At 50.7% G+C, this 128429-nt stretch overlaps 25 protein-coding genes across 35 annotated transcripts in view; 14 read left to right on the forward strand and 11 right to left on the reverse strand.

Annotated features, from left to right (window-relative positions):
- The window catches only part of LOC117642036 (protein crossbronx homolog), a 2210-nt gene extending 408 nt beyond the window's left edge, over positions 1-1802 (forward strand). The window contains exons 2-7 of the mRNA XM_034379818.1: positions 1-136; positions 269-333; positions 419-522; positions 627-811; positions 896-1064; positions 1169-1802. The exon at positions 1-136 is cut by the window's left edge and continues 58 nt beyond it. Of these exons, the coding sequence (XP_034235709.1) occupies positions 1-136; positions 269-333; positions 419-522; positions 627-811; positions 896-1064; positions 1169-1249 (740 nt within the window). The 3' untranslated portion in view covers positions 1250-1802. The remainder of the gene's footprint in view (positions 137-268; positions 334-418; positions 523-626; positions 812-895; positions 1065-1168) is intronic.
- Positions 1786-2806, reverse strand: LOC117642037 (UPF0598 protein CG30010). Its single transcript, XM_034379819.1, has 2 exons — positions 2512-2806; positions 1786-2396 (listed from the first exon to the last, which is right to left on the reverse strand). The coding sequence occupies exons 1-2, from the start codon at positions 2674-2676 to the stop codon at positions 1890-1892; spliced, it is 672 nt and encodes a 223-aa protein (XP_034235710.1). The 5' UTR covers positions 2677-2806; the 3' UTR covers positions 1786-1889.
- A 28-nt stretch (positions 2807-2834) lies between these two features.
- LOC117642035 (thioredoxin-related transmembrane protein 2 homolog) lies at positions 2835-5092 on the reverse strand. Its single transcript, XM_034379817.1, has 5 exons — positions 4862-5092; positions 4606-4786; positions 4334-4520; positions 4058-4253; positions 2835-3981 (listed from the first exon to the last, which is right to left on the reverse strand). The coding sequence occupies exons 1-5, from the start codon at positions 5003-5005 to the stop codon at positions 3868-3870; spliced, it is 822 nt and encodes a 273-aa protein (XP_034235708.1). The 5' UTR covers positions 5006-5092; the 3' UTR covers positions 2835-3867.
- Positions 5093-5658: 566 nt separating this feature from the next.
- On the forward strand, positions 5659-9102 carry LOC117642536 (dnaJ protein homolog 1). Its single transcript, XM_034380804.1, has 3 exons — positions 5659-5861; positions 7057-7898; positions 7986-9102. Exons 2-3 carry the CDS (start codon positions 7068-7070, stop codon positions 8214-8216), a joined length of 1062 nt encoding a protein of 353 aa, XP_034236695.1. The 5' UTR covers positions 5659-5861; positions 7057-7067; the 3' UTR covers positions 8217-9102.
- Positions 9103-23631: 14529 nt separating this feature from the next.
- On the forward strand, positions 23632-32574 carry LOC117643163 (coronin-1C-A). Of its 2 annotated transcripts, none has more exons than XM_034381881.1 (9): positions 23632-23736; positions 24152-24349; positions 26138-26292; positions 26454-26551; positions 26632-26810; positions 26893-27114; positions 27196-27402; positions 27478-27771; positions 27856-32574. In XM_034381881.1, the coding sequence occupies exons 2-9, from the start codon at positions 24152-24154 to the stop codon at positions 28057-28059; spliced, it is 1557 nt and encodes a 518-aa protein (XP_034237772.1). In that variant the 5' UTR covers positions 23632-23736; the 3' UTR covers positions 28060-32574. The 2 variants fall into 2 exon arrangements, with proteins under 2 accessions (XP_034237772.1, XP_034237773.1); XM_034381882.1 differs by lacking the exon at positions 23632-23736 and adding an exon at positions 23774-23994.
- A 1170-nt stretch (positions 32575-33744) lies between these two features.
- LOC117643167 (S-phase kinase-associated protein 1) lies at positions 33745-34473 on the forward strand. Its single transcript, XM_034381885.1, has one exon. It carries the CDS (start codon positions 33913-33915, stop codon positions 34399-34401), a length of 489 nt encoding a protein of 162 aa, XP_034237776.1. The 5' UTR covers positions 33745-33912; the 3' UTR covers positions 34402-34473.
- Positions 34474-35966: 1493 nt separating this feature from the next.
- LOC117643166 (CCR4-NOT transcription complex subunit 11) lies at positions 35967-38903 on the forward strand. Its single transcript, XM_034381884.1, has 10 exons — positions 35967-36147; positions 36421-36515; positions 36590-36738; positions 36808-36930; positions 37007-37173; positions 37287-37419; positions 37516-37725; positions 37819-37958; positions 38072-38237; positions 38328-38903. The coding sequence occupies exons 1-10, from the start codon at positions 36110-36112 to the stop codon at positions 38475-38477; spliced, it is 1371 nt and encodes a 456-aa protein (XP_034237775.1). The 5' UTR covers positions 35967-36109; the 3' UTR covers positions 38478-38903.
- On the reverse strand, positions 38901-41704 carry LOC117643165 (retinal dehydrogenase 1). The gene is made up of 12 exons (XM_034381883.1): positions 41486-41704; positions 41195-41299; positions 41011-41112; positions 40765-40930; positions 40483-40673; positions 40286-40396; positions 40105-40207; positions 39828-40012; positions 39581-39745; positions 39343-39500; positions 39187-39261; positions 38901-39099 (listed from the first exon to the last, which is right to left on the reverse strand). Exons 1-12 carry the CDS (start codon positions 41519-41521, stop codon positions 39033-39035), a joined length of 1464 nt encoding a protein of 487 aa, XP_034237774.1. The 5' UTR covers positions 41522-41704; the 3' UTR covers positions 38901-39032.
- A 1252-nt stretch (positions 41705-42956) lies between these two features.
- Positions 42957-45153, reverse strand: LOC117642591 (gamma-glutamylcyclotransferase-like). Of its 3 annotated transcripts, none has more exons than XM_034380894.1 (4): positions 44786-45153; positions 44049-44227; positions 43786-43922; positions 42957-43708 (listed from the first exon to the last, which is right to left on the reverse strand). In XM_034380894.1, the coding sequence occupies exons 1-4, from the start codon at positions 44955-44957 to the stop codon at positions 43360-43362; spliced, it is 837 nt and encodes a 278-aa protein (XP_034236785.1). In that variant the 5' UTR covers positions 44958-45153; the 3' UTR covers positions 42957-43359. The 3 variants fall into 3 exon arrangements, with proteins under 3 accessions (XP_034236785.1, XP_034236787.1, XP_034236786.1); XM_034380896.1 differs by having other exon boundaries at positions 44951-45143; XM_034380895.1 differs by lacking the exon at positions 44786-45153 and having other exon boundaries at positions 44049-44384.
- Positions 45154-46832: 1679 nt separating this feature from the next.
- Positions 46833-51587, forward strand: LOC117642592 (sarcoplasmic calcium-binding protein). Its single transcript, XM_034380897.1, has 5 exons — positions 46833-47198; positions 49838-49996; positions 50111-50278; positions 50498-50719; positions 50808-51587. Exons 1-5 carry the CDS (start codon positions 47073-47075, stop codon positions 50952-50954), a joined length of 822 nt encoding a protein of 273 aa, XP_034236788.1. The 5' UTR covers positions 46833-47072; the 3' UTR covers positions 50955-51587.
- Positions 51588-57219: 5632 nt separating this feature from the next.
- On the forward strand, positions 57220-58821 carry LOC117643015. Its single transcript, XM_034381653.1, has 5 exons — positions 57220-57339; positions 57441-57590; positions 58211-58375; positions 58450-58574; positions 58713-58821. Exons 1-5 carry the CDS (start codon positions 57220-57222, stop codon positions 58819-58821), a joined length of 669 nt encoding a protein of 222 aa, XP_034237544.1.
- Positions 58822-58850: 29 nt separating this feature from the next.
- Positions 58851-62211, reverse strand: LOC117642593 (methyl farnesoate epoxidase-like). The gene is made up of 8 exons (XM_034380898.1): positions 61876-62211; positions 61176-61415; positions 60599-60759; positions 60032-60289; positions 59847-59946; positions 59578-59761; positions 59243-59502; positions 58851-59162 (listed from the first exon to the last, which is right to left on the reverse strand). The coding sequence occupies exons 1-8, from the start codon at positions 61967-61969 to the stop codon at positions 58981-58983; spliced, it is 1479 nt and encodes a 492-aa protein (XP_034236789.1). The 5' UTR covers positions 61970-62211; the 3' UTR covers positions 58851-58980.
- Positions 62212-63916: 1705 nt separating this feature from the next.
- LOC117642594 lies at positions 63917-65600 on the reverse strand. The gene is made up of 2 exons (XM_034380900.1): positions 65342-65600; positions 63917-65011 (listed from the first exon to the last, which is right to left on the reverse strand). The coding sequence occupies exons 1-2, from the start codon at positions 65445-65447 to the stop codon at positions 64539-64541; spliced, it is 579 nt and encodes a 192-aa protein (XP_034236791.1). The 5' UTR covers positions 65448-65600; the 3' UTR covers positions 63917-64538.
- Positions 65601-67976: 2376 nt separating this feature from the next.
- LOC117641992 lies at positions 67977-69561 on the forward strand. Its single transcript, XM_034379713.1, has 2 exons — positions 67977-68487; positions 68589-69561. The coding sequence occupies exons 1-2, from the start codon at positions 68400-68402 to the stop codon at positions 69410-69412; spliced, it is 912 nt and encodes a 303-aa protein (XP_034235604.1). The 5' UTR covers positions 67977-68399; the 3' UTR covers positions 69413-69561.
- Positions 69552-74618, reverse strand: LOC117641990 (proteoglycan 4). Its single transcript, XM_034379708.1, has 11 exons — positions 74462-74618; positions 73299-74049; positions 73030-73203; positions 72813-72938; positions 72577-72729; positions 72433-72477; positions 72184-72361; positions 71891-72017; positions 71577-71771; positions 71356-71484; positions 69552-71256 (listed from the first exon to the last, which is right to left on the reverse strand). Exons 2-11 carry the CDS (start codon positions 74033-74035, stop codon positions 69806-69808), a joined length of 3315 nt encoding a protein of 1104 aa, XP_034235599.1. The 5' UTR covers positions 74036-74049; positions 74462-74618; the 3' UTR covers positions 69552-69805.
- A 175-nt stretch (positions 74619-74793) lies between these two features.
- LOC117641991 (protein abrupt-like) lies at positions 74794-84036 on the reverse strand. Of its 3 annotated transcripts, none has more exons than XM_034379710.1 (9): positions 83779-84036; positions 82953-83147; positions 82642-82830; positions 82444-82556; positions 82100-82368; positions 75844-75897; positions 75459-75616; positions 75170-75350; positions 74794-75080 (listed from the first exon to the last, which is right to left on the reverse strand). In XM_034379710.1, the coding sequence occupies exons 2-9, from the start codon at positions 83133-83135 to the stop codon at positions 74872-74874; spliced, it is 1356 nt and encodes a 451-aa protein (XP_034235601.1). In that variant the 5' UTR covers positions 83136-83147; positions 83779-84036; the 3' UTR covers positions 74794-74871. The 3 variants fall into 3 exon arrangements, with proteins under 3 accessions (XP_034235601.1, XP_034235600.1, XP_034235603.1); XM_034379709.1 differs by lacking the exon at positions 83779-84036 and adding an exon at positions 83489-83715; XM_034379712.1 differs by lacking the exons at positions 74794-75080; positions 75170-75350; positions 75459-75616; positions 75844-75897; positions 83779-84036 and adding exons at positions 76093-80333; positions 83489-83713.
- Positions 84037-84169: 133 nt separating this feature from the next.
- Positions 84170-85459, forward strand: LOC117641993. Its single transcript, XM_034379714.1, has 4 exons — positions 84170-84327; positions 84524-84733; positions 85163-85294; positions 85378-85459. Exons 1-4 carry the CDS (start codon positions 84263-84265, stop codon positions 85424-85426), a joined length of 456 nt encoding a protein of 151 aa, XP_034235605.1. The 5' UTR covers positions 84170-84262; the 3' UTR covers positions 85427-85459.
- A 333-nt stretch (positions 85460-85792) lies between these two features.
- LOC117642570 lies at positions 85793-89429 on the forward strand. Of its 2 annotated transcripts, none has more exons than XM_034380862.1 (5): positions 85793-85929; positions 88155-88330; positions 88436-88623; positions 88713-88848; positions 88928-89429. In XM_034380862.1, exons 1-5 carry the CDS (start codon positions 85806-85808, stop codon positions 89123-89125), a joined length of 822 nt encoding a protein of 273 aa, XP_034236753.1. In that variant the 5' UTR covers positions 85793-85805; the 3' UTR covers positions 89126-89429. The 2 variants fall into 2 exon arrangements, with proteins under 2 accessions (XP_034236753.1, XP_034236754.1); XM_034380863.1 differs by lacking the exon at positions 85793-85929 and adding an exon at positions 87739-87979.
- On the reverse strand, positions 89357-91508 carry LOC117642571 (cyclin-C). Its single transcript, XM_034380864.1, has 5 exons — positions 91362-91508; positions 90977-91083; positions 90670-90876; positions 90336-90587; positions 89357-90248 (listed from the first exon to the last, which is right to left on the reverse strand). The coding sequence occupies exons 1-5, from the start codon at positions 91391-91393 to the stop codon at positions 90046-90048; spliced, it is 801 nt and encodes a 266-aa protein (XP_034236755.1). The 5' UTR covers positions 91394-91508; the 3' UTR covers positions 89357-90045.
- Positions 91509-91662: 154 nt separating this feature from the next.
- LOC117642889 (probable E3 ubiquitin-protein ligase HERC4) lies at positions 91663-97195 on the forward strand. 3 transcript variants are annotated; one of them, XM_034381510.1, is made up of 3 exons: positions 91663-91936; positions 92235-95113; positions 95198-97195. In XM_034381510.1, exons 2-3 carry the CDS (start codon positions 92309-92311, stop codon positions 95624-95626), a joined length of 3234 nt encoding a protein of 1077 aa, XP_034237401.1. In that variant the 5' UTR covers positions 91663-91936; positions 92235-92308; the 3' UTR covers positions 95627-97195. The 3 variants fall into 3 exon arrangements, with proteins under 3 accessions (XP_034237401.1, XP_034237400.1, XP_034237402.1); XM_034381509.1 differs by having other exon boundaries at positions 91663-91859; XM_034381511.1 differs by having other exon boundaries at positions 91883-92024.
- A 168-nt stretch (positions 97196-97363) lies between these two features.
- Positions 97364-106766, forward strand: LOC117642888 (neuralized-like protein 4). The gene is made up of 26 exons (XM_034381508.1): positions 97364-97916; positions 97991-98092; positions 98183-98296; positions 98383-98515; positions 98596-98951; positions 99037-99237; positions 99344-99484; positions 99578-99674; positions 99752-99851; positions 99937-100113; positions 100197-100287; positions 100380-100594; positions 100758-100951; positions 101069-101233; positions 101303-101427; positions 101514-101686; positions 101764-102032; positions 102116-102530; positions 102643-102739; positions 102829-102978; positions 103065-103226; positions 103319-103507; positions 103585-104245; positions 104349-104603; positions 104693-104822; positions 104914-106766. Exons 1-26 carry the CDS (start codon positions 97761-97763, stop codon positions 105128-105130), a joined length of 5085 nt encoding a protein of 1694 aa, XP_034237399.1. The 5' UTR covers positions 97364-97760; the 3' UTR covers positions 105131-106766.
- Positions 106757-108262, reverse strand: LOC117642893 (39S ribosomal protein L47, mitochondrial). Its single transcript, XM_034381516.1, has 6 exons — positions 108080-108262; positions 107736-108002; positions 107541-107631; positions 107346-107463; positions 107109-107268; positions 106757-107023 (listed from the first exon to the last, which is right to left on the reverse strand). The coding sequence occupies exons 1-6, from the start codon at positions 108169-108171 to the stop codon at positions 106885-106887; spliced, it is 867 nt and encodes a 288-aa protein (XP_034237407.1). The 5' UTR covers positions 108172-108262; the 3' UTR covers positions 106757-106884.
- Positions 108263-108907: 645 nt separating this feature from the next.
- Positions 108908-111377, forward strand: LOC117642892. 2 transcript variants are annotated; one of them, XM_034381514.1, is made up of 8 exons: positions 108908-109062; positions 109156-109273; positions 109348-109566; positions 109760-109900; positions 110183-110379; positions 110508-110679; positions 110762-110953; positions 111025-111377. In XM_034381514.1, exons 1-8 carry the CDS (start codon positions 109052-109054, stop codon positions 111298-111300), a joined length of 1326 nt encoding a protein of 441 aa, XP_034237405.1. In that variant the 5' UTR covers positions 108908-109051; the 3' UTR covers positions 111301-111377. The 2 variants fall into 2 exon arrangements, with proteins under 2 accessions (XP_034237405.1, XP_034237406.1); XM_034381515.1 differs by having other exon boundaries at positions 108918-109062; positions 109156-109206; positions 109417-109566.
- Positions 111378-111645: 268 nt separating this feature from the next.
- Positions 111646-118082, forward strand: LOC117642890. 2 transcript variants are annotated; one of them, XM_034381513.1, is made up of 8 exons: positions 111646-111837; positions 114520-114631; positions 114825-115040; positions 115217-115351; positions 115724-115920; positions 116018-116189; positions 116480-116671; positions 117249-118082. In XM_034381513.1, exons 1-8 carry the CDS (start codon positions 111827-111829, stop codon positions 117540-117542), a joined length of 1329 nt encoding a protein of 442 aa, XP_034237404.1. In that variant the 5' UTR covers positions 111646-111826; the 3' UTR covers positions 117543-118082. The 2 variants fall into 2 exon arrangements, with proteins under 2 accessions (XP_034237404.1, XP_034237403.1); XM_034381512.1 differs by lacking the exon at positions 111646-111837 and adding an exon at positions 112052-112614.
- A 3540-nt stretch (positions 118083-121622) lies between these two features.
- The window catches only part of LOC117643016 (regulator of G-protein signaling 17), a 15269-nt gene continuing 8462 nt past the window's right edge, over positions 121623-128429 (reverse strand). The window contains exons 5-8 of the mRNA XM_034381654.1: positions 122449-122532; positions 122315-122376; positions 122069-122235; positions 121623-121910 (exon numbers count right to left, since the gene is read on the reverse strand). Of these exons, the coding sequence (XP_034237545.1) occupies positions 121623-121910; positions 122069-122235; positions 122315-122376; positions 122449-122532 (601 nt within the window). The remainder of the gene's footprint in view (positions 121911-122068; positions 122236-122314; positions 122377-122448; positions 122533-128429) is intronic.

Here is a 128429-nt window from a genome sequence, read left to right on the forward strand (position 1 = left end):
TTTTACCCCCCAACCCAAGTAGTGAAGGTCCTCTCAGCTTGTCAGCAAAGATGATTGACCGTCCTACAGTGGCAACCAGAAATGTCAACAGAGCTTATAGTTCATATCTACAAGAATACAGCATAATTTCAGAATAGTGAGTTTATGTTTACTGACTTCGATAGATAGAAAATGGCCTTATTGACATGATTTTCATCCTTTCGCCTACCTCAACCTCACACCTCTTATGAATGTATTGGCCTTTATTTGGTTTGGCTTTTACTTACAGTGGTATGGTCCGGGAACAAAGCATACCTGGGGTATATGTGATTCCATCTGCTCAGTCTTCTTTGTGTAAGTTTCATTCAATGTAATAATCCAATAATTAATTAAAAACCATTTCCAGCACTGATTTTCTTCTGTTTTCTCAATATGTTAGTATGGTTTGGTGTTCTTTTCGTACGGAAAGGTGTTTATCAGGGAGGAGTATTTCGATTTACTCTTTTAATACCAGAGAACTTCCCAGATACTAAAAGTCCTCCAGTAAGTAGCACATCAGTCATTTGTGGATTTGTGGCTTCACTTTAAGCTTAATCAGAATTTTTTTTAAAAATTGGCAACAATTTAAATTTATTTTCAATTTGCAGCGCATAACATTTCAATCAGCTATGTTCCATCCGCAAGTGGATTTAAAATCAGGGGAAATGAATGTCAAACGTGACTTCCCAGAATGGAGGAAAGGCCTTCATTTGTGGCAAGTCCTTGAATTCATGCGAACTGCATTTTATATTCTTGACACAAAAGAACCAGTCAATGAAGAGTGTTCTGAAATGTAAGCTAAATTTTTTTTCCATTCTAGTGTTGAAATTATTGCTAGCTTTGTTACTTTCTTCATTGACAACAATTCAATTTTCAGATATAAGAACAACCCAGAACTTTTTACAGAAAAGGTTAAACTTTGTGTAAAAAATAGCCAAGATCATCTTTATGATCCACCCCCTGTAGATGACCCTCATTATTTGAGATTTGATCCTTATGACAGAGAGAAACATGAGCCGGTCCGAGAATCCATTCTAAACCCAAAGGTATGTCAAAAGGTATTGGGTGGAGTTTAACTCCTCTCTATTCTTTTAGAAAGGTGCCTTCTCTGCTGGGTTGAATTTATTTGTAACTTGTATTTTTCTTCCAGGAAAGTAATAGACCTACACATTCCCTTGGACTATCCTGGGTTCAACCAGGATCCTTAGAACCTTTTTCAAAGACCACTTAGCTCTGTATAAATTTTAGCGATATTTTCACATTATTGATACATTGTTATTTTCATTGTTCTGTACAGTACTGATCTTAATTTAGCACCTGAAGAAAGTATTTTAACATTAATATTTTTACTATGTGTCTTGCAAGAGAATGTGATAGTTGTTGTTGATTGTTGGGTTTAAATTATTGATTTATGGCAGCAGCAGTTGGTCTATGTTTTAAGGTGAAATATGATTATCCTTGGACCATTGTATAGCTTGGTTAACACTTGCATTAGGAAATTTTTATGTGCTGGTTAACTTATTGTTTTTCTTATGTGAATATTTTATATGTCCTTCATAACTGTGATTATTGTGTTCTGCTGTGTTTACACACATCTTTTTCTCAGTAATGGAGATTGCACCACTGTTTATTCTTAGATGGGCTCTCCGGACAAACAGTAATAGTGCCTCTCTGTTGTTTTTACCTTTATTGACTATGAACACAAGAACGTGAATATTTGTTGGGTTTACTTTCATTAAAAGCTTGTACAAATAAATTGGCCTCATAATGATTGGATATCACAATTACAGCTTTATTTAATTTCCATTTCATAAAAAATGTATCACAAAATATTGATATTTTATTACTGCCACATTGCACTCATTGGTGGGCTATTGCGTTTGGCCAGTTATGATAGAATCCATCCAGTTTTTATCTAATGTATGGACCTGATCATTCCATCTGAAGTGGGTAGGACTTGGGTTGCCATCTTGTTCAAAAATGAAATTTTTGCTGAGTTCAATGGCTAATTTTGAACTGATCAGCCCAACTGAACCACCATTACTGGGAGCTGGGTGGTAAACTCGACCTGATTCTGCCATGAAAATTTTTGATGGGTCAAATCTGAAACTCAAAACATCACCAGCATGTCCATAACACACATGCTCTTCCAATTCAGAGGCTCCTCGAGGAACCTTCTTGGCTATATGAGTAAAGACAATGGGATAGTCATCGCCTCGAATATAATTCCGTTCTTTCCCGCAGTCTGACCAAAATGGAAAATATTTTTCGTATCTGCCAGTGTTATTCTTTTTCAGTCTTCGGAAGAAAAAGATAAGAAATTGCTTATCCTTAAAACATGATGTGAAGTTTTTAATTTTTGAATCATCTAGAAATAGCTGTAACAAAAATTAGAGGTTAGAGTACTAGGATATTAAAAACATAGAAAGAATAAAACTAGAACTTTGAACTCAAGTAAGTTGAACAAATTTTTAAAATCGTATAATTGCTTACCATTCCATGGTGATCTATGTAGTAGAAGTACTCGCGAACCCCTGTTTCGGGCTCCTGCCCTTGCACATAAGACACACTTTTAGAAAGAGGGCGACGTGGACATGAATGATTTGGAACAGGAAACTTAATCGCCAATAGAGTTCGAAGCACTCGACCAAGTGTCATGGTGAGACAATAGGCGATCCGACAGAAAAACACCCAAGTCTCGTACTTGTTGTTGTTCCGATCCTAGCCTTGGTTCCGTCGTCGGTAATCGTGCAAATACCACCGCGGCCGCGAGTCGTGTGGATAATGAGTGAACTTTCAAAAGCAAAGAGGCCAAATTTTCACAAATTATTTTATTCACACAAATAAAATTCATTTTTTCATGGTAACTATTACATAAAAGCGAACATTATGAAAGTCTCAAAGATCAATGTCGCAACAATAATAACGTGTTACCCTAAAGTCTTTTACTAAAACCATGCAAATGTACAAATTCAATACAAATCTAAAACTTACGCACAAAACAATAACCACAGTAACTACTTAAGCAAAAGCGAAAATGACCAGTAATTGAATTATGGCAGTGTTTTCAACACAACCGTTGACTAATGAGTAAATGCAAAAGAAACATCACAAACATGGTTTTTCTGAGAAAATCAAGAAACCAGACAAGAATACCAATGCTTCATACTTCACAGATACATCCCATATTTTCATATATCAACTATCAGAGATTTAATGTCCATCATAGGAGACCAATCTAGGAATTGTTGGAACTATTCCTTCACTGCTTCTACCTATATTTTAGGGAACAAAACAACCTGTAATACTGCTACATATCTTAGTACCTGACAATGTTGCATTCATCTAGCTTGCTACCTGAGATTCATTGATATTATGACTTTGTGCCAACTCCCAAGATGGTGTATGAACATACTATTAAATATCAGCCAGGCCTTTGTCTTACAGAAGTGAACATACACTTTGATTCCAAGGGGAAAAAAGAATATTCAAAAGGTGCATCTGAAGATGAAATTTTTTCACCAGACATGCTTTTATAATATTTAGAAGACACCATGAGAGAAAGGGCCCCTCTCCTCACAAAAACACACAAAATTTATTTGTTGCCAGCAATAATATCACAAGTTTTATGTAAAAAATGTAACTGGCAGTGTTTTTTGGTGTTGTTATTCTCAGTAAAAATTTACAAAAATGGTTAGAAATTGGACAGCTAAGAGGAATGTCATGTGCCAGAGTCAAAGGGACACAAAATTTTTATGAAGTAAAAAAGTTGGCATACTCATGTCCTTCTAATCATGCCAGGAAGGGGATGAGAAACCTATCTTCGATGGACAAACAGTAAAGAAGATTTCAATCAGTCTTGTGGTGTCCAGTTCCTTTCTTGGCCTCCAGCTTCTTCTTTAAGGGGTTCGCTTTACATTGTTGGTACAGATTGTTAAGATCAAAGGCAAGCTTGATGTTGTCCTGAAATAATAAATAAAAATATGGTTAAAGTTGATATTATTTATAATAAACTTTTAACGTTTAACTCCATACAAACCTCAGTGAAAAAGAAGCGAACAAGTTTATTGCTGTTGTCAAAGGTAGGGCGCCGAAGAGACTCCTTTCCTTCAGTAAAAAGAATGACAGTAGGAAGCTGTTGTGAGGTGGCACCGTCATGAATCCTATATTTTGAGGCAGCATCTGGATAGCGCCCAATGTCAATTTTGCCAAACTTCAAATTGTCCAAATGATACCTGAACATATGAATATCAATCAATAAACATAAATATGAATACACTCCTAAATTAAACAAAGAAAACAGAAAGGTACTCACTCGTGGGAAATTTGAGCAAACACAGGAGCAAAGTTGACACATGCTGGGTTCCATGCAGTATAGAAGGCAATAATCCATGTCACGCGTTTGTCACTCTCCAGTTCTTCCTCAAGTCCAGCCACAGTGCGGAAATAAGTAATGCTCTCTGGACCGGAGTAAGTCGGTTCGGGCAGAATCAATGAGCATACTGGAAATGGAGAAATAAATTTCAAAAGTGGAAACAAATTTTGAGTACAGACTTAGTTCTGTGCCTTCTGAGAAGCAGTACTTACAAACAAACACAACCGAGTAACCAATACCCAGGCGAATATCAGCATAGAACCACAAAATGACATTAGCCACCTTGGCGTAGATGAAGCTAGCCGACAAATAATTTATCATCGTAACACTGCCAGCTTTTCTTGTCCTCAGCATCACAACAATCATCAGAAAGAAGAGGATTTCTGACTCCCTCTGAAAGTAAGAACAGAAAATGACGTAAAATGTTAAGAAAATTAAATATGCAGTAAAATTTCAAGTCAAACTTACGGAATCTAGTTCACATTCAGCTGCAGGAAATACGAGGGTGCAAAAGAAAGGGAGCTTTTTCGCAGTAACATATGAGAGACTCAACAGAATATTGACCCAATAGTAAGGTCGTAGAAGAAGGTGTAGGTCCTTTTTGAAAGACATTGTGACAAAATTTAACTTAACAATTAACCACAACTTCTGTTGTTCCCTCAACGGTCTGGACTGCCGTCTGCTAAAAGTCAGTGCCTTCTCAAAAGTCCAACATGGGTCAGACAAGCTACTAAGAAAACCAGAAAAAAGAGGCCTTAGGAGACAAAATTTTGGAAGGAGCCATTCGTGTCAAACCAATTTTTGTCAATTTTTATCTGAGTCGAGTTCAAATTTCAGTTTCATAGATCGTTTCACAAACTTCGTTCATCTCCGCTAGGTTTGTGCCCCTGTTTGAAAGCGCGCATGTTCAAAGTTCGTAAGTGTGCTTTCATTTGTTCTGCAGTAAAATAAGTGTCATGATGTGTACTGGCCAGTCCATTGTTGTAACAGCTGAGCCATTATTTGTCAAACTTGAGATTTCCTTCTCGATCCTAACTGGGGAACTTCAAATTTCTTGGTGGTGTATAAACTTGCCGCAGCTGTCAGTAGAGGGCGAGACGGTCGCCGCCCCGCCGATCCCCCCTCTCTCTCTTTTCGCTCGGCCCGACACCCGACGAGAGCCGATGACCCGACGCGACAAGGATAGCTACATTCCCTTCGGATCAAGTTAGAGAGAGAACGCCGCGTTCGGGTCGCTTCGGGTATCTTCGACGCCCCTTCTGGAAGATTCGGGATCATTCTCCTCAGTACGTGGGCCGAGTATATAAGCGAACGCGAGCGCCTGTCCGCGTAACTGTTCGATCATTCGCTTGGTGCGTCGCACGCGTGCGAAGGTTCCGCATTTAAATACGTGTGGTGAAGTGATTTGTGTGAATTTGTTGGTGCACTGTGGATTACCTATTTTCTCATCGCAGTTAGAGCGCTACTTGTAAGTATTTTCGCCGCTGACGTTTTCGAGAAAGTAGTGCCAAGCAGCGCGTGCTCTTGGAATATCTTGCGTGACCAAATTTGGCAAGGAATCTGGCCCTGAATCATCGCGCAGAACTAGACCCCTTTGGCCAGCTTGGCTGGGTTTGTCATTACACACAACTGTGTGCCTCTTCGTACCCTCCTCTCCGTGATCAGAACGCGATGACTGAACTTATCCCAAAATCATTCCATTTTCTGGGAAACTCTTGTTGACAGTATAGTTTTCAGGGTTCTCTTCCTTGAAAGGACACAACTCGATTTTTAAGCACTTATCAGCCTTTAAAGAATCAGTACAGTCTAGGATCAGCTTATTTCTCCGCTTTTGTTAGGCAGTCAGGCTTCAGTGACCCTCCTTCCTTTGGTCATTCTGTCTCGGTGCTGTAGGTTGCCCTTCTTCTCTGGTTTCATTCATTGTACTACCCCTCTAGTACAGTTCTCTATGACAGTTAAAACTTACCACCCATCAAACTGAGCTGATGGCTCAAGATTGTGATGAATGTATCGCACTCACTGTTGTTTTTCCGTCTGGTGGTTGTTCTAGATCCTAACTCTTTTCCATAAATCCTGTACTAATGCTTCTTAAAGTTCCAAATACAATTGATAAGAATTTGTTTTTGGAAAATGCAATCGCCTTTAGTTTCTGTCAATTCTGACAGTGACATGTCATTGCTTGATTGATGACCATGCAACATGACATGTGATTTGACTGTCATTGGACATAACAAACTTATTTTGGTTCCATCTCTGCCCCTGCACAATTGACTCTTCTCCTGCCTCCTCTTATTATTATGACTGTTGCCTAGCAATGAATTGACTTGGCCATGGGTAGGTTCAACTCTCAAAATTTTCAGTTCCAAAAAATATTTTTAGTTTATTGCAGAATTTCTTGTCATTGCTGATTACCTGAATTCTTGGCATATTTGAAATCTGAATTAATGTGCCTTTTCAAATTTTTGAGATGAATAATCCTTTCCATTCTTCTTACTATAACTTTAACAATTTTAACAATTTCAATAATTATTACAACAATTATCACAACTACTATCAGTATGGTCCAGCAATTAACTGCTATGGTATGGCAGAATCTCAGTCTTCAAAAGAGGATTGAGAATATTCTACACTTGTTCCTAACCAAGTGTTGTCTTCTGTTGCAGTCCGTGGAGCCATGGGGAAAGACTACTACAAGATCCTCGGAGTGGCAAAGGGTGCCTCCGATGATGACATCAAGAAGGCCTACCGCAAACTAGCCCTCAAGTACCACCCCGATAAGAACAAGTCTGCAAGTGCTGAAGAACGCTTCAAGGAAGTGGCTGAAGCTTATGAAGTTCTCAGTGACAAGAAGAAGCGTGATGTTTACGATCAGTATGGCGAAGAAGGCTTGAAGGGAGGAGCTGGTGGAATGGGAGGCGGCAACCCTGGCGCCCAAGGAGGCTTCACATATTCATACCATGGTGATCCTCGTGCTACTTTTGCCCAGTTCTTTGGCAATAGCAGTCCATTCCAAACATTCTTTGATCTTGGAGGTGGTGGAGGAAACCGCATGTTCTCTTTCCATGATGAGGACATGGACATGGATGATCCTTTCTCTACTATTGGCATTGGTGGTAACCGTGCTGGAGGTACATTCAGATCTCACTCATTCAACAATCATGGATACCAAGCAAGAAATGCCAAAGACAGAATGCAAGATCCTCCCATTGAACATGACCTGTATGTGACACTTGAAGACATACTGAAAGGCTGCACAAAGAAAATGAAAATCTCAAGAAGAGTACTGCAGCAAGATGGATCTTCAAGAAAAGAAGACAAAGTTTTAACCATCAACGTGAAGCCCGGCTGGAAGGCAGGCACCAAGATCACGTTCCAGAAGGAGGGAGATCAAGCAAGAAACAAAATTCCTGCTGACATTGTCTTCATCATCCGTGACAAACCTCATGTCAACTTCAAGCGAGAAGGCTCAGACATCAGATACACTGCCAAAATTACTCTGAAAGAGGTAAGTTATTCAGCATAAGCAAGGAAATGTTCACTTTTAATCTTAACTTTCTATTTGACTAATGACAATTTTTTTTTTGCCTTACAGGCTCTTTGTGGCATCAGGATAGAAGTTCCAACCTTAACTGGTGAGAAGATCCCTGTAAATCTCTCTCATGAAATCATCAAGCCATCAACTGTGAAGAGGATTCAAGGTTGTGGGTTACCATTCCCTAAGGAACCCAGTCGTAAAGGAGACCTCCTTGTTTCATTTGATATTCAATTCCCCGACAATCTGTCTCAGAGTGCCAAAGACATTTTATTTGATGCTCTACCTTGAGCTGGAACTTGCTACCTGGAAGTGTCATGTTGTCCCCTGCACTGCTGTAACTAAATACTTCGAACAATACAAGGCCAAGTGATGTGAGGCATAACTGACTTTCATATTATTTTTCAATGATTTCTTTTTAAATTTATTTACATCAATTTTGTAATTCAACTGAATTTTTTCTTAAATTTGCCCCATTTTAGCTGTATGCAGTGTTGTTGAGTAACTTGGTTGGTTCTATGTGGAAGTTTTGCAGCATAGTGCTTTATAATTCTTTTTTCTTTTTTCATTTTTCTAATTTTGTGGGGTGCACAACCAGACTGTCGACACTTGGATTCTAGTGGACATGATTCTAATGGCTGTGATAGTTTAAATATGTTGAGTAAGCTTGGGGTAGTATTTATGTTAATTTTTTAGACTAAAAGCTAAAATGGAAGTCATTTTGCTGTGTTAGCTCAATAGTGACACAATCCAGTTGGTTTATTGTCACTTATTAAACCTTGCAAGTCAAGTTTGGACAGCTGCTTGCCCTTCCCTTGAGTTCCTCAAATCAAGTCTGTTGCTTCTTGGTGTGGTATCTCAATCCTTGGTCTTGTTTTAAATCCAGTTGGGTTATTGTATACATTTGCCATCAGGCAGATCCAATTTGCACAGGTTTAAGTTGACATGCAGTTTAACTATTGGATTTTGCTGGTGTTGTATATTGCATGGACTAAATGTGTCTGGACTGGGATAGGCTGTAGGGCAAGCTGAAGGAAGGAATGTTAAGAAGACTGACATCACAATCTACCTCAGCTTCTCATTGAAGATGTGTATGGGGCTCATAGTTGTAGGATTGATAGATCACCTTGGTCGAATGCCAGTTTATTTGAGTAAACTGCTTGCTAGCCAGATCTTGGAGCTTTCAGTGGGATGTCCATAGGATTGTAACCATCTGTAATGAGACTTATTCCTGATGGGTATCTTTTTTTTGTCAAGCGTGCTAGAGGGAGGGGTTGGTGTGTCGGCTTGAACTAAGAAGGTTTTATTTAAACCACAACTAAAATGTCAAAGGACTGCGCGTTTTAGTGCAGATCCGTCCAGAATGTTGTGACATCATTGATTGATCATTGTACATATTTCTTAAATCATTTGTATAATAAAATAATCACTTTAAGTTACTCGAGAAGCTTTCTTTCGCTCCCAGACCTCTTGTATTTCATAATGATCGTGAGCGCCTTCGCCTTGCAGTTGGCAGGGCCGTCCTGCGTTCTCAGAGACACGTCGCGGAGGAGTGCGGCGGGGCGGGGCCGGGCGGGCAGTTGTACTGGAGAACCCTGGAGAACCCCTGGAGAGGCATGCCATGTACGGCTTGCCGGCTTGTCGCAGAGAAGGGGAAGGGAGCGCGGTGCACGCTGAGGCTGCTGAGGCCGATGCGCGTGCAGTGCAGTGGAGCGGCTGCGCCAGGCATGCACCGGACATGCACTCGAGTAAACGGAGTCGAGTCCTCAGAGGGAAGACCAGAGTGTGACCTGGGAATTCCCTGGACAGGCCGTCGCTTTGGCCTGGTCGGCCCGAGGCGGTAACGGAGTCACGGACACGGGAACGCGCTCCAGCAGTTCCATCGGCCAGGCCGGCCTAGAGGACCGGGCTCGCCGTGTCTCGCCGGCCTCTTCCAGTGGCCAACCAGTGAGCGCTTGCCGCGGTGCCGATGAGTCAGCCGGCTTCCCCTTTCCCCCGACAGACATGTGGGACGGGAGGCGGGGGCGGCCCTCGCGCCAATCTGCAGACTGATTCCGAGAGTCGTTTTCGTCGTTCTGTCCCTCTCGCACCTATGCGGGACGCCCCATGAGTGCGAGAGAGACAGAGCGGCGAAAGCGACTCTCGGAATCAGTCTGCTGCTCGACGACAATCCAGGAGGCGCGCGGAGTCCGGCAGACCGCGATTTCAAAGAGCGGCGCTCCGTCGCTCTGTCTCTTTCTCTCACTGGCCAGGCGACGCCCCCTTGCCCTTGCCCTTCGTCGGGGCTGGCACACTGGTGCCGCCCCGAGGGTAGGCAACACCGCATGAAGATAGGCTGAAGGTGTGACGAACAACATTTGTGACGACACAGGCCGCCAGGCGAGGGGCGCCAACGGCCTCGCGGCGCGGCGACCCCGCGGCCAGTTCGGCCAGTTACCTGCCCGCCCCGCGCGCCGCGCCGTGTCACTCTACACTCTGTTTTTCGCGCCACAAAAAAAAACAGGGAAGTCGGACCGACCAGTATGGTGCCGTGGACACCCTCGGCACCCCGACCAATGCAAAAACAATTGAATGGCAACAATAAAGTTGATTGATTCCGAGGGTCGTTTTCATCGCTGTCTCTCTCGCACCTATTCGGGATGCCACATGAGTGAGAGAGAGAGAGAGAGAGGGGGGAGAGAGAGAGAGAGACAGGAGGGACAGTGCGTCGTAACCCTCTGTCGCACCCCTGGCGGAACGCCCCTGGAGCGTGAGAGAGACGACGGAGCGACGAACGCACGGCAATACAGTGCAGGCCCGGCTGAAGCGCGAGGCGGCGAAGCGGCGCGAAACAGGTGACAGTTTCTGGCCGCGCCCGAGTGCCCGAGGCGGGGCGGGCGGGGCGGGGCGGCCGCGCCAGGGATAGCACCGCCACGGCACCGCCAGTGCAAAGAAAGTGTTGTAGTGTGTCAAGGCCGGCGGAGATCCATTTCTGCGTTCTGCGCCCCACCGAGGCCCCCGCCCCCGGGCGCGGCGGAGGCGGACCCGCAGGGCGAGCTGCAGCAGGGCGCGTGTGGAGGCCGCCCGATGCAGGACAACAACCCTGTCGTCCATTCCGAGCAAGTCGTTGCCTCTCTCTCCCACCTCTTCGGGATGCCCTACGAGAGCGAGGGGGACAGGACGTCGAAAACGCTGTTCGGCCTGCTGCAGACGAGGGCGAGAGTGGGGCCTTCACTGCGGTGTTGGTGGTGGCCACCCTAGCGCAGGAGCTACACAGCAGGCGGAAAGTGCAAGGGGCAACCCTAGGCGCCTGGCCGTGACACTGACCGACACCTGGCCGGGAATGCAGTTCGCAGTGCACGCGACTTTCGTTCTCGAAGCGCCGCGGCGCGCCGGCCGGCCGGCCGATCTTGATCTTGCTCGATCTTGCTTCATTGCTGGTATGGCGCTTGAACGCTCGCCAGCCCCCCCCCCACTCTTGTCAATCACGTCGATGCAGAAGCACTGCGGGGTGGGGAGGGGCTGTTGTGTTGGCTCGTGCCTGGGGCCTTTATCCTCTTTGGGCCATAATCACAGAGCGAACAGTACTGCCGGCACCAGGTACGATGACACCGTCAAAAGACAGAAACTCCCGCCTCCCCTCCACGCAAAAAACGCGACGCCCACGCCGGTATTCGAACCCCCGCCCCTCCGGGCCGTCCATGCGTCCATGCCGGCGAGGAAGGCACCGTCCGCAGACGAGACGCAGACAGGCCGGCTGCGGTCGAGGTGCAGATTGCAGCCCTAAAATGGAAGTGCGACCATCACATCACCATCAGCCGGCGGCGACCGCGCGACCGCCATCGGGCCGAGCCGTGCCGTGCCGTGCCGAGCAGGCCGAGCCGAGCCGCGGCGCGCTGACCGCGTCACTGTCAGTCAGCGGACTCACTCCGAGAGTCGTTTTCGTCGCTCTGTCTCTCTCGCGCCTCCAGGCCACTCCAGGCAAGGCCCCTTGAGTGCGACAGAGACAGGGTGACGAAAACGACTCTCAGTGTGCAGCCCGCGCAGAGGTCGCCCCCTCCCCTCATGTCCCCTCCCGTCCTACCCCTAACTCGTTAGCCCCCCCCCCTTTCCGCAGCGCAGCGACACTCGAAGGAAGAAAATGGAGCACCAGTGTTTGAACAGCGGTCGCCCAGCGGCACGGCGGCGTGGCCGGGCGTGGCGGAGGAAGTGCCATTCACCGAGTGCCCTACAGAGTGCTTCCGAAAAGGCGATCCGTCGCTCTGACTCTGTCGCACTCGAAGGGCGTCCCGCAGGGGGTGCGAGAGAGACAGCGGCGAGTCGACATTTTGGAACTTTGCCTGTGGAGGGTCAGGGATGTGCATTATGGCGAGGACGAGCGAGCCTCCGGCGTCCCTTCCCCACCGAGTCCTTCCGCCCAAAAAGCGGCTGGTTTGGAGGGGCCGGGATTCGATCCGTGGACCTCGCTGCTTTGGCGGGAACGAGAGGAAGGCCGTCATCGAGTCGAGGGCGCGCGGCGCGGGCCGGGTGGCCGGGCTGCAATGAGCCATGGCCGTGACCGCGCATCACCACCGCGGCAAGCGCGGCGCGGGGGGCCTATACGGACGGGCCTACACTGGCCTACACACAGCACACTGCAGAAAGCACGGGCAACATCTTTTCGGCCGCGACTCTGAATGCATGTTGATGACACCGCCTTGTCGTTCGCTATGCAGTGTGCTGGCTTGCCCGAATGCCTGGGTCGCGCTTTGGCCTCGCGGGCAGATTAGGGACTGACTCTCGGTTTCAAAATCAGGCCAGTCGCCGCCACTCTGTGAAGGAACGGTGATGTTTTTATTCAGAAAAAGGATTGTTAACGGATGACAATCTTTCTCGCTCGCTTCTTAGTGGTTGTGTGAATGAAACTCTTGATATGAAAGTAGAAAGTAGTGTAGTTACGGCGTGGGCAGCAAAAAGTTAATGATAAGAGTTTCATTTTGCAGTAAAGAAGGGATGGGTTCGCAAAAAAAAAAACATCGTTTACAAATGCGATGTCTTCTTGGAATACTCGCGAATGGTTGAATCGGCCTTACCGCGCCGCGTATCACCGAGTCGGCCCGCGGCCCGCGCCACTGTATCAGTCACGTGTCAACGGCGTCACGTGGCGGCGGCGGTCGCGTGTCGCTCTGTCTCTCTCGCACCCTGCGGCCCGGTTGGGCCGGCCTCCGAGTGCGAGAGAGACAGAGCGACGACAACACTGTACGGAACCGGCCTGCTCCTCCACATCCGCGCGCGCCGAATAGTGGTTTCCCTTCCAGTCGATTCTTTCTCCGCGACCACGACCACGGTCATGGTGCACGCAGCCAGAGCGGCGGCTGTCCGGCGGGCCGCCCTGCCAGAAGGTTCGGCCAGTGTGTGGAAACCAGCCACGGCGCCGCGGCCGCGGCGTGCAGTTCGACGAGTGCACCAGGACCGCCACGGCGGCGCGACCGTCACCCTGCCCGCCAGCAGGCTCATTCCGAGAGTCGTTAATCGCTCTGTCTCTCTCGCACTCATGGAGCGTTCTGTTAAGGCGCGAGAGAGACAGCGACGAAAACGACCCTCGGAATCGGTCAACACGACAGGCCACCCAGGCCTCCTCCACCTAGGCTCTGCCGACGCACCTGCTGAGGCGGCAAGGGCAGACTGATTCCGCGAGTCATTTTCGTCGCAGCGTCTCTCTCGCACTCACGGGGCGTTCCCTATGGGTGCGAGCGAGACTCTCTGAATATCAGTCCACAGCTGTCGCAGGCACCGCGGCACGGCACGGCACGGCGCATGCAGGCGCAGTGCGCGGTGCGCGTCGCGTCGAGAAGCCTCGAGAAAGGGAAACGGCGGCAAACGGAGCGGCCACGCCGCGCGGCCCGTTAAAAGGCAAGGCGCCTTCTGCCTTCTGGCGGCCGCGCCGAACAGCCGAACACACAGCCACCGCCGGCGGCGGGCCGGGCCGGGCAGGGCCGGGCGAACCGGCAAGACGAGGCGAGGAGGGGGGAGGGAAGCCCAGAGGGGATCTCGCGAAGCACCGCGAAGCACCGCGAAACATCGCTGATTGGGTGATTAGGTCGCGGCGATACCGTGGCGGCGAAGCAGCAGCCGCCGCGCCGCCGCCGTCCTCGCGAGGAGTCGGCCGACCCGCGGCACCGGCCAGTGCGGCGGCATGGCCTACCCTGACCTCCGCAGGCGCTCCGCTGCTCCGCTGCAGCCGCGCAGACACGCGGTTCGGAACGCGAGCCATTCATTTTCCAGTCGGAGGGAATACGTCGAAACGTCTCGACGCGCCTCTGCCACGGCCTAGGCCACGGCGGGTCGCTGCCGGGCCTGCACTGGAGCGGAGAGCTACGACGCGACGGCGCGACCGCCCAGAGTAGCGCGCCGGGTCAACGAGGATAGCGGATAGCACCACGCTTCCCTCGGACTGGACTCGGTCCTGGACTCGGTCCTGGATGTCCTGCCGTCGCGGCGTCTCGTCTCGGCGGCCCACGCGCTGAAGCCAGCCGCGCTGCCGCCCATGCCAAGCCAGCCGGCACGACCACAGTGTGGCCACACGGACACACTGTAAAGGCCGCCCCCGGACCGGCAAGCACACCGGGCACACCGGCAGCGCTCCAACGGTGGAGGACATGCGACACCGGTCGAGGTGAGGCCAGGCCTAGCCGCGGCCACCACGGCCACCACACCGCCCAGACCGCGCTTGGCGGTCACGGTGCTGGCCTTGGAGGCCTTGGAGCAGCGGGCCTTTCGTTCGGCCTCTTTCTTCGTCACTTCGTGCACGCCTGTGTGTCTGTGTCGTCCGGGCCGCGTCGCGTCCACGCGTCCACGCCCCATCCATCCGCGAGATGCCCAAATCGGCGGAAGCAAATTGGGTGCAAACTTCCGGCCGAACGACGCCGCGGGCCGCCGGGTGCTCTGTACGGGCGTATGGCGCTCCGCGGCGCTGCTCCGCGGCGCTGCTCCGCCGTGCGGGGCGCTCGGGCGTGACCTCACCGAAAACGTAGCGAGCAGCGCGCGCAGACAGCCGTGCCCCCCGTTATGGCGACCCCGACCGTCACCGACAGCCGCCTGCAAATCGCCCTTGAAGAATCGCAAAGATTTTTGCGGCTCATCGAAAATCCATGCAGCTGACGGGGTGGTGGTGAGGCCAGTGTGCGCGTGTGGTTGAAAGCGGGGCACTGGGGCTGCACTCTCTGCGCCGCTCTGAGTAGCGTCTTGACCGACTGGCAGTATTTACTGTCGTGTCGTCTCACTGTTGCCCGAGCCGCGCCGACGCACTTCCTGGGGTTCTAGGCCGACTCACCCAGGTGCGATTGACCCAAAGCATTTTCACCCATACGCTATTCACCCCCAAGTATTTCACCCAGGTGTAATTGACCCACGTGCGACTGACCCAAAAAGCTGTTCACCCAGAATATTTTTTTTTTTTACTTTTTTTAGCTATATAGCTCATAGGCCCTCCAGGCTACCGGAATAGTTTTCCCTGGCCCTCCCAGCTGCCGGAATAGTTTTCCCTGGCCCTCCCAGCTGCCGGAATAGTTTTCCCTGGCCCTCCCAGTTGCCGGAATAGTTTTCTTTGGCCCTCCCAGCTGCCGGAATAGTTTTCCCTGGCCCTCCCAGCTGCCGGAATAGTTTTCCCTGGCCCTCCCAGCTGCCGGAATAGTTTTCCCTGACCCTCCCAGCTGCCGGAATAGTTTTCCCTGGCCCTCCCAGCTGCCGGAATAGTTTTCCCTGGCCCTCCCAGCTGCCGGAATAGTTTTCCCGGGCCCCTCCCAGCTCCCGGGAATAGTTTTCCCTGGCCCTCCCAGCTGCCGGAATATTTTTCCCTGGCCCCCCCAGCTCCCGGGAAAAGTTTTCCCTGGCCCTCCCAGCTGCCGGAATAGTTTTCCCTGGCCCTCTCAGCTGCCGGAATAGTTTTCCCTGGCCCTCCCAGCTGCCGGAATAGTTTTCCCTGGCCCTCCCAGCTGCCGGAATAGTTTTCCCTGGCCCTCCCAGCTGCCGGAATAGTTTTCCCTGGCCCTCCCAGCTCCCGGGAAATAGTTTTCCCGGGCCCTCCCAGCTGCCGGAATAGTTTTCCCGGGCCCCTTTCCAGCTGCCGGAATAGTTTTCCCTGGCCCTCCCAGCTGCCGGAATAGTTTTCCCTGGCCCTCCCAGCTGCCGGAATAGTTTTCCCTGGCCCTCCCAGCTGCCGGAATAGTTTTCCCGGGCCCTCCAGCTGCCGGAATAGTTTTCCCTGCCCCCCCAGCTGCCGGAATAGTTTTCCCTGGCCCTCCAGCTGCCGGAATATTTTTCCCTGGCCCTCCCAGCTCCCGGGAATAGTTTTCCCTGGCCCTCCCAGCTGCCGGAATAGTTTTCCCTGGCCCTCTAGCTGCCGGAATAGTTTTCCCTGGCCCTCCCAGCTGCCGGAATAGTTTTCCCTGGCCCTCCCAGCTGCCGGAATAGTTTTCCCTGGCCCTCCCAGCTGCCGGACGCGGCGGACTTGTCGTGTGGTGGCGGCGCCCGCCAGGCGTCCCCAACCCCCAGCCTCCAGGTCGCTCTGTCTCCCTCCGGACCTCCGGCTGTCAGTGCGGTGGAGGCGACCAGAATTAGCGACGCGGGGCGGGGCGCGGTAGGGCTGACCTCGGCGCGTGGCGGGGCGGGCGGGGCAACATGACAGTCCGTACAAGTTTCCGGCCGACGCTCCGCGCTCCGCCACCAGCGCACCACACCGCCATCCGCCATCCCACGGTCCCGAAGCCGGTGGTGGCGGCCTGGCGGTGAGCCCAGCAGCCATCAGCGCGATTCCCTGGACGAGCGGCTCGCCGTGCATGGCTTCGAGGTTCGAGCACCAGCTTGACTCGCCTCACGACATTGTTCCAGGCCCGTCGTCCAAGGCGTGCGCACGGAGCAGGCGTCAAGCGCGTGTCTTTGCGCGGAAACTGGAAAATCGGCCCGGCATTTCTGTTTACTTTTATTTGGCGGTTTACTTTTTGGCTGTTGCGGCGCCCGCGCGGCTGCCGCGAGTGTCCTGGTCGGGGACGCCCCGGGACGCCCCCGCGCGCCGCGCCGCGTCACAGTACGCACCGCGAGGCAGAGTCCGAGCACGGCTCTCGTCGCTCCGTCTCTCTCGCACTCTCGATGCGGCCCGTCAGGCCCGTCAGGGCGCGAGAGAGACAGAGCGACGGGAGCAGTGCTCCAGCCTGCCTGATGAGTCTGCCACGTAATGCATCACGCATTACGTTCGGAGGAGAAAGGAGAAATGGGGTCACGCCACGGAAGTGGAGTAGTTGTTGCAGAAGAGCGGCGCGCAGCCGCGCAACGAGGACGACGAGGACGTGGGCGGTGGCCCCATTTCGACCTCCGGGTCGCCGGCCATCCGGAGACCGCGGGGCCGCGGAGGGCCCGCCCCTTGGCCCGCCCGCCTAGTCCCGGGGGTGGGCATCGCGACTCGCCTGCAGACTGATTCCGACAGTCGTTTATGACGCTCTACCTCTCGCACCGAAATGGGACGCCCCATGAGTGCGAGAGGGACAGAGAAGCGAGATCAGTCCGCTGGGTGCTGGTCGGTGCTGGTCGGTGTCCACCCTCCGCCGCGGCCGCTTCGTCGAGTGCCGACGCGCCGCTCCACTCCGTCGAGTCTGCGAGTCTGCTCGAACACACGTGGACCCCGGTGCGGGCTGAGAGGCGTTTCGTCGCTTTGTCTCACTCGCACCTCGACGGTGCCGGACGGGGCGTCCCACGAGGGCGAGAGGGACAGCGCGACGAGGCCTGCTGCTGGCACTGCTGTGCTGCGACGACACGGCGCGGCGCGGCACACTGGCGCACACGTCACAGGACGGCCTGCCTATTTTGGGCGTGGTTGTGGGTCGCGGTCGCAAGCCTCGGCCGCCTCGGCGCGCTCTCCTCGCGGGTGTAGCGGCCGGCCTGGGGAGGGGGGGGCAGCGAAGGGGGCGTCGAGCTGTCGAGTCCGAACAGTCCGACCCTCCAACCCTCCGTCCGCGGCCACGCGGGAAAAGGGAAAACAAACCCTTGAAATGACGATCGGCGAGCGACCCGACCGGCAGACCTTTCATTCCGCGGTGCGCGAACTTAGTCGGGAAAGGAGGAGGAGGAGGACTCGGGACACCTTGACGGACCGCGGCGGACCGCGGCGCGTCGGCCCCACTTTACGACATTACGGACAAGACGTGACGGCCCCGCCCCGCCCCGCCCCGCCCCCAGGCTCGGACTGGCCAGGGCAGACAGGCAGAAAAATCTGCCGGGGCCTTTCGGGTTTCGGACCAGTAACGTCACAAAGTTGGTCAAAGAGTCCTAGTATATATAGGACGAAAGTAGCCGTTTTCGCTGATTTTGGGCGGCCACTGCGTCCGATCTAATTGCGGTCAACGGCCTCCCTCGACGCCCTAGTATTCTTAAGACCCTACTCTTTCATGCCCTGCATCGGGAAGACGTTGACCACAACGATTTTGGCTTTGACCGCAACGATTTTCCGACTAAGTTGGTCAAAAAGTGGTCGAATCTCGGAAATTTGCTGATTTTGCTGACTTTGGATGGCCACTGTGTCCAATCTAGTCGCCGTAAAAGGCCTCCCTCGACGTCCTAGTATTCTTAAGACCCTACTCTTTCATGCCCTGCATCGGGAAGACGTTGACCACAACGATTTTGGCTTTGACCGCAACGATTTTCCGACTAAGTTGGTCAAAAAGTGGTCGAATCTCGGAAATTTGCTGATTTTGCTGACTTTGGATGGCCACTGTGTCCAATCTAGTCGCCGTAAAAGGCCTCCCTCGACGTCCTAGTATTCTTAAGACCCTACTCTTTCATGCCCTGTATCGGGAAGACGTTGACCACAACGATTTTGGCTTTGACCGCAACGACTTTCCGACTAAGTTGGTCAAAAAGTGGTCGAATCTCGGAAATTTGCTGATTTTGCTGACTTTGGGCGGCCACTGTGTCCAATCTAGTAGCCGTAAAAGGCTTCCCACGACGCCCTTGTATTCTTAAGACCCTACTCTTTCATGCCCTGTATCGGGAAGGTTATTGACCGCAACTAGTTTGGGAGTGGTTGCCTCACAAAGTTGGTCATGAAGGGTAAAAACATAATGATGATCGGGTGCCTTTTGCGGTCTTATCCGCTGGGGCCTTTTGGGGGCCAGTCCGAGCCTGCCCGCCCCGCCTCGCCCCGCCCCACCCCGCCCCATCCCGCAACAACACACACACTGAAGGCGGAAAATGAGGAAAAGAGGTGCAATAAAAACCGGAGCCGATGAGGAGGTGGCCGCCTGGCTGTCTGGCTGTCGTTATCGGTCTGGTCTACCCACCCCGTCGAGGCGCTCCGCTAGCCGCACAGCCAAGGCAGCCAAGGCCGCGGAGGAGGACAGGTCCGCGACACACCACACTGCAAGCTGATTCCGAACAGTGGTTGGTCGGTCTGCGCGACCGAAGCACTGTTCCGAGTCAGCGCGTTCGTTTTCAGCGGAAAAACTTCCAACCACCCAAACGGTCCGTCTCCACAGTCAGGGTCGAACGGCGCGTCCCCCAACGGGTTGCCGACCCCGCCATGACCGCACCCACCCGTGTCCGCAGACGGGGCAGACGGGCGTGGCGGCATCGCCCAAAGTGCCGTGTGGTTGTTATATGGCTGTGGGTAGGTAGGTGTCAGTAACAACGCGATCCCCCCCCCCTTCTCACATCGACTCACACATTGAATTGCGCGAACGTTTATCCCGTTTAGATGCAGTGGTGGTCGGCCCTGGGTATCCACCCTGGATCCACCGACCTGGCCTGGGCGTGCTGTTGCCGGTGGTTGCCCCCGGGCGTCCCGTCCGGGCACCGCCGCCTCCACACAGTGGCCACTGACCCCCTAGAGATCCAAAGATCAACAAGCCGATGACCGCGACTCCGCGGCTTTGGCTTTGCCTCACCTGCTGTTCGAATTTAAACACGAAACACCCTCCAGCGGCGCGAGAACCGAAAGGCACCCCGCCTCCCTCCCCGTCCCTTCTGGGTCTGCCAGGACCTCTCGCCAGTGACCCCAAAACAACGTAGGGAAGCAAGACTATGCAGGATCCTGGAGGGACGCTGTAGTGCCTTCCAGGCTCCAGGCTCCAGGTACACCCACACTGGCTGGAGCTCTGAAACGCCTTTGCAGTGGGCCGGAGTTGCCTGGAGGCAGCGGTCGCGAGCGCACCGTCCTCCGGCTACCTGGCAAAGGGACGCGAAATCGGTCTTCCTCCGCTGGGACGACCGTCGAAGCAGGCAAAACTGCACGCGGCGCGTAGCGTACCTGGCAAAGGGACGCGAAATCGGCCTCCCTTGGCTGGGACGGCCGTCGTTTCAGGCAAACTGCGCTCGGTGCGCAGCGCGTTGGTGCGAGGCGAGGACCGAGCCGAGCCGAGCCAGGCAGCCGCCCGCCGGGCTAGCCAGTGTTGTAGGGTGCCGCGAGTCTATCTATCGGTAGGGTTAGAACTAGTGCCGTGCTACCGCCCACATCCTGAGGATACCACAAACTCAGCATCGAGAGACGCCGTCGCCGCGCCGCATCGCCCGCCCCAACGCCGAGGACGACGCAACGCGAGGAGAGAGGGACACCAACCAGCCCAGCCAGTGCATCCAACGCAGCGCGCGGGCCCCAGCGAGAGGGAGTGAAGGGGGGGAGGGGCCTCCCCGCCCCCTCCAGCGCAAGGTCTGGGGTGACCGTCGGTCACCCGGGGGAAGGCCCCCCAGAGTGTTTTCAGGTGCGGCGTGCTGGCGAGTGGCGCCTCCATCGTCCTCCAAGTTTCCGGTTTGAAGTTCGAGGTTCCAGCTTGCTCGCTTATCCTCGCGGCGACGGTAGTGCGTTTGTGTGGTCGTCGCTGTGTGCTGCGGCAGGCACTGACTGCTCCAGGCGCGCGGCAGTGCCGGGCCTACCAGGTTCCGGTCTTGAAAGCAATGGGACACTTCAGTTTCAGCACCGGCACGCGATAGTCCCAGGGCAGAGTGTGTCGACGAAGTGGTCGGACCGACAGGAGTCAGCTGTCGCTGGAGCTCAGGCAGAAGGGCTGATTATGTTGTGTCGGTCAAGGGCGAGCTGCGGCGGACAGTGGCGTGCGGAGAGAGGGCGGGGCGCGGGCCCGAATCCCTGCGCCGTGTCGACGTCATCGAGGGATTCCCGGCGCCGCGTTTCGGCAACACAGGCGGTGCACCTCCGGCAGTGCTACACGGTTGCTGTATCCGCGCGCCCCAACAACATAACCCTATCTCGGTTCTGTCCATATCCGCTTTCCCTTCTAGAGTTCTCCGCGAGACGCGGTCGGAAGAGGCTCCAGCGCGACCCAGGGGCGGGCCTTGCAGTCACCGCGAGACCAACAGCGCGACCGCCACCATACGGACAACAGCCCAGCCCGACTCCTTGCGACCGAAGACCAAAATCCGCGATTTGTGTCCAGACGAAGCAGCGGCGGGGGCGCTTACGGACGGTCCCCAACAGCGGTCGCTAGCAGTGTGTCCGCAGTTTCGCGCCCACCATGCCAACTACCGGGAAGGGGAGGGGAGGGGAGGGGGCCGGCGGGGCGGGCCGGTGGCCTGCCCAATCCCACGAAGTGCAGCCGACGGCGCGGAGCCGGAGCCGGGCCGACCTGGGCCTGGCTGCCGGAGGATATGACAACTTTACAGTATACAGGTGTTCCCCAGCCGCATTGTTTGTCCGCTGCTCCTTTCAGACGCGAATGCCGCCGAGGTTTCGGCAAGCCTGGGCCTGCTGGTCTGGCCAGCACGTGGCGTAGGTTGCTGCTCGGGCAACGACCCGGCCGAGTTCTGCTGCGGGGGAGGCGGCAGGGAGTGTCAAAGCGACGGTTATTTTTCGCGAATATTGCAGGTATACAACCAGGAGTGTAGCTGGCAGCTCGGCGTGCTCGGCGTTGGGGTGCAATCGGTCGGTGTACCTACGGCTGGCTAGCCTGTCGGCGCCGTACCGGCGGCAGCAAGGTCGCATGAAGAAAGGAGAAGGGCGAAGAACAAAACTTAAAAACATATCGCCAACGCACCACGACAGAAGACAAAGAAGAAACCTTCTCTGTTCCCAAGAACTATGGGACGAAGCAGGGGGGTACCGGACTCGGTAGTGCTCAAAGAGGCTGTTCCGGGGCGGAGGTCTACGCGACCCCTTTCGGGGGAACATAGGCCCCCAACCCCAAGGACTGGTACTGCGAGCCGGAGCGTGCAGCCGCTGAGGTTCCCTCCGCCGAGGTAAAGTACCACCTTAGTAAGGACGACCTTGTCCCGTTTTGCAGTGCAGGCGGGCATGTGTCGGGCCCGAAATGGCATACGATCATATGTGGTCCAGCCCTTGATGATGATGATGATTTGCAGTGGGCCGGCCCGCGCGACGCCGGTGCCGGGGGGTTGCCTATCCAGTCCTTCGCAGGCGGTTCACGGCTTCCCGGGTGTTCCTGGGTTCCGCGCGGCCGTCAAGTGAAGCGACAGCGGCGGGCGAGCGTAGGCGCTCTGGCAAGCGGGACCGTCCACAATTCACAAGTCTCGACTTGTTCTCATTTTGGGGAGGAATAAGGAGTGGCAGACTACGGACGGTCCTGACTTTACATACGCGGCGAAGTGAGAGAAGATCGATCTTTGACGTTTGGGTGAGCCATTGACGTTGCGTTTGGAAGCTTGTCAATCTGGTATTTCGCCTACTCAAATTGTTTGGATTGCTCGGTCAAATCATGTTCTTGTTGGATCGAGCCATGCTTTTGCCTCCTTTACAGCGGTATTTCAAAATCGAATCTGTACTTACACAGTGCGACAGGGTACTTTGAAGAAACGGCCAGCAAGAACCTTGTTGCCACTTGGGCTACTTTTCGTTTCGCACAGTTACAGTTCCTTACAGTGTGGTGCCCCCTTTCCCCGACTACACTGGATGCGGATCCCATTGATTGCAACGGGGTTTCGGATTTTCCCGCGGCTCGTGCGAGCTGTGCGAGCGAGCCGGCAGAGTCTGCTCCCCAGTGAGTCATCGAGCAACGGCATTTTCTCGGCCTTTGAGTCACGAACCCGATTTTCCCCAAATGGCACCTTGTCGTGCTGCTTCGCTGCTTGGGTGTAGCACATTCGGGAGGACCCCTGGAAAGAGGGGAGGGGGGGGGGAGAAGGGGGACTCTCAGCGACACTCGCACAAACACACAACGGGATGGCGGGCGGGAGTTTCGCCGGTACACTATAATGTGCGGAGATCCCGAAAGCAAGGGACGGAACGCCCCGACACTGTGAATGAAGCCGCGCTGTGCCCTGGCTGTGCCCCGGCTGTGCCCTGGCTGTGACACAATAGGTCTGCATCAACAACACACGCGCGGCGAGCGCCCATGCGGGCCAAATTTGACGCTTTGCCAGGGTTGTCTTTAGATTGCGAAGTAAATAAATGAGGGAAAGGCGGAAAGGCGAATAAAGACGGGACGACAGGACGGCGTGCACATCCTGTCGCGAAGTGAGGATGAGACGATTGCGATGCGACCGCAGGCCGCCTGCCGCCTGCCCGTCCGCAGTCCGCATCGTCCGCATCCCTAGTCATTCCCCTGCACAGGCGCTATCTTGCGTGCCGCGGCCGAACCTCCTTGACGCCGCCGCGTTTCTTCTTGGCGATACCCCACGCACACAGACACAGCAGGCAGGCACACAGCGCGGCGGGAGGGGCGGGGCGCTACCCCGTGCGTTTGAAAAGTGACCGCTCTGACCGCTCTGACTCATGTTCCAAATCACAGCATCCCAGTTTTGAAGCTCTTCGCGCCCCCTACACGAACGAACCCACTGATACTCTAAACAATATATGTCTAGTTTTATTTTCTGGATATTTTGCTGAGCAGAAGAGAAGGTTGTTGATTTTCTATTTCGTTAGTTATGGTCTCGTTGTGATAGATTTCTCTCTGACGGATTCCTTATGTTGTCACGCGAAGCATTACCTAATATGGCATTGTGAATCTATTTCCGTTCAGAAACCCTCTACTGCACCTCGGGTGGTTTAGCCGCCTAACCCTGATTTCTCAATATTTATCGACACAGTTCTGCTTCTCACTGTTTTAAAGGATAGATGAGTAGGGCGGCCGCTCTTTAGCTTACATACTGCCCCGAGGTGCGTCTTTTTAATGCCAGAAGTTCTATTTCTGTGGTTTTGGTTAAAAATCGTGAAATAAGGACTTGGGGCTACATTGGGCGTGTGATTTAGGTTAGAATATCCTCTGGAAACTTTTCTCTGCAGTTTTTATCAATACCGTCCTCCCTTTTTTCAGATGTCTTTTCGTGTAGTACGAAGCAGTAAATTTCGTCATGTGTATGGAACAGCTCTCAAAAGAGAGCACTGCTATGATAACATCAGAGTATCGAAGTCATCATGGGATTCAACCTTCTGTGCGGTGAATCCCAAATTTCTGGCCATTATCGTTGAGTCTGCTGGAGGAGGCGCATTTATTGTCCTACCTCACAACAAGGTGAGTTCACAGTTCCTAACAAAACTGATATAACCCTAAGAATTGTTGCAACATCAAAGAGCTAATACAAAGTGTGCGGATACGATTTCCAATACTATGAAAGTAATTGAGATCATTGAGATTTGAGATGTGCCTAATAGATCGTACTTGCTGATGGCTGGTTGACCTGAAACCTGCTCGCCCTAGTTTGTGATACTGGTCATTTTTGACATTGATGTTGGAGGCATCCAAGTTTGTTGAAATGTGAACTTAAGTCTCTCTGGTCTATGCATTGCCTTTCTTTTTGGCAATATTCCTGTTCTTTTGTATTTGAATTCACAGTTGATTAGTGTGCTTAGTTCCAAATTGGACGTCTGGCAACATTTTTGTGCCTGTCAGAGAATGGCATTTTCAGAGAGAATCTTATGATTATTTAATGATTAGCCACAAAAACTTATTGGTGCTTTTGGATTTTGGAAGACTGACATGGGTCTGAATGTCTTATCGTGTTTGTCTGGCGATGATTGTTGGTGTGTAAATGACACATAAGTCTCGTTCCTTTATGATTGATTTCAAAATTTGGAAACTTTCTATCTGCATCACAGCTTGCCCAATCACCTGAATGTGACAGTAATATCATTATTATGGCCTGTGAGGGACCAAGTTGTCGACAATTGTCTAAGAGTAAGTGATGTTCATTCGCATTGCAATACCCTTATTTTGCATCAGTTTTAGTTTAGTAGAAAAGATGTATCTAAATTTGCAATGCATCATGGAAGATGTCCCAACTGAAATTAGCAATAGACCTCTCTTTTCTTTCTTTCGTTTGTCTGAGGTATTAATATGTTGTCTTTGAAATGGGAACATTCTGCGTATTTATTTTCACTATATAGACATTTTTTTTTGTCTTATTTTAATCTCCCTAGGAGAATTATTTGATTGCTGAAGAGAGATAAATTTTTATCAGTTGCCTGTTTTCTAGTGTGCATGGTCAGTATCTTATTTACAAATTAAGCATGTTCTTATGAATTTTGTTTATTTGTTTAGGCTTTGTTTTCTTCCATTTGCTTGTTTCTTTTGTGGGTCATTCAATTTGAATCGTTCTCTGAACACCAGCAGAGTATGTGTGTCTGAGCTATTCTGAGATTTCTGTGATATAAATAGATTTTGGCACAAGAGTGGAGTAGTGGATGGAAGTGCCAGCCATGTATATCTCTCCCTGTCCTGATCTGCCCCGCCTAGCCTGCCTCCCTCTGGCATACTTTTTACTATATTTTCTATGCAGTCTTTTTACCAACTGAAATTCGCTCACTCCTGTCTGCTCCTCCACTGTTCCTTCTTTCTTCCTTTTCATTCCATGTTCTGTAAGTTATAACTGTCAGTCTACCCATTTTTTAAAAATTACTTTTATTTTTTGCGTTATTTTTCAAAGTGAGTTACCATTAAAGTCTATCTAAAAGACATCACCAATGAGTTAAAGACTTTTTATAGGACTACAAGCATGTATAGAATAGTTAGGTATAGTTCTATTTTTTGTTCGCGGACAGGAATGACTTATCTAGGTTTCAACGCTACTTTTATTGGTTGATAGATTCGTCATTTTAAAAATATGACCCCATATGTAAATGCTCTATTAAATATGTTATGTAGCTTGAATTGTTTATTTGTAGCTGTGTTTATGACAATAACAGCAAAATCTACTGTTACTGCTATTTTGTTACCTACTGTTCACAGTGCATGTCTTTGCTCTTCCAACTTAGGGGTTATTTTTTGCTAAAGCATGCTAATGCCTCTGATTTTTTTCTGCAGGTTGGAAGGATACCAGCTGACTATCCTTTAGTTGGAGGACACAAGGGTCCCGTACTGGACATTGCTTGGTGTCCACACAATGACAATGTTATAGCCAGTGGATCTGAGGATTGTGTTGTAAAAGTGTGGCAGATTCCTGATGGTGGAATTTCCAGGTTTGTTTCTTAAAATCTGTTGTCATGGCCATCCCATCCCCTCCCTTCACCCGTTTTTGGAGGGAAAATGCAGCTTTGGCATGCTGCCTTTGCTTACCATTGCTCTTGCTTCCTGCCACTCGGTGCCAACGGTGTATAAAAGTGGCTATCTACTTTTACAGGACATTGACAGAGCCAGTTGTTGATCTTCTCTACCATCAAAGAAGAGTTGGTTTAGTTTTGTGGCACCCCACAGCACAGAATGTCTTACTAACTGCTGGTAAATAACTCGTTTATTTAAAGGTCTCTTGTTTCTTGCCTTTGTATTTGTGACCCTGATTTGCAATCTCTCTTTTCCAGGCTCTGACAATCAAGTTGTTATTTGGAATGTCGGAACTGGAGAAATGTTGGTACACATTGATTGTCATCCAGATATTGTATATAGCGCATGCTGGAATTGGGATGGATCACAACTTCTTACCACCTGCAAAGATAAGAAAATGCGTATTATTGACCCTAAAAGTGGGGAAGTTGATGAGGTACAGCTACGGCAGTTTTCTGTTTTGCTCTATGATATATGTTTTCCACTTTTTCACTTTTTCTGTTGTTTTAATTTATCAGGAAGCTGTATGCCATGAAGGAACTAAAGCCTCCAGAGCCCTTTACTTGAAAAGTGGCCTGATATTTACAACAGGATTTAGCAAAGCCAGTGAGAGACAGTACTCGCTGCGAGCACCCGGCCATTTGGAGGAGCCAATTATCATGGTGGAGCTCGACACCAGTAATGGCGTCATGTTCCCTCTGTATGATCCTGACACCAATCTGGTGTACTTGTGTGGCAAGGTGAGTCACTGTGATTGTGATGCGTATGAATTTCCTAAGTTTTTTTTATACAGTCTGATGCATTTTGTCTTTTTCTTGCAGGGAGACAGTGTCATCCGCTATTTTGAAATAACATCCGAGCCTCCATTCGTGCATTACATCAACACTTTCCCAACACCTGATGCCCAGAGAGGCATCGGTATTATGCCAAAGAGGGGTTGTGATGTAACCTCATGTGAAATTGCTCGCTTTTACCGCATCAACAATTCTGGTTTCTGTCAAGTTATCAGCTTTACAGTTCCCAGAAAGGTAAGTTTTTGTCATTGACAACTTTCTGTACATGTTTGGGTGTGTCCTTTGTTTCCATTATGTTTTCTTCTTTAGTCTGAGCTGTTTCAAGAGGACTTGTACCCGGATACAGCGGGTGATACATCTGCTCTTAGTGCTGAGGAATGGATGGATGGCAAGAATGCAGAGCCAGTGCTCATATCACTCAGAGATGGATACACAAGCACCAAGAAGAGTGATCTGAAAGTAGCGGCTCCTGGTGGCAAGCGAAATGTTCTTGATAAGTTGGGAAAGAATAGTTCAAGCACTGCTCCTGCCATCAACCACAGATCAGTTGATGAATCAGATACCCCATCAGCGCCAGCCCCACCCCCTCCTGCTGCATTATCGGTACTTAACTATTTTTTGTTTCGCAAGTCAATTTCTTTTTCTCCCATTGTTTCCAAAATAACACTATTGACTCTGTTTTTTCAGGATGACATTATTAAAGAATTCCGGGAAGAGATTCGTAAATTAAAAGCCATGATTGTGAAACATGAAAATCGTATTCGAGCTTTGGAAGCTAAGCAAGTTACTGATGGTACTGCGGACGCATTGCCATCCGCACCTGCACCAGTCCCAGCTACTGCTCCATCAAATAATTCAGGCCCAGACGATTTGGCTCCTGATGAAGTTTGAGTTTATTGAATTTCATCTTGAATGTAAGTTATGTTCATGATATCCACACAGCCATTCAAAGTGTAGCTTCTTTTAAGTTACTTTCAAGACAGATGTTTATTTCTCCCAATGCTTTTGGGAATATTGCTTCAGGAGGTGGCCTGGTAATTTTTATCTTAAATGAACTTGTATGTGCTACACATTTATCATTGTGTAGTCTAATCTGCTCAGCATTGCATGATTTCCTCTGGCAAAATATCTTGTCACAATTACTTATACTATCAATGGGTTTTTAAAAATGCTCATACTTTTACTGTTCGACTGTGCATGTCCCTGTGTTTACATGCTCAAATTTAAGTATTATCAAATTCACTATAATACAGACACTTTTCTCCTTTTTTTTTATTTTTGAGATTTGCTGGCAATAGAGCATTTTTAATTATTTTTTTTTTAAATGTTAGGACCCTTAGTATCATTTTGATAAAATTTTCCTCATGTACCTGTTCCTCCATAGTGTACAGCAAATTTCTTTTAGCACAATAATTCTCCTCAGAGTAAATTTTATGTGAGTTGGGTATACCATAGCTTCAAGCCAAAATGCTATATTTTAGTTTCTTGCTCCTCTGGCATCATTAAGTATAATGTTCGCCTCATGTACTCGTAATATATTTTTGTTAAGACATTTTATCTCATTTTCCTTTGCATGTGTAAAACACTGAGTTATCTGCACATGTTGCTGTGTTCCTATTCAAGGCTCACATCTGTTCGTACTTGTTATTGTGTACATATGATTTTAAGGAAGAGGGCGCATGAGTGTGCACATTTGCGTGCTTTTGACGCTGTTGATCCTAGTCTCTGGAGTGGTAGATGTAGCAGGAGCAAGAGCTGGAGGGGCTTTTCTTTGCATAGGAAATTTTATAGTATGGTATATTCTTATGCTATACTTTTAGTTAGCTGCTGTTCTGCCAATGCAGATAGCCTGTTACTCAATTGTTACTCATTGTTGTTAGAGGAGAAAGCCAGAGTGTTTTCCAACACTACCTCATGTCGTCATCTCATATCCTTAAAATTCATGAAATCATTGTTGTCAGAAGATGTGTGTGTTCTAAAAATGTTCTAAGTGGTTTTACCTGGTTCCAGAAAGTGCCCTAAATGATCCTGGGAACTTATTCAAATGTTATTGGAAACTAAGCATTAGGCTTTTCATTTTCTGACTTGTTTGATTAATGATTATCAATACTAATGGGCACTGTGTAAGAAGTGAGTGTCCCCTGGAGGTCATTCAATGCTGGTCCATTTTTATTTCTCACCTTGGTATTTTGATCTAATACAATATTTGCTTTGATTCTTTTGATGCATACTGGCATAGAAATTCTACATTTGCAATGATGGTTGTTCTACTTCATTGTAATTGAGAATCCTCTTATTTTGAATAACTGTGTCTATGTGTGTGTGCGCGTGTGTGTATGCGCGTGTGTGTGGATGTAGGTATGTAGGTAGGTAGGTAGCTAGGTAGGTAGGTTTACACTAATTTTTGAGAGGGTCAATCTAAACATTTTAGAACAAAATCCAATTTTGTTGGACTGCTGTTGCATTTTCAAGTGATATTTTATTAACAACCATTGTTGATGTTATTACATGTTTCAACTTGAAATACTTCTATCGTTGAATGATAATATGCTATTTTAAACATAGTATCCTTACGTAACTTATGTAATCTTGCACCTGACCATAACACTGAGCTTGCTGCCTTTTTTAGTGCCCTTTGTAAGGTTCATGTGGGAGTTAAGACAACATAGGGCAGTTAAAGTTCAAAGTGCTAGGCTCTATGCTGTCCTCTAGTGTCAGATATTTGTTAGATTCAGAGGGAACAAAACTGTATGATACTTAAGAATGTGCTTATTTAGGTTTAGCAATGCCAAGAGATCAGTAGGTAACAAATTTTGTCATTCTAAATAGGGAGTGTGCTTACTCATTTATGCTAGTTCTATGTTCCTTCACAGTGTCTGTGGTTTGATATATCCTATCTTAACTTGAATTCGAGTGGGATACCCTTCTGTATTCAATGACAAGTAAGGGTGCAATGCCCAACCAATTAAAGATATTAGAAAAGCTATATTCAAGAATGTACTCTGGTGACTAAATGAAAGATCTGCAGCACAAGTTTTTCTTAGTGCTTATAAATTTTATCACTGTCTTGCCAACTGGAATTTGGTTAAGTGTTTCAGAAAAACAAGTTTTCTTTAATTTTAGTGTGTTTTAATTTCTGAAAAATGTTTGTTTCATGTGAATTAATGTATTACCACCTAGTTGCATTTATGGGAACTGCATTAACAAAAATTCTCAGCAGTGCTTCCTAGACAGATGAGAATGTTTCTGTAGTGGTTTTCTTGAATCTCACCCACCGTTCTAACTGTGAAAAGGTACTGCAGTATTGTACCTTCTACCTCTGTTGAATAGTTGAGATGGTACTTTTTTTTTAGCCTTCAAATCTCTTTGTGCCTTTATCTTGACTTAAGTTTGTATTGTGTGAAGGCATTTGCCTTTTAAAAATATTTTGTAAGACCTTGAAACACTGTAAAAGTGGTTATTTCTTCAAAATTGTTAAATTGCAGTATTTATGAAACAAGCTGTTAACCAGCCTCAAGCAATTGCTGCACACAGTGCAAGCTTTCATATTTTGTTGTCATGATAAATGACTGGCTCTGCTTAATTTTTATGGCTTAGATATGAGCTTACATTCATACTTAATTTATATTGTTATGTTTATTTTGAATGCTTTCCCTTTGACAGTATTTTGTATTTCATCTACCCCCAGTTGAAACCATGTATTAAGTCTCTGCTTCTTATGAGAAGTACAATGGTTTGTATTGTGTGTCCTTATCATTTATTTACTCAAATCATGTATCCTCTTTTTTTTGGTAACAGCTCTGCCTTAAATGTGTTGCTCACAGAACATTTTTTTCTCACCTAACCATAGTTGTTGATTTTGGATTTCTTTTAATAAATGTACTTTTTACCTTTGTTTCTTATTATGTTATCTCCAAACAGTTGTAATTTTTGTTTAACTTCATTTTCTGTGGTATATCTAATTCTAATTGAATCATTGTCTTAAATTTCAAGTTGGAAGGCAAGGAAAGTAACAGCTGTGAGAAAAATAAAATAAAAAAACTAAGTTTTACAGCCAGAATGGTGCTGTTATTGAAATCTTCAAAGGTATGTGATGTAACGCAACTGTGATCACCTGAGATGAGAACCCTTTTGTTGTCATGTCAGAACTGTATCAGTAGGAACTTGTATTCACTTTTTTTGTTCAATTTATGGTGGATGATACTTTATTGATGAGTGTTAAGAACTCCATTGCATGGATTGATTAGGTAATGAGCCTTATACAAACTGGTTGTTCACAGTTCTGGGAGGAAAAGAAAAACTACTTGTTGCCTCATTTAGACAAATGTTACTTGGTATGTTAATCACCCCTTGCAGTCAGTCATTATGTAACTTATTTTAGAAATAGCATGGAGTGCTTTGGTAGTTGGTGCTGCTAATTGCTGTATCCTGGTTGAACTGATTTTCTAAATGCCAGACCTAATCTTTACTTTGTATATTTTGTGTGAGTGCTTTGGTGCATTTTCTAAACTATGTGCATCTTACTTGCCTTTGTAATGTATGTACATCATCAGCTTGTTGAGAGTGTATGTTCTGACCTTGTAACAAAGCCAAGCGCTGTAATATAAAGTGCTTATTCTCAATATATGTATTTTAGCGGTTTAGTCTGAAGTGCTGGCAAACCTCAGATTACCTAGGTAATGTTTTGTGTGCAACATTACATAGGAAAAATGTTGAGTGAAACAATAGTAATTGAACATTTTCGAAAATGGAACTGCCACACTTAACATTACGTGGGTAATCTTAGTTTTGCCTGCACTTCGGACTTGACTGCTAACATATATCTACCGCTATATATATATTTATATATCATTTGTAGTAACAAGTCATTTTTGATATCTTTTGTACAAAATGTAAAGCTTAACATTGCTATTTACCATGGCTAATGTATTATGTCTGTTATTTCTTCAGTTGTGTTTTTTTTTTCTTTTTTTAAAATCTTTTTGTTTACCAAACATGTCTACCTAAAGCAGTCTGGTCACCATAATTTTGTGTGTCATTACTACCATGTTAATTTTTTATTTAGTTGCAGAAAAGAATCTCTCTCCTCAGGAATGGTTCTATTATTCTTTTTAAGTGGCACTTGCTACAGCCTAACAAAAGTGAGTGTATGTAAAGTAGATCTGCTTTGTTCATTCAGGTTTAACAGTTGCAGCCTCTTGTACTGGCTGCAATCTGAATTGCTCAATTCACCCAATAGTTCAGTCTTCCAAGGCGGTACGAATCAGCAATCTTTAATCTACGTCTTGTACAGTATTATTTTTTGAGTCTGTCTACGCTTTTACTTATGTTCAGACGGTTTTATGTTGATGCAATAGTCATGTTTACAGTATGCCTTCAATAAAAGCTCTTTTGTCCAATGTGAAACTGAACACAATTATTATAGAATAGTCACTCTTTTCCCATTTCTCACCCCTCTAGCAAGAATAAGTTCATTGAAATTTGACTTTGACCCAATTCACAAATGTATTTTGGGCTTTTTTTTTAGGGGGGAAGGGGGAAGACCAACCAATTCTCTCAATATTGAGAAAAAAGGCTTACCAACGTAATAAGCACGCGCCTGAATATGAAAAAATTTAGAAACTAGGGGTGTCTAAGAGTGTTACCAGTTTACACGAAAATCGTTAACATTAAACTGCTTCCCTCCCCTTTCACGCTCTCTTGGAAGGTAGGGCAACGGCTGTGCTCCAGGGACTGAGCACAAGCACACCCTTTCTCGTGAATGAAGTATACAAGTCCTCGCATTTACGCCGATGACGCGAAACGCCTCGCACATAATATTTGTGCTTTTATTTCTACGCAAGCGAAACCGTTGACGTCTGTGAACAACTTTCCAAATCATCTCAAGAGCCAAGTGTGTGGCGGGTTTGTACTAGACCTGTTGGTCCAGAAGGGCGACTGAGCTATACCCCATGGAGACGGGCAACAACAGCAAGCCATTAAAAATCAGGAGATTTGGAACGGGGCGTATGGGCATGTGACTCTTCAAAAATTATTTTTCGCAATTTTTACAGAATTTCATCCTTATTGTTCATGGATCGCCAGAATGGTCGTTCGCAAACTTCGAAAGCCCCCGCATGGACGCCATCTTTGACCATGACGCCGGCTCAAATTACTGGCGGGTTGTATTGTTGCACGAAGTACCTAGTTTTGCGACAAAAAGTATAGTTTTTCAAGCATCAAATATTATAATACTTTTTATTTTTTAAGTATCATTGCGCTCAATAGAAATTTGAAATTATTATTCGTCGTATTTAGTTGTGTGATGGATCGTGCGTAGAACAAATGAAAGTTGTTTTCCGGGTGTACCACACATCATGCTTGCAAATGTAATGAGAATAACTATACCTTTAAGTCATAACGATTTTCCTTCTAAACAAATTGATTTTTTCAAGTTTCTCTGGTAAATTTATAGTGCGCGCTGGACTTGTGTCTCCTTTTATTCCAAGAGAGAGTTTGATTTTTAGTTCTAGCTGTTGGCTAAGCTACGCGACAGCAGTGCCCTCTAGCCGTCGGCAGGGCGGAAGTCTCGCTGCCGATCCGCGTCCCATGCCATCGGTCGGTGTCCGTCAGTCGGAGTATTGATCTGGAAGCCTACAGTTTAGCGTGGTACCCGCCTCAGAGTATCTTTAGGCCCATCGTGGAGAATCATCCTCCAAATTTCAAGTTCTTCTAGACCAGTTGTTTGTCGCAACAAGTCTCAAGATGCAGAAGATCAAGCTTCAGAGTTCCGATGGAGAGATCTGCGAGGTGGACGTGGATGTCGCAAAATGTTCGGTCACCATCAAGACCATGTTGGAAGATCTTGGCGTGAACGAGGATGAAGAGGAGCTGGTCCCCTTGCCCAACGTCAACTCCGTGATTCTCAAGAAAGTTATCCAGTGGGCTACCTACCACAAGGATGACCCTCCTCCACCCGAAGATGACGAGAACAAGGAGAAGCGTACGGACGACATCTCGAGCTGGGACGCCGACTTCCTCAAGGTGGACCAAGGTACCCTGTTCGAGCTCATTTTGGCCGCCAACTACCTTGACATCAAGGGCCTGTTGGACGTGACCTGCAAGACTGTCGCCAACATGATCAAGGGCAAGACTCCCGAAGAGATTCGCAAGACCTTCAACATCAAGAACGACTTCACGCCGAGCGAGGAGGAGCAGGTGCGAAAGGAGAACGAGTGGTGTGAGGAGAAGTAAGCAGTGCGCCGATATGAACATTTTGAACTATTGGTTTGTCCAGCAATTTTTGTAACATCTGCAGCAGGTGTCTTTTGACTTGCTCACAGTCATTTGCTGGAATTGCCCTACGGCCAGACTCAATGATTCGACGTATTGGTATGAAGGTTTGATTTGTGATATCGTGATGTGATGGGTGTGTGGGCACAGCATAGTGCCTGATTTTAGTATTAGTCTTGAAATTTCTGTTACCTCTTAAATCTATGCGCTCGTTTGTGTGACACTTCGGTCCCTGTGATCAAGCCAACTGCAGTTTGTACCAACTCTAGCTTGAATAGATGCGTTGATTCAGGATGTTTATTTCTAATGTTCAGTGTCTTTCTTTTGACTTCAAGGGTCCTATTAGACAAGGTACGCTATGTTTATTTTTTTTAATTCCTGAGAGGGTATTTTTATATCAGCCAATAACATCTTAACCTGGTTTTGATACTGCAAAGCCTAAGAACTCTTGTTTGCAGCTTTCGATCTCCAAAGAGTTTTGTTGCGGGAAGGAAGACTTTATTTTTTTGTTTTGTTTATGTATAACCTACTCTCTCAACTTGTTTATGTACATTTTAGAGTTTCTTTAGTTGTTTCCTGCTATTTCCAAATACTGATCACTTCAAAATTTATCATCTACTTATTCATAATGTAGTTTCTATTCTTTTTGTTCAAACTATTTCATGTCTCAAATTTATTTTGTATGTATAGTCTGTTGAAATTCGTCTTACGTCTGGAATCTGACATTTCTGTGTAATAAATGTGTTTAACATATTCCCATGTCGTTGTCTTGCTTTTTGAACACAACATAGTCTGACCAAACTACCTGCATGCGCAAATCTATATGAAACCCAAGGCCTGAGTCCATGAACTTCAAGTATTATGCTGTGACAGTAAACACTTGTGGATAAATAAGATCAAGAAGAAAAGGCCCAGACCAAACCTTAACTGATGCATTGCACAAGCATTCTTGTAACATGATTCATAATGCATTGATGCGAACATACTATATGTCCTAAAGTAACAGTGCAGTCAGTCTCCGTTCAAGGCTGTAACTTGGTCGGCATTATAGGCTGCATTGGTCTGAAGCTGATGTTCGGTGTGTGGCCTAAACTCTTGTAACTCCTCTGTCGTCGGTTAGTTCCATTGACAAGAGCCTGAACAGTGTTGTTCAGGAGTCACGGTTTTAAGTAACCATTACCAGAGATTAAACAGTACTAGTAAAGAAAGATAACTGCAATAATGTCTGATTGCCCATAGCCAACGCTGGCCAAGGCGCAGGAAGGTGGGAGTTAACCTCAATCTCCAAGTCAGTCCATAGCTCAGCCAATGCGCGTGAGCCTGTTGCTTGTTCACACTCTCACAGAAGTGGCTTGAAATATTTTGATTTGCTTTGAAATGTAGGGGAAGTGAATAGACAGTCATCATTTTTCACTAAAAATCATTTTTGAAAAAAGGCGCGTAAAAGGGGGGTGTGGTTTATTGTTTTGATCCTCTGCAAATAGTGTCGGCAGCTATTCACAGAGATCCTGCGTATTGAGTCCCCGGTCTCGGTACCCCCCTCCCCACCCCTTTCCCCTAAGCCAGTCTCTGAAAGAAACTTGGCGAAATTTTTGTCTGTGATGAAAGCAGTGTTTTGCCTGTCAGACTCTAAACCCTGAGTGGGCTTCAGAATATTTCAGTGAGAAACATGGCTTTGACTACCAAAGAATTGCATTCCCTCCTGACGTGAGTTATTTCTCGACTGCATCTTTTCATAGGAATATGTTTACATTTGAGGAAGTACAGGTTACAAAACATGTAATGCAATGTTTTGGTTTACCCTTTAACTGTGCTTCACAAGTAGTTTGTTTGTTATACTTTGAACTCTATTATTTAATCTGTCAGACTCTGCTTACACAAGTGTGTTTCGTATTCTTTGTATCGAGCTTCTTTCTTGCTTTTCCCTCAAAGAAATTTTTCTTAAAACACTCCATTAACTCGTTATTATTGTCTTTTTAGCATACTGAGTGAAGAAACTGTGGAACGTTTGACTTTAGAAGGTATCACCCTACAACTTCATCAAGCTGGGTATGGAAAACAGGATCATTACAAAGGTATGCAGGTACTCCGTTTTACTTTCTTTCAGCTATTTACAGAACATCAAAATTAATTATCACTTCTCTTTTAGTGGGATGTGCACTTGTGCTTCTTCTCCAACAACCAGATTTACTTCCCAGACCTGCTCAACGCCTAGCTGCTATAGTTCTACTCTATGACATGTACAAAGGAGAACCAATGGCTCTGAACCCATTTACTACAGTTTTTGTCCATCTCCTGGTGAGCTTTGATTTTTTTACCTTGTGGTTTTACTGTTGGTCCAGGTTGTTGACTTATTTACTTTAACAGCATCCACCTGATGAGATGGGGAAAACATCAATGCGTAAATTAGAATATGCTGGAGAAATGCCCAGAATCTCAGCTGTTGAGAAGAATTTTATTGCTCAGCTTGTTACTAGCACATCCCGAGAGGTATGTTTTGTTTCGCAAATTTCAGTGCATGTAGAGTTTCTTTGTCAAAAGACATCTCATTTTTTTCTGTGCTTAGTTGTTAAAAAAGACTGCTACCCAAGTTTTGATGAGCGATCCCTCTTCATACCATAATGTGGACATTACATCAGTGCAGCTTGCCCTTGCTGAGAGGCAATCTGAACTACCTCATACTGCTAGAGCTGGTGTGCCAATAGTTCTTCCTGATAGTGAAAGAAACTCTTTGTAAGTGATGAATTAATTAATTGAAATGAGTTGAATTTAAACTGTATAATAGATTTTCCTATTTAAAATTTAAACCTTATTCATATATTTAGTATTTATTTACCTATTTACAGTTCCCCTCCAGATCCTGCAGTGCCAAGAAAAACTGCAGAGTCTTTACTAACTGGAGAAAAACCGATTGTGCAGCAGTTCTATAAACCAGAATCTTTACGATTGGTGCCTCCATTACATAAGTGTGAAGACGAGGTAAGCATTTATTCCGAAAATACTAGTGGTACCCAAGCCAAGATGCACTCAATGTAAAAATGGCACAGTTTAATTTCTTAATATACTTTTTCAAAGATGGCTTGGCTTAACATGTCTGAGCCACACAAGCACAAGCCTGCATATGACGTCACTCTGTGCGTGTCCAAAAGTTCTGGTGTTGAAGCAAAGAGGCTTATGGCTAAAGCATTCAACAACCCTTTAACAACACAACAACAGCAAGATCTTCTGGGGGAATTGGAGGCTGATCCCAGACTTGTATATCATATTGGTCTCACACCAATTAAGGTACATAAATTGAAATTGTATGTACGTATGTGCTCTTATTCTTGTCAATACCTCATAACTTAAAATGTGTTTTTCTTTTCTTCGAATATCTAGCTTCCTCACTTGGTAGAAAACAACCCACTGATAGCCATAGAAGTTCTTTTAAAGTTAATGCAGTCAACTCACATAACAGAATACTTCAGTGTCCTTGTTAACATGGAAATGTCACTTCACTCTATGGAAGTAGTGAATAGGTTTGTGTGCTTCTTTCTTATATTTCACCAGATTGACACTTCTGTGTTTAGAATTTATTGGTGCCAGTTTATGTTATCTGGGGGAAACTTATTGCAGTTTTTCTTGTTATAAGGTTGACGACCACTGTGGAACTTCCTACGGAATTTGTCCATTTATATATATCAAATTGTATATCCACTTGTGAAACAATTAAGGATCGCTACATGCAAAATCGCCTTGTGCGGCTTGTGTGTGTATTCCTCCAGTCACTAATTCGAAATAAGATAATAAATGTACAGGTAAGTCAATTTTTTCTGGAAAGATGCAAATTTATAATTTATATAAAGTAATTAAAAATGACAAAAAATGTTTGTGTTTTGTTTCTCAAGGAACTGTTCATTGAAGTTCAGGCATTCTGCATTGAGTTCAGCCGTATAAGAGAAGCTGCTGCTTTATTCCGCCTGCTGAAGCAGTTGGAGTCAGGGGAGGCAGGTGTAACCATGGCTAGTGGACCAAGCAAAGGGAAGTCAGAATCATAACCAGGGTGGTTTCAAATTGAGCCCAAAACGGCTCAATACTTTTATTGACTTGCAGGTACATTTGACTTAACTGCTTTCAAGATTTAATGTAAGTGGTGAAAGTAATTTGTAAGAGAAATTACATTTCCAATTAAATGGTGATCCTAGGAACACTCCTGTGTGCAGTAAGATGGGAGATGATGTGTTTATGATTTCTATATGTTGTTTAGAGGATCATTACTTGACTGTTTTGTTCTGAAGTCCTAACTTATTTATCAATGTAATATCTTCTATTTTAAAAAAACAAAAACCATTGATATTTCACAGTATGACTTGTACCTGTATCAGGATTAATGTTAAGTACTAAATTACTTTGTGACATTTGTGAACTTATTGCTCTGATTTGTTTTTTGTTTCAATTGTTAAATAAATCAAACAGACAAATTTTGGTATTTCTCTTTTTTTATAATGAAACAATTTTTCCTTTACATACATAGTTCATTAAACAGTTACAAAACAAGTTAAATTCATGAAAGACACTTAACAGATCTGTATACTTGAGTATTCAGTGTTACTTTATGGTGATGGCAGCTGAATGGTGATAGTCTTGGTCTCTAGGTACTCCTTGAGAGAATCTTCTCCCCTGCAAAACGATAAAAGTATTTTAAAAAATTGAGAAATAGTAATCTGTTCAATCCATCAACTTTGTAATTATGGATGGCTAACTTACAGTTCCCTTCCCATGCCAGATTGCTTGAAGCCACCAAAAGGTGCTTGGGGCACCACATAATCATAACAGTTCACCCTGCAAAAGAAACCACAAATTTTGTTGAGCAAATAGGAAAAAAAATATTTAGAATTAGTAAAGCACTTAAGTTTTACTTACCAAACAGATCCAGCAAGGACAGACTCAGCAAACTTCAGTGCTTTGTTGATGTCGGTAGTAATGATTCCAGCTGCAAGTCCATAGGTGGTGTTGTTGGCACGTGCGATAACTTCCTCCATAGAACTGAACTTGAGAATTTGCTGAACTGGCCCAAAGATCTACAGAAAAGAAGAAATGGGGACTTTCAATCATGAAAATGTGTTCAAGTGAGTTTTGTGATTTGAACAGTTTAGAATACCTCCTCGCGTGCGATTCTCATATTGTCCTGTACATCAGCAAACACAGTCGGCTGAACAAAGTAACCAACTTTTCCAACACGGTCTCCACCAGCCACTACTTTGGCACCCTCCTTTTTGCCTGATTCAATAAGACCAGTAACTTTTTCAAACATTTCTTTGTCAACCTAAAACAAAATAAACAAGGAGTTGTAATAAGGTTCACAAGATCTTTGATTAAACAAATTAAAGAGAATGATCATCACCAACCTGAGGTCCCTGATCTGTACCAGCGGTGAAAGGGTCTCCGACTTTCCGTGCCGAAGCTTTAGCAGCAGCCTTCTTTACAAATTCATCATAAACTTTCTCATGCACAAAGGTACGAGATGCTGCACAACAGTTTTGTCCGTGGTTGGCAAAAATGCCGTTATGAGCAATGTTCACCGCCTCATCAACTAGAAATTAAAAAAAAAAAGAAATACTATACATTAAAAAAAGCACAATCATAGAAACTATGGATATTTCTTGAGGTATGATTATAACAAACCATCTGCGTCCTCAAAGACAACCAGTGGACTCTTTCCTCCCAGTTCAAGGGTAACTCTCTTCAGGTTTGAACGTGCTGCAGCTTCCATGATGAGCCTGCCAACCTGGAAATTAACATAGATATAACAGCTTTTGGCGGCATTAAATTATTTCCAGAATTTTAAGTATGAAGGTATATTTACCTCAGTTGATCCAGTAAATGCCACTTTGTTCACATCCATGTGAGATGACAAGAAAGCACCAGTTGTCCCATAGCCATTGACAACATTGAATACACCAGGAGGAAAACCAGCCTGCAAGCGGAAAAAGGTTTTTAAAGATAATAGCTATTGGGTTTAGTATTCTTGTCAAAAAAAATTATTATTCTCAAAGCCTATACCTCTTTCACCAGCTGGGCAAGGTAAAGAGCAGACAGAGGTGTTTGCTCGGCTGGTTTTAGAATCATTGTGCATCCAGTTGCAAGGGCTGGGCCCATTTTCCAGGTAGCCATGAGAATGGGGTAGTTCCATGGGATAATGGAAGAGACAACTCCGACTGGCTCTTTACGGGTGATGCTCAAGACATTACCGTCTGGAGAGGATGGTTAAAAATGAATGCTCATATCAACAACTTGATTATGTAATCCACAGAAACTACAAAATGGTCGAGCAAACTGACTCACCAGCAGGGATGGTGTTGCCATGTATCTTGTCACACCAACCAGCATAGTACCGAATGGTCTTGATGGAGCAGTCCATATCAAAGATGGAATCATTGAAAGGCTTGCCGTTGTCGAGGGATTCCAGATTGGCTAAGTAGTTCTTGTTTGTCTCCATCAAGTCAGCCAGCTAGAAAAGAGTTTCAGTATACAGCTTGTACTTTACTTACATAAAATATATTTCAAAATAATTTTGAGATGGAAACATACCTTCACCATTAGATCTCCCCGTCGAGAAGCATCCATTGTTCGCCACTCGGATTTCCGATTGAAAGCTGCACGAGCAGCAGCAACCGCTCTGTCTACATCTTCCTGGAAATTGATAAAATAAAAAATAGTTAATTTGTCTATTCCTTAATATTCCTTGCATATGGTGAAAGGGAAAACCACTTGCCTTTCCAGCTTCGGCAACGTCTGCTATCTTCTTCTCTGTGGCTGGGTTGATTGTGGGGAATGTCTTTCCATTAGCACTGTCCACAAACTCATTGTTGATGAAGAGCTAGATACAAAACACACAACCAAAAACCATGTCACGTGGTGAAACACACACAAGCCACAGAGAAACGCAAAAACTGGATAGAACATAAGGTTATGTTTGTCTTCAGAAACGAAGAAAAACCTGCACCACATAGTAAGACACTCGAATGATAGTAGTGACATAGAGACTCGCTTTAAAATGCGATACCTTGGTGTACTTGATTTCCGGGCTGCTGTTTGCCATCTTGGGGAGGAAGGGGGCGGACTAGGGGCGGACCGGTGGGTGGGTGTGGGAGGTCTGGCCTGCGGTTACGCTGCTGCGGTGTTCGACTGCTCGGCGCCGGTTGCGCGACTGGACTGCGGCTGCGGAGCGGGAGCGGGAGCGGACCGCCTGGCAAGCTGAGCGGGCAGGCTGAGCCGAAGCGAAGGCCGTCGCCACTTATATAGTACTTCCCCGGTTAGCGCGATGCGATTTGCGCCTCGCCCGCCTGAGTGTCTGTTCTGTTGTCAACCGTGCGACATGCGAGTCGGCCGACCGGACCGCGGTGCGTCTGGCGCTCGGTCTGGCGGGCTGCTGGCCGCGGAAAGTCTGAAAGTCAACCCGGTCATAAGACACAGCAAACACGTGAGGCGTGCCGGCTGGTCCGGCTGGTCTCAGCCAAAGCCGAGGCGAAGCTAAGCCAAGCTAAGCTGGCACCCGGAGGGAAGTCCGCGCTCGGCCATCGCGATGGGCGCGGAGGCACTTCGCCTTTGGCGTTAGTGCTGAGTGATCCACAGTGGAGCTGACAGTTTACACGGTACCCGGATGGCCTGGTCACCCAGGGCTCCAATCGAGCGACAGTAGACTGATGGCGTGCCGCGGCGTGCCCAGTGACATGTGACGAGATAGCCGGTCGTTCGTCTCGATAAATTCCCTCTGCTGGCATTCCCCCCGGCCTGGCCATGGCATGGCCGGCCACCTGAACTGCCCGTTGCGCCCTGCGCGCCATCCACCTTCCTTGAGCATCATTTGGGGTGGTCGAAGCTGAGGACATGATATTTTGTGCAATGTACGATGTATGGGAAAAGGAGGAGTGGGGACTTAGACAATTAACCACATTTAAGTGTGGCTTATCACTATTCTTGGAGCTTATCAGCGTCAGCCGGCTTGTCGGAGGGCGTTTTCGTGGCACCAGAGCGACCAAACAAGGGGGCCGTCTCAATTGCCGGTGCCCGACTAAGACTAAACCGGCCTCCCTAGTCGCCGCAAAGAAGCGAGTTCAGCTAGCAGCCGAGCTAGTGTGAAGCGACTCTCCGGAATCTCTGCTGAAAGGCACTGCAGCGGGCTGACACCGAGCTTCCGAGCGCTGCTAGTCACTCCGTCTCTCTCGCACCCTTGGGCGACGCCCCATGAGTGCGAGAGAGACGGAGCGACGAAAGCAGGGCTCGCAGTCAGTCTGCAGGCTTGCATGAGGGAATGCAGCTACTAGCCGCAGCCCGCGTCATTGGCGTCGTCGCCCGCGTCGAGCCTCACGGCCAGGACAATGACAATGAGGAAGCGGGCAGACTGCGTGTGCTTGGCAGGCTCGGCTTTGCTGGTACCCGAGCCGAGCCGACGCCAAACTGATGCTCCAGCCCACGACATGCACGTGCAGTCGCCCCACGCCGCCTCAGGCGGAAAAATAACAAATTTCAACAAGTAGGGAAACAATGCGAGGTTTATAATTCATGTACCGATCAGCGCGTCTCAATACAATCATCAATCCAAGTAGAAAACAACATCGGCGCCACACATGTCGCAGTTAGAGAGGTCGGCGATGGCCGCCCTGCAGACTGATTCCGAGCACGGCTCTCGTAGCCCTGTCTCTCTCGCACTCGCGGAGCGTGCCGTGAGGGTGCGAGAGAGACAGCGACGAAAACAGTGCTCGGAGTCAACCTGCTGGCCGTCCGCGTGTCTGCGTCCGGAGAGGAGGCTGTTCTGCAATCAATCGGGCGGGGCCGCTGGCCGTGGCTGGCCGTCACTCAGGGGCCAATCAAAACGCCGGCCGATCGAACAAGGCCGCGGCTTTGCACAAACACGGAGGTCATCGCGGTGCCCAGCGCTCAGCGCGCGGCCGGGGCCGGGGCCGGCGTCACGCCCGAGGCCTCGGAGCTCTGCGGGCTCTGGAGGCTCTCCAGCGAGATGGGCGGGTTGGAGCCCGCGGACCCGTTGTCGGCGACGGCTTCGAGGCGCGCCGTGTAGTCGGCGGGCAGCCCCGACTCGCGCGCGCCCGCCGTCAGGACCTTCTTGTAGACGAGGGAGGGCTGCCGGTGGGCCGGCCGCGCCTCGCCGGGCTGCAGCTTGGGCGGCACGACGCGCATCAGGTAGCTGCGGCAGAGCAGCACCTCGCCGTCAGGGGTCTGCACCGTGGCGTTGAACACGTCATACAGCCCCGAGTGCACGCTCTCCTGCCTGCAACAGGCAACGAGACACGATGGTCATTCCCCCGGGACGCAGGCACCGGCGCGGAGACGGGGAGGGAGACGCACTCGTCGAGGTGGTCGCGGTCCTCGATGTCCAGGGACCAGATGGCGCCCCACACCGAGTCCTCCGGGTCGGGCACCACGGTGGCGGGGGCCCCGCCCCACCTCTTGGACGCCGGCGTGCTGAAGTCCAGCCGGTAGCCCTGCGAGAAGGGAAGAGGAGCAGTTCAAGAGCGAGTCTGGCCTGGGGCGCGCGGCATAGAGCGCGGCAGCAGCAGCGCCTGGCGCTAGGCCACACTTGAGAGCGCCGAGCGCGCTGGGCTGCCTACCTTGAGTTCGCCGATGCTGTGTCGCCGCGCCGTGGGGTTCATGAGGTGCAGCCGCCTTGCCAGCAGGTTGCTGCCGTACGCGAAGTAGAGGAACTTGACGTCGCCACGGCCCTCGCCGACGATGTCGCGGCGCGCAGGGCCTGCATCCTGCGGCGTTGGCGTCGGGTCGGTGGCGGACTCTGCAAGCAGCAGGACGACGGCGATCAAGGAGAGCAGCGGGAGCAGCATGCGCGCCATGATGGTGCGTCGCGGCGGGGAAGGACCGCGGGGGCCGGGCCAATGGACGACGACGGCGTGGTCTGCGGCCGCGCCGTCAACAAGGACTGACCCTCCACCGACTAGACGACCGCACCGGCACCGGGCGCGGCCTCCGACGAGGAGTGACCCCGGGGCCTTATCGTCAAGCCAATGAGGGCACGACAAGCAAAATAAATTGGAAAAGAAGGGCTGAGGAGCTGAAACTCTCTCAACACCTATTTCGTCACTGTGGCCACCTGTTCAACATTCCCGCCCTGCCTTCCCTCAAAAAGGAGGGAACTGCCCGCGTAGTTTTTCATACCCGCGAAACTGCGCCGGCTGCGGTGGAGGTGGTGGAGGTTATGTCACCCGACTATAGTGGCAAGTTTGAAGCAAGATAAGACTGCAGCGAGGCGCGGAGCGTGGGGCACAGCATGGTCTCGCGAAAGGGGTTCCCGGGTGGCGGGACCGCCGCCGCCGACTCGAGCACTGCGATTTACCTGGACCTGGCGCGCTGGCGCCGTCACTGGTAAACAGGCCGGGCATCGTCGCGAACCTGCTTCGCCAGCTTCGTCTGGCGACGGGCAGCAGGCCCTGCAAGCCCGGGCCGAGGTAGAGGGAGCGAAAACGAAAACACGACACAAAGTTGGGCAATGTCACTCGACCTGTCATAATCTCGAGGGGTAGCGACGCCGCGGACTAGTCGGGCGCATCGTCGGAACCAGATCAGCTGACGGTGGAGGTGGTGGTGGTGGCAGTGCCAGCACCAGCACGCAGCCAACCGCAAGTGGCGGGCCCCGCGCATGCGCACCCTGTGCGAAACTTTTCGAAACGAAGCAACAAGCAGTTCGTGACGTCGTGACCGATGTGGACCGATGTGACGGCGGCGAGCAAAGCCACACTGCTGCATGCCAGTGCACGCCACGCGGCCAGCTCGAAGCTAGAAGCACGGCCACTAGAAAATCAAACTCGCTAAACTGTGCGCGAAACCGCCCTGCAGTTGGTAGGAGTGGAGAGAGCTGCACGCGGGAAAAGATGGAGCGCTTTTGAAAGGTTTTTATTCTTCCCAGAACATACATACGTGCTTATCAGCTAAGTTATTGCGCTTTTCCCGCTATGAACTCCTGTGCGGCCGCGCTGCTGCGCCTGTCAGGCAGGCGACCCTTTCAACACGAGAGCAAGATCAAGCAAGAAGGGTTGCCTACTTGCCGGGCGGACCACGAGGACGTCCAGTGTCCTTTCGAGAGCAGCAAGGCCGCAAGTTGGCGATGACATACCGCCCGACGGCGACAGGCAGCGACAGCCCCACTCGCCGAACCCCGCCATGGTCCAGTCTGGCCCAGCGGTGCAGCGCTGCAGCGGTTCGGTCTACTTTCGCCGCGTGTCGCGGCCGCGCACTGACCGGAGGGCGTCCCCCATTGCGCTCTGGACATGCCTTGTTGTTGTTGTCGTCTTGCTGTCTGTTTGCTGATGTTGTTGTTGTTTGCGGTGTACGTGAGCGTCTGCTGCGCTACGTGCAGCTGGACCGCTGGTTGGGGGCGTCGTGCGTCTCGTCTCGTCCCATGCGCGGCGATGAACCGGAGAGAGAGAAGAGAGGAGGATTGGGCGGAGGGGGAAGAGGAGAAGGGGAATCAGCTGGTGGATAACGCCGTGGACGTGGGAGTGGCACGCACGCACGCCCCTTTCAAGCACTTTCAAGCTAGGAGACGCAGTAACGGAAAACATCGTTAAAAATCGAAAACCGGCGTCAAAGAGAGGCGAGTTTGTGCGAAATATTTTGGGTGATACGGCCGGGCAGTGCTAGACGTGCGCCGCGCCACGGCACTGCCACGGCGATGGTGGCACAGCCGATTAGCTGTGACTCCGACGATAACCCCGTTGGCAAAAAAAAATGGATCTAGAGCGAGAGCGGCGGAGGAACGGCAGAACGAAAGGGGCAAGCAAGGGGCAGCGCCAAGACCGCGAAGACGGGAGGAGCTTCCTTCCAGTGTGCGCACCGGACCGAAAAGCCGCGGCAAGGGCGCCGTCAAGGACGCAAGGGAAGAGGAGGGAGGGCGTTTGGACGCCGAGAAAGGCGCGTAGGACGACAAGCAGGGCCACCGCGAGGTCCGCGAGACAGTCGGTGCTCGCCTGATTTGCATCCGAGCGCAGCCAGGCCGCGGCGGCAAGCTAATGAAGTGCCTCATTATGTCACCGGGACACCTCGGCCTCGGCGGACGCGGCGGACGCCGGCAGCGTCACGCGCCGGTCGGCGATGACCACGTCGACGACGGTCTTGTTGATGCTGGTGTTGCTGACCCCTCGACGGCCCCGCCGATCCCCGCCGAGCCGCGCCGTGGCCCACGAGGGCTCGGCGTCGACGTCCGGGACGTCGGCCTGTCGGCCCGGGGAAGGGGACGGGCAGGGAAAGGCAGGGGGCCGCGGCGGGCACTCCGGGGCCGTGGGTGGGGTAGGTGGGGGGCCTGGTGGGAGACCAAGTGGTTGGTGGCGGCCGCGGCCGCGCCGCCCGGTCGGCCTGGCCCGGCAGCCCCGGCAGCCCTGGCCGGCCGCGCCCCCGCGCCTTTAGTGTAGTGCGCGACTTGGACGTGATCACACTAGCCCCGCGAGAGGCCACACCTGTTCCTGGAGGTGGTCGAGGAGTGCAGGAGTGAGGAGCAAGCCTTCGAGTGTGCGTGTGTTCAAGTGTGCTCAGCGCCTTCTAGTGCCGCGAAGACCCTGCCGACGATCCGCGCTGTGGAAGCAGTGTGACGTAGTGTGACGGAGTGTGACGACCGGGACGCCGCCAACATGGCCCTGTCCGTGCTGCGCTTCGGCACGGGGCTCCGCGCGGTGCAGGGCGCGGTGCGCCGGGTGTGCCTGCCCGTGACGACCGCCGCGACCCGCGACCCCGCCGTCGGCGCGCCGACGACGCAGGTACGTACGCAACGCCCTCTAGGGCTGCTCGTCTGCACTTTCACTCTCCAGTGCCGCGGCCTAGGCCGGCCTGGGGCTGTGACGCAACCCGCAGAGCGTGGCCGAGGCTGACTCCAAACGGTACCTCATCGCTCTGTCTCACTCGCACCTCTGTGGGACGCTGAGCGACTGAGCGGCGAAAGCACTGTTCGGAATCAGCCTCTATCTCGAGCTGGAGCTGCTAGCTGGCCTAGTTGGCAGTGGCGTGGCGCGTGCAGCCCCTTCGCGACAGTAGCGCCCATGAGCGAGAGAGACCGAGCGAAGACACCCCTGTGCGGCTGACGGCGCGGGGCTGCTGCTGGCGCTCGACTCGCTCGACGCCCACGACGGCCTCGGGGCGCTGGGAGAAAAGAGTCCGATGTTGACCTCCTCCGTCCTCCCCGCCGCGCTGCCGCGCCCCACGTTCCGCAATCCCCAACCGGTTTGCCGGCCGAGTCGGGCCTAGAGTCCCACCCGGCCGAGGCCCAGGACTGCAGGCCCAGCCATGCTGTGCCGTCCGAATCCGCCTGACATTTCACCCCGCCAATGATAAGGGAAGGGCCCATTCGTGAAACGCGATCTGCGGTCGGATTTTGACCGGCCCGTGACCTAGTTTGGGAACGAGCCCTCTAGTGGCGCTGTCCAGTGTCCTGGTGCCTGTTGGCCCCAAATGCCCCCCCCCCACACACCCACACACACACACAAACACGAGCCGACCGGATGCCGGCTCGCTTTTGATACCGTCCCAACGCTACCTCGCGCACCGAATCCACGCACTGGTGGGCCTCGAATAACGAGTAGCATGGCTCCGCCAGGCTGGACGCGTGCTTCGCTCGACCGCCCTGTGAAGGCTCCTGGATGACGATGAGAACGAGGTTAGCCAAGATGTTGCCCACTTAGATAGAACTTCGACTCCGCGACCTATTTCGACGTCGGTAATCGAAGCAGCCGCCTGGCTCCAGGCAGCATACTGCTCCAGACGGCTGCAGGACCTCCAGGACCTCCAGGGCCCCAGCTGAGTGGAAGGCGGCGTTGCCAAGCCGCTCGCCGGTAAAAATGCAGGGCGTGCGTGAGAGCGTTCGCTCCTGTCCTGGAACGGGACTCCCACGTGCTTCACAGCCTTCTTATCGGAGAGCTCTTGTCTGACTGTTGAGACGATTTGGCACCCACCCACTCACGGGGTCTACGTGACCCCCCAGGACGACGTCGCCGCGGCCTACGTGCTCGCAGGGCTGCCCGCTCCTTTGCTGGAGCCGCCTCTCCTTCAAGGACTGCCCAGGTCCAGCCCCCCTCCCCCCTCCATCCCGCCCAGGCTGCGAGGACCATGGCCTACGTGACGAGGAGCATGCTGCACCGAGCCTGACCTGCACCAAGGTCCTTGTTGTTGTTGGTTGTTATTGCCAGTGCGCCGTGGCTGTCGCGGCCTTGGACACCACGGACTTGCCGGCGACGCGCCGCGCGCAAAACTTGACGCACGGCGGCTAGGACGCGAACGAGAACGAGAACGCCATCACGGACTCCTCCACCGTTCGCCTTTCCAGAGACACGATGACTGATTGGCTTGCTGCTGGACCGCGGCCGAAAATAACCGGCAACTCAGAGACCGTTGGACTCGCGGGTAACCGCCAATCGTCGCGATCGGAGGGCACCTCGAGGGGCGTCCCACAGGTCTTATCTTCCGCTCCGTTGCGGACAATAACAAAAGTAGAGAGTAAGCTCGTCGTCAAATATCCGTCTCTCGGAGCGCTCCAGCATGGCTCCAGAGCCGTGCGGCCACGCGTTATGCCCGTGGCCGTGGCTGGGGGAGGGGGAGGGGGCAGGGCAGTGACCCTGTACCCGCAGCGGTACGCCCCGGGCCCGGGTACCTAGCCAACCGCGCCTCGCCGATGGGGCGCAGCCAGGTGGGAAAATGACACTTCAATGGGCGTTTTGCTTCCGACTGTACTACTCTGTGGCCCCTCACCAAATCACAAGTTTCCCCCGTCCCATTTGTATTCATACGGTGGAAAATAAAAACTCGGCACGAGGCGAGAGAGGAGCGGATGTGGATGTGCGTACGCTAGCGGCTTGTGAACAGGACACACTCCTCTATGGGTTTGCCTCGGCTTGCTTGGAGGTGTCGTTGTCGTTGAATATTTAGCTGTCGTCGCCGTGCCGCTGGGCGTGGTGTCCTGCGGTGCGTTGGCCAAATTCAGCGGGCCGCCAAACCAGCCGCAGCCAGGCCTCGCCCCTCATGGCGGTGTGCGTACAATGGGGGAACGCGCGCGCGCACTCACACTCACTCACACACACACACACACACCAACACGCGCGCGATCGCGGCGGCCACCGTCACCAGCCACGTTGCCAACATGATTCGGATTGGAACACGCCGCGTCGCCGCGTCCGATGAACGAGTTCAAGGTCAAGCAGCTGGCCGCCATCATGCCAAGTCCTTTTCGCTTTTTCGTCGGTGCCTTGCGCCTTTGTCCGTGGAGCGCGTCCTCTTTCTCGCCGCCAAGGCCGCGAGCCGCGACGCAGCCGGCCGTCGTGAGCGGCACTGTAAGCCGGCCGCCGCCGTGTCCTTCCAGAGCCCTGGCTCCACCTTCGACCGCGCTGACGAGGACCTTTCCCTGTTGCAGCCCCTCCTGCTGTGCCCCGCCGAGGCCCTGCCGCAGCCCTTCGCCGGCGCCGCCGTGCGCCTCTACAGCAAGGGCATCCCGGAGCAGGGCCGCGCCAAGGTGGACAACGAGTCGGACTCGGACTCGGACTCGGACGACGAGGGGCCCAAGAGACAACGCGTGAGTGTCCGTCATTCCCCGAGTCGCTTAATCAATCTGACACCGCTTTGTCCCCCACTGGATCCGCACCTGTCCTGACTGCAAGCCGTTCTGACCGCCGCTCTGCTGTTCCAGGGAGAGAGCGAGTTCTGGCGCCGCAAGATGCGCACCCTGCACGGCCTGCTGGACCTCAACAAGGATGGCGTCATCTCGTACGACGACTACAAGCTGCTCGCCGACCGCTTCGTGGACCTGGGCCACCTCACGCCGCAGGACACCCAGGACTTCCACAAGTCCATCAAGGCGAGTCTCCCTCGGTCTCTGCATGCGGTGCAGCAGACTGATTCCGCGAGGCGCTTTGTCTCTCTCTCACTCATGGGCACTCATGGGGGGTTCCGTACAGGTGCGAGAGAGACGAAGCGGTGAAAACGACGCTCGGAATCGGTCTGCTGGCCGGGCTGCCTTCGTGTCGGGCGCAGCGCACCTTGTCTAACTCGTCCCGTTCACTTTTGCCGTTTGCAGGAGATGTGGGAGGAGCAGTGGGGCAGCCTGGACCCCTACAACCTGGTGACGACGGAGCAGTACCTCACCGAGATGCAGCACATGATGAACGACAAGTCCCTCAAGAAGAAGGCCCACCGCTTCTTGCCCTTCCTGTTCAAGGCCGTGGACAAGGACAAGAGCGGCGAGATCTCGGTGGAGGAATTCAAAATCTTCTTCAAGTGTCTCGGCCTCACAGAACAGGTAAATTCCATTTCAAGGCGGATCTCTAGCCTCGGTACTCGCACTTTCGCTTCAGAGTGTACTGAGCCTGCCGCACCCCTTGTTGCAGGACGCCACCAACGCGTTCAACGTCATCGACGTCAACACAGACGGCCGCCTGAGCTGCAAGGAGTTCGTCAAGCTGGGCAGGGACTTCTTCGTCACGGAGGACGCCAGGAGGCCCAGCAAGATGTTCTGGGGCCCCCTGGTGCCCTGAGTCCACTTTGCTGCTACAACCAGACTGCTATCCATTGTGTTTGTAGTTGTTGTCGTATGTGTGTGCGTGCGTGTGCGTGAGTGAGCGTATGTGTGTGCGTGTGTGTGTGTGTGTGTGTGTGCGGGCGCGCGTGTGATGTGTTAGCGTTCGACTGATATTTGCCGCGGAGACTATTATTTTGTTAAAAATGCTATGCTGCACTTACTTCTTGTGATACTGTGACGACTCGATGTACCAAGGGGCTCGAGGAGAGCGGCCACCACCGCTTAGAATTTGAATGGATCTATGTAAAAGGAATCTCATCGGGCTAAAACTGTGCAGGCAACTTCCTTCGCGAGTTTTGCGACTTTCCAGCTTGCGAAAGGCGAGAACCCTCTGCACGAGCATGCTATTGTCCCGTAATATAATTTATAAGTAATATGGTAGGGCCCAGCAACCCATAAAGACTCAGGAAGTACTCTTCTGTGGTTCTCAAGCGTTCCCCTTAGTCCGGGAACATGGACTGTGCCAGTACAAAGGCACCAAAACATCACTTGTGATCTGGCGGGAAAACTATCCGACATCAAATCGATGCGATTCGTGTTTGTGATATTTGTCTAGAATGTAAATAAAATATTTTTTTTATCAAAGTCACAGTCTGTTTTCTTTAAACTGCCCATGTGTTTGCCGCTGCCGCAAGGATTGACGATTTCTTTAAAAATCAATCACCATGAAATCACGGTGCGCTGGGTGCGCTTGCAGCGCTGGGGCTGGTGGCTCCTCTGTTGGCTGCATTGGGGGTGCGTTTGTTGGGGTTCGCTCCCGCCGCGGTTCCGCGCTGGCTGACGCGGCTGGGGCGGCTGACGCGGCTGACGCGGCGACCAGGTCGCGAAGGCCGGTCCGCGGCCGGCTTGCCGAGGCCGTTGGCGTAGAGGCCGCGGGGCGCAGCGCCTCGCAGGGCAAAGACAAGAGCAAGACACGATGCACGAGGCCCACGAGGCCCCGCAGTGCTGCCACCGCCGCGACCGCGCCGCGCAGGGCACGGGGGAAGTCCCTGCCGCGCTCGCCGCGCTCACGCCCGAAAGACACGAAGGTACCCACCCCGCCGGCCCGCCGCCTAGCTGCCAACTGCCAAACCGAAAACATTAAAACCAGACTCCTTCGACGCGGTCCTTCGTGGCGCGTGGTCTTCCCTCAGGAGCCGGCGGCCGGGCCCGCGTCCCATGAGGCCTCGGCCGCGAAGGGAGGCACACCGAAAGATGGTCCCGTGGGTGCGGCCAGTGCGGCCAAGAGATCGGCGCCGCGGAGTGGCCGGGGGCGACGGGGAGGCAGCGCGCGCAGCCCCAAGAGGGGCGTGAAGCAGGCCAAGCAGGCCAAGCAGCACCCGGCCACGCCCGCATGCTCCGGCAGCGCCCAGTCCGAGGCCGCGTCGCGGTCCGCGTCGCGGGCCTCCTCGGCCAAGCCGCGGGCCAAGAAGAGGGCGGTCATCAGCAAGGCGCGCCGCAACGCTGATGTCGCCGTGCAGAGGCTGGTCGCCATGGCGGACCGCAACTCGGCGCGCCGAGGTAGGCCGCCGGGCCGGACGACGCGCACCAGCCGGCATCTGCCAGGCCGGGCCATGTCGTCATTTCCCTTCTCCCCGGAGCAGTTCTCTCCGCGGCCGAGCGGGCGAGCGCTCTGGCCTCGCCGGCGCTGTCCTTCCCGTCCACGGCCACCGTCGCCATCCCTGCTCCGGACACCACCCCGAGCGCCGCCGCGGACATGAAGGCCGAGAGCACGCCGGCCGCCGCCCCGCCGCCGGCCGCGACGCAGCCCCAGGACCACCAGGACCAGGCCGCCAAGGTCCGCGCTCTAGCCGCGTCCAGCACCCTTTTCTAGCGAGCTGTGAAAAATTCTCCACCGCGAAACGGACACAGGTGAACGCAGCCGATGTGGACCGCAGCGCGAAGGGCGTCGCTGCCGAGGACGGCGTCGACGACGGCGACACCGCTCCGGGGTCCGAGGCGGACTCCGCCAGGCGCCGCGAGGAGCTGCTGCGCCAGGTCGCTCTGCAGAAGAACCAGTACCACAAGCTGCTGCTGAGCAACAAGAAGGCCGTGAGCCCCAAGCTCCTGGAACAGGTGGGGCGCTAGGGCGTTCCCGAGACACCAGCCGCGGTGGCAGTGGGGTGGGCGCTAGGCGGGCTGTGCCGGCGCCTTGTCGGTAGGCTGCCCAACTGACTCGGGCGTCAGAGGAGTGGTCACTGGTCTGGCTCAGTGCGCAGAGCAGAGCGTCCCAAGCGCTTCGCGCGCGAATGACGAGTGCGCGACAATCATCCTGCGCAATTTCAATGTTTTGATGGTCCAGCTTTTCCATCCCATTTCTGAACGTGGTTCCGCAGGTGAGCCGCCAGGTGGGGCTGGGCCTCGGGCAGAGCCAGCACGTCACCGCGGTGAACATGCGCTGCGACTGGCGGGACTGGCGGCAGGACTCTGACGAGACGCCGCAGGACGACGGGCTGGCCGCGCAGGTACTGAGGGAGTTGTCCATCGCGGTGCCGACCGCCGGTTCTGCAATCAGTGGCCGCCCTCGTGTCGCCAGGAAGGCGAGGGAGGCGCCGCGAGCACACCGTGCTCCTCGTCGCCCAGGCCGGACGCCCCGCCGAGCGCCGCGACGCCGGCCGCCGTCCGCGACGTCCGCCACACCAAGTCCATCCTGATCCACAGGGCCACGTCCACCGAACCGGTCGAGGAGGTGTCCAGGTCGGGCAGCCGTCTCATTGCGCAGGATCGTTCCGTGCGGGCGATAGGCGCAGCGCGCAGCGCGAAGGATGTGTTTTGGCCTGGACGGTCCTGGAGGGAGAAACCCAGAGAGACCCCTGCGCAGGCACCGCCCCGTGGCCGTGCGGTTCGCGGAGAGCGCCGTGCTGTACCAGGAGATAGAGGCACTGTCCTCGCTGGACAGCGACGCGGACAGCCGGTCGCGCCTGGACAGCGTGGACGCCGAGCGCGGCGCCATGTGTCTGGGCGGCACGGACAGGGACGTCGCCAGGGTCGCGGGGACGCCGCCGGACGGCGACGGCGACACCAGCTCCAACGTGAGGGGCGTGAATGTGAACGTGAATCTGAATGGGGTTTATTGGTGGGGAATTGAAACTCGGCGCTGCAATAGGCGAGCGCGCTGTGCCTGACCGGCCTGGGCGTGGGCCCCGTGGGGGGCGTGGGGGGCTCGAGACGCCACTCCGAGACCAGCCTCAAGTTCGAACGCATCCACGTCCGCACCAAGGACGTGGAGAGCGATGCCGACGGCGCCTCCAGCAACGCCCCCGTCGTGTCCACGGCCAGCTACACCAAGTAGGTACTCGATGGCCACACCGTGCTTGTTGATTGATTCCGAGAGTCGGTTTCACCCCTCGCACTCATGAGGCGTCCCGCACGGGTGCCAGAGAGACAGAGCCACGAAAGGGACTCTCGGAATGAGTCTGCTGACTGCAGGCTGCACGGGAGGGTCGCGTGCCGCTGGCAGGCACAGGACTCGTCTGACGAGGAGCTGCTGGGCTCGACGGCCAGGGGCATCGACGACGGGGAGGCGGGCCCGCGAGGTTCCACGGCAGTCGAAGGAATGAGGTGAGTGCGAGAGAGACAGGTCGAGAGAATTCTGTTCGGAATCGGTGTTGTATCGTTGTCTCTCAACCTTTACCACGGGTTCTCTGATTTCAAAAGGTGTCTTTTCGTTCTGCACAACGCAGTTCCCCCGTGTGTCTCCTGGAGGCCGACTGGAGGCGGCGGGGCAGCGTGAGCAGTGGCGGCAGCGGCGGCAGTGGAGGCAGCGGGGGCAGCGCGGACGGCCGGGTTCACATCGGCCGCCTGCCCCTCACGGCCACGCCAGGGTCGCGCTCCCCGAGCCGCATCCTGGACCTGTCCTCGTGCATGTTGGCGACCACGAGCACGGCCGCCGCCGCCCCACTGGAATCCAGCGAAAAGAGCGACGTGCAGGCGGAGACTCCCGCCCCGTCAGGCACACCGTCGGAGGCCGAGGCCGAGGCCGAGGCTGACACCCTCAAGAAAGGGGATGGCCTCGGCAGTGACTTGAACGCAGGGCCCGCCTCTGCGGCCAGTGCCGGGGCTGCCGGGGCTGCCGGGGCCGCCGTGGCTGCGGGCTGGGCAGCAGGGGCTGCAGCGGGCTGGGCGGCGGGCACGGCCTCGGGGGCGGCAGCGGGGCTGGCTGTGGGGGCGGCCGCGGGGCTGGCTGTGGGGGCGGCGACGAGGGTGGCGGCCGAGACGCGGACCACAGCAGTGGCCACCACGCCCTCGGGCGGCAGCGTGGAGTCCGACACGACGACGTCGTCTGCAACGGCGGCGGTAGACTGTAGGGACGCCGATGAAGGGGAGGGGCCGCGAGGGGCGGAAGAGCAACCCGCCTTGGCAGCGGGGGCGGCGAGGCCCCCCTCGCCGCGGAGCCCAACAACAAGGCCCACCCTCGCGCGCCCAGGGCCGCAGGAGGCCCCAGAGGGATGCCAGCAGGCGGACGACGCCTTCCTGGAGAAGGGCTCCACGCTCGAGCTGGTCGGCTCGGACTCCGCTTGTCCGACTCAGTCCGAGTACGAGGACATCGGCAACGAGATCTTCTGCCTGAGCAGCTCATGCGGCCTGGACGGGGAGGACGACGACGACGACGTCGATGATCTGTTGCTGGACGAGGCGTGCGCCTCTCTCATCGCCTTGAAGGGGGACTCCAGGCCTTCCGTGCAGGCAGAGCGGGCAGAGGTCAGGGAGCGGAACCGCCATTGCTTCGCTCATGCTCTCATTCATTCATGCTGTCATTCTTGAGGTGTTTCATACCATTCATTCGATCTCATTCAGAAGAAATTGATGCGCGCTGGTTCGTTTAGGAGTCGGTGGAGCCTGCCGAACACGTGCTGCGACACCAATCTGGGCCGCTGAGTCGGCGTTGGTCGGACAGCAAGCCCGTGGCAGCTCGCGTCCTGGACGACCGGCCGCCCCAGGAGGGCTTCCTCGTTCCGCCGCGCTTCACCACCACCAACGCGCGCTCCTCGGTGTCCGTGCAGACGTCGGACCGCTCCAACGGCCCGGCAGGCAAGCTCGGACCACCTCGGCATTATGCCACCGTATGAACAGTAAGCGAGAGAGGTACCTTCCAGGCACGGAGCACGGCGAGGGCCTCGGCGAAGGGTTGAAGAACATGTCGGCCCGCGAGCGCGCCATCGCCCTGCTGCAAGAAGTAGACTCCAGACTCAACGCCATATTCTGTTCGAGGTGATCAAGCCCCGCCAAACTGTCTGGCGCGCTCGACGTCCGCGACGTCCTAACCCCAGCCTTCCGCAGACCTGACCCCGCCGTCGAAAGCCAGCTTATCCGCACGACGGGAGGCGCCGAACCCGACCCGCGGCCGTCAGAGTCCACGCAGTCGCATTTCGGGGCCACGGCGGCGACCTCGGCGACAGTGACGGGGTCGCTGCGGCCGAGAGCGGGTCGCTTCGTGAGCCGCCTGTCCACCATCCGCCACAAGCTGAACAAGCGCGGCCCCGCCACGCTACCGCAGCAGCCCGCGGTGCCGACCGCGCCGACTGGCGTCGCCAACAAGGTCCCCGTCAGCGAGTACAGAGCTCGCCCCGTGCGCGCCGCCGGGCCGGCCGCCTCCAGGCCGCGGCGGGACGGCGACGCCCTGCAGACCCAGACGCTGGCACTGCCCGTGGCACTGGCGCGGGGGCGGGACCGCGGCCCCCAGAAGGGGCACGAGCGGGGGCGGCCTGGTGGTGGCGGCGGCGGTGGCGGCGGCAGCAGCGACAGGTCCATCGAGCGCTCCAGGAGTCCTTCCATGGACCGTGACGAGGAGTCATACCCCAGGGGCATTCGCACCCACCCCGTCACTGATCACATCACCGGGCCGGGTGGCAAAAGGTGGGTTCTGAATGGAGCGGGACAGAGCAATAGCGGGGCTTGAAGGGTTCTCGACGGCCTGCTTCACAGCAAGCAGCGGCCGGGTCACGGCGCGGGGCTGCCGCCGGGCCGCCGGGACCTCACCCCTTGCCCCTACCCACGCATCCCGCGCGACCGGGACCGCGACGCGAGGACCAGGGCCTTGTCGAGGACGTCCAGGACGAGGCTGAGCCGCTCAAGCAGCGCGGCGCGCCCGCCCTTCGGCTACGTCCCAGAGCGCGGCGCGACCACCAGCCTGCAGAACACGATCCGTGCCACCCAGGTACACGTTGGCCGAGAGGCCGAGACCGTGCAGGACGTCGCCAGGGACGCCGTCAGAAGGCCCTGCTGAACTCGTCGCGTCACAGATGGAGACCCTGTACGACCCCGCGGACGTGGCCACGCTCCTGCGGCCCGCCGTGGACCGCATTCCGATGTCGGCGTACTGCGCCGCGGCCCTCGACTCCGTCAAGACTGCCGCCAGGGAGGCGTCATCCAGACAGGTGCTTGTCATATTGTTTGCAGCCCGTACGTAAACGCACAAGCCTGTGACGAGTCGCCCGAGTAGCTCCGGTTGCACCCCGCGCAGGAGCCGCTCCCGCTGTCCAACCTGGAGTACCGCCAGTCCTCGGCGGCCATGCTGACGGACCGGCGGCCCTCCAGCGCGGCCAGCGCGGCCAGCCTCACGGAGGCCATCGCCAGCATCCTGCAGATCGACGGCCGCGAGGCGGCGTCCGCGGCCCGCGTCGCCAGCTCCGTCACGGCCTCGGCCACGACCCGCAGCGCGGCGGCGAGCAGGGCGGTGGGTCTCGATAGTCTCGGAAGCCCCGACCGAGGCGGGGCGGGGCGGGGCGGTCTGCAAGCGGGTTGCAACCAACGTTGCACTGTGTTTCGCAGCGCACGGACCTGAGTGCGCTGTTCGGAGCTCCGGCCAGCGCGTCCTCCAGCGCCCCGGAGCCTCCGCTGGTGCCCACCGCGACGGCCTACGCGACGGCCCGGATGGGTCCGAGCTCGCGCGCGGCAGCCCTGATGCCCCCTTGGCCGCTGTCCACCCCGTCGGTGCCAGTTGCTCCAGGTGCCAGGCCGGGCCTCGCGCTGCCGAGAGCGTCCCAGCAGTCCCAGCACCCTCGCTCGGGCAGCGGCAGCCTGAGTGGCAGAAAGCACGCCGCGGCCCGGGACTCGGGGCCGTCCAAAGCCGGCGCCGCCACGCCGAGGTCCACGTCGGCCAGCCTGCACTCGAAGCGCACGCGCACGCACAGACCGGGGGCCACGACGGTGCGCTGCGCTGCGTGGCCTTTCTTCCGGGGGAAGTCCCAATCAAAGTCCACCCGGTAGAGGGTTTTAATTTTATTTTTGCAGCGCTCCAACGCGTCCACCGGCGCGGTCAGGAAGGCGTCCGGGAGGAGCGTGAGGGAGAAGGGGAAGCAGCGAAGCCTGCTGCAAACCTGCGCCCTGGCCGCCAGCACGCCGTGCACCGCGTCCTGCAGGACCCCCGCTCTGGCCGGCGAGACGCCCCAGGAAAAGGTGAGACCACCCTTGTGCAGCGACGCCGTGACGCCGTCCGGAGTCAGTCACGAGAATGCGGCCCCGCTTTGCAGCTCAGCAGCCGCGCCCTCAAGATCAGCAGCACCATGCAGGCCATCAGGCCCGCCGTCAAGACGGCCGTGCAGATAGCGCAGCTCACGGCCCGCCTGCGGGAGCGCCACTGCCGCAGCCTCGGGGGGCTCGGGGGCCTCGGCCGCGTGGCCAGCGCCACGGCCCCCCGGCCCCGCAACTGGCCGCGGACACGGCCTTGGCCGCCGAAGACCGAGGCCAGGGCCGCCAAGGCCTCCAAGGCCGAGACCGACGACGCGGCCGTCAGCTCCCTCGCGCTGTCTCTGCCCGCGACGGGCGCGATGCCCGCGTCGGCGCCCGCCCTGGGGCTTGCCAGCATGCTTGCCAGTGGCAGCAAATGGGGAGGGGCGAGGTAGGGGTGATTAGAAGCACAACACAAAACAAGTCTGTAAAAAAATACCTCATGTTTTTAATGTTTAAAAACGTGACTGTCACCTCGCGCAACAGAGGAAATCGAGTATCTTTATACGGCTGGTTTGATACAAATTTTACAAAAACGGTTGAGAGGGTCTTCCTTATTTCCTTCGGGTGGCGATGACCGTGAAGTCCTGCGGGCAGACGGTGAAGCCCGCCACCGGGATGGTGGACGGCCGCTCCGCCCCGGCGGGCAGCGAGTACTTGAAGCGGTTCATGAGGTTCGCGAAGAACGAGAAGGCCACTTGCATGGCGAAGGCCTCGCCGATGCACACCCTCTTGCCTGGAAAATGAAAAACAGTGGTTTACAGTGTCAGAAGTTTAAAATAGACGTGCGTGGTTGTACACTGTTTGTGCGCTCACCTTGGCCGAACTGTATCATCCAGGGGTCCTTGACGTACTTGCCGCTGGCGTCGATGAAGCGCTCGGGGCGGAACACTTCGGGGTCGCCCCAGTGCTTCTGGTCGTTGAGGACGCTCCATAAGCTGATGAGGATCATGGAGTCCTTGGGGATGGTGTACCCGTTCATCTCCACGTCCTCGGAGTTCCTGTGCGGTATGGCCAGCGGGGCGATCGTGTTGACGCGCATCACCTCGGCCAGCGTGGCCTCGAGGTAGGGCAACCTGCAGCAGGAAAGGGGCGATCGGGAAATGCTCTTGGCGGGGGCAGCCGCTGCCACCTCTGCCGGCTCAGCCTACCTGGCCTTGTCCGAGAGGGGCACGATGTCGCCGGGCTCGCGGCCCGCCGCGTCCAGCTCGGCGTGCACCTTAGCCTGCTTGTCGGGGTACATGGCCATGTACATGAGGCAGAAGCTTAGCGTGTTGGCCGTCGACTCGCCGCCCGCCATGAAGAGGTCCAGGCACGTGGTGATGAGGCTCTCCTCTGCGACAGCCAAGTCAGACTTCGGCTCAGAGAAGCAAGTCGTGTTATTCGAAACGCGTATATCGTGTCGCGTCGTGTCGCGTACCTGTGAAACTGGAGCCAGGCTGCGCTTTGTCGATCTCCTGGCAGTATTTAGACATGAACGAGCTGTGCACGTCGTCACTTCGCTGCTGCTTAATCTCGTCCTGCGAAAAAAAATAAAAAGAATTACAAAATTAAAAAGATGAGAATGTTAGTCAGAGCACATCGCGGGGAAACGCCTGCACCTACCCGGAGGAAGGCCTGCACCTCGAAGATGGGCGGGTAGATCTCGTTGTAGCCGGACCACTCGGGCGCGATGTAGCGCAGCACGGGCCAGATGTCGCAGGGCGCCGTGGCGAGCCGCTTGTTGCGCATGGCCTTGTTCATGATGTGGAGCAGGCGCTGGCTCTTGGGGTCCAGCCCCTCGGCGGTGGGGCGCGCGAACGGCCGCCCGGACACCATGTACCACAGCACGTTGAGCACCGGCGCGTTGAAGAGCTTGTTGGGCTGCACGCGCAGGGAGCATTAGCGGCGATGCAGCAGCAGGACTCACAGTGGACCAGAAGACCGGTGGAGGCGGCCAAAATTCTAGACGCGTTTTGAGCTCCCCAGAGTCACTTAGTGGGACTCGAACAAAACCAGTGACCCCACCAATGGATTCCTCGTTCGGAGGGCAATCCATTGGTGGGGTCACAGTTCAGCTCGAGTCCTGGTTAGCGCCTCTGGAGATCAAAACGCGTCTAGAATTTTGTCCGCCTCCACCGGTCGCTGGCCCACTGGGCGACTACATTCTTTCGGACGGTGGCTTCGACTCACCTCCACCGCCGGCCCGTCCCTCTCCATGGCGTCCAGCGTGGCCTCCGCCTCGTCCAGGATCACGTCGCCCAGCTTGCTCTTCCCCAGGCCGAGGTCGCGCAGCTCGCGGAGCGTGAACCGGCGCTGCTCCGTCCAGTAGGCGCCGTCACTGAACATGAGCCCTGGGAACAATGCAGTGCGTGCAGCAAGGGTAGCCTGGCAGCCTGGAAGGTGGGCCAAAAGTGTCACTTTGCCCCTTGAGCCTCTGTCTGGATCCGCCACTGCCTCCGGTCGCGGCCCAGTGTAGGAACGCCTCCCGGCAGCGGCAGGCGCCATGACGTTGCAGAAGGCCAACAGACACGGAAAACTCACAACCTCGTCATTGGGACTACGGTCAAAATTTCCACGTAAAACGAGTCATTTTGACACTTATTATAACGTCTGGGACAGACAGTCGCCTGTGTTTTTGTTGTTGGGAGTGGCAAAAATAGTCGTAGCCCATTCGGCTGGTCGCCACACTGTACCGGCAACACTTTAAGCTTCCAAGGCCAAGGCCAACGCCGAGTGCGGAGGTGTGGAGCTGCAAAGCCAGGCCTACCTAGGCTCTTGCCGAAGGAGCGCAGCTTGACCGTGCCCGCCGGCCGCATCTGGCTGTGCTCCTGGTTGAGGATGGACAGCACCTCCTCCGCGCCGCACACCACGATCAGGGTCTGCGAGGACCCCGTCGTGAGCCCCACCACCGGGCCGTAGCGGCGCCGCCAGTGCTCCTCGGCGTGCAGGTGGATCAGGGAACCGGGGATGAAGGGCAGCGACCCCAGCAGCGGCAGCCGGGGTGGGCCTGCAAGCCAAACGCAAACAAGATGGGGTCATTCTTCATGAACAGTGAAGTGGTTCGTCGCATTTCATGGCGGTTCCAGGTTCAATGTTGGCAATGTTCACGCTTAAAAGGCGCGCTGGTTGGGTAATCAACAAACTTTGTGTGGGACTTTTATTTTGAACCCGCGCTGTCCAGTAGCGTCCGATAAGAAGATACGCACGCCCCGTTATCTACCGCAAACTAAGACTTCCCGCAGAACAATGCGGTTACGTAAACGTCACTTTGAAAAGGACACGAGCGAGCGACGTGAGTGATATCCTAACGGACACAATTGACACAAATGTCTCGTTTCGAAGTCATGTGGTCAACTTTTCCGTTCTCGCTATAGACTGCATGCAGCGAGTCGCCCTGTCTCTCTCGCACCTGCACGGGACGCCCCCTGAGAGCGAGAGAGACAGCGCGACGAAAACGCTCTGCTTACCCGGCGGGAAGTTCTTGAGCCTCCGCTGGGCGAGGAAGTGCTTAAGCAGGACGAGCCCCGCGATGAGCAGCACCGCGACGAGGAGCACCGCCATGGCGCTGGGAGTCACGTTGTCACGTCGACCAGGACACGCGAACTGGGCGCAGCGCGCAGTGCGGCCGAGCGCGGACTAGCCGCCGACTGGACCCCTCCCGCGCGATGTAAACAAACGACCTTAGTCAGCCGGGTCCCCACTACAACCAACTGCTGCGGCTCCTCGCGCTCGACTGGCTGCCGTCTGCTGGCGATGCTGGGCTACTATATGCGGGCTGGGCGGGCGGAGGCGAGCTCGGAGCGTTGGGAGTGGCCGCTGATATAAGTGCCGTGGGCGGCTAGGCTGTTTGAGGAGCGCGCAACCAGCGGACCCGCTCTGTCCCGCGCGGTGCACTGCTCGTCTAAACCGCTACCGCTGCACTGTGGAATCATTCCGCAGCGAAGCCCTGTCTCCCTCGCACCCGCCTGCCGTGCGTCGTCGGGTGCGAGGGAGGCAGAGCCAGGCAGAGCGACGACACACTGTCGGAATCCATCTCGATCCGCGGGCCGCCCCACCACGTGACGCCGCGTGACGATGCACTGGAAGGCATATTCCAGGAGGAAAGCCTCAAAACAAAAAAGGACAACGGTCACTGATAAGTGGGTGCAGTTTTCGGCACCATCACCATGATACCTCACAAAATACGCAGCACGCAAAACTTCTCTTTTTAGAAAGAAAAGAAAAGAGAATCGCGGAAAACATACCGAGTCATGGTCGTCGCATGACACCGCAAAAATGTGGGCATGACGCTGCAAGACGCATCAGCGTTTCTGTAATCGGTGGAGCTGGAAAACTTCCCTCCTGGGCTTTTAGTTTGGTGTTTTTAGCTATGATGTCAAATTTCGTTTCGGTTGCAAAGTGGGCCGTCTTCTGTCTTGTACATCGCACTTACCTTTGCCGGCGTTTGGAGATTAAGGTAGATAACGGGACGAGTTAGTCTGTGCGATTATGGTCGTGTGTGTGAGTGTGTGTGTGTGCGCGACCTTATCGGTGACTGGCTCGTTTAGAGTGGGGGAGCAAAGAAAAACAGTTATACAACTGACAGCAGACAAGGATATTTGACGGCCGTTCACGATCGGAAACTTGCTTTTGTCATCATTTGCCTCCTTTAGCGCCTGTGAGGTAGGCCACGGGCCCGGCCTGCAACACGCCGGCGCGCAGACGATGGCCCACCATGCCATTACCTTTGCCATTAAGGGCTAGACCACACATGGCCGCCGGGCAAGGTAGGCCACCGTCTCCACGGCGGTGTGTCGCGCGACGGGTCGGAGGCCTACCTCACAGGCGCTGAAGGTCTTGAGCAAGAGTTGCCGTAGAAGAGAGCAGCTGCCCAAATCTCACGAATTTTTCGAATTTTGATCATATGAGACATGCTTGGCATGTGCAAGCCCATGGCTAGCATTTTGTAATCGTTGGTTATGCACTCGAAAAGTGTTGCTTTGAGAATTTACCTCCGTTAGCTAACCGTCCCGGATGATGAAACTTTAGGAAATCCGTCAGGATTCAAGATGGTAGGACGTCTGTCCCCGGGAACAACGAGATAGACATTTTTACACGAAACGGTTGGATGGGTGGACCCTCTTGAAGGAGACCTGGCGATATGACTCAAGTGCTGCTAACCTCAAGTAAAGGAGCATGCCACTTGTAATTTTTCGCACCCAAGGGAATAGATAGGGGGTGCTCCGGCCTGACCAGAAGAAATATCTGGTTCCGGTCTCCGGCCCCTCGAGACTCTCGAGACGCGCCAAAGCCTCACAAAGGCGCAAACCGTCTTGACCGGAACGCGCAGCACATGTGTGTGCGCATGGGCGCAGCCTGCGCAGCGGGAGGCGGTGTGTGTGTTTGTGCAAATTCTAGACTCTAAAAGGTGGCGGCGGTCTCCGCGCGCCCGCCCGCGTCACACTGCATGGAGCTGGTGAGACATTTGGTGGACTCGTGAGGGGCGAAGGCGAGGAGCAACACAGCAGGTATGGTAACACTGTAATTCGTACAGCAAATAAATTAAAGGGCTTATCACCGCCCGAGGGATACATAGCATGAGGGTCAGGCCGGTCAGGCCACGCCGCCGTGGCCGGCAGTCCTTTTGGGAGGCGGCCAAGTAGCAGCGGGGAGTGCAGTCCAGCCCCGCGGCCACCGACTCCAGTATCGTCCGCAGGGTTCCAGGCGGTTCCAGGCGGTTCCAGGACGCCAGCAGCGCGTGCGGAGTGCAGTCGGCCGCCTGCAGCGAGGGACGCGCTTTGCGGCCAGTGGCCATCGGCAGTCCCCGTCCAGGGCGGTCCAGGGGGAATGACCGAGCCAGCCGGGCGCGGCCAGGCGCTGCAAGGCGAGCGCGAAGCAGCCCTGCAGGCCTGCAGACTCCAGCGCGGAGTTCTGCCGGAGCCGGACTCGCTGCGCGCGCTGCGCTCGCCTCGCCGGGAAAGCTTCCATGACGCCGCTCCACCGGCGGCAGCGGGGCAGCGGCTAGCAGCGGCACCGCCGGCCACCGCGGCGGCATCTCGGGCCGGGCGGCACGCGGCCGGCCATCGGCGCAACTCAATCGAGAGTCCGCGCTGAGATCGCTTCTTCACGCCCAGGCGGGGCGTCCGGGCGGTCACGGCGAGGGCGCCGTCGTCGTGGAGGTGCTCGTGGGCCGCGTGCGCCCCCGCCTGGCGAACAGCGCCGAGCCGTCGCTCAGCTCGATGATGCCCAGCAGGCGGTCCAGCACGCCCACCTCCTGCTGCAGCCGGTCGGGCTGGTCCGGGCTGCTGGCGTGCGAGGGGTGCGACGGCGGCACCGGGCCCAGCAGGCCGCCGATGTTGAGCGGCGGCGCGGCCTCCATGACGGGCACCACGAGCGCCACGCCGTCCGGCCCCAGACCGGCCAGGATGGGCCTGGTGGGCCGCAGCGGCAGGTGCGGCGGGTCGTGGGTCCGCGTGTAGGGGCAGCACACGACGGGCATGTAGCCGTCGTAGGAGCACGTCTGCGGGTACAGGTCGGAGCGGCGCTCCTTGACGGCCCACGAGCAGTAGGGCAGCAGCTTGCACACGCCGCGGCTCTGGCTGTCCTCGTGGAAGCAGGGGCTGCCTGGAACCATCAGAACAATCAAAGTTAGAGCACGGCATGGAGCTGGCCGAAGGGGCTCTCGCTGCACTCAAGAAGGTCCGACACGGGGAAAGGGGAAATCAGTTGTTCATTCGGTGGCCTAAAAAGCAAATCCCGGCACTCGAGCGCTACAGGTCTAGAGGAACAGTGATAATGGCTAGAATGGCGCGGGAAGGATCTCAGCCGATCTCTATGTTAGTTAATTAAGGGCTCTGAACGCCGCCACACTACGGCGTCTGCTAGCGTCTGCGAGTCTGCGGGCACCCCAGGGCCTGGGGCCCAGGGCGGTAGGTGACGAGGGTGAAGGCTTACCTTCGTACTGCGTGGCGGAGGCGCCGGTGGCGAGGGCGAGGACGGCCAGCACCAGCACGCCGTGCACGGGCAGCGAGACGGGCAGGCGGCGCGCCTCGGCCACCATGATCACTGAGAGCTGCGACTTGGGTTCACTCCCTCCCACACAACAGACAACAGCAACAGGGCAGAGCACCGAAGAGGACAGAGCTCGCCCCGACGCGCTCGGGCGGGAACTGGACAGGTACTGGCGGTGCGGCGCGGTGCGGGTATGGCGGGTATCGAGTTCAGGCTGGACAGTCCGGCTCCAGGCTGAAGCCACAGCCGGCACCGCCGCGCCCCGCCACACCCCGCCCCGCCCCGAGGGCCCCGCCGCATACGTCATGACGGGGCTGCCCCACGCGGGGCCGCGGGGCCCTGGCCCTGGGCCGGCCGGCCATGGGGGCGCGAACGGCGCGAACGACGCGAACGCGAACACACCTTTCACGTTAATCGCGTAAACAAGCCAGGCTGCCCCATGCGTCTGCGCGCTGCGCGCGTCTGCGTCAGGGCGACGGCGCCGGCGGCGGCCAAATCGTTATTGGACTGCCGGACTGCCTGGAATCCTGGAACGGGAACGGGATAAACAAACCGCACGCTGCCAACATCCAAGGAGGTTGGCGGCCTCACCGCGGCGCCTCAGAGCGGCTTCCCGATAGCGCTTGGCTCGGCCAGATCAGCCAGCTCCGTGTGGACCCTAGAGGCGTCCTAGCGATGACGTCATGCTGCGACGTCCTGGTGACACCCAGGCGGCTCTGCGTCGCAGGCAGTCGCAGGACGTCCTGGACGTGCTAGTGAGGGAACGTGTTTCGTCACAATGGCCCGCGCACAGGGCGGCGCAGGGCGGGAACGAGCAGGGAGGGCAGTGCAGCCGTCGGCAGTCGCGGTGGGTCCCGGCCGCGGAGGAGACAGACCGCGACGCCCTCGTTGAGGCACACACCCTAAAACCCTGAAAAACGACTTCTTCAAAACTAAACAAGCTCATGAAATTTTTGGGCCTTCATGGGGATGTGGCGAGAGGCATCTTCTGGCGGCTAGAATTCGCCGTGCAGGGTGCAGGCTGGGTGCAGGCAAGTGAGAAAGACTTTCTCGTCCGAGTTGTGGAGCGTCGCCATGGCGTCGCCGTCGACTCCACATGTCAACTCCTCCCGCCCGCGGTCCCGCTCGGATTTCGGGCAGTGAGTGAGATGCGTGTCGAGCGCGTTCCACGCACGCGTGTGTGTCGCGTGTCACACACGGCGGCGCGGCGGCACGCCGGCCTGCAGGCTGTTGCGTGCGCCGCGCTGGCCGCGCTGCAACGCGGTGCGCGGTGGGGGACGCCGACAACTGTCACTGCCGGCGCCGCGGTCGTGACGAGCCGTGCGCCGCGTGCGCCGCACGAGATAACAGACAATACACACGCGCGTGACGAGCACGCCACGCTCGCCGAGAAGACGGAGAAGGGGGCGAGCTGGCTGCGGCCCCAGGCTGCTGCAGTCTGCCTCTGCCAGTGATCGTGTGGTCGTCGCCGTGCTCTCGCTGCAGCATGCCCTGCGACGCCGCCTTCCAGTGCTGCCAGTCCTCCAGGACTCCCTGGGTCCCCATCTCGAAGACGTAGCGCGCAGCACCGTCGTCGCGGACCTCCGACCGCAGCGCGCCGCAGCGAGGATGGCCAGGATGGCGCAGGCGGTGCGCGCCTGGACGACGGCCTCCTGGGCCTGCTGTTGGAGCCCCGCGCTGCTCGCGCTCTTTCTGGCGCGCCTCGGCCCCGGCGCCGCGGTGCCCATGTACCCCACGACCGCGGGGGCCGCCGGGCACTACCAGTTCGTGGCCGGTTCGTACGCGCAGTGGGTCGACATGAAGCTTCTGCTGGTGTGACAGTGAGAGTGCAGTGGACTCTTCTCCACTTTCTGCAGGCTCGTGGGGCTCGAACCCCTACTTCTACCCTCCGGCGCCGCCAGCGCAACAGCCGCAGCACGGCGTCGTCGGCGTCGTCCGCGGCCAGGCCCTGCACGTCGTCGACCAGGCCGACCGGACCACGTTCCTCTCGGACTGGGACCGAGGCCGGGACCTGTACTCCAGCCGCTACGCCGCGAGCACCCTGCCCATGCCGCTGCCGGTGGGGCTGGCCTTCCCCGTCAGCCTCGGCCAAGGCCTCGGCCACTACGAACCCCCGCAGCGTCTCGGTAAACCGCCGAAAGGTCCCCGTGGTCGCGCCTCTCCAGCCGGGCAAGTGCTCAGGAAAGGGTCTCCATTTTATTTTGCAGTGGGGACTCGCGGCCGGCCCGCCATGGTGCCGACGCCGTATTTGAAGTTCTCGTCCCACTCGGCCAGTGGCAGCGCGGAGAAGGGCAAATTTGTGACCGGATCGACGCATCAGAATTCCCGTGAGTTCGCCTATTCGCTCTGTTTTCAAGGTATGCTGGTGCCTCATTCGAGCAGATACATTATAAGCATGAATGGTTGGCAGTGGCGGCGTTGGCCTTCCCCGAGCCCGGATTCTACGGCCGGTCCGGAACCAGCGGCAGCGGCCGCCAGGAGAGTGTCATGCTGCTTGCTCCGGGACTCGGACCGCACGGACCCGCCTACCCAGAAACGGCTGCCGTGGGTTTCTACGGGAAACCCGCGTGATGGTTTCGCCTTCGCCGAACACGTGGAGCTGAAAGACTGGACACCCATATCATGTCAGTGGTAGCGTAGTCGTAGTATTCTTCCACTCTTCTTGTTCCTCTTGTGCGGATTGGATTGAATTTACCGGTTTCTCTTCTCTCCACTATTGCCAACATTCAAAATCGTCAACATTATTCAAACGAATTAGTTTTGTGCTGTCCGTTCCCTTTAAGCTGAGCAGTGAAATAAAAGGATCTACAAGCCAACATCCTTGATATGTCTCTCCCTCTGGGATCTTGTCACTTGTAACGTCAAAATGCCCAACTCGTGAAGGTTGGCTCTAGTGGATTGAGGAGGCGGCAACCCATTTGAATGAAATCACTGTGAACGGTTTGTAAACAAACTGGTGGTGGAGGAAGAAAACCGGCTGCTTCATTGGACTGTAGCAAGAATGATGTCGACATCAATCAATAATTCTTCCTTTCTTGATCCACACTTTAATAAAGTTCGTCCGAGAAACGCGACAATCAAGAATAACGGTAAGAGCACGTAATTTCGTTTAGGCAGCGCAACATAACCCCAATAATATTCAACCGTTTAATGCGTTACTTTGCACCATTTTTCTGTCTCTGTGACTCAGGTGATGAAGAATTCATGAAATGGATGTCTTCAATGAATCCGAAGCTGCTCAGCAAGTACCCTGCCTTCTCCAAGGAATCGCAGGCCAAATTGAGATCCTTGTACACTTTCAACCTGCAGACTGACAGTACTGTGGATGACATCATAAAGAATATGAATAGGAGCGATTCTGAATATGAAGCCCTGGCGCTCAAAACTTCTGATCATCTTCAACGTCTACACTTGGGCGATGATGAAGAGCTTAGCTGTGATACTCAACAAGCGCTTCTTGAAAAAGGAAGCATCGTTGTGCAAGGGAATTTAGGGGACGGGAGTGATGTGGGAGCTGTTGCCACCTTGGCTGTCGATTTTCTTGCGCAATCAAACACTTCCAGGCAGAAGTTAGGCCTTGTCAAAGATATTCAGTTGTTGAGAAGGAGAAATGAGAGATTGAGAGAGAATTCTAAATACTTCGGAAGAGAGCTGAAGTTGGCTACTGAGGAGGTCGCATCTCAACAGACTTTCCTAGAAAATTTGATCATTGACCTGAATGTTAGTCAGTCTAACTTGTCAAAACTGAATCAAACGCTCTCATCTACCAAAGCTGAGCTCAATGAACGTGGTGTAACTCCAGCCATTTCAAATCAGGCCATCATGGACGCTTATCAGGACTATATTACCTTGCAAAATGAAATAAATTGTTTGAAAGGCAAGCTTTCTAAGTATGGTGATTTGCCTTGCAGTGTTACAGAGGCCTCTAAAGTTATCTCAAGTAAAAAGCAGCATTTGGATGCCTTATCAAATGAGTTGAAAAATGTACTAGCTTCTTACTATAGCAAACATTAGAGTTCATAAGTGCATATTGTATTCAGTACTACTCTGAATTTCAACATATTGTGAAAAATGCAATACTATGATATTTCCTATGAAAAAATTAATTGATTTGTCAGTGAGACATTTAAGTTTACTGTAATAAATTTTGTGCAACTTTTTCATTTCTTTTTTTAATTACAATTTTATATTACTTCAGTGCATTCACATTTAATCTTGCACCAACATCACATAACAAGGACATAACAAAGAGCTAACAATCACACTTGGTCATATGTACATTTTGATCTACTAATGTAGGAGAGAGAAATCATACACATAATAACTGATGTAAAAATGTAACAGAAAAATATATAGTATATGTATACATTAAAAAATTACATTTAGGTACAGGAAGGGAATAGAAAACTACAAAGTAGTCAGTACCTTCTCACAGTCAGAATCATCAGACATGCTCGGGGATTTTAAATTTGCTGGTTGTACTGTTGGGCCTGAGAGAATATTTATTCCTGGCACATGAGGGGAGAGCGGCACAGTATTACCTGTAGAACCTGGTGGTGTATTCGTGACCATATATACTTGGAGAACATGTCGGTCAGGATTTTGAGGCAGAGGGGTCTTCAAAACAATAATGGAACCTGGCTCCATTCGAGGCAAGGGAGTTGATGGGAGCAATCTATCTACAGGAGTTGTTGATCCAAATCCTGACACACTTGAGGAACTTTGAGGAGTAACTTGTACTGTTCTCATTTGAGGAAGAGGAGGAGATTGGACAAATTTACCTCCAGGAGAAGAAACTAAACAAGTTGATCTGTTTAGTAAGGTAGAGACTGGCAAAGCTGAATTTGGAGATGAGGAGGGTGTAGTTCCAGATGTAGACAGAGGCCTTACACCTATTCCTGGTTTTCTGATGATGTTGTAAGTCTTGGGAGTAACAGCTCTTATGCTTGCCATAGATTGTGGGGTAGTTTGAGGCAAACTTTGGACAAGCTGAACCCGAGACTGAGGTGGGGTTTGAACAACTTTAAAGCCAGCTGGTGAACGAACAATTTGAATCCGAGGCTGTCCTGGTGACTGAATTAGTTTGAAACCAGAAGTTGAAGCGATGGCTTGAGGTGAAGTTGTAATGGTTTTAAGTGGAGCTTGAGAGGTAGAATGGACCACAGTAGTGCTTGGGCTCAATGTAATGGTTTTAAGTGGAGCTTGAGAGGTAGAGTGGACCACAGTGGTGCTTGGGCTCAATGTAATGGTTTTAAGTGGAGCTTGAGAGGTAGAATGGACCACAGTGGTGCTTGGGCTCAATGATGTAGATGGAACCTTCAAATTTGTCTCTTGAGATTTCTGAACAACATTTGATGGAGGGTTGGAGCTAGAAGAAGCACTGTTGGAGGGAAGGGATGGGGTATTGCCAACTGGTGCAGGTTTCCGAGGTAGAGTTGGAGCTTTAGTTCTAACTCGCTTAACAACTGGCTCTTTCCTCATATTGATTACTGAAACTGGTTTGTTCTTTGGTTCTGCAAATATTCCCATGTCTTCATTGAGCTCAGATGATTTCTCCTCCTGTGGACAGTCATTTGGTTGGCTAGGCATGTCCAAGCCCATGGCCAGCATATTGTAATCTTCTTCAGCTGAGTCAGGCTTCCTTTTCTTTTGAGAAGTTATCTTGGTCTTTTTGCGGACTGCAGCAGAACCATTTACAGCTCCAAAATCTATTTCTGATGATGGTACTTCTTCTAGCACATTATTGGCCTCATCTGCAGGGACTAAAGCTTTCCTTTTCTTTGGCAGTTTATAAGATGTACTTGTTCCTGCATCTGAGCTGTTCTCAGTTTCTAAACCTATTTCGGCAAGTGGTATACCTGCACAGAAAAATTTTGAAACAATAATGATAATAAAATATTCATTCAATGCAAAATTTAGTTCTAAATTACAGAGTAAAGCAGTAAAGCTCAACTTACATTTCTTCTTTTTCTTTGAAGCACGTTTTTTGGTTTTGTCTTGAGTATTTTCTGTCTTTTCCTTCAATTTTTCGGATGCTTTTTCCTTTGCCTCCTCTTCCATACGTTTCTCTTCTTCATCTTCCAACTCTGAAGCAGGGACGTAAACATTAAACAAGGGACAACTGGAAAGAACTTCCAAAGCATAAAGTAGTCAAATGACAAAATGAGAGACAGCATACCACATTCTTTTTCAAGCTCTGATATATCGAAGTCCAGAGGTTCAGAAAGTGCCTTATTTATAAGATTGGGATTAAGACGCTCCTCTTTCTTGAACTTTAATTTTAATTCTCTTCGGGTGCGACTACGAAAGTACGGTTTCATCAGAGAAAAGTCGGTGCCCACTACATTAAGAGCTCTGTAAAACTTCTTGGTTTCTACAACAAGCAAAAATTTAAAAAAAAAAAAAAAAAAACCTTTAGAATTGTTGCCTTAGACCAAGACAATTGAACATCTTCAATTGAGATTTCAAAAGTTTCAAAAGCTATTTAATTACCATGATCAGACCAGTCCTTAGACCGCACAATCTTTTTGTAGTGACCGTAGCCTGTTCCTGAGTCGACAATCACTTCTGACTTCTCTAACTCCTCCCTATTTTTCTTTGCTCCAGTAGTTTCTATAACCTTAAGTAAACAAGGAAAAGGCATGTGTTGGATAAATAACAATATGAAATAATCATCATTAAATAACATATAAATAAACACCAAGAAGCCAATAAAAAAATCCTTGAGTATTGATGATGTAGAGAGCAAGTGAAATTTAAATAGTAGCAATAATAGATTAGCTTACCAAACTCTGCTCATCCAGAATCAGAGACCCATCCGGACCCACTTTTACTTGTGGCACAGGCATAGCTGTTTCCTCCTCCGTTTCTTCTTGATTATTTTGAGCATCATCTATTTCTTCAATATCATCCACAGATTCCTCATTGAGACGATCTTCGTTGGTAGAAGCCATGCTTGATACTCTGAAGAATAAGCATAATGTACAGACTTGGCAAAGGGATATACAAATGAGAGGTCATGAATTTGAACTTACGAATTTAGCCTTCGTCGAGATTTATTTGATGGAGTACCCACCGATCTATGTGGATGAAAATAATAAGATGGATAATAGCAATAACAATACCAGAAACCAAGCTAATTTTGTGAGGTCAGAATATTTTGAAAATTGGATACATACTTCATGGGGTTCTTAGATGGATTATAAAAAATTAGATCAAACATTGTTAACGCTGATCTTGGAGGAGTACCATCAGTGTCAATACGATTTTTCAAATTCTTGCGAGCAGTGGCTACTCTTTGAGCATTAGATGATGGCTTTTTCTTCACATTGCTGTTAAGAGAAATTTTAAAGAAAGTGAATGACAGAGTAAAGGCATTTCCATAACATCAATCCAAATGCAGATCCTTCCCTACCTTGACTCTTTTTGAGGACCAACCAGTGCAATATCCCCTTTGTTTGTATTATCATTTGAGGCATCTTTGTTCTTTGATAAAGGTGCGACAGGAGTCTTGAACACTCCACTTGTATTATCCGATGGTCTGCACAGACCGACCAGGTGAGCAAATTTGTTTGTTTAAAGAACAAATTGAAAATAACATTACTATTACCATTATCACCACTATCGCTTACCTTGACACTGTTACAGGTGGGGAGGACAAGGTGGCAGGACTTTGTCCTGAAATTTCAGAGGATGATATCCTATTTTTGTCTGATGCTTGACTTTGGTCAGGAGTGTCATCTGTATTAGTAATAATTGAGGAGTTTTCATTGATACGACACAATGCAGGCTCTGGACTTTTCAATCTGGCAAAAATAGAGACACACAAAACAAAATTTATTCCTCTGACTTGAGGAAAATTTAGTTCCTCTTGCTTGTAAAAGGTTACAACTAAACTTACTTGACAGGAGGTGGAGAGCATGGGGATGCAACAATTTCATTAGCCGAACGCTTTCGTACAGCAGCAGTTAGATTCACTGCAGGTTTTGATCGCCGATTTCTAAGAGGCAAGCGTTTGTTGGAAGCAGTGGTATTATCTTCAGCAGATGAAGATGCTCCTATTTCAGACTGTTTGATTTGACATGTATTCGTATCAATACTTGAATTAGTGACTTGACCTTCAACATCATGTGGTTTGACAGGTTGCATTTTGAGATCATCTTCAGGCTGTTTTTTAGAATCCTTTTGAGAATTTGGGCAAACCTTTTCAGCATCAGTTTTACACAAAATTTCTTTTGACGTAGACTTAGTTGGGCTGATGCAATCATCTCTATTCACAATTACAGATTTCCGATCAGACACTATCACTGATCTTCTGTCTGGAGCTGATTGCAATTCTTCAGCATCCTCAACAGAAGTAACTTTTTTGTTGCCATGGGAGATTGCAGCTTGTGATGAATCACATGATGGAAGAAGGGAATCCAGAGAGCCTTCCTTCCCTGACTGACCCCCATCTCCAACTGCTGCCTGAAGTTTCTTGGGTGAATGTGAACTTCCAGGAACTTTGGGTGTACTCGACAATTCATCGGCCTCAGTAGATACCAAATCTTCTTTTTTGACATCGATCAACCCCACTGGACGATTTCGGCGAGCAGGAAGGTTTGCCACTGCCTTGATCCGGGATCGTCGAGTCGCCATGAAGAAAGTAAATCCTAAATCAGGGCGAAAATAAAAATGAAAACAAGAAATGAAACTGAGCTGAATAAATAAAATACTCAAACTGAATAAATACAATGATAGTATCGGCCATTCAGTCAACAACCAGCGATTCTGACGGGTTTATATTCATTTAGTTTTTAGTTTACGACAAGAAAAGATAAATGCTATTCTAACCTTCATGACATAAACACAATTCAAATCGGAATAAAAATACAAAAATGACAAACAAGGAAATAAGATAAAACATCAGAAGCAAATCAAATGAATAAGAAGTTCCATTAAAAAATTAAAGCACACAGTAAATGACAAACTGAGAAAAGCATAAACACATCCGTGCCTCCGCCTCTGACATGTGTTTCAGACTACTTCGTCATGATAACTGAAATGACAACCAAATTAACCTACCAACTCAATGTCAAAAGGCTTAAATTTTCGCTATGAAGCGTTCTGCATGTATTGCAGGTATTCCAGAGTGTCGGAAGAGTTTCAGAAATTCCATCTTCCACTAACGGGCAGCGCACACAACACAACGAGGACGACGACGACGACAACTCCGAAGCTCCGATCCGAAGCCCGCACGAAGGCTGTGCTCCCTCCCCTCCCCTCCCCTTCCCCTCATACTCAATCTCGCGGGAAGCTTGAGTTTCGACTTCCCTGCGATTTATCCAGGCGTTCCTTGTCAAATTTTCTGTCGGTCTTTGGAAGGAAAAACGCAGGGGGAAAGGAGTGAAGACAGATTATCTTTAAATCTTTATTGTCCATCTTTCGTTAACAGTGCAACATTTTATGCACTAATGTATTGAGGCTTCAAGAAATCAATCTGGTGTATCTGGTCTTTCCACTTTAATTCCAATTATGGCATCATCCTCTTCACTGTCCTTAGAGGGCTCCTGTCCCTCCACCTCCTGAGCTTTCCTTTGACTTAAGTCCTCCGCAGCTGAAGCAGTCTCTAAGAACTTGGAATCACAATGTATGCGTTCCACACGTGTCTCTGGACCCTCATCTTGTTCTTTACAGGCAGGACCTGGCACAGGACAGGAACATAGGTGACTTTTGATTTCAGTACTTAACTACAGTCCAGATTTCAATTACAGGGGCACTTTTTAGACATACTTGACTGACAGCTGGATGATTCTCTAATCATTGTGACTAGAGTATCCAAGCGTGGTGGGTTTGGTATACGGAGTACCATGTTGGCTTCTTCAAGAATAAGGATTCCATTCTGAGCATCACCAGGGCTTAGACCATGAACGGCGGATACATGCTTTTGCCAGTCAGCATGTGTTTCCATGACCTATTAAATAAATTTGACCAGAAAAGAAAATTTACATTGATCATTTTGAACAAAGTGGAAGAGGGGTCCATGGTTCATGTATTATATTGTTGATATAAGCAGTCTCACCAGCAAGCACCATTTACATGACAATCGTTCACTGTGAGTGTGCATAGCCTTAATATGTCTTCTCCTAAAGCCCCAACTAGTGTAGGTTCGTTCACAAAATGGACATGGGAAAGGAAGCAGTAGATTATCCTTCTTGGGGGCTTTCAAACAGTTAAACACTGAAAAATATGAAAACACATGGAAATTGTTATTAAAATAAATGAAAGGGAATGTGTGTTAAAATGCCTCCAGAAGCAACAAACAATAATGTTAACACCTGTATGACCGTTTGTTATGAATGTTTAACCCACAATTCTGTGTTTCTCCAGCAGTCAAAAATGTGTTGAAAATAATGATGTTTCCCAGTTGTTGCTGTAAACTAATGAGGGATAACCAGATATCTCACCTTGATTTAACTCCAAGCTCTGCAAATTTTTCTCAGCAGAAAAGAAAGGTCCATCTGAAAAAGAAGGAAAAAGTACACATTGAAAATTGTCTGGCACGATTTTGGACACTTATGATTGCTTCATCCTGATAAACTTCAACTGTGTAGCACTTGGGTGTGTGTGTTGGATGTAATCAAATCTGATCTTTAATGAAAAATGCAACCACATGTATGGTACTTCCATTGGGAAAGAATAAAATGAAAACCTGCTTTCTTTAAAATCTTAGTGTATTTCCCTTATTCCTTTGTGTAATACAAATCAGAAAAGCACATGGATACACCATTATGAACAACAGACCCCACACTAACAATAGAAGAAAAATAAATTATTCCAAAAAACATCAAGAACCGGATTTTTTTTTTTTTAAGCGGTGGGGAAGTGATTTTAAAGGCAATGCATAACTTTTGATGGCTTAAAGCTTCACACTCTTAGAGAGAATGCATTATCATTTGTACATGTAGAGACACAAATAAAGAGGCCTCAGGCACTTATAACAACAGTTGTGTTAAGTTGGTGGGTTCTTTTGTAAGTCCTTTTATATGACACTGCCAGTAACACAAATTCTTTAAAGTATAATTTTAAAACAATCCTGTTGGTTGAAACTACAACAGGTTTTCAAGTAGAAACAGAAAGTCTAAAAGTACCCTGCTTAGTTCCCTTTCCAAGAGGATTCTCTTAGGTCTCTCCTAGTTGTTCTCTGCATTCTTACAGCTTACAGCAAATTTTCCCGAGCATAATGAATGTCAGATTTAAGAGGGCACGAGAGCAGGCTTCATGAGCATTAAACCATGAGTTGCTGAACCATATTGAGATAAATAATCCAAATGGCACTTGAAAGTTTTTAAGGAACCTAAGAAATAGAAATGGAAAAGCACAGGCCAAAGCACTATTACAATGAAACAAACAAAACAAAAACAAAAGAAAAGAGGAAAACTAAAACAAACAGAAGTAGAACAACAAATAAAACAGAAGCACACAGCCTTTGATGGGCATTCAATCTTGGATCTTTGCCCATAAAGAACATAAAAATTTCCCAAAATCTAGTCAACAAATAATGAAAAGATAACATTTCTTTCAAAAAATAAGGAATGTGATAAGAAAGACAACATATCTGCTGTCAAGGAAATCAGGTGCAGAAATTAAGACCTACACAACAAAAAGTAAAGTTTTGAAAGTACTACTCAATTCAATAAATCATAAAGGCGGAATGTACGACATCACAAAACTACAAGTGATCTTCACATGCAATACGAATCAGCTGTCACAACTTTGACAAATGATCACAAGCATTCTGCTTCATTTGTCACACTGTAAGCATGCGACAACCAACAACAGTGTTTCTGGAATCCTCATTACAATCCTGTAAACTGCAGCAGTCAGTGTATGGTAATTAACATGTTTTGATCTTGACATCTAAACAGTAAATGGATCTGAGTTGAAGAAGTAGAGAACTTAAAGATAAAAAGAATCATATCTGAACAGTGTCCATGTTTAGTATTAATATTCACAACCATACCTATGATCAAGCCAAAGAGGTGAAGAATTTAACTTCACAACTTGGCCTGATTGAGAAGGAATAATAAACCTGAAGGAATTTATGGAACTTCAGCTTATTGTGATAAAGATAAACAATAACAGAAAGAACTCAACAACAAAAATCCCTGTTTCTTTCATCTTATTACCAAAAGAAAAGAAATTACCAAAGGGATCTGTGGTAACTGAAACAAAACAAACATTTTAGGACAGAAAGAGATACTTGAAACAAAAGACAAGACTCAATACAGCATGTGATGCAATTAGATGTATGATTTACAGACAATGTACCTAAACAAAGAAAAATAAAAATAGGGTGGCACTTAGTGACAAAGGAACTACATCTTGAACTTTCGTTAATGGTGGTGTCTATTCTTACTATCTTGCAGCATATGAAGTATGATGCAAAAAATGGTGGTATTGACAATGGCAAACCATATTTCATGGCAACCTTTATGAAGTTTAATGGCAATTGTAGCACTTAATCAGAAAATTGGAGTTTACTTATAAGCTGTTCTTATCAATCTACCATGGCAAGAGTTTAAAATGTCACACATTGGAAATCAAAACGTGAAATACAGGAATCATAGCCAGATGCCAGTAAAGAGAAACAAAAGGTCACAAAATAATTAAATAAAGGCACAAAATGATAACACTCTACACTTAAAACAAAACAAGACAAGTAAAACTCTGAAGAGAACTCCCCACTTTACTTCAGGCAACAAGTCGAAAGCTTTACCATTTTAAATGTTATAGTGAAGAGGCAATACTATTACGATTCAATATGGCAATATTTTTTCATTCTATCACATAGTCACTGCACATGCCCAAACCAGCTCATCCAAGTCTTGATTATAAAATATAACAGGAACAGCAGCAGTTAAATCACATATGCTGGATAAAATGAAACAGGTCCCTATGTAACTACATTCTAAAGCAAGGTAACAACTACTCACATCCAATTCACTGACAAACTTCCAATGAGATAAAAATAATGCAGGACACTTCTTTTAACATTATCAATAGTCATAAAGTTAAGTGATGCTATGCAGCAAATGTGAAAAAATAAAAACAACAACAGAAAAGAACTATGTGCTATTGCAACATAGAAACATGCCCCAGCGATGTACAAATCACTCTTTCAAGCTAGAGAGTAACATAATTAAGTATTCACCAAAATTTTCTCGAAAGGAATGTTTGAAACCATAGGAACACTAAACAGCCACAACATATATGTTGCTTTACTAACAAACAAAAAAGAAACAGGCATACATTGGAATGAACACTTTATCAACACTTTACAGGAATGGTACATCACTAATTCTAGAGGCAGGTAAAAGTTGTAAATATTTTACTACTAGGTATTACAACATAAATGGGTTGGTTATTTACTACTATACAAATATCAAAATATATATAAATTTGTGGCCATTCAACAATTGTTGACTAACTGGCTAACATATTTACAACATTCTAGGAACATGTACATTATCGGCCTCATGCAACAAGATTATATATTTCTATATTCTAATTACCTAAAATATAAAAATTCAACAGTGTCTATGTTTTCCTAACAATTATGAAAAAACATAAAGGCTACTTGCTGTAAACAGAAATCTCATTTTGTACAACTAAGCTCAGTCAATGATAACACTAGGCCCATCTGTGATGCTACCCAAAATGTACAACATATATTGCAAGAAACACAGCCAAAGAACACTGTCCAGAGGGACACATGCCCTGACAAAACCCATGATTTGTCCAAGGTGCCTGGGTGTCAATGTTTGTTATGTGCGTCACTTCACTGTGACACGCACGAAAACACAAAAAGGGGAAACAGGAGGCATTCATGTACTCTAGTTTAAAGTATATTTAGAACTACCCTCTAGGCAATGGAAAATAAAAGGCACATACACTTTAGGGAAAAGAAAATTAAAATTTAAGCTAGACACCCTGTATGATAAATCAAATCTAGTAACATTGAGACCACACAAAGGTCCAATCAGGAGGAACTACAGCATCTAATAGCCCTAAAAGATTAAAGGTAAGCTCACATGACTCCTGTAGCAAAGCTACATAAAAAATTTATCACCATGGGAATGAACATAGACAAGAAGAGGGAGTGAATGCATACCACATCAAAATTAACATACAAAGTATACAAACCAAGTACTGCACTGGAATGTTTAAACAAAAAGAAACCAGAAATGAACATCTGATAAAGAGAACCGGCTAAGTGGTCATGAATACTTAACCTTAGATTTTTGTACATTAGAAAACACAAATAGTTTACAAACCAAAAAAGCTATAGTTAGTTTTGTAGATGGTAAGAGAATTTCATACTTTTAAATCAGGTTGGTTTTAAGTATTGCACCCAAAATTTGACCAAACAACAAATTCTTTTTTAAGGTAAGTAATACAATGGAAGTTTGGAAATTTTGTTTACCTTCATTAAATGCAAGGTATAATGTTGCAACATGGGTAGCTAATATATCATTTAAATAACTTCATAAAAGATACATTGTCTTTCGCCCTCGAATGACCATATTTCTTTTCAAACCTCGATTGGCTGTGTCTATTTTTGTTATACAATACTTCCATTGCTCTTCAAACTCTGCAGGTTTAAGGCTAGTGAAAAAGCTTAACACTTCCCTAATTAATTGGACTTTGTGAACATTAAACTGTTGTTTACCAAGCTTCCCATTTACATTGCACAGTAAACGTTCTTCCACAGAAAACAAAACTTTCATCAAATCACATGCTAGCTGTTCTGGAGTGCGGCTTTTTGACCAAACAGCGAGAACTTCTGCTTCTGGTAGGAGATCGGCATAAGGCAACTTTTGGAAAGGTAACTGGCCAGATGCCAATTTTATTCCTGCATCGTCACCAGCCTCAGAATTTTCTTCAGCATCAGTACCTAAGAAGAAATACAAAGACATTTAAATTACAAAGAATACAAAGACAACTGAAAGACACTTTGTAACATCCAAATTTAACAGAATATTAGTTGGTAAAGACACATCATTTGAATCCAGAGCAGAAGACAGTAAATGAAGCCTTAATCTCTTAGTTTTAGCAAATGGGCAAACGCCTACAAAACTCCCAACATTAATACTTGAAAGATCAACTCTGAGGTTAGCACCTGATACTTATTATTACAAAAGGTGCAAAGGTGATTAAGCTGCTCCCCTTAGATCAGTCAGAAGAAAAACAATCTCTTGTCTCAGACACAGCAGAACCCGCTTACCAGCTGAACCTTAGTGTACACAGCAAATAACCAACAAGATTTTTAGAAACCACAAATAGGTTCCTGTGTATGGTTTTCTAATAAATTTCACTTAAGTCCACTGCATAATTTAAATTGAGTCCTAAGGTATTCATTTCACAAACCCACAGAAGCATACCAATAGCAAAACAAAAAGCGATGAAAAGGAAATTAAAATAAGAGACCCAAATGGCATACAGAACCACTTCCAAATGGTTAGTTTGAGAAAAAAATGCTGTTAGTATTTTAAGTGAGTTGATACTAAATGTCAAAAATACAGAATTTCAATGCTAATTCTAAGAATATAATCAGAAAACCAAGATAGTAAAACTGTAATCCTAGGGTATCTACACATAATCAGGCAAAGGCTGTAGCAGTTTTGCAGATCCAATGCAAACACAGTCGGCTTAAGACCACTTTATCAACAGTTATAAATTTCTGTGCAATATACACAAGGATTGTTGAGTGAGATGATGAACTATAAAATTTAGTGCTTCAGGATTTAATTATTTTTTAACATGTAACTGTAAGTTACATCTTATTAAGCAAGGGTGTCAGCCTTAAGTCATGCTTAGGAAGTCAAACATAAAACCAACAGGTATCTGTTATTGAGTGAACAATTAAAGCCAACAATTTGAGCTAAAGCAACATATCTTACCTTACAAATCAAAACTTAACACTGCATCCTTACTCTTCAGGTGCATCATTCTGTAGCTTGCAATGGTTTGAATTGGATGATCCTACACAAATATGCTCACTCCACAACTCAACAATAAATGTGTGTGTCAATTTAGCTCAGAAAAAATTATTTTAGAATAAATCTTTAGAAGCACTGCATATGGTGTATCAACTTTAAATTTACTGAACAACTAAGAATAACACATTCATTGGTGGCATATTATTGGTCCTTTTAATGTGGTCACACATCACATACACCAAAGATCCAACAGTTTTGAAAGGTATGAGCATGAGCTACATGAAACTGCTTTTAAGCTAAAAGCAAAACAAAGCACCACAAAAGATAGAAGCAAGAGCATATAGCAAATGTAAAATTCGGTGAAGAATAAGAATTTCTAATGCAATGTGTTTGTCTTGTTTTTTGAAAAGCCCAGCAGCAGCCACAACAAAGATGAGATATGATGTTTGTTTAATGAAGAACGCTGTTACAAAAGAGCTTCCTTTTTTATTGTGTTCAAGTGAGATGTCAGTTAATAATAAAATTTTTGCTATTCTGGCTCGGAGTCTCTCATGCATTTACCAGCAAGAGCAAGAGTGTGTGTAAATCAAATGACATGTGAATCAACCTCAAATGGTTGACCACACACATGATAAGGCATCACTTCTACATGCCAAAACAAGTGAAAACACACAAAACAACACACACTATCATTTCCTGAAATAAAAATATTTTTACTCACCATTGCTTTGGCCAGTATCGGATGCAGAAACTCTATCATGAGATATTTTCATCTCCATAACCGGTCCAAGGAATAATGCTGTGTTGCTGTCTTCATCTACCGCATCTAATAGGCTCGGTGTAGCGTCTCCGTCTATTTCCAAATCATGGTCCATAGGCTCCAGTTTAGGAACTCTATCAGGAGAGTGAGCAAGAGTTGTTTCCAGCACTGTCTCAACTGAGATTGGAGCATTTCTTGCACTATTTCTACTGCCGGAACGTTTCTTGGTCCTGAACAAAGAATATTCATAGAAGGCACCTTCCTCATAATACTGATTGTAGTGTCAAAGCTGAAAGAATGAATACCTTGAATAGTGAGGTTGCCATGGTTTGGAGGGGGGAGATTCCTTGCTACGCTTAGAGGGAGGCGATGATTCATCTACAGGCACTTCTTCAATTTCAGATGTAATACTACCCAACTGTTATAAATGATAAACAAGATGAGATTAAAAACAAAATCCTTAAACAAGATGTAGACTAGGACAATCAATTAAAATATCACACCTCATTTTGAACTTGCTCTGATGCGCCTGCTAGTCCCCTTATTTGTAGTGTTTCTGCTGCTCTCAATAATGCTGGCAAATTCTCTTCGTCAATATTCACCTCACCTTTATAAACAAAACATAAAAGACTTTCTAGCTCTGAAAAGTGAGTATCTTGGAGGATAATCACAGGATGTTGACAGGGATTGCTCTGCAACATTCACAATAGAGGAAAAAAATAATGTTAGAAACAAGCTAAATGCAAACATGTTAAAAACAGATGCAATATTATCCTAACAGCTGATAAATACTTCTTTGCTCAAATTAATTTACCTTGAACACTTCACGAAAGAATGGACTACAGGCTGAGAGTATTAACTTGTGGGCTTGGATGCATTGCCCATCACTTGCCAATGTCACATCAACAAGGCCGTTCTCTTCCCAAAGTGTCTTGAACCCAGATGTCAAACTTGAATGGAAACTATTCCATTTCAAGCAAACCTGACCACCACCCATCTTAGCAGGAACCTGTGAAGCAAAATACAAAAATTAGACACTTTACAATCCACATTTGGCGTAAAACTAGAACACAGTTCCAATTAAAGATGATTTCCATTCCTGACAATTATTAGGAAGATGCAACATTAGAGCTAAAATAAAGACAGCGTGTGAAGGCAGCAAAATCAGAAGAATGATCCCGAAACGAGAAAAATAGCAGTACACCTTACTAAGAATTAAATTTCTAAAAAAAAACAACAAGAATTTGGAGATAGATAACCCATACATTTAATCAAGACATAAACTTATGTAACTCAATTCTTAATGGTAATGGAGCTGTAAGAAAATTATCGCTTTGAAACCTAACCCACTTTGTTCATGAGGTCATTGTTGCTTGAAGCACTTGAGATTCATTGCGAAGCCATACACAAAACGTACATTGTAGGCACATAAACTACATTCATTTAACTGTGAAATCATGTCGAAATTGAAGAGAAAAACAAACCAAAGGGCCTAATCAAAGGAATTTGTTGATTTGGACCTAACTTTATGGAAAAAGTGGATCTCAGAGAGTTCGTCTGGAAAATTGAACGGCAAAGGCAGCAACGTTATCGGGGGCGAAGACAGAGACTTGTCTTCTAGCATTAGCAATGATTCTTACCGCTTAATTGCAATCTCGCGTTTCAGTCAAGCTCCCCAGTCTTCTTCAGTCGCCGTCGCCTAGAGTCCTCCTTCAGTGAAAAATGCATCGAAACGGCGTGTTTACATGAGCGCCCACCTCCCAACTAATATCGGGAACCATAATAACATTGGAAACGTCCGTAAGAAAGAGAGAAACTGATAATTATTCCATCGAAAATAAGCAAAATTGTATAATTTTAGCAAGACAACTGACACAACAAAACACAGCCTCCTCAATGACGTTGAACTTGTCGCCTCGTCCTCGTCACTGCAGTCTAGATCATTCATGCTGGCGCTCTCTGTCGTGCGAAAGGCAAACTTCGAGCAGAGCGCCATTGTTCAAGACACTTCTCGGAACCGCTCGGAATTGGAGCGGCGAGCGAGCACACCCCGCGGCTTTGGTTTTGCTTGACATCGATACGGAAAATTCTAGTGCTAATTGTGAAATCTAAATCACCGGCAAGATGCGTATGCACTTTTGCGGCTGCCCCGCCCTGCTGGCTGACGGCAGCACCGACTTCGGGCCACGGTCAGTGAGGCAGCGTGCTGACTCCGACGAGTCGTTTCGTCGCCCTGTCTCTGTCGCAGTGGAGGAGCGTCCCGTGCGGGTGCGAGAGAGACAGGGGGACGCAATGACTCGACTGGCGGGAGTGGGCTTTTGTGGCTTTGACTGCGCTCTGCGCGAATGTGCGGCGCACGGTCTCTGTACTTCGGTGTTTTCGAAGAATCGTCGGAGAGAGTGGCGTGTGGGACCAGCCCTGCGTCTCCTTCGCTCCGGACGAGGTGCCGCTCCCGCTGTACCAGCACGGCAAGCACCTGGACTACCGCGCCAACAAGCTGTCCATGAAGTGCGCGTGCTTGGCGCGAAACTGGGACAAGTTCAAAAGCAAGCTGCCCTCCTTGCCGGGGAATTCCCTGTTCATCCCCAGCACCAAGTGAGTCGATCGTTGCGGCCGTTGCGGCGCCCGGCCTCCCTCGCACCCCCCCCCCCCTCTAGAGACACCGCTTGCTTGTGGTAGCTTGTGGCCTTAAGCGCCTGCGGGGTAGGCCACCAGCTCGCCTAGCAACACACCGCTGTGGAGACGGTGGCCTACCTTGCGCCTGTGAGGGGCAAGGTAGGCCACCGTCTGCGCACCGGTGTGTTGCAGCGAGCGCTGGCGGCCTACCCCGCAGGCGCTTGCGGGGGCTGGAGGGGCGAAAGAAGGGTGACGAGTGACTGGAACCGCAGTTTTCGTATCACGGTTTTGAGACAGGTCATTCCAGAAGTGCTGAAATTGTATCGCTGCAACCAGCGTTGACCACGGCGACCATCTGTCCAAAGGGGTGCTGCTGATGTGAGGCTCGTTTCGTTTCGGCTGTTGCAGCGACTTCCACTTCGTCAACTACAGGCTGCAGTACCTCCCGGAACGCCACCCGAACCCCAAGATGCACCTGAAGGACGGGCCGCTGCTGGACCGGTGGTCGCAGCTCCCTATTTGCGCCGACTTCCACCACAGGTTACGCCCCCAAGCCATCCGGCCTCGTTGTCGCCGTCTCGCGCTGCGAGTGCCTTGTCATGACCTCCCTGTTCCTGCCCCAGATACCGGGCGCCCCTAGGCGGTCCCCGCGGTCGTCGCCCGCGGACCTAACGCCCGACAACTCAGCGGACTGGCCATTAAAAGTAGCTGGACGTTAAAGTACGATCGCGGCGCCCTCTATCGGCGCACGCCCTGACTAGCGCCGCAAACAGTGAGCCATGCCGCGGGGGCGGGGCGGGGCGGGCGGGGCCCAGCCTACAGGCGTCCTCCGCTCCCCTTCCCCGTTCCCCCTTCCGCCCTTCGGCCCCTCCCCTCCCCCCGGCCGGACGCGACGCCGACGCTAGAGCGCCGCTCTGCCCGGCGTCGCCAACGCTGGCAGGCCCGGCACGGCACGGCAGGCCCGGCCAGTACGGCCCTAGACGCATTGCTTGGCGGACCTTCGGCTCCCAGCAGCAACGCGGCGCACGCCAAGTAAGACCAGAGTAACGAGATGGCGTCGAAGCGCCGGCACGACTCTGTGAGTGAGGCTGTGGACGCGGACGCCGGCGACGCTGCGGAGGCGGGGAAAAGGCTAAAGTCGGAAAAGAATGGGGCCTCGTCACCTGACACCGAAAGTAAGTTGGAATGCCATGTCCGTGTCGTCCCGCGGAAGCGTCACCCACCTCAAAGGCTTCGGGCACTGTTTTCGTTTCTATTCATTCCCGGTCGCATCTTTGTGTGCTGTTCTCCACCTCTAGTCGCTACTCTGTACGCATGAGCTGGGAAGGGAGGAGGGAGAGGGGGGGGGGAGTCCCGTCGAACACGCGGGCAGCGGGGGTTGCCTATATCCAAGGCGCTCGCAGCGGACTCTAGTCTCGCGTACTGTCTCACCCTTCCCTCTTTCCCCACCCCTTTTCGTTGATTAGCCCAACCATGATCGATATTACGAACGGAAGGCGCCTGGGGATGAGGATGTCCACGGCAATGTCGAACGAGACGTTCGATGATTGAAAGCGAAGAGTTCAGTCTTTCCGGCCAACCGCATGAAAGGGAGTCCGTGTCATACCCAAAATAAAATTGGAGGGAGAGCTATGTCACTTCCCAACGCCCAGTGAGGCGAAACAAATAGGTGAAGGGGAGGGGAGGGGAAGGGGGGTTGCTGACACGGCAGACACCACCTGTATCCACAGGCACGCGGAGGAGGCACGGCACGGCGGCGCGGCGCCGGCCGAAGCTCCCAACACTGCCACAGCACTCGCAGCGCTCACGCCAGCCGCCGGCCGACCCTGCTATTAGGCCGCGGACGGACCACAGGCGCAGACCTTCCCATAGACGAGCCACGCCCGAGAATAGCTGCTCCAGCACGCCGACCCCGTGTCGCCGCACACGCCGCCAAGTCCTTTCCTTTGGGTAGGTGTTCGGTTCGGGTCTCTGGCGGCGCCCTTCGCAAGCTACGAGTGCTCTAGCGCCTTCCCTCCCGATGGGTCCCTGAAGCCTCGAGGCCGTGCACGTGTCCTTTGTTGGCGGACACCCGCGCCTTGGAGCCTCAACCTTGAACTTGGTGTTGGTGTCCTTGGTGCGGGGCATCGCGCCATTCACGCGGCCGCTGGGCAGAGCTAGTGGCAGAGCTTCCCCGAGGTGCCCCCAGGCCAGGCCCCACTCTGGGCGCACGTCAACGCCGCCCTTTCAGAGCCCCAGAACCGCCCGCTGTAGACTGATCCCGAGAGCGTTCTCATCGCTCTGTCTCTCTCGCACCTACACGGGGCGCTTATGGGTGCGAGAGAAACAGAGCGACGGCGGAAACGACTCTCGGAATCAGTCAGTCGGCTGCGGCTCTAGTGCTAGTCCCGTATAGGGATCGGAGGGGGAAGTGAATTGGCGCGGAGGCGACGCTTGGGAGGCAAACGGATGTAGGCAAAACACTTCGAGATGGATCCGTCATCACGGACGGCTGGCGTCAGGGAAGTCCCAAGTGGAAGCCATGTCGGCGTGGACTTACAGAAGCCAATGAACGAATCCTGACAACGTCTCTGTTGTAACTCTATTTCCACTTATGCTGTAGAGACAGAGATAAAACATGGCGTTCAGATTCTACTCACCCTCATGAGCGGGAGAGTCAGAGCGACCGAACAAGTGTTCGAAATCAACTTGCCCACCCAAGGACACGCTTTTTTGGGATTGGGTTTCGGGTTCCCCCGGGTTCCCCTTCCAGCTGTAGTGGCCCAAGGCCCACCACCACCACCACGACCCCTGAGAGTCGAGGTTGGCCGAGGTCCGTGATCTTGGGGCCGCCCGGCGCCTTTATCTGCGGCCTGCTTCCGAACGGTGTTTCCCCGCTGTCTCTCTCGCACATCTATAGGACGCCCCATGAGTGCGACAGAGACAGAGTGACGTAGGGAGAAAGCGCTGTTTGGAATCAGCCTGTGGCACTCTCCCACGCGGAAGCCAGTAGCCGGCGGGGATGGACACGCCGACACGGCACGGGACCACAGCACGCACGCGCAAGGGTGCGGCTGACGGAGACAGACAGACAGACAGACTGGCGGCAGCCGTCCGTGGTCCACCGGTGGCGCATTTCAGCGGGCCAGTAAACTCAGTTGCTAGTAAACAGCCCGAGAGAAATGGCTTGGCTGGTGGTGGTGGTTCTGGCACTGAGTGTCGGGGCTGCAGTGCTGGGTGCTCCAGGTATTCGTCACTGCCTCAGGGAAATGATCGCTCAAACGGAGGGCTTCGGCACAATCTTTCCGACGATTACGTTATTTTTTTATGTTCTTGTCAAGTGTTTCGTTTCTGTCACGAATTATGAGGAGAAAAGAAACTGTCCACATGAGCTGAAAATGTTCTTTGTCTCTTTTTCCAGCTACTTCAGTTTCTGACTTCAAAATTGCAGAGGTCACCAATGAAACAATAAGATTGGAGTGGTCAAGCCCTGCCGTGGGAAAGCAATTTTCAGTTGGACTGGTGAATACTAATTCAACGAACGAGTCACAAAACCTCAGCATCAAATCTGAAAGCGATACAAAGTGCAGCATTGAGGTAAATATCTCAGATTGACATGGTTTCAAAGTGTTTGTAAAAGATAACTGCTTTATTTGTAGCGCAAGTGGAGAAAAGAGTTGCCATATGAAAAGTACTTGTTAGTTTTCAGATCTTAAACCACTTACTAAGTATAGGCTGACAATCACGAATCCAGAAAAAGAGGAAGTCCTTGCTACAGTTGAAACAATGACTCCCCCATCTTTGGAAATGCCTGAAATTGAAGAAGTCCAGGAAGGTTGTGCCCACCTAACATTAGCCCCTCTTCCTGAAGAACAAGCCAAAGATGTTGAGTAAGATAATCAGAAAAGATATTTAAAGTGTACTGAATTTAAAAACTGATTATCGATTTCTTTTTGTTCCAATTTCCTGACTGTTACAGGGCTTATCTCTTGTTGGTGAGGCCATTAGAAGATGCAAAAGACTATCCTGCCGCTGATATCAAAGACCCAAACCTTCAATCTAAACTTGAAGCTCTGGTCAAACCACCATTCTACTTGGCATATGAATTTACACAGGTACCATGCCTTAAATGTCTTTGAACATGACAGTTTATACTCTTAAAAAATTGTTTTAGAAATTCTACTTTGTTAACAGGAGGAGCTGAGTAACGAGGATGGTGGACAAGTTCAAATTGGAACAGGGGCTGCCAAGAAAGAAGGCAAATATGGGTCTTTACAGGACCCAAGGCTAACAAGTGGTGGGAATTACCGAGTTGCATTTGTGGCAATAATGAATCTGGATGGAAAACAGAGCTGCTTTTCAGAAGAAAGCTGTCAAATGCTGGTGAAGTGAGAGTACATCAAGTGTTTGAACTGTGCAGTACAAGCATTCTATGCCTCCAAAAGAATGACCTTGTGACTCCATAGGTAAGCTTATGTATGTATGATCTCTCACAACTAAACTATTGATAAATATGTATTTAATTTAAAGTTTTAGCAAAATTGCTGTATTATAAATTGAAGCGAGCGTGCTTGTAGAAGATGAGCAATGAGGGAAAAAGTGATAAAGTCACTAACACATTGAACACAGGAAGTTGAATGTAATTCTGTTTGTTTTCAATACTGATGAAAAATATAAATTCAATGAATAAGTGAAATATTTTCTCTAACCTTCATAGATACCATTCCATTGACATGGGGTACTTAGAAATGGTCAATAGCAGAGACAATCAAATTTTTCTGGAACAAACTTATGAGATTGCAACACAAAATTAATGATGATTAGTTAGATAGATGATAGCTACAAATAATAAGACATGATTGAAGTGCAACCAAACACCGATCATTCAATGTATTGTCTAGGACTACTCACATCATTGCAATCACTGTTTTTGTGATAAGATGCAAATTTAGCACAGAACAGTTCATTAATAAAACTGTGCCACATATTTTTTAAAAGACTTTCTCATGATACATAACAAAAATTAAGGTACTTATGGAATAGACCCCTTCCCAGTATAGTTCATTACAAAGAAAATTTGATTAAGACAATGTTTTACACTATTCACAAATTTACTCCCAATTAAGTGGGCACAACCACTGACCCAAACTGAATTTTGTTAAAAGATAAAAGACTGATAAGGAACAAATTTCAGTCAGTTTTAAGCAGAATAATGACAATTAGAGAAAACTGACTTCTAAAAGTTGAAGAAAACTTGCTCAAATGATGATATTGTCTTGATGGTATTAAAAATGAATAATTTGGAGCTTCAGTTATCTGCTTGGTGACTGTTTCGGTTTTGGCATCTTAGAAAGAAGAGCCTGAATATCTTTCTTTTCATCGTATGTTTTCCACAGTTCAAATAAATTGATGACATATCTGGATATTTCTTGGATTTTCTCAATGTCAACACTTAATTCAGCAAACCAATTCTTGTGATCTTTCCCAAGAATCACACAGGCTATCTGAAGGCAAGCTATATTTTGTTTTGATGAAAAGGAAAAAAAAGGTGTTAATTTACATACCACAACAAAAGCTAAATTTGAAATTGTTTGACACTTACCAATTGCAATTTGGTACGGTGGATACAATAAACACACATCTGTGCGCAGTGAGTCATTGACAACACGCCAAGCTAAACTGAAAAGCTGATCATCGTGACCAATATCTTGCAGCAGTTGGAGTAAGGGACGGTAGGGCTGGTAGACAATTAGACAGCAGTCCAAGTTTTCTAAGAGGTAAAATTCACACTCCAGAATATTGTTGGTGCGGTATGGGAAGTCAGTAGTGTAAGCATAGCTCAATTTGTTTTTCACTGAAACATTTTGAATCAAAGACACACTTATGAGGTTGGAATGCTTCAATTAATACAGGCATGTCTAATGGCTCGTACTTACCAACAGTGGAACAAGTTGTGATGAGGCGGTTATTGGAGATAACTCCAAACTCCTCCACCTTTGAAGCCAACCCCACACAAGTGGGAGCCAGTAGAAGTGGATCAATGCACTTGAGGGAATTGCGTGCATAGAATCGTTTAAAGTATACTGTAGCTGTCGCTATGACTTGCTGGCGAAGTTTCAGCTGTTCCCCCAAAACTTGAATAACTAATTTAAAGAAAAACAAAACACAAGTTGATTCAGCTCTGTCAGTTTTAAAATACACTAGGTGAATTACTTCAACTCTAGAAATGAGATAAATACTTACAATTGGAGAAAAATATAAATAGCTTTTGGTATTCCTCCTCTGACAAAATTTGTAAGTCATGTTGTCTTTCCCGTATCAAATCTTGTTTGTCCAAAAGCCACTGCTGGCTGAAACAGAAAGAAAAACAAACAAATTAAATGGAATGAACCAACCACAACTCTACGTTCAGGGGTAGAAGCACAGAGATGAAGATGAGCCACTGGAAGTTAGGTTTGCCATTAGGTTGAGGAAGAATAGGCAATGGCCGAAAATTCCTGGCTCCAAAATGGCAATATAAATAAAGATATCGCAAAAAGCGACTCGCGTAGGAGTTGTAACTAACCTCCCTTGCGGCAATTTCTCCATAAATTGAGAACTATAGTGATAAACAGAGCCAGATACTTACTAATGAGAACTTTGCCAGAAATTTCCAGCCATTTTCAGTCCTATAAATACATTATTTTTTCGAAATGAATACAGTATTTTTCTCGACAAGCTGAAACTCGACACTAGAAGAACTAGAAGTGGGGTCTGTTGGTGTGTTGGGAGGGGTGGGAGGGGGAAGACGGGATATGAAAACTTTGTCATTCAAAACGCACTGCTTGTTTTGTTTTTCGGCCATAAAGGGTTTGGAAAGGTTACACCGAATCGTCTGTAGCCTCTTCCGCGCCCCCGCCCCCTTTGCCCCCCTTGCCTGCCCCCCTTGCCCCACCGCCCGCGACGCCTGTTTGTTGTTGAGAGAGTATTGCCTCGTCCTTGTCATCGGCATATTTTCTAATCGATGAATTTAAAAGGCAGAAAAATTGATCACCTCTCATGTAGCCTTCCAAATCTCTTGTCGCACGTTCGCAGAGGTATTCGATGGTCCCAGCTACGCAGACGTTGCCCATCTGCATGACCTCTGGTATGTGGAGTTCCCGACTTTCTAGAAGATACAAATGAGTTTAGAGTAGCTTTCAGCAAGTCATAACATTGCTTTTAGTGAGTTTTACGAGGCTGTCAGTTCACTCTGGTAGTTTCGGCGTCTTGTCTCAGTGAAGTTGTCACCTCAAACTTCGCTTCTTTTGGGGTAATTTTTGCTTTACACTGGATGTGTCACTCAAAAATTTGGCACTTAACCTCTTGCAGACTAAAGCACACTGGTCTAAAGCACACTGGTATTCGAAACAGGTCCATGTCTGTGTTGTAAAGATAGCCTGTGAATGATGGATACTGTCTGTGTGTTTATGCTGTTTGCATGTTAGGTGACTGATTTTTCCCCTTTTTATTTTGATTCCAGGCAACACCATTTCAAACCAAATGCTCTTTTATTCTTCATTGCATCAGCCGTGATCAGTTTGCACAACCATAGAAATGTCGCCAGAACATGAAGAGGAGTCTAAAGAAGGGGAGGAGAAAATGGATACTCTATCAATGCAATTTTCTCGTTTGTGTTGTTGGGGAAATACTACAAACGGCGAATTGGGCCTTGGTGGAATTGAAGAGAGTCACATCCTAAGTCCTCGAGAATTGCTTCTCCCATCTCATGAAGATATTAATATCCAAGATGTTGTGTGTGGTGAAAGCCATACACTAATGCTCACTGCTAAAGGGGAAGTTTTTTCATGTGGAAATAATGATCACGGTCAGCTTGGAAGGGAGTTGCACCGTACTCGTCCTCAGCTTATCACCAGCTTGAGTGACTACTCAATTCAAATGGTGGCATGTGGTGGTAGCCACAGTGTTGCTGTTACAAAATGGGGCCAAATATTTAGCTGGGGCTCTGATTCCTTTGGTCAACTTGGTCTTAACTTGACAGGATCTGATGACCAATGGAGTGCAAAAACTGTTAAAAATTTAGCTCTGTCAACAGTTGTTCAAATTGCATGTGGGCAAAATCATACCATGGCCTTGACAAATGATGGCCATCTTTATTCTTGGGGCTGTAATCGCTCTGGTCAACTTGGATTGGGCACAACCTCCGAGCAAGAAAAGAAACCAACCCTTATTACATCCTTGGCTGGCATACCAATGGCATTTATAGCTTGTGGCTCTAATCACAGCTTTGCCGTTTCCAAGTCTGGAGCTGTGTTTGGATGGGGAAAGAATTCATGTGGACAATTGGGGCTGTCTGATTGTGTCAATAGAAAGTACCCAGCCCAGTTAAAAAGCCTACGCTCTATTAGAGTGAAGTATGTTGCTTGTGGAGAGGATTTCTCTGTGTTTTTGACCAGCGATGGCGGTGTTTTTACTTGTGGAGCAGGTATGCATGGCCAGCTGGGGCATGGGTCACTCACTAATGAGCTTCTCCCAAGGAAAGTGACTGAACTCATGGGAAGTACTGTGACACAGGTGGCATGCGGGAGGCGTCACACCCTAGCTCTAGTGCCATCCCGTGGTCGGGTTTACGCCTTTGGGCTTGGTGGAGCAGGACAGCTTGGTAACAAGTACACTGGAAATTCGTCAACTCCTCAAGTGGTAGTTGGACCATGGCTTAGTCCAAGTGGCGTGTCGTTGGTAAAATCTACTCATGAATGTGTTGTTAAGAAGATTGCCGCTGGTGGCGATCATTGCTTTGCTTTGGTTACGTTGCCTCAAGAACAAATCTTGCCAGATGACTTTCGTTTATTCTCCCCACACACTCAAGTTCTGACTTTACAACAGAAATATTTGCAAGATTGTGAGAAGTATGGTGCTGATTCGCAAGTTGATCTAGAACTTATTACCTATCTAGAAACTGTGTTCAATAGCCAAGCATGCTTTAATGCATCATTTTTGATGAAGAATGATTATCATTACTGTTGCACCTCTAAACATCACGGTGTAGAAATTGAGGAAGCTGAATCATTCTTTTCAGCTATAGGAAGAATCGAGCATAATACCATCAAAGATATAATTGCCACATGTATCTGTCAACGAATAGTGCCAAGCTTGGTTAGCTCTCCTCCTGATGTTGAAACGCTCAGAATATACCTCACACTACCAATGTATCACGAGTGTGAAAATCCAAAGAACTACGAAAAGATTCACATCCCATTTGCCAAAGCCATCTCTGAACTTAAAAATGAAGCTCGTAAGATTGTCACCATGTGGTGGGGAGCTCAGTCTTCTGACTACTTTGAGCGTCTTATACGGATGTACAGAAATGTTGTAATGTATGTTCTACGGCTTCCATCTCAACATCAAAAAGAGTCTTCACTTTCTATCAATCAAGTGATAATGTCTGCCCTTGACATGCTATTTTTACTGAACCAAGTGAACAAAGAAGTTGGTCAAAAAGTTCCTTACAACTCGTTTTATCTGAACGATCTGCAAGAGGTCGTGGACATTCAAGTGGATTATGTTCGGTGGGTTGCTCAGATTGATCCTTCTATTATGATGCGATTATCTCCTGCCTTGCCACCTCCAGGTACCGTCCATTTTTGCAACTACCCCTTTGTGTTCAATGCTGAAGCAAAGACACTCCTTCTTGAGACTGATCAGTCACTGCAGATGCAGTCTGCTATGCAAGAAGCAACCACAGATTTTCTTATGAATGTGTTTGGAGGTATCAATCACTATCTAGTGCTCAATGTGAGCCGAGAAAATATTGTTGATGATACTATAAGAGAATTATTTCAGTGTGACACAAAAGATTTGAAGAAGCCACTGAAAATCAAGTTTTGTGGAGAGGAAGCTGAAGATGCTGGTGGAGTAAGAAAGGAATTTTTCATGTTGCTGCTGAAAGAAATTTTGGACCCTGCCTATGGAATGTTTAAGTCTTATGATGAGACAAATACTATTTGGTTCAGCGAAGTAACATTTGAGGATGAAATAATGTATTACCTCATTGGACTCCTGTGTGGTTTAGCCATCTATAATTTCACCATCATTAACCTTCCTTTTCCTTTAGCTCTATATAAAAAATTGTTGGATGAGCCAGTTTCATTACAGGATGTCAAAGACTTGTCTCCAACCATAGCAAAGAGTCTGCAAGATATTTTAGACTATAAAGATAATGATTTTGAGGATGTCTTTGGACTTACTTTTGAGATGTCTACTGAAGTATTTGGTGAAGTCAAACTGTTCCCTCTCAAAGCTGGTGGGGGTGACATACCTGTAACCCTTCACAACAAAAGTGAATATGTTGACCTTTATGTTGACATGCTTCTGAATAAGGTTGTTGAAAAGCACTTCAAGGTAATATTACAAATCTTGTTTTTCCTCACAAGTTTTGTGCCATTTTCAATGTGTTCTAATCTACTTATTTCTTTCTAATTCCAGGCATTTTCTCAAGGATTTCTCAAAGTTTGTGGGGGACGTGTGTTGCAGCTTTTCCATGCTGCTGAACTAATGGCTGTTGTCATAGGCAATGAAAATTATGACTGGGAAGAACTGCAGAGACATGCGGAATACAAGAATGGTTACAAGGAAGATGACCCTACAATACGTCTCTTTTGGGAAGTCTTCATGGAACTTCCGGTTTCCGAAAAGAAAAAGTTTCTAATGTTTTTAACTGGGACTGACAGAATTCCCATTCAGGGTATGAAAGCAATCAAAATAATTTTCCAGCCTACTACAGATGATAAGTACCTTCCTGTTGCTCACACCTGTTTCAACCTTCTCGATTTGCCCCGCTATGGCACTAAAGAAAAACTGCGCTACAAATTACTTCAAGCTATACAACAGAACCTGGGTTTTTCCCTTGTCTAAGGTGTATGTGGTAAAGTTTTTTTAAGCAAGAGATGAATGTGATATGACTTTCAGCATTATATTCAGATTTTTAACTCTTGTTTGAATTGGTTTCTGACACTATATCATGGTGTTAGTGTTGTTAGTTTTTTCTCTCTGTATATTACAAAAGCATCATGGGTCTACTTCAGACTTGAGTATTGTAATTAATTTAGCCCTGGTCAAATTACTCGATGTTCCTTAGCTTCAGGCAAACTACAGGGTAATTTTGTAGCCTAAAACCCCTAAATTTGTTTGGAATATACATAATTCTAACCATATTCGAGAACCACATTTTTGTGCTGTAGCTTTATCACTTGAAATATCTTTCTGTGACGGTAACAGTTGTGATATAACGTACATGTGATAATTATTTGGACCTATGGACAATACAATGATGATGTCAGGTAATATCATTATATTTTTGAAAAACTGTAAATTAGTTGATGTTTATTTGTTGGTGTTGGCCAATGCTGCTATGTATATTTTATTCTATTGATTCTGTTGGGCAAAAATTATTTGTTCTCTGACCCACTGTTTCAACTTCCCTTGTCTTTACATCAAAAATTTCTTTGTTTTATGCGGATATATTGTAGATTGATGCATCTACACATTGATTTACTCTTATTTGTATAATATTTATTGAACTTTTGAAACCATTGGTGGACAGTTAAAAATTGAAGCTGTTGGTTCCCATTTAATTTTTTAAACCAAATTGTACTTTGTTTCACATTCCATGATCCCTTTTTGGATTTATTTGCATTTACTTCACTTGCATCTGAATTCTTGGTCTCAGTTTGTCAACAAGCAAAATCCCTCCTTAAATTTCTCCAGCATCCTTCCAAAGTGAAACAATAAGAATGAGAGTGCATTTTCTGTCAAATAAAATTACACCGGAAGGCTCTGCTTAATATGGGAACTGTTTCAATATGTTGCTCTTTCAATTTTTTTAATAATATTTATATATATATTTTTTTTATTACTGGCAGTAACTTCTTCTTGTTCTATGGTTCTACTTAAAGTCTTAACTTGATCATCCAGTTATTTTTCCCCCTTTCTTCTTGAAATAGTCTTGTTTTGAACAAAGTGGTTCTAATCACTGTGCCTTGTGGCTTCTTTGATTCTACATGTTTCACAACTGAAATATAAAGTTTTAACTTGTTATGTGAGCTTGTAAGATGCCCAGATATTACCTGTATTTTTGAAAAAAAGCTTTAGAAAATTAGAAACTGTTTTCGAGATTATTGCATCATTTTTATGCACTTTTTTGTGAAAGACTTCAGGACTGATTTGTAATGCTGACACTACTTCTCTTTCTGTAGTACATTTATGTCACAAGTAGTTCTCGGAGAATATTTTGATCTGTATCGTGTTCCCCCAGGGATGTTAGGATTTTCGTTATCAGAGGCTGGTCAGGAAAAGCCCAAAATGATGATGTTCTCTAGATGTTACACATGTTGTGCAGTGTCCTGCCACATTGTACAGGCAATTTTTTTTCATAACATTTGTTGTTAGATGTTGTAAGATAATAAAAATATTTTTCTTTTCCTAGTCTTCTGCATCCCTTCATCGTCTCCTTCCTCTTCATCATTTCACATTTACCTGGTATACATTCAGATACACAGGTCCTGAGGTGGATTTCCCTTTCCCTGCCTGCAGCTAGCCTGCAGCAACTGCAGCGTGGGCGTGGACGTGGGCGCACTCTCTGGAGGGCGGGGGTCTCTTTTCCCTCTCGTGTTTCCTTTCCGTGACGTTTATCGGAGGACACTTTCCTTAAATTCAGATTCCATGTTCCTTTCGTTTCGAAAAACCATCAATACCATTCTGTTCTTGGAGAAACATGTCAAATGGCTATTTCCGGTCAATTCATCCCACGCTTGTTTTTGTTTTTGTTAGTGTGTTTTGGTTAGTACGGCGGTGTGTCGTCTGCTTCTCAGCAGCTTCAATGTCGTGAAGGAAAGGAAGTGTAAAACTTCGCCTCGAAAAAGCGCTGGCCACCAAAATGTCTCACAAACTCAGAAAAATGACAAAAATGTCCACATTTTCTCCGTAACAAGAGATTCGGGGTTGAAAACTGCTGTATGAATAACTTTGCAGAGGTTCTGGCAATATAACCATGGCGATGTTCCATACAAGATGTGGGCAAAGAATAACATTATTTGATGATAATCGTACAGCTGTCCGCAATTTCAGCGAATTCAACTATGGTTTGGTGTTGAGTAGTCTTCCTTTGGCAGATAACCAGTTGTTTGAAGTTCGGATCGAGAAAAAGGTGGGTATTTTCCATGTCTGGTATTTCTCAATCATTGACTTTCTCTTGAAACTTGCTATTTTGTGTCTCTACAGATTATCCCATGGAGTGGCAGCATCGAAATGGGTGTTACAGTCTGTGATCCTGAGACTATGGAACTTCCTGCATGTGCGACTGATTTGGGAAATGGAACATGGGTGAGATACAATGCTCGTTTACACTGTTTTTAGGAAATTCAATTTTACCATTATTTTATTGGTTTTCTTTAAACATCTTTATTTTTCTAGATGATGTCTGGCAATTCAGTCTTGAAGGATGGTCTTTCTCTAATTGAAGTTTATGGCCGGAACTTGGATAGTCTAATTGAAGGGGATTGCCTAGGAGTAATGCGAACTTCTAATGTGTGTATTCTGATCAAAGATAATCTGGTGTCATTATTTTAATGTCCTTATTCATTTAATTTATTTATTGTTGTATTCATTTTCAGAATGAACTGATATTTTATGTGAATGGAGAACCTCAAGGTATTGCTGCCACTAACATTCCCTCTCGTGTATTTGCTGTGGTCGATCTGTATGGGAAATGTGCCCAGGTGTCCATTGTAGATAGTTCAAGAGAACGTAAGTAACATTAACTGTTCCTTACATTGTCATACAACTCGCACTTTTTTCCTTATCTCTTGGTTTATTATTATGTTCAGGTGACTTTGATATTGATGGTGGCAGTGACCTATCCTTTGTTGCATCAGTTACCAACCTGGTGGCAAATATCAGTTCTGATAGAAGTATAGGTAGTGGAGAAGAAATTGATGGAGATTCCGAAAGTAATACAAGCCGTAACAGTGTTGGACTAAATATAGAAAGATCTCAAATATCTAGATGTTCATCTTACCAACCTCAACTGTCATTAGATCGCCTACGTTTTCATACACGTTGTGGGTCTCTTGTGAAATTAAGCTGTAATGGTAGGACAGCTGAGAGAACAAGGCCTCTTGATGAATTCAATGATGGTGTGGTAATGACAAATCGCACCCTCCGTCCAGATGAACTATTTGAGGTGATTGAAATACATGTGCAAAACCTATGTTGCAGTTCTCAGGTATCAACATTTTTTATCTGCCATGATTTTTGCTTTTGTGCAGATAAGAATTGATCGCTTAGTGGAGAAGTGGTCAGGCAGTATTGAAGTAGGTGTGACTACTCATAATCCAGCCACTTTACAATTTCCTGCAACAATGACCAATATGCGAAGTGGCACTACAATGATGTCTGGTAATGGTATTTTGACTAATGGAAAAGGCACTCGTAGAGAATATGGCGAGTTTAATTTAGATGAACTTAGGGTAAGTGTAATAATGTCCAAACCATCAATCTATAAAACAATCTACTTTTGCAATTTACCTTTGAATTAAAATTGTAACTTTTTAATTTTTCTTGTAATGTTTGAAGGAAGGAGACAGAATTGGCATGGTACGCAAAGTAAATGGAGATCTACATTTTTACATCAATGGTTTAGACCAAGGTGTGGCAGCAAGCAATGTTACAGCTTGTGTGTGGGGAGTAGTTGACCTCTATGGTATGACTGTAAAGGTAAGCTTTAGAAAAAATACGTGTTTTTACCTGGCTTTTTATCATTAGTGGGTGTATAATCAAGTTCATAATATTGCCCTATGTTTTTTTTAGGTTACCATTGTTAATCGAGATGAAAGGGAAGAGCAAAACCTCATAACTAGAAGAAATACCTCCTTGAGAGAACAACAGGCTCTGTATGCCCTTAATGGTAGGTTCTTTGGTTTACCACATTTCCCGTACTTCTACCTCTACCTTCCTGTGTAAACATGTCCTTTAATGTTGTAGATGTGCCAGAGGAAGACTTTTCCGATCGTCTTCAGTTTCACCCTCGTTGTGGTACCCACTCTGCTGTCATAAGGAGTAATCGAACAGCTCACAGGCCAAAGTAAGTTACATTGTAACTCATTTCTTTAAAATAAAAACAGTCTTGTGTACTCTTCAATATAAACATGTCATCCTTTATTTTCCAGTGCTCTAGAAGATTTCAACAATGGTGTGGTGCTAACAAACAGACCGCTCAAACCAAATGAGCTTTTTGAGGTGCGGCTTGACAAAATGGTTTCTAAATGGGCTGGATCCATAGAGATAGGTGTAACTACCTATAGCCCAACCGAACTGGAATACCCAGCTACCATGACAAACATCAGGTTTATCTTAACTTTCTGACTCTGGTAATTATTTTCCTTTTTGTTTTTTGTTCTATTCTCAGTTTATCTTGTTTTTTTTGTAGATCGGGCACTTGGATGATGACAGGAAAGGGGGTAATGCAAAATGGAATTACTGTTATTGATGAATATGGAATGAACCTAGATACACTCCAGGTTAGTGGTGGAGAAAAATAAAAGTATTAATGATAGGAATTGCAATAACATCAATATGACGCAAGAAAAAATCAATGCATCTGTTTTTGCAGGTGGGAGATAGAGTTGGAGTAATGCGGAATGAAGCTGGCACATTGCATTTTTATGTTAACAGTGTAGACCAGGGTGAAGCGTCTACTAACGTACCTGAAAGGGTTTATGGTGTTATTGATCTGTACGGTCAAGCTTCTCAAGCTACAATAGTTGATAGTGATTGTTCACCTGATACTGCTCACTCTAGTGTTTCCAACACCACTTGGCCATACAGGTATTACTCAACAACTTAATTTTCCTCTAAATTGTGGTAATGTGTGTTTCCTCTTTTTGTTCTCTTTTTTGACATTTTAGAAGATACAGTCAATTTTTTGCAAGCATTATCAAATCGAAGTTATTTTATCCTGTACTAATTATACTATTCAAATCCCTTTCAGTGATCTCAGATTTTATCATATTCGTGGGAAAAATGCTAGAATATCAAACAATGGGCTTACAGCCTCCAGACCAAGAGCTTACAGTGAATTCAATGAGGCTATAGTAATTTGTAACCGACCACTTCGAGATGAAGAATTATTTGAAGTTGTTATTGAAAAGATGGTTGATAGATGGTCAAGTTCCATAGAAGCAGGTTTGTAATTTTGCTGTTTAAACAATCAACCAGCAATGTTTTCTATCAACTCCATCATTTTTATTTATTTTTTGAAAGTGATTTTGCTTGGGTTTCATTGAGGGCCTACTTTTTCAGGTGTTACTGCAATTCGTCCAGATGAACTTGAATTCCCAAGCAATATGATAGAAATAGATCATGACACATGGATGTTAACAGGTTCAGGTTTAGTGCGTGACGGTGTCAGATTACGGAAAATATATTCATGTGATCTGGACATGTTGTCTGTCAGAACACGCCTTGGTAATGACCTTGTGCTTGTGCTTTCATTCAGTTATATTGAGAAAAGAGTGTCATAATTTTGTTTTGCAGGTATGATGCGGCATGTTGATGGTAGCTTACATTATTATGTAGATGGTGTTGACCAAGGAACAGCCTTTGAGGGACTTCCTCAACATGTGTACCCTGTCATTGATCTCTATGGACAATGTGCTCAGGCTAGTACTAATTCACAACGGTTTTGGGAAGTGGTTAGGTGTCGCATTCGATTGATGAGTGTTTTATCATACTTGTTATCTTGTAGGTTTCAATTGTCTCACATGGGGAGCCTACACCAGGCTCACTAGCCTTGCAGTGCCTGAGTGAGAATAGCTGTTCTCAGCAAGGGCAGCTAACTCAACTTAGCCAGCATCTGCATCAACCGCTTGATCAACCAAACACCGACAAACAGCCAACTTCAACACATGTACTTCATAGGTGAGAGTCTTGCATTTCCATGGTAGCTTGTCCAAAATTGCTGCTAGAAAGCTCTAATTTGCCATTGTGCTTTCCAGATTCAGTCTGACTTGTGGAAAAAATGTGATACTCTCTAGTGATAACACAGCAGCAGCCCGCAGAGGTCGAACATATAATCATGGCCTGGTGTTTGGTTCATCACCTCTTCATATTGATGAGGTGTTTGAAGTACAGGTAGCTGCACTAGCCCTTCACTGGGCTGGGTCACTTTCTTTGGGTCTTACCACAATGCCTATTGAAAGTACACGTTCAAGGAACCTACCTGACTGCATGGCTGCAATTGATTCTGACACTTGGTTCCTCACAGGTTGGTGCCTTAGAATTGTATTTGAATGCCATCTCTTTAATCGGTTACTTTGTCTACAAAACTCGCTCTGTATTACCTTGCAGGAAATGAAATTCGCAAAAATAATTCAATATTAAAAGTTAACTACTGCCATAGCTTAGATTGGCTTGCTGTTGGAAATAGGATTGGAGTCAAAAGAACTCCTGACAATGCAATTCACTTTTTATTGAATGGGAAAGACATGGGTGTAGCTGCCATTTACGCTCCTAGACAGTTTGAGAATATGTACCCTGTGCTTGACTTGTATGGGGCGGTGGCAGCTGTTGGAGTAACAAGCTGCTCTCTACCCTCTGCACCCTTAGCCATGGTTACAGACATGACAGCAACGTCGGCTCCTATTCGTTTAGCTAGTGGGGAGTCACCGCTTGGCTCACCTACTGATGACCAAGTCGGGGATGATTACTCTCAGCACTCAAGCAGGCTACATGATTCGCTGGAAAATATATTTTTGGAGCAAAGGTATTATCTTGTTTTTGCTGTGTGTATGTGTAGTAATTTAAAAAAAAATGCAAGGCCTCTTTTTAGATATAGTGACAGGCCTGCTACTTGATAAAAGTTGTCATTGTTGCAGACGAAGCAGTGAAGTTAGTGAGGCCAAAGTGCTGGAACCAGCCGAAGGAAGTCTTGCCAGCATTTCTAGTCTACAGTGGGTTCCTCCTGCAGATATGGTATACTTTCCTTTTTAAAATTCATTATTTGATTCACATGCGATCCCTAGGTGTTTTTAATGTATATTTGTCTTGTTCTCTTTTGTCAGCTGGATGAGGCTATTGCAATGGAGCTCCATGATATTCATGGCATTAATCTAGTTTTGGGAGAAGGACGACGCTCTGCTAGACGTATTCTGAGTTATAACAACGCTGTGGTGCTAACAGCAAGACCTGTTATTCCTAATAAAATGCTGCAGGTACTTTTTGAGTTTTGTATGATTACAAGTAGTTTTTATCAGATTCTTAAGTCTCAATCACAACCTAAATTATTTTCTGTCTGTAGGTGCGCTTGGATCGTCTGAATTCACAATGGGTGTCATCACTTATGTTAGGTGTCACATGCCAGTTTCCAGACCAGGCATATGCACTTCCATCAACAGCTCTAGGTTTCAAACAAGACTCTTGGGTTTTATCAGGGGATTCTGTGTACCATAATGGAACCAAGGTACAGTAATAATACCTCTTAATTTTGAAGTTTTCATTAAAGTATCCGAATATATAAAGATTGTGTAAATTAACCAATCTGTTTTATTTCAGGCTAAGGGTCGATGGTTGTTTAATCTTGACACCCTGTCTGAAGGCTCAATAATTGGATTGAGAATAGATGTTTTTGGATTACTCTTTGTTTCACTGAATGGTCAAGACACTGCCACAGTAGCAACTGATTTACGCCCATCTGCTGACCCATGTTATTTTATCATTGATGTTTACGGGCAATGTGAGGAAGTGAGTAATATTCTTTCCTGAATCCCTTTAGACTAGTTTACCCTCACTGTACATTCATATTTGCTTTTGTACTTCAGGTGTCGGTATTAGGAGCTGTTTCAAATTTAGAGCGCAATATTGCTGCTAACAACTCAACAAATGCTGCCATTCTTGCTTCATCAATGGATTGCTTGAGTATTTTGCAGCCAGACTCACTAGGCGAAAAGGCTGACTTAGAAACCCATGAAAAAGATACTTCTGTGTTATCTACTGACGCTCTTCAATCTCATGATGAAAACTTATGTCTAGCCACACCAAATCAAAATGACATTGCCAACTTGACTTTAGTTCATCAGTCTACTCATCTATCGGGATCTGCTTTAACAAATCGAAATTCTTTTTTTCTGTCAGATAGCCAGTGTCCACAAAGCTCAAATAGTTCTAACACTTATTTATGTGGGAGCTCAGTTGCATCTCTGAGTTATAGCTGTAGTCCAACATTGTCTGGTTTAAGCTCAAACACCAATTATAATGGATCATCATCAAATTTCCTTTATTCCTTGTCAAATGTTTGTGATGGCAATAGCACAGGATCTTTACTCAACAACTGGATTAGTGGCAGTGCCTCTTTGGGGGCTACCTCCTTACCAAACTCACCAGCCACTCCAGTTATAACCCCTTGTCACACATTTAAAAGCTACACAAATTGTGGGTATCTGCAAGCATGTGGACGCTTTACAAAATTCATAGGACTCCCAGGTAAGAAGTTCAATCAATTGAGGTCTTGCATACTCAGCTATTACCTTGTTTTTTTCTGAAATGTTGCGGTCATTTTATTTTATGACATGTAATTGTTTCGCAGATGGATTTTTTGTCAGAGAGGGAAAGATGTGCTACTGTGTTGATTGCATGCCTCAAAAGGTGGGAGAAGAGGCATTCTTGCGGAAAGGTGCTGCCCCAGCAAAACATCCTGTCCCCATCCCCATTGGTTGGTGCCGCTTTCCTCTGCGTCGCCGATGTGTAGGCGATATCTATGATGACTGGCATGTTGCTTATCATGCAACACGCGTACCAAACTTAAGACGGATTCTGGATCGAGGTGAACTCCTCATGCAAGGTAAAGTTTCTTCGCATTCTTGTACAAGTTATAACACTTTGAAAAATCATTAAGGATCGTAAATAAAACAAAACAATTGTTTGGTTCAGATAACCTTGGATTAGCTGGACCAGGAGGTGAGAATACCAAAAGCAAAGATGATGATACGGACTCTGCTGGATCCCCTCTCATACTCTCACCGTCTATTAAGTATGCAGCAGCTTCCACTAACAAACATGAGTAAGTTTATCACTGTTTCTGCGAGGGTCTACAAATTAATATTATTTCTTCTGCTATATTTTATTAACAAGATTTGATATCTGTTCTACAGGTTTGTTGACCCAAAGACTCGAAACAAGCTTCTTGTTCATGTTGCATTTCAAGTTTTAGTCCGACCTGGCTCATATAAAGTAGGGCCCCCTTCTCTAGAGAGTGTTTCACACACAGTTGACCCACATCTGGATTCAGACCCCTCTGAATGGGTGACTAAAGAAAGAGGAGCAACCTTGCTTCAAGCATTGCTTTTGCGACTGGAAGGATTAGACTAGTTATTTATGCAATTAACTCTATAGAAGTTATCTGGTGGTTCAAAGGAACATTTGTCTTATTTGTTCAGTGGTGTGCCCATAAATTTTAGAGGATGAATGTGTGTGTGTCAAGCGATTTCTTTTGCTTACATTTAGGAGTAATGCATCACAAGGTGCCTTCCTTCCTGGGGGCATGTCATACCACTGAACTTTCTTTCTAAAACAAAATGTTATTTGTTAAAAAACTTTCAATCTTTTTAAGCATTTTTGTGTTTGTGCCAGACTGTTCACATCACATAAATAATCTTGTGATATGGGACTGTAAAGAAAAGGCCTTTTTCTGTAAAAATGTGCTTGATTAGTGCATTTTCTTGGTCCATTAGTCCTGCTATTCTAGCCACACAACACCTCTCATGTTTGAGATGGCTTATTAATATTGTATGTGTTAATCTTATTTATCTATTTTTAAATAATTATGGTGCTGATTTATTTGTGTCTTGTCAAAGGAATTATATGATGACGCATTGGTCATTGTTGCTCAATGAAATGTAGTTATGGCTTTCTCAAACTCTGTTGCACTTACACACTTGCTCTGGCTTATCTTGTGATTCCTCGCTTCATGTGCTTTCATAACATTATTTTTGTCATTTTAGTGTAAGTTATACATAATATTTCATGACTGATTCAATGAAGATGATTATTTTGGTATTATCAGTGGAATCTGATAGTAGATGTTGCTTTCATGGTTTAATCGACATCTGCAAAAGTGGTTTTTAATTCCTTTTTTTTCCTGAAGGACTACATGTAAATTTCATTTTACTGGAATGTGAAACTATGACAATTGTTTCTGACTGTTTTTAATTGCAACTTTTCCCACTTAAAAGAAAACTTCTGCCACCAGCAACCTTGACATTGTTCCACTATGATCAGTTTGCATTGTGGTACCAATATTTATTTTCATTCAGTATTAAGGAAACTCAAAAGTTACCATACTTATTAATGCGATCACACACAGTGACAACTTTTTTCAAATACTTTTGCTCTCCGATGCAAAAATGCTGTAGTCAACTAATTTTAGTTATCAAGGTTGGTTCTAGCTAGATTTTGCAAAAAAAGTTCACATCAAACCAATTTTACTTGAACTTTATTTCTAAGGAATTGCAGCTGTGTGTGGCCTTGTTATTTTCATAGCAGATTCTTTCATGACAAGTGGTGTAGAATGTCTTTCCCTCTAAAGGGCAGTCATTTTCTTTCATTTGGTACTTGTTTTTGATGTTTTCTACTTGTTCTTGTGTTTCTTTGGGCCTTAAAATGGCATTTCAGAGCCATCTTTCTTTTTTCAAAATTTTTTGAAAACTTTTAAGAATTAGGACATTTGTTTACTTGTATGTTATTTTTTTCTGGTGATTTTTAGTTGCTTTGAATTGTGACATAACTTTGAAATGTGAACACTTATGATCTCCATTATGCTTAATATTGATGTTGGCTTAGCTTTGAAATCACTTCAGAAACATCCTGCACAATCTGTTTTGAAATTACAGTGTTAAGAGAAAAAATAACCATGAGCCAAATTTGATTTTCCTCATCACTCTGTAAGACATAAAGTTGACAATTTTGCAAAGAATGCGGAAAATAAAAAATAAAATGTTTCATGTTCCTTTCATTTCTTTATTTCAAAATCTTTGAACATAAATCCTCACAAGAAAAACAGTAAATTTTGATATACAAAAACTATATAATACAATGGCTTTGCTCATGAACAGGAGTATCCAAAATCATTGAACTGTTGGACTTGAAGCCTTTTCAGACTTAGATATCTCTTCAATATCAAGCTCTGGATACGTTTCTTGTAAAAGTTGCTTGTCTACATTTGGAAATCTTCTAAATAATGACTCCACAATCATCCTGTCTCGACTGTAAAAGGAAGAAGACAGCAGTATGAAAGGAACACTCTTTGTAAAGCACACTTGGCAACCAACAAGAAAAGGATAACACTTACACTTTGTTACGTTTCTTCTTATTGAGAAGCTTTTCTTTGTAAAGGGTCAGGAACTCATCAACCTTGTCATCTTCTATGTACTGAGGGTACTTTTCAAGCCACTTTTTGTTCAGTCGCTTAGGGATGGTATGTTGCTCCATTTTGTGCATTCGCCATAAACCTGAATTCGAAAAACATAATATGACTTGAAACCAAAACACATGGCTTACTTTGTCACTACAAATAGAAATTACTTACCAATACGAGTCAACTCGTATTTACATTTCCTCTCTCCACTTTCTCCAGTTTCTAATTCGAAGTATGCTTTGTTGCGCTCACGCACAACATCCTCCAAATTTTTCATACTTTCTTCAACCTTATGGAAAAGAATAATCTCTCATTGGGGTAGGGTCACGCTAAAACTATCGAAGCAATCAAGTAATTGCTACTTACCTTATAAAGGCGTTCTGGACCAGGAATAATATTAAACTTAAATATTTCTCTCATGGTAAGGAGCATATTACGTTCCTTGAGAAGCACATACCTGTAACAGTTTAGTAAAAGACGTTCAGTCCAAACTTCCTATACTTGCTGATCTACACGATAAGTGGCAAAATTAGAACTATATTTGAAGTTTTTCTCACTTACCAAAGCTTGTGTAAATCAGAGTTACTTTTAAGGCGAAGGTCCTCTTTCGCCCAGGGCCTTCCCACAACTATGTCGAGCTTGTCCCAGTTGTCCTTAGGTTCGAAAAATACATCCATTGGGTGAGGTGAATCTGTTGGAGCAGTCTCAGAGGTGGTTTCTGCTATTGAAGTGTCCTTGGCAGTCGTGACAGTGACATCTTGCGTGGACTTCTGATCTCCAGACACAGATTCTTTCTCCCAAACCGATGAAGTGTGAATGCACCTCGCTCTGTTCAAAAGGGAAACACAATTTCAATACATGTTTGTTTAGGTTAGAAAATACCGACAAAAAGGTTAGCAACTTACTTAGCATTCACAAGTGCCGGTCGGAAAGACCGTAAAGGAGAGCTAACTGCATTTAACAGAGTTCCGAAATACTTCACTGGCATTGAAACCATGTCTGCTGTTAAATAAAATAGAAATCGTCAACTTTCAACCCATATAACTCGTGCAGACAGCATCAGCACAACCACAACACCAGAAGCAACAAACCTAATAACAATAATGAGTACCAAAAATTATTTTCAGTTTCTTTTGTATTTTTCGTTGAAAATGGTTCAGCGTTTCATAATTTATTTCAAGCAAGGCACAAGATTTAAACCGTGCAATTGAATTCTTTGAGAGGTGAATGTAATGCATAGTAAAATCCACGCTTTGTCGGCTTACGTTGGCTATGCCGTAGAGTAGAAGAAGTTGCCTACTCTTTCGGCGCTCGGAGGACTGCTGGATGGATTGTTTTTGAGATGGAATGACCAATCACACTATTGTAAAACACTTTCGGCAAGGGGCTTCCGTTCAAGGCAAAATAGGGCATAGTTTGACAAAAAACAACATACGTTTACTTATTTATTTTTGAAAACTATGCAAATTTTTTTGGCGATGAAGCATTTTTTACCAAAGTCAACCAATTAGTCCCAAAAGCCGAGTAGGTCTGGAGGTGAGTTGAATTGCCAAGGAAATTGCCCTTTAACGAGCAATCTCATTAAACCGTACTTGAGAATCCTTATCACTTAATTAAAAATTAAACAACTCTAGGGAACTCGGGACAGATTTTGCGAGCATAGATAACGGGGCAGCATGAGCAAGCCTCGTTACCAACCACCGACTTGACTTCTTGACTTACCGTTCCTCCACACACAATAAAAAGGTCCGGGCCACTGCAAGTCACCGCACTATCTGCGAGTGACGTCACGTCGCGAACACGCTTCAAATAGAGCGGCGCCCGCCGAGGAGGCGAAGCAATCCGAAGCAATCCGCCGACGGGCACAGAACAGGAGGATGTCACCCAGGTGGGAGGGTTTGTCCTGGCTTCATGAAGGGGAGGGGAGCGAAGAATGCAGGCAGCGGAATCGTTGAGGTGTTTCTGTCTCTGCCTGCCCCAGCGCCGCCGTGACCGTGCCCAGCACGCCCCTGCTGGATGCCACGGAGCTGGAGGCCGCCCTGTGCCGCGCGCTGCGGTGTGAGCCCTCCGCCCTGCAGAGCCTCCACTGTGGCGGCCAGGTAGGACCCGTTGGCGCACTGCAAATCCTTTGGTAAATTAGATCGCTTACCGTGGCCACTGCCGCTGCTCCTAGAAAGAGGGCGGGTCCGCCGAGGGCTTCACGTCCAAGTGCGGCAGCATGACGGTCGACGCCGTGGTGCGCGGCCGCGCCCACAAGCTGCACCTGTTCGTCAAGCGGGCGGACATCAAGGACATGGCGGACGGCATGGACTCGTTCGGCAGGGAGGCCCTCTTCTACCTGACGGTGCTGCCGCTCCTGGAGAGGTCGTGGAGGCGCCGGGACATCCCCGGGGTAAGCGACAACCGAGCCAGACGGCCTGTAGACTCATTCCGAGAGTCGTCCTCGTCGCTCTGTCTTTCTCGCTCATACAAGGGGCGGCCCCTGAGTGCCAGAGAGACAGAGTGACAAAAAACACTCTGGGAATCAGTCTGCTGCCAACGCTGTCCCCGTGAACGAGCTTGCCGTGATGCTATTCGCCTTGCAGGAGCCCCTGCGGCCAGACCTGGGCCCCGCCGGCTACCTGGGGACGGACAGCGTGATGGTCATGGAGGATCTGACGCGGCTCGGGTACAGGGCCGCGGACAACTGGGTGCAGAAGGGCTTCGACTTCTCCACGGTGCAGCAGGTGAGAAGGGGGAGCAGCCGTCCGGGGGCCAGTGGGGTGAGCCGCCTGCGAGGTAGGCCAGGCCGTGCCGCCCGGCGCGGCCGCGGCGCGGGTTGCCTGCCTCCAGCTTCACAGGCGCTCAGGCGCGGAGCCACTGCCTAGATGCAGGGGGAAGTAGTGCTGTGTGTCACCTTCCAGGCCTTCCAGGACTTCCAGGCGGCCTACCTAGTGTCCAGGAAAGGAGGCTACCCTCATGACATTCCCAGGGTCGGCGCTGACTTTGGTTCATTTCGGTTGGCGCAGGCGCTGCGTGCTCTGGCGCGCCTCCACGCGGCGGCGCTGCTGGCCCAGCGGCTGGACGGTGTGGACCTGGCGGCGGCCGCGCCGGACCTCCTCAAGGAGCACTTCTTCACGCGCCGGCCCGGCACCGTGGGCAGGCGCCTCTTCGACTGCGCCGCCGACATCGTGTGCGACGTGCTCCTGCCGCGACTGCAGCCCCGGTGAGCAGCCTGAGCAGTCGGCACACAGGGAAAGGGGTCGAGACGCTTTACGGTGTTGACTGTTGGTGTTTGAACCGGCGCCTTCCTGGTGCCTTGCCGCTTTGGCGCCTTGCCGCTTTGGCGTGCAGCCTCAAGGTGCCGCAGACCAAGCAGGAGCTCCAGCGCATGCGCGACCTCACCCGCGACCTGTACCCCAACCTGGACATGGACAAGCTGCGCGCCGAGGACGCCAGCAAGGTGCTGGTGGTCAGCCACGGCGACGCGTGGCCCAACAACGTCCTCTACAAGTTTGACGAGCAGGTAAGGATTCCGCCCGAAACCCGGGGCAAAAGTCTCTCAGCCTGCAGTTCCCGTAACTGACTGGCCACGCTGCCATCCGCAGGGCCGCGCGGAGCACGCCGTGATGATCGACTTCCAGCAGGCCCGCCTCGCGCCGCCCGCCCTGGACGTGGCCATGTACCTGCACATCAGCTCGAGGCAGAGCTTCCGCGACCAGCACATGGACAGCCTGCTGCGAGGCTACCACGACGACCTGACGCGCTTCACGATGGAGCGCGGACTCGACATGACCAAGGTACGCCCGGCCACGGAAACAAATGCAGACCGTGAGTCGTCAAGCCTACAAGTGGCGATGCGCTTTTGCAGGACTACAGCTGGGAGGTGTTCCTGGCCTCCATGAAGCAAGTGACGCCGCTGGCCCGGGCCATCGCCATCTCGTACCAGCACATCAACTCGGGCAACCCGGACGACATGGAGGCCTTCTTCCAGGACAGCGAGGCGCGCGAGCGGATGCTGATGGAGTCCGAGGCCAGGGCGGTGCCGGTGGCGCGCTGGTTCGACGCCGAGGAGCGCTACCGCCAGATCATGCAGGAGTACGTGGAGGACCTGCTGCAGCTGCCGCGGGCCGAGGCGGCGGCGTGAAGCTTGCCCCGCGCCCACTCTTTCAATTGTGATATTGTGATGCCAAATACTAAACCGCTATCATTAAACTACCCTTACAAAAACACGCTGCGTTTTCCCCTTTTCCCTCCGCCCAAAACCCAAACGCAAACAAAAACAAAACACGTAATGATAAACCTGACATTGTCTGGCTCGTCGGGTCGGCAAGGAAGCGCGACCCGCGCAACACTTCGCCACGCCAGTCGACGACCGCGCCAAGGGCCACACCGCCCGCACCGCCGGTATCGGCGATTAACCTAAAGGGGACCGAAGGGGACCAGGAAGATTACAAAGGCAGACGGCGAGACCGCGGCGTGCCGGCGTTCGTCCGGCGGGAACGGTGGGGGGCGGAGACCGGTCATGCCACCGCTGCTCGTACAGTGATGCTGCCGGGTACTGTCGTACTGTCTTACTGTCCCGGCATTGTCCGACGACTTCTCTCCACCTCCGGACGTCCAGCCCAGTCCAGCCAGAGAGCGACCACTGCCGGACCAACCGTACCGCAGCAATGGCGCAGAGGTAGGCCGGGGCGTGCGTGGCGGGGCGGACTGACGGGGTGCTTGGAGGCGATGGGGAGGCCCTCGTCGTGGCCCTCGTGGAGGCAGGCAGGGGTTTCCGCCGCCGGCGAGCAGGCTCATTTCCAACAGTGTGTAGCTCTGTCTCTCGCACCGTAGGGGTGCGGGAGATTAGCGCGAGCGAGCACAGTCCTAGTCCTGCTAGACTCGAGGACTCCGAGGCGGCGACGAGCGTCAAGCGCGCGACCGATAAGGAGTGACAAGTCAAGCGTCGTGGGACAGGTCGGGACCGGGGCCGCCTTCGCCTCGCCTTCGCCTGGTGCAGGGCCGGAGGCCGGAGCACATGGTCATGGTCTACGAAGTGCGCAGTGCACGATCTCCTCCTGCTTACTGGGCAACTCCAACCAACCGCAAAGGCGAGAACTTTTCTAATGTAGACTGGAGGAGGGTCAACCAGTTTCTTTGGAGGGGAGGGGGAGGGAGTGGGTCAGGTCGCACTTACTGCCCACCTAGAGGCTTAGAGGCGGACTGTTGGTTGCCCACTCGCGAGCGGATTGGGCCTTGAGTTGCCTACCTTCAGGCGGATTGGACCTTGGGTTGCCTACATTCAGGTCCCACTCGGGGGTCATGGCCTGCGCGATTTTCCCCTCTGGACGCGCGCGTGAGTAGAAACGGGCGAGATAAGTCGGCTATATAAGCGGGACGCACCGACGCACCGACGCACCGACGCACCGCCAGCTAAGCCACCGTCCAACGCACTCACACTCATGGCCCCCGTCAGGTACGTGTACAGTGTACGTGTCGACGAGGAAGCGCGGGGCAGCCGCCGTGCCGCGGTCCGCGTTGGCACTCACGCAATCTGCCGGCTCCAGGCTTCACCAGGCCGGAGGAGGAAAGGTCGTTGTCGTATTCGACGTCGTGCGCGGAGACTACATAACGACCCACGATAACCCCAATAAAACAAGCGGACGCCGCGACCTCGTATACCTAACCAATAAGGAGACGAGTACAGTCATAGTGGCGGGCGAAGAGGCGCGGCGCTGCGACGTGAAGCTGACGTGAAGCCCAAGCCAGGCCGAGCGTGAAATTGGCGGTCAATGTTGTGGGACAGGGCGGACAGGGCATGATGTGACTGCCATGCCGGCCGGCGAAAGGCTCAGGGAAGCAGACGACGGCGTCGCGGCCATCGACTCCGCGACTCCGCGATAACCCGCGGAGGTCCGTGACTTATTCATTAGCCAAATTCCGCGGCTTTTATGGGTTTCCGAGCTCGTAAATGGCGCGAGCCTCGTTCCAAATTCAATTCTTGCCATTTTTTCATCCTCCGGATAACGTTTACGGCCGGCGCGGGCTTGTACGTGGCGCGGGGTGCGGCGAGGGCGCCAAAAGTGGACGGACAGAGCTGGACGCGAACCTCGCGACCGGCTGGGCCAACCCCGCGAGCATTTTGCACCTCGGGTGAGCCGGGGGGTTACCTACTACTATTACAGCGGTTTAACCTTTCTCGGCCCACATTCTGCCTAGGCATTTTTAACCCGTCGAGTGAAATTTTGTCCGATGAATGCGGCTAGCTCCCCCTCCACAGATCCGGGCGGGCTTTTGCTCCCAACGGCAATGGTAATTGCCTGTCCGCAGCGAAGTGCTGGCGCCCGAGCCCACGCTCCTGCAGGGCGACGAGCTGGAGGCGGTGCTGTGCAGGGCGCAATCCTGCAAGGCCTCCGCTTCAAATCTGCTTCTGGGTCGATTTAAGCCGCCTCGATACGCGCACCGGGCTGCCGCTCTGTATCTCTCTCTCTCTGGGCCCTCCGTTGTGCCGTAAGAGGCGAGATAGCTTGTTTGGGGCGTCTTCGTCCACGCCGGCCAAACGCTCAGAAAGTCTTTAAAAAATCTTTCTGTCCTCTTCCTCCAGAAACTGGGGTCCGCCGTGAACGGCTTCCTGTCGCTGTGCGGCAGCCTGGCCCTTGGAGGTCTTCGAGGCCCGTACGGAGCGATTTCGTTAGTTGGCGCAGATGTCCAAAGTTGACAAAAACGGCACAACGATTTTTCAAAGACATTTCTGAGCGTTTCGGCCAACTTTGAGACAATACTGCTCCCAAACTAAGACTGATAATACACTCCGTAACAAAGGCATGCTAAAAGAAGGTCCAAAGACCAATTGCCCGTTGAAGGAGGACGAAATACCGCCTCGGGTCAGACGCAGTGGCTGCTTAAAATAGGCCCAAAACACGATTTTTCAAAGACATTTCTGACCGTTTCGGCCAACTTTGAGACAATACTGCTCCCAAACTAAGACTGATAATCACACTCCGTAACAAAGGCATGCTAAAGGAAGGTTCAAAGACCAATTGCCGGTTGAGGGAGCAAAATGCCCGCCTCGGATCAGACGCAGTGGCTGCTTAAAATCGGCCCAAAACACCACCCCAGCTACCTCGCCGCGACCCCTTAAAATTTTTTCGCGACCCCACTTGGGGTCGCGACCCTAAGGTTGAGAACCACTGTACTATACTATTGCGTAGGGTAGGGTGCAAGATTTCTCCTTGCCACACATTCTGCCTAGGCATTTTTAACGCCTGATTGCGGAGTGTCCATATTTTGTCCGATGAATGCGAGGAGCTGCTCCCCCTCCACAGAGCACTCATGGCTCGGGGCTTCTGGACCAGACTGTAGTGTAATTCCCTGTCCGCAGCGAAGTGCTGGCGCCCGAGCCCACGCTCCTGCAGGGCGACGAGCTGGAGGCGGTGCTGTGCAGGGCGCTCTCCTGTAAGGCCTCCGCCTTCAACCTCCTCGACTACTCCCAGGTACGACCTGCCGACTGATTACGCGCACCGCGGTCGCCGCTCTGTATCTCTCTCTCTCACGGGGCGCCCCGTGTCGGTGCGAGAGAGACGGAGCGAGGAAGAGCGCTGCCGTGCGTCTTCGCGTCTTCGTCCACGCCGCGTCCCCCGCCTGCAGCTCCAACGGGCGGCTCTCGCTCTTCTCCTCTTCCTCCAGAAACTGGGGTCCGCCGTGAACGGCTTCCTGTCGCTGTGCGGCAGCCTGGCCCTCGAGGTGGAGGGCCCCGACGGCCCGCGCACCCTGCACGTGTTCGTGAAGCGCGCCGACGCCAGGGACGTCACCACCGGCCTGGACTCCTTCCCCAGGGAGACGCTGTACTACATGAACACCGTGCCCCTGCTGGAGAAGGCGTGGTTCGGCGCCGCCGCCAGGGTAACAGACCAAGGGGAGGGGCCTACGCCGTCCGTGTATTACAAAACGAAGTTTTGAGTCATTTGAGGAGCGCGGCTTGGTCGCGCCTGGATCGAGCATGTCCGATCACAGTTCGGCCACCTCGCCGTGCTCACGTTCTCTCCCTCCACCACGACGGCCTCCTCTGTTTGCCGCAGGTCACGCCCGACCTGGGGCCGGCGCCCTACCTGGCCACGGACGACGTGGTCGTCATGGAGGACCTGATCCGGCGGGGCTACGCGGGCAAGCCGGACTGGATCTGGAACGCCCTCGACTACGGCGCGGTGCAGCAGGTGGGTCCGACGGCTTGCCGTCACCGGTCGCGAGGCTTGATAAGGACGGTGTTTGAGAGGGATTGCCGTGGCTCCCGCCATGCTCCCGCGCTGCAGGCTCATTCCGTCTCGGTCTGTCTCTCTCGCACCCGTGCGGGACGCCCCTCAAGTGCGAGAGAGAAAGAGAGGCCCGCTGCTCGGAATCAGCCTGGTGCTGCGTGGAAACGTGATAACTAGCTGATTTACGGTGACGGTGCGAGTGCAGCTGAGTAAAGTCTCGAGGGCGCCGCCATGCCCTCGCCGAGTTCGCCGAGCTTGCGAAGCTTGCGAAACGGCCAAACTGCGGAAAAGTACGCCGATGGCGATGGCTGCTGACTGTTGTGCGATGCGCAGTGCCTGCGGGCGCAGGCGCGCCTGCACGCCGCGTCCCTCGTGCTGGAGCGCCGCGACGGCGTCCGCCTGGCCAAGGCCGTCCCGGACCTCAGAGACGACGTGTACGTCAACCGCCGGCCCGGCAACACGGGACGCAGGATGTTCGACGTGGCCGCGGACATCGTCTGCGACTACCTCCTGCCGCGCATGTTCCACCGGTGGGTTTGCCGACTCGATCCCGACCCGCGCAAAACGACCCGAATAAAATGGAGCAGCACGATAAAAATCCTTTCTCACCGGTCGTTGAACCCGCAGACTCAAGGTGCCGCAGACCAAGACGGAGCTGTGGCGGCTGCAGGATGAGACGCGGGACCTGTTCCTGGAGCTCGACCTGGAGAAGCTGCTCGCCGCCTACCCCGATGAGCTGCTGGTGCTATGCCACGGGGACTCCTGGCCCAACAACTTTTTGTTCAAGAAGGACAAGGAGGTGACCGTAAACAGCCATTCCCCCTCCCTCCTCTTAGTTTCTTTCGGCGAGGCGGGTCCAAAGCCGGCTGTCCGCGCTCCGCGGCAGGGTCAACATGAGCCCCATCCCGATTGATCCCGACCTGAGTCTATTTCGAACCCTGCGTGAAAAACCTTGCATCTTTTGCACCATTCTTTGAAGATTTTCAAAAAAAAAATTTTTTTTGACGCGGGGGCTCATTTGGGGCGTGGGCTCAGGTCGGGGCTCAAGGGCTCAATCGAGCTGGGGCTCATGTCGACATGCATGGCCAGGGCCGCGTGGAGCACGTCGCCCTGGTGGACTTCCAGATGGTGCGCCTCGGCATGCCCGCCCTGGACCTGCTCATGTTCCTGCACGTGGGCACGCGGCGCTGCTTCCGGCGCCAGCACCAGGACAGCCTGCTGCGAGGCTACCACGAGGACCTGCTGCGCTTCACGCGCGAACGCGGCCTCGACATCTCCAAGGTGGGCATAGTCCTAGCATGACCCGCCGGCTCATTCCGATCCGGCACTTCGCTGTCTCTCTCGCACTCATGGGGTGCGAGAGAGACAGAGCGGCGAGGTACTCTTCGGGATCAGCGTGCTGTCATATGCCGTGACTGCAATTAGGAATGGAGCCGTTGCTACTCCGCACTGCTCCGCACGCGAGAGCGCTGGCTCGTCCCGGCGGCCCACAGTGGGCCAGAAGGCCGGCAGCCAAAAATCTAGACGCGTTTTGAGCTCCAGAGTCGCTAAGCGGGACTTGAACCGAGCGTGTGACCCCACCAATGGATTCCTCGTCCGGAGAGCAATCCATTGGTGGGTTCGCACGTCCAATTCAAGTCCCATTTAGCGACTCTGGAGCTCAAACCGCGTCTAGAATTTTGACCGCCTCCACCGGTCTTCAGGCCCACTGTGCGGGCTGGGCCTGGCTGGGTCGTTCCCTCTGACGGTGATTGCACGGCATCGACGGATCGCGGCGCGGACTCTGCGTGACCGTTTCGTTGAGAGCGACCTAAATAATGACCATCTTGCCCCCGCTGTGCCGCGCCGCGCCCGGCAGGACTTCACGATGGCCGACCTGAGCAAGTCCGTGGAGCGGCTGTCGTTCGTGGGCAGGGCCTTCAGCTGCTCGTACCGGCCCGTGCTGGCCGGCGACCCCGCCGACCTGGCGGGACTGTTCGTGGACAGCGGCAAGCGGGCCAGCCTCATGGTGGAGACCGCCACCCGGGGCCCGCTCGTCGCCAAGTGGTACGAGGAGAACGAGAAGTACCGCGACATGATGCAGGAGGCCGTGGAGGAGCTGCTGGGCCTCCAGGCGGCCGACGACGCCGACGAGCCCGCGTCGCCCTCCTGAACGTCGTGCAGCATGGCATAGTGCGACGCAAAACAGCCTTGTAGTGCAACGAAATGGCGGTTCCGTACCGTTCGAGTCCCGATGATCTGAGGACCGACCTGAGGCCCAACCGAACCCCGACTAGAGTTCAAACTGAGTTCTGGGTTCAAACCGAATTGGGGTTGGAGCTCGGTTGGGCCCCAGGCCGGGCCGAGAGCGGTCGGAGCTGAATCGACACGGGGCTCATGTCGGCCTTGCGGCAAGGCCAGGCAAGGCCAGGCAAGACCCACCCTGGGAGAACCCAAGACGAATTAAACGGCCGCGCTAGATGGGTTGCCTGGCCTCGCGGCGGAGGACAGTGTGGCGTAGTGGCGTAGCCCAGCGTCGCAGTCTGCCTGTGAAATGGCATGGCAGTGAGCGTGTGAATAAATATAAAGAGTTTGTGATTTCTCATACATTTAATAACAGTTCTGTATAATGACTAGGTATGAATAACCAGCACTAATATTCGGTTTGATTTACATTTATATCATCTATAGCATAAATTTTGTAATTCCTAAATGATTGTGTTTTTTATTTCATTTCGAACATTGGTATCAAGACCTAGACCTAAACGAAGGGTAGTAGTTGGCCTTCGCCACAAAGTTTTCATAAGCTAGCAAATGGACCAGGTGCCAGTGGGGAAGGAAGGGGGAGGGATGAATGGGAATTCAACGACACGGAGGGCAGATACAATACATTCAGTACAAATTTCATACAACATGCTTAAACATTGTGGTTTCTAAATGAAAGCGGTTCGCACACAGACACATGCTATGGTCGAGGTTAAAGGTTTGTGGGTTGTCGCAATCAAATATTTCGAAGAAAGACAATAAGTGATCCCTTTGGTTGTAGTTTAAATATTGGTTACGAAATAAAAATAGAATTGTTTCCTTTCACTTCCAAAATCAAGGTTATAGTGTATGGTTGGTGTCCGCGCATCGCTCGTCAGCTCGCCGCCGCTATGTCAGCATGATGTCAGCTCGTGGCGCGGCCCTGCACTGCAAATCCACATTGCAAATTTTACAAGGAGATGAGATAAAGAAACTTGTTTTGCATCGACCGACTGGCCTCGATATTACAGTGGCATGGTGTTGTCGACCCCCCATGCATACAATGCATGCCAATGCACGCCCTTATCTCAACAGTCGAGCAGAAAGGAGACCCTTCAATATCACAACCATGATTTTCCGTTCGTCCATCGGTGAGGCATTAAACGCACTCGACGTGGGGGGTGGAAACCATGGGCAGTCATTCGGGTTGCCTACCTGTGCGACGCCAGGGGCAGAGAGGGCTGTTGGGGGAGGCAATGACCTCCCTGCCTTCGGACAGGCGGAGCTCAAAGATCTTTATAGGGACAATGCTCTGTTACTCATTTTATTCATTAATTTGCCATCAATCTGCATACAGGTACTTTACAACTGAAATGAACCTTAAAGTAAATTACAATTTGTGCAAAGGTGACACCCTCTAAGAGCTGCAGGTGAGACCGCGCAGGGTCCCTCAGCTCTGCCAAGGAAGCAACGGTCGCACAGTTAAATTAATGATTTGCTGTTTATGTTGCTGGGGAAAAGGCGAAAATTGTGTAAAACTGCGTTTGGCGGCCTTTTTTTTTGTTCCATCGTTGCTCGAGCAACGTATCACATTATGTTTGTGTATTTTCCAGCCATGTTCGAACACGCGTTTAAGCTTGGTCACCACCCTGCATGTGGAACAAATTTTGATGACCAGATCTCTCTGGCAATTTTATTGCAGGTTTACTTTTCAGTTTGTTTTTTTTTGAGCGTCTCTAATTTAAGACTAAGAGGGTGTCTGTGGCAGTTTGGACAGTAACAAGTAGGCCGTATACGATTAAGTACACATTGAATTATTTATGTCTAAGTGTAGTACCCAACCCAGTCAAAGTGTTCGTTTTCTCCTAATAAAGGTGCTTGTACATTCAGTGGTTCTAATGTCAAGGTCTTTGGCAAACGCAACGAGTAGCACAGGGTTTCATCGACGTTCGGAGGAAAAAAAATCATGTTGGGTGTTCATTTGTAAGATGTAATTAACAGGAAACGAATGGTCGTCGGCTATCCGACCTTGAGACTGAGACTTTGCACCTTAAAACGGATGCTCGACCGAGTCTGCCGGCTAACATGGCTGGAACACATTCTACCTCAGTCGACGAGAGGAGCGGTACACACACTTTCCAACGAAAAAAAAAATTGTGAATGAGGAATTCCCTTCTAGGAAGAAATTACTTCCATTCGAGTATTTTGCCTAGAGGGGATCCCATGTCGAACATTCTGACACTCTGGGAAATGGGGGATGAATACATTCACCCAGTTTCCCTGCACATTCCTTAGCAAATGCGCTCCACCTATAACAACATTAATAACGTATAAAAAGACAAGGAGTACTCTTTTCTTTCACAATGCAATCATCAGTGTGTCGGAAGCAACCTCTTCGCGGGGTTTGAATAAAATGAAACAGTATATGGGGAATGCTTGATATGCTCCCCGAGAGGAGTCTGCAGTCTACAGACTAACACAACGCCGTACAAGGGCGGGTCTAAGGAAGCGCCTGGAGGAGGCATGAACACGTTCGTGAACACGGTCCCCCACCGGGCAGTGGCGCCCCTTAAAAGCGCCCTTACGTCCTTCTTCCTTCTACATCAGCTTATAGTCAAAACGGCAGCCCGATCCAGAAATCAAGGGACTAGTACTGCAAGACAACGACTGTGGGAATATCACAAAAGATGCACCAACGAAAACACCAGACGATCAGAGAGCAAGAGCGAGGCGAGGGCGTGGGGAGCCCCGTTGGGGGGCCCTACTGGGGGCGGGGTGTGGGTTTGAGTCGCCCCCGCCCCCCGCCGCCCGAATCCTTGGAAACAGTGCGTGGCGACGCGACGCAGCGCGCCCCATCTTCCCCTTGACACATCGACGGGCCCGTCTCCAACGACTCCAACAACATAGTCTCTACAAAACAGGTTTGTGCGACGCAGCGGACCGCTAGCTCGCGCCAGGGCCGTTCACAACTTACACCTACTCCTCCTACTCCTTCTCGTCCTCTATGATCATTCCGTCTCTCTCACGCACTTTCACGCCCGCTCCCACCCCTTTCTCATACTCAATTTTTTCTGTTTTCCTTTAAATAATAACCATAAGAATCATGAGACAGCCACACCTCCTCTGCGATGCAAGTCTCAATTAAAAGAATATTTGGTCCACTTTAATATTTTTTAAAAATTATTACTAAGGGAACAATTGTCCCCGCTGTTGACCTCTGGCAGGTCCTTTAGGGTTGTCTCGGTGAGCAAGTCGCACACGCACTCTGGCAGCACTGAAGGCATCCTGTCTCGGCGCCGCCGCTGTCGCCCAGCCGTCGGCCTGCTGTCGTGCTGTCGCCCGAGCCGGGCCCTGGCCGGGCCTGGCCGAGCCGCCCCCAGCGGTGTCGCCCTGGCCAGTGCAGCCACTGGCAGCCACTGGCAGCCACCCCCCGAGCCTGCTCGCCGGGCGGAGGCCGAGGCAACGCGCCCACTCACACACTCACGCACACAAACACACGAACAAACACTCACACACGCACTCATATAGGAAATCGGCATTTAGGCCTCGCATGACAAGACGGGAAAATTTGCACAACCACCGATTGAAACATTGACTAATGGCGTTTCTTTGTTTCATGCGCGTCGGGCCGCCGGGCGTGCGACCAGGGCTGGGGGCGGGCATGCCCTACAGGGGGCAGGCCTGGGGGCGGCGCGGGGGCAGCGTGGGGGCGGCGCGGTGGGGTGGTTGTTGAGCGTGCCCAGCGTGCTTCGGCCGAGGGGCCCCGCCTCTGTGCCGCCCCCAAGCGCCCTGCAGGGGCTTGGCCGAGGGCTTGGCGCCCTTGGCGGGGCCCCCTCGGCGGGCGAGGCAGGGCGAGGCAGGGCTAGGCCGTGGGGGCGGGGCCGGCGGGGCGGCAAGGCTGAGGGCGGCCCGAGGGGCGGCCGGGGCAGGCGGGCGTCGAGAGGCAGGGCAGGCTCGGCGTGCTCGGCGTGCTCGGCGGTGGCGCGGTGCGGCGAGGTGTGTGAGGCCTCTACGCGTTGGACTGGCGTCGCAGCGAACCGCCCCCTTGCGGGCCCGCCCCGCCAGGCGCCGCGGTCCCGGACGCCCCCGACGGTGTGCCCGCCGTGGAGCCGGTCTGCGAGCCGCCGCTGTTGTCGAGCTGCGCGATCTGCCGGAACAGCTGCGAGTTGACGAAGCGCGGGTACGAGTCCCGGTGCATCAGCGTGTAGATCTGCAGCTGGGCCTCGTCGAACGTGCGCGGCGTCGGGTCCACCATGTTCCTGTTGACCAGCTCGCGGACCCGCGAGTCCAGGCTCACCTATTTTCCAAACAAAACAAGATGAGTATGTTAGACGCGAGTCCCAGCCTCCCATCTGAGGTTTTTAAACCGGATTTTGCTATTAAATTTGGGGTGATTTATATTTCGTCTTCATTCGAAGCACCGACCAAAATGGTGAACTCTGGCTATCGACTTACCTCTTTAGGCGATAGAATAGAAATATAGTCCTCATAAATGAAACGAGCCTTTTCTTCGATCAAGTCGGGATTGGATTCCTTCTTGAGCTCTTCGCAGGCCAGCCAGAAGAGGATGTTTTCCTCCGAGTATTCGCATCGCAGGAAGTCACGAAACACTCTTCGGCCAGCTGCAACAGACCAGGGCGCGTTAGCCTCACAGACGCCTCAAGACGGAACTCCACACCACTACAAAACCCGTCCTCTCACCTGCACTTTTCATCAGTTTGTCGAAAGATTTTCCCCACGCTCGGATCTCCTCTAGAGGAGGTCTGCAAAGAAACAACAAACATTTTACAATGTTCTACTTCTTAAATTAAAAAATAAATTTCGTCGCTACTTACGGAGGTTCCCCGTCGCAGGTCAACATATCCATCGGGTCAGGATCCCCGTTCCTACAGTCGTCATCACCGCTCTTGGACGTCAAGCTGCAGCAAAGAAAGAGAGAGACATCGTTAGAAACAGTGACAGCAACGGCGCACCCTAGTGTCACCTCCGCAACACAGCGTCTGCACCTCGCAGTGTAGACCCCCTCGTCCTTGTTCCCCAGCATGACTAGTCTGATTCCGATCAGTGCCCCGGCGCCCTGTCTCGCTCTCACCCCCTGTGGACGCCCCGCGAGTGCAAGAGAGACAGAGCCACATTAGCGTTATGGCGGTGGGCGGGTTGTGTCGCAGGGAGGGTCTTGTTTGCTTACGCGCCCGGCGGCCGGCGGCCCGGCGGGGCGAACTGGCCTGGCTGGGCCTGGCGGCGCGCCAGGGCCGAGCCGCCGAGCCTGCCTGCAGCAACAAGGCCAGCAAGGCCAACAAGGCCAACAAGGCAGCAGCGCGGCGGTCAGACATGGTCAGCGGGCCGAAGCGCCGAAGCGCCGAAGCGAAGCCTGCTTTCGTCGCTCTGCGTCGCTCTGTCCCTCTCGCACTGATCGGCCGTCCCGTAGGTCCCGTAGGGGTGCGAGAGGGACAGAGCGACGCGGCACTGTACGGGAGCAGACTGCAGACAGCGGGGTGCGTTCCATTTAGCGGCAGCCGGCAGCACTTTGCGGCGCCAGACCTGATGCTGCTCGCCGTACTGGTCATGCAGGCCGCGCTTAAGACGTGTCAGCCAGCGCAGCAGCGCAGCCCCACGAGAGCCTCACCAGGGTGGTCCGGCCCCTAACCTGACCTTATCCCAGCGGTTCTCAACCTTTTTCGGCTTGCGACCCCAAATTTGCAGCCAAATATTTCCGCGACCCGCGAGGCAAAAGACAGAGGCCACATTAGCGTTATGGCGATGGGCGGGTTGTGTCTCAAGGGCTGTTTGCTTACGCGCCTTCGGCTGCCCGGCGGGGCGAACGGGCCTTAGGCTGGGCGTGGCCAAAGATGCGCGAAACCAGGCCGGTCGCCGAGCCTGCCGCAGCAACAAGGCCAGATAATCGCCAAAAAAGGCCAAAGAAGGCCAAGCCAAGCCGTTGAGGGAGGACGACATGGTCAGCGGGTGCGAAAGGGGCCCGAAGCGCCGATTTCGAAGCCTGCCTTTGGGTCGACTTCGGGGCTCTGTCCCAACTAGGGCAGATGATGGGCCTCCCGTAGGCCCGTAGGGGTCCCGAAAAAGGGACAGAGCCCGACTCGGCACTGTAACGGGAGCAGACTGGCAGACAGCGGTGTGCGTTCCTTTTAAAGCGGCAGCCGGCAGCACTTTGGGCGCCAAAAACCTGATGCGCTCGGCCGTGCGGTCATGCAGGCCGCGCTTAAAGGGATGGCACCCCGGGCGCCACAGGCGCCCCACGACCGGGCCCCCAGGGTGGCCCTTTTTTGGCCCCTTAACCTGCCTTTTTCCAAAAAGCGAGACGCACAGGGCAAGCCTCTCTCGGCGCGTCCCGAGGCGCGTCCCGCACGCCACGACGCTATCCGTCGCGCGGCGACGCGGCGTCTCGGACTCGCCACACCGCGTCGGCCGCGCGGCACCGGCGGCCCGTCAAGCCGTTACACGTGGCTTGGTGTCCGCGTGTGTTGACACTGATCTCGAGACGGCCGGCCGGGCCGCGAAGCCGCGAGGACGTCGTCGCCGCCCTGGCTCCCCGCTGGCACTCAGCTGGCCGCGGGAAAAGGGGGAAGGGGGGGGGGAGTTTCGTAACAACGCGTGGAGACTGCGACATCGCACGGGCCGTCCCCAGGGTGGCCAACAACGCCATGGAGCGGCAGGGAGCGGCCGGGAATGGCGCAGACCGCCTGCAATCTGGCGGCAGGCAGCATGCAGCGCGCAGTGGAGTCCGGGTTGCCTATCTCGAGGTCGCAGGCGGCAGCGCTGGGACGCCGCCCGGCCGCCGGAGCGCAGGTCTGCAGACTGATTCCGAGAGTCGTCTTCCTCGCGCTGTCTCACTCACCCTCATGGGGTGCCCCGTGTGGTGCGAGAGAGACAGAGCGAGGAAAACGGCTCTCGGAATCAGTCTGCTGGGCGTTGGGAGTGGGGCTGTGGTGCCGGGATTTGCGCTTGCGAGAGCCTGGGCCCCGGGCAGCCCCAGGCCCTGGGGCAGCGCTGCCGAGCGCTGCGGCTTACGGATTCCCAAGCCACTGGAGATTTCGCGCGTCCGCCGCCCGCGCCGCAAACGTGTAGGAATAAATCTGTCCGTCTGTTGGGTTCCGCTGCTTCGCCTCCCCGGCACCGCGCCACTCCCCGGCCCGCAGTATACAAGAGGTCTGCACAACAAGCGGGGCGTGGCGCGGCGGGGCGGGGCGGCGTGGCCGGATTTAGTCCGCAGGCTGCCAAAGCGCAGGGACTGGCGCGTGCGTGCCAGGGGCAGCCAGGGGCCTGCCGTCGAGGGCCTAGGGCACGGTGCGCGGACGCGGCGCGGACACGGCAACGGCACGGACACGGTGCGGACGCGGTGCGGACGCGGCGTAGCGTGTGGGGACGGATTGTCGCCGGTTTGACGTCGGAATGAGCGGGCTGTCATTCTGCCAGGGTCACGGCCTCCTTGCCGACGACAACGACGACACGCACTCGCCGCGCGATCAATGCCAAGCTAGCAGTGGCGTGGCGGCGCGGCCTGGCGGCATTGCCGGCCACCAGCAGTCGAGACCCTCGGCGCGCTCGGCGCCTTATGACGAATGCAGCACGGCCCGGGATAATGGCGCACTTTTCCGCAGTGGAGGCGTGTCGTGTCGTGTCCGGGTGGCCCGGGTGGCCCGGGTGGGGGAGGGCGCCGCTCGGTGCCGTGCGGCGTGGCGGCGTGGCGGCGGCGTCGTCCGCAGTGGCGCGGTTTGGACGCCACTTCGATTGCACTATCGACCCGCCGGCAGCGTGCGGCAGAGTGCTTGTCGTCCGCGCCATCGATTCCGCCACGGCAATGGATCCCCGCCGAGTGGCGCACGACAGCGCACGCCAGCGCACGCATGCACGGGCTGGACGGCGTGGACGGCGTGGACGGCGTCCAGGGGGCGCGCTCACCGTCTCAGGCGCGACACGAGCGCCCTCCAGCTCATCCTGGAGACGCGGCCGTGGCCGGCATCGTGCGGCGTGGAGGACGGCGTGGACGGCGTGCCGGCGCGCTGAGCGGGCGTCGGTGGCGACGGTGATGACGACGCCGCGCTGCCCGCGCTGCTGCTGCGCGAACAGAGGCGCCGCAGGGCGGACCCTGATCCGGGGCGCGGGGGCGCGGGGCCAGGGCCTGGGGGCGCGCGGACGGCCGGCCCCGCCAAGGGCCCCGCGGCCCCGCCGCAGCTATCCACGCTGGCCTCTGCCCCGACGGCCTCCTACATGTCGAGAGCATGGCCTAGCCATCGTCCGTCATGGCGGTCTTGGCGGCGAACGCGTGCACCGTTGTGTTTCTGCGTGTCGCGGCGGGACTGCGCGGCGCGGCGGCGCGGAATCTTACGGCGACTGCTCGGGGAGGGCCCTGGCCCGTCACTGGGCACTGGTGGGACCACTGCCCCCGCGCCACCCCCGCGCCACCCCGGGCCCACCCCGCGCCCGCCCCGCGCCCCGAGCCGAGCGCCAAGGGGGCCAGGCCGAGGCGAGGCGCCGAGTCGGGGGGCGGGTGAGGGGGGAGGTGGGGGCGCCGGGGCGGAGCGCGGCGAGGCGGGGCGAGGCGTCCCTTTGGGCCGGCCGCCCTATGCCTACGCCACCAGCCGGCCGGCCACCCCACTTGCCATCAAGACCGCCCTGCTAACATGCAAGTCAAGTGAGGACCGCAGGCATCACGCACGAGCGCGAGCTGCACGGGCTGCGCGGGCTGCGCGAGCACGAGGGCGGGGCGTTGTTCGATGTGACCCGGTTACACCACGGTTACAGTGCCTCATACAGGGCCGCACTGCGTGACACTGCGTGACCTTGCCCGCGTCGGTGAGTGAGTGCGTTGCCGCGTTACAGCGTTACCGAGACGGGACGCCAGTCTTCGGGAGCCTTCGCCTTCGCCTTAGCCACGGCACCAACGCTCAACTTACACTACTTGAAAGCCTTCTGCCGCGAGACGAGCCGAGCTCCGCCGCACCAAGCCGAGCCACGTCGGCCGAGCCGGGCCGAGCCGAGCCGGGGGGGCCTTCCGCGGGTAAACACGGTGCGGGGCGCGGCCGGCGCGGCCCGCTGGGGCGCGGAGAACGCGGCGAACGCGGCGTGGCAGGGCATGAACGTTTCGCACGATTACCATTGGAACGCTTTTCTCCGCCACCTCCTGCCAGCAACCCCTCCCCTCCCCCTCTGCACCACAATGCCCCGCGATTCCTTCCCGAAAGCGCCCTGCGAAAGCGGCTCGCGTCCTCCAAAATGCAGTGCAGGCTCCTTGGCTTTATTGCAGGACGTAGTCTACAGCCTACAGTGGCGCGGTGTGCGGTCCGTAGTGTACCGATTGGCGGGATGCGGGATTCACTGGCGGGCCGCCGGGCGGGCTATGGGGCCGATTCGGGCCGATTCCGAGCGGAGCGGCGCCGCCGGCCGTCGGCCCGTCCCTCTCGCACCCACGCGGACTAGGCGCCCAGCGAGTGCGCGAGAGGGACCTTCCACTAGGAATCAGTCTGCAGCGGGGCTTTTGAGCGAGAGCAGCGAGAGCGGCGCGAGCAGACGGGGGATTCCTGTGCAGTAAAGCCCTTGGTCTCTCTCTCACTCACTCACTCTCCCTGCCCGGTGCGGGATATATTTCCAGAACACACCTATAAATAGCGGCCGGCATAGCGGAGCGAGTGTGTGTGTGTGCGCGCGCGCGTGTGTGCGTGCAAGTACGTGTGTGTATGTGTGTGGGCACGTGTGTGTATGTCTGTACGTGTTGGCGCGCGCGCGCATGTGTGTGTTTGTGATCACGCAGAGTAGTGGCAGTGGCCGTGCAGCCGCGCGGTTCCAACCCAACAGATAGATAGATACCGTGCGTCGCACCCAGCAAAACGAAACACCAAAACCACCGACGAGAAACATTGCTGCACATGTTTTGAACGCGTTGACAGAGGGGGCTGTGGATCCGTGGGAACCCCACTGCACGCTGTTGCCTTGATTCCTCGCTATCTCTTCTTCGGGGTTCGTGGTTTCACGGGTTCGCGGGTTCGCGGTTTGACAGGTTCGTGGGTTCGCGCGGGTCAACGTCGCGGTGCCGGCCGCAGTCCGTGAGCCGCGTCACTGGCGGCGTGAGGCCGACGGGGCGGCGAGGCCGAGGCGGGGCACTGGCAGTGCCGCACTGGCACAGAGACGTCCCCGGGCGCAGGCCAGTGGTGCCCCTGCCCGCCCTGCCCGCCCTGCTCCAAGGGGCGGGGGAAGGGTTCCGATTCTCCCCCCTCTCTCTCCTTTGACGCAACCCCGCCTGACGCAACCGCCTTTCACCAATTAGTCATCTACATCTCGTCCTCCGCGCCGGCCCCGCTCCCTCCGCGTCCTCACATGGGTCTCCGCGTGAAGGGGCGGGGCGGGGCGTGGCGGGGCGGCCCAGTGCGGGCAGGGGTGGGGTCAGCGGGTGAATTATGGAGGCTGCCTGGTACATCGCCCACCTGCTGCCGCGCTGCCGCGCTGCCCTGGGCCTGGGCCTGCCCTGCCCGTCCAGGTGGGGTCGGCCGGTCGGCCACATCTGCTTATGTAAACACGCGGCTGTATAAACGCGGTCATATAAGCCGGGTGCGTGCTACACTGTAACTCGCTTGTGTAACAGTGTAGCCCACTTTCGGGCGCGGGCGCCGCGGGCCTTCCCTTCCCCCAGCATGGCGATGTGGTGGCTTCGAGTTTGGCGACGACGCTGCCGGAAGTCGGCGCTGCACGCTGCAGCCCCTCCCTTGAGTTCTCCGGCCCTCCTAGCCTCGTCGGCTCGTCTCCATCGCACTCATGGAGCGTCCGTCGTAGGTCCGAGAGAGACAGACCGACGAAGCACTGTCCG

The sequence above is a fragment of the Thrips palmi genome, unplaced genomic scaffold, assembly GCF_012932325.1.
Source record: "Thrips palmi isolate BJ-2018 unplaced genomic scaffold, TpBJ-2018v1 HiC_scaffold_16, whole genome shotgun sequence".
Lineage (NCBI taxonomy): Eukaryota > Metazoa > Arthropoda > Insecta > Thysanoptera > Thripidae > Thrips > Thrips palmi.

Excerpts from the sequence above, each read along its gene's own strand:
- LOC117642037 (XM_034379819.1), bottom strand. The coding sequence starts at position 2,676 with ATGACACTTGGTCGAGTGCTTCGAACTCTATTGGCGATTAAGTTTCCT. Across the intron at positions 2,397-2,511 it reads ACATAGATCACCATGGAATG|CTATTTCTAGATGATTCAAA; the intron begins GTAAGCAATTAT and ends TTTTTGTTACAG.
- LOC117642035 (XM_034379817.1), bottom strand. The coding sequence starts at position 5,005 with ATGTCTTTCAAAAAGGACCTACACCTTCTTCTACGACCTTACTATTGG. Across the intron at positions 4,787-4,861 it reads CTGAATGTGAACTAGATTCC|AGGGAGTCAGAAATCCTCTT; the intron begins GTAAGTTTGACT and ends TCTTACTTTCAG. Across the intron at positions 4,254-4,333 it reads TTTGCTCAAATTTCCCACGA|GTATCATTTGGACAATTTGA; the intron begins GTGAGTACCTTT and ends TCATATGTTCAG.
- LOC117642536 (XM_034380804.1), top strand. The coding sequence starts at position 7,068 with ATGGGGAAAGACTACTACAAGATCCTCGGAGTGGCAAAGGGTGCCTCC. Across the intron at positions 7,899-7,985 it reads CCAAAATTACTCTGAAAGAG|GCTCTTTGTGGCATCAGGAT; the intron begins GTAAGTTATTCA and ends TTTGCCTTACAG.
- LOC117643163 (XM_034381881.1), top strand. The coding sequence starts at position 24,152 with ATGTCTTTTCGTGTAGTACGAAGCAGTAAATTTCGTCATGTGTATGGA. Across the intron at positions 24,350-26,137 it reads TTGTCCTACCTCACAACAAG|GTTGGAAGGATACCAGCTGA; the intron begins GTGAGTTCACAG and ends TTTTTTCTGCAG. Across the intron at positions 26,293-26,453 it reads CCTGATGGTGGAATTTCCAG|GACATTGACAGAGCCAGTTG; the intron begins GTTTGTTTCTTA and ends CTACTTTTACAG.
- LOC117643167 (XM_034381885.1), top strand. The coding sequence starts at position 33,913 with ATGCAGAAGATCAAGCTTCAGAGTTCCGATGGAGAGATCTGCGAGGTG.
- LOC117643166 (XM_034381884.1), top strand. The coding sequence starts at position 36,110 with ATGGCTTTGACTACCAAAGAATTGCATTCCCTCCTGAC. Across the intron at positions 36,516-36,589 it reads AAAACAGGATCATTACAAAG|TGGGATGTGCACTTGTGCTT; the intron begins GTATGCAGGTAC and ends CTTCTCTTTTAG. Across the intron at positions 38,238-38,327 it reads ATAAGATAATAAATGTACAG|GAACTGTTCATTGAAGTTCA; the intron begins GTAAGTCAATTT and ends TTGTTTCTCAAG.
- LOC117643165 (XM_034381883.1), bottom strand. The coding sequence starts at position 41,521 with ATGGCAAACAGCAGCCCGGAAATCAAGTACACCAAG. Across the intron at positions 40,931-41,010 it reads GGGGAGATCTAATGGTGAAG|CTGGCTGACTTGATGGAGAC; the intron begins GTATGTTTCCAT and ends ACTCTTTTCTAG. Across the intron at positions 40,674-40,764 it reads TGGCAACACCATCCCTGCTG|ACGGTAATGTCTTGAGCATC; the intron begins GTGAGTCAGTTT and ends CATCCTCTCCAG.
- LOC117642591 (XM_034380894.1), bottom strand. The coding sequence starts at position 44,957 with ATGACAGGTCGAGTGACATTGCCCAACTTTGTGTCGTGTTTTCGTTTT. Across the intron at positions 43,923-44,048 it reads ACAGCATCGGCGAACTCAAG|GGCTACCGGCTGGACTTCAG; the intron begins GTAGGCAGCCCA and ends CCCTTCTCGCAG. Across the intron at positions 43,709-43,785 it reads GACCGCGACCACCTCGACGA|GCAGGAGAGCGTGCACTCGG; the intron begins GTGCGTCTCCCT and ends TGCCTGTTGCAG.
- LOC117642592 (XM_034380897.1), top strand. The coding sequence starts at position 47,073 with ATGGCCCTGTCCGTGCTGCGCTTCGGCACGGGGCTCCGCGCGGTGCAG. Across the intron at positions 47,199-49,837 it reads TCGGCGCGCCGACGACGCAG|CCCCTCCTGCTGTGCCCCGC; the intron begins GTACGTACGCAA and ends TCCCTGTTGCAG. Across the intron at positions 50,279-50,497 it reads ACTTCCACAAGTCCATCAAG|GAGATGTGGGAGGAGCAGTG; the intron begins GCGAGTCTCCCT and ends TGCCGTTTGCAG.
- LOC117643015 (XM_034381653.1), top strand. The coding sequence starts at position 57,220 with ATGGAGACCCTGTACGACCCCGCGGACGTGGCCACGCTCCTGCGGCCC. Across the intron at positions 57,340-57,440 it reads TCAAGACTGCCGCCAGGGAG|GAGCCGCTCCCGCTGTCCAA; the intron begins GCGTCATCCAGA and ends CACCCCGCGCAG. Across the intron at positions 57,591-58,210 it reads GCCGCGAGGCGGCGTCCGCG|CGCTCCAACGCGTCCACCGG; the intron begins GCCCGCGTCGCC and ends TTATTTTTGCAG.
- LOC117642593 (XM_034380898.1), bottom strand. The coding sequence starts at position 61,969 with ATGGCGGTGCTCCTCGTCGCGGTGCTGCTCATCGCGGGGCTCGTCCTG. Across the intron at positions 60,290-60,598 it reads GGGACGGGCCGGCGGTGGAG|CCCAACAAGCTCTTCAACGC; the intron begins GTGAGTCGAAGC and ends CTGCGCGTGCAG. Across the intron at positions 59,503-59,577 it reads CCCCTCTCGGACAAGGCCAG|GTTGCCCTACCTCGAGGCCA; the intron begins GTAGGCTGAGCC and ends TTCCTGCTGCAG.
- LOC117642594 (XM_034380900.1), bottom strand. The coding sequence starts at position 65,447 with ATGGTGGCCGAGGCGCGCCGCCTGCCCGTCTCGCTGCCCGTGCACGGC. Across the intron at positions 65,012-65,341 it reads CTCCGCCACGCAGTACGAAG|GCAGCCCCTGCTTCCACGAG; the intron begins GTAAGCCTTCAC and ends TGATGGTTCCAG.
- LOC117641992 (XM_034379713.1), top strand. The coding sequence starts at position 68,400 with ATGATGTCGACATCAATCAATAATTCTTCCTTTCTTGATCCACACTTT. Across the intron at positions 68,488-68,588 it reads CGCGACAATCAAGAATAACG|GTGATGAAGAATTCATGAAA; the intron begins GTAAGAGCACGT and ends TCTGTGACTCAG.
- LOC117641990 (XM_034379708.1), bottom strand. The coding sequence starts at position 74,035 with ATGGCGACTCGACGATCCCGGATCAAGGCAGTGGCAAACCTTCCTGCT. Across the intron at positions 72,362-72,432 it reads TCTCGACGAAGGCTAAATTC|AGTATCAAGCATGGCTTCTA; the intron begins GTAAGTTCAAAT and ends CTTATTCTTCAG. Across the intron at positions 71,257-71,355 it reads TTCAAAGAAAAAGAAGAAAT|GTATACCACTTGCCGAAATA; the intron begins GTAAGTTGAGCT and ends TTTTCTGTGCAG.
- LOC117641991 (XM_034379709.1), bottom strand. Across the intron at positions 82,557-82,641 it reads CAGAGCAAGTTCAAAATGAG|TTGGGTAGTATTACATCTGA; the intron begins GTGTGATATTTT and ends CATTTATAACAG. Across the intron at positions 75,351-75,458 it reads CATGTAAATGGTGCTTGCTG|GTCATGGAAACACATGCTGA; the intron begins GTGAGACTGCTT and ends TTTATTTAATAG.
- LOC117641993 (XM_034379714.1), top strand. The coding sequence starts at position 84,263 with ATGCGTATGCACTTTTGCGGCTGCCCCGCCCTGCTGGCTGACGGCAGC. Across the intron at positions 84,734-85,162 it reads CTGTTCATCCCCAGCACCAA|CGACTTCCACTTCGTCAACT; the intron begins GTGAGTCGATCG and ends CGGCTGTTGCAG. Across the intron at positions 85,295-85,377 it reads TGCGCCGACTTCCACCACAG|ATACCGGGCGCCCCTAGGCG; the intron begins GTTACGCCCCCA and ends TTCCTGCCCCAG.
- LOC117642570 (XM_034380862.1), top strand. The coding sequence starts at position 85,806 with ATGGCGTCGAAGCGCCGGCACGACTCTGTGAGTGAGGCTGTGGACGCG. Across the intron at positions 88,624-88,712 it reads GAACAAGCCAAAGATGTTGA|GGCTTATCTCTTGTTGGTGA; the intron begins GTAAGATAATCA and ends TGACTGTTACAG. Across the intron at positions 88,849-88,927 it reads TGGCATATGAATTTACACAG|GAGGAGCTGAGTAACGAGGA; the intron begins GTACCATGCCTT and ends CTTTGTTAACAG.
- LOC117642571 (XM_034380864.1), bottom strand. The coding sequence starts at position 91,393 with ATGGCTGGAAATTTCTGGCAAAGTTCTCATTA. Across the intron at positions 91,084-91,361 it reads TTCTGGCAAAGTTCTCATTA|CCAGCAGTGGCTTTTGGACA; the intron begins GTAAGTATCTGG and ends TTTCTGTTTCAG. Across the intron at positions 90,588-90,669 it reads CACAACTTGTTCCACTGTTG|TGAAAAACAAATTGAGCTAT; the intron begins GTAAGTACGAGC and ends AAAATGTTTCAG.
- LOC117642889 (XM_034381510.1), top strand. The coding sequence starts at position 92,309 with ATGTCGCCAGAACATGAAGAGGAGTCTAAAGAAGGGGAGGAGAAAATG. Across the intron at positions 95,114-95,197 it reads TTGTTGAAAAGCACTTCAAG|GCATTTTCTCAAGGATTTCT; the intron begins GTAATATTACAA and ends TTCTAATTCCAG.
- LOC117642888 (XM_034381508.1), top strand. The coding sequence starts at position 97,761 with ATGGCGATGTTCCATACAAGATGTGGGCAAAGAATAACATTATTTGAT. Across the intron at positions 100,952-101,068 it reads GTCAAGTTCCATAGAAGCAG|GTGTTACTGCAATTCGTCCA; the intron begins GTTTGTAATTTT and ends CTACTTTTTCAG. Across the intron at positions 101,428-101,513 it reads TCTATGGACAATGTGCTCAG|GTTTCAATTGTCTCACATGG; the intron begins GCTAGTACTAAT and ends GTTATCTTGTAG.
- LOC117642893 (XM_034381516.1), bottom strand. The coding sequence starts at position 108,171 with ATGGTTTCAATGCCAGTGAAGTATTTCGGAACTCTGTTAAATGCAGTT. Across the intron at positions 107,464-107,540 it reads GTCCAGAACGCCTTTATAAG|GTTGAAGAAAGTATGAAAAA; the intron begins GTAAGTAGCAAT and ends CTTTTCCATAAG. Across the intron at positions 107,024-107,108 it reads AAGAAGAAACGTAACAAAGT|TCGAGACAGGATGATTGTGG; the intron begins GTAAGTGTTATC and ends TTCCTTTTACAG.
- LOC117642892 (XM_034381514.1), top strand. Across the intron at positions 109,567-109,759 it reads GGCGCCGGGACATCCCCGGG|GAGCCCCTGCGGCCAGACCT; the intron begins GTAAGCGACAAC and ends TTCGCCTTGCAG. Across the intron at positions 110,680-110,761 it reads TCTACAAGTTTGACGAGCAG|GGCCGCGCGGAGCACGCCGT; the intron begins GTAAGGATTCCG and ends TGCCATCCGCAG.
- LOC117642890 (XM_034381512.1), top strand. Across the intron at positions 114,632-114,824 it reads ACCTCCTCGACTACTCCCAG|AAACTGGGGTCCGCCGTGAA; the intron begins GTACGACCTGCC and ends CTCTTCCTCCAG. Across the intron at positions 115,352-115,723 it reads ACTACGGCGCGGTGCAGCAG|TGCCTGCGGGCGCAGGCGCG; the intron begins GTGGGTCCGACG and ends TGCGATGCGCAG.